We start from the raw sequence: 144,179 nt of genomic DNA, 5'->3' as shown, positions 1-144,179 counted from the left end.
AATCGTTTGTTTTGTTTTTAACTTGATAAGCTTCTAACTTCTCACTTTTTCCTTTAGGAAAAATGAATCTGAAGAGAAAATTTTGCTGTCTTTGTAACAGCAAGAATCTCAAACTCATTTAATGGCAATTTTTTCTCAAATGGGAACTTTTCATTGAACTACGTATCATAAAGCAAAGACACAGGGGTAACAGTAAACAAATGCTCCCATCAATAGAAATAATTGAGCATTTAAGGTCCCAATAAAGAAAAATTTAGATTGATAACTTAACAATTGTAACGTTGCAAATTGGAACAATTAACCACATAGCCTAACACCACACTTACAACGCTTCTTATCGATTCGAGCGTTTCATTTGAAAACTATTCCTTTTTCAAAATCTCAGAAGAGCAATTAGAAGAAAGAAATCAAGTCATGTTACAAATATGAGCACATCATGAATTTTATCTAAGAAATTTTTACGGCCATTCGAACAGCTATTATACGAGTGAAATTTAGGCCAGAAATTAAAGTCATAAAAAATTGACGGCATCTTTTTAATGTCCAATGTATTTTCCAAATAAGAAATTTAAAAATATGTATCAAGGAAAACAGCAAATTTCTCCAATTGTATTGTAACTGAAGAAACAAAAAAGGTAACTGGTCTTCCTTGCCTCTGAAATCAGATCAAAAATCAATTAAATGAAGTCATAATCTATGATGCTTCTCATTCCTCACATTAATGGCCCTCACAGCATTGCCTAGAATAAGACACCAAAACATTACTGGAAAAGTTAAAAGAGTTGTGTGGAACTGTCCTCCAAAAAGCACCCATTTGCTTAGCAAAAAATAGACAAAAAATGTGTTTGAAAAAAGAGATGAGACTGTAATCAATGTGTAGCCTGTGGTACTGGACACATGCTGCATTCCGGTAATTGAATTAAAGTTAAATAGAAGCAATCAAAAAATCTGATAACAGCTATGAATCTAAGTGAAGAAAACAACGAAAATGATCAATATTTTTTTATAAAGTGCTATTAGTTTCCTTTTGCTCGGATTACCTTGGTTATTTTTCTTTTTAAATAACTATCAGTAATAATTTGGTGGGCTCAGATGATGAATAGCGTACTAAATTTTCATCATATAATCCTCAAAACTCGACTACTTCGATTAACTGGTGGCCTCTAAAATGCCGTTGATGGGATGACCACCAAACAGGTGAAAAAGATTCATTTGGTACCACCTAAATCCTAATATATGAGCGAAAGACAAAGATGGACTACTTTACTCATATTTCTTGAAACAGTGAGGCGATCATTCTAATTTAAAAGTTGGTTTTTGTCCAATTAACTTTGACAACTCTAATCTTATTGACGGAGAATTTCTCGTGATTGTAAACGGAAAGATCAAATCAAAATCAAATACCATTTGAGAGAGACAGACTGATCACCACTCTGCAAGCTCAAATTCGGCAAACCTAGAGAAGTTAATTTTGTCAAAAACTTTTGAAATTTGCAGTTTCGACAGAAAAGTCCAAAATTCGATGCCTAATTCAATTGAGATATCAAATGCAGAAAAATTATTGGCTAAAAGAATGTTATGGTAAGGTTTTTCTTTTTCCTAGCTTTTACTGTAACACTTCTAATAGAAATAAAAACAACTCCTATTGAAGTGCCATGGCACAATATAGAAAATTTACAATCTTCGGCATTTATCCCCGTACACAACAAAAAAGAACTTTAGGGCAGTTAAGAAGACAACTTACGCAATGTGCTGGCGTAATTTCGCGAAAAAGCTACATACATAATTAAATTGAGCTAACGATATTGAAGACAACATTTTACATAAGCGCAAATAAACCTCAATTGAGCGGTGAAAGAAACATTTTACCATATTTTCATTGCCATCTAGAGGGTATACAATTCAAATCTTAACTAAATCCGAGAAGCTGAAAATTTTCCAGAGGTTGATGGCAAACTTTTTATAGAGTTTTGTATTAAGTCATGTTCCGATTGTAACAGCTACATAAGTTTACGTTGCACGCACAGCTTGAAATCTTCGAGAACCATACTGCCGTCTATATCGAAAAACTTATCAATTTAACGTTCGATTTTTGAAGCGCCTTCTGTATTCGTGAAACCAGATCTCTTTTTTACGCCTTCAAGTTTGTTATTTGCACTCCGATTACAATTTTTGCGTTGTTATATTGCAGGTTTCTAATGCAAAAAATAGTACTTCCGTCATGGGTGCTAACAGTTATATGCCTACTAAGATGGGTGGGGCAGAATAAATCCGTGTAACGTTACTCAAAGCACGCAACTTGTAAACTTCAGAGAGCCGAAAGCTCATTGTTGTTATCGTCAAGCTATGCTATATACATCTGGTTGGATCTTTTTCGTTTGTGTCCCCCAGATGAGTGGGTGCATATAGTTTACAACCCCAGACTCAGGTGCCAGTTTGTACATATTGAATTGCTATGTAATGGCACGTGCTCTGTATTGTACATAAAGTAATGGGTGCATCCCGTACAATCAGAGCTATTTCAAAAAAATTCATCCTGAAATCTGCTCTGATTAAGAAAGTTTGAGAGAAAGTAGATTCTGATTTTTTACCCGAAACAGAGAAGTTCAGAATTGATTCTGAATTCATTCTGAATCAGTACTGAAAACCAAAATTTCTCTGAATTTTTTCGGATTCTCTGACTGTTTGGTAAGTGTGGGCACAAACGGAAAAGATCCATCTGGTTGATCAACATTTGGCTCTGTAGATTTTGGCATCTTAAAATCAGCGCGTAGGTTTCAACGTATGATATTGTTTTATCGATGATTGTAATTCAGAGTTTCTTCACCTTTTATAAAGTAGCAGTAGCGAGAAAAAACGACGGGAGTTTTAACTCGGATCTGTTCTGTTTTAGCGTCCCCCCAGCTTAGTGGGCTTATATCTTTTACGCCCCTTTTACGCCCCCCTCCCCAGGCGCACGTGCTATTTTTTTACATAGTAACGTGCTATATAACAACATATAATTTATAACGGGGGGGGGGCATAAAAAGCACTGGGGGGGGGGAGGGAGGGGGGCAAACAGAATAGATCCTTTTACTCCCATGGTAGAGCAGATATGTGCCTATTTTTAGTTTTTTAGTGCTCGTCTGAGACTAACAATTGGTTTCTTCGGTAAATTAGATTGAACGCAATGATTGCAAATTTAGGTGAGATTAGTGGTTGCAAAATTTCTTTTTTTTCTTATATAATTTTGCTTTTATTCTCGTGCTTCGTTTGCAGATGTTTTTACTAGAATTTAAACTGTCACGCAAGACTGTGCAAAAATCTGAAGTTGTAGAGCAGATTAAGAATCGGGTTTCAATTTTAGAAAAAAAAACCTAATCTTTTGTGTCCTTGCGAGCTTATCAAATTTGCGCAAAGAAATATAAATTCTTGCTAAAAAAGTTAAATATAAAAGTTCATATAAATTCTTGATAATCTTGTCAAGATCTTGCCAAGGCTTTGCAAGAAGTTTTTGCCCATCAGCATCTTGGCAGGATATTTCAAGTTTTACCAAGGTTATCAAGATCATGCTTGACATGACTAAGCGTTTTATATCACTGGGTATGATTACGTGGTCGAGGTCTTCCGAAGTGTCTTAATTATATGAGCATTCTTTGGGGAATTTTATTATTATTATTATTAAATTGACTTGGTACCCGCGATGCGATAATTAATTACAAAAACAGGACAAATTAACAGGATACTGATAGTATTTAAAGTTCAAAGCCTTTAATTTCAACAGAGAGCTCAGCTGTTTCCAAAATAACAATGTTGGACATGTCCAGTCAAAAGTTGAGATGTCATTTCGCTGGGTGAGAACATTTGCATATTTCACAACTCTCAAGACAAAATACTCTTCCAATTTGATTGATTTCGTCCAATTAAAATTGGTCCTCAAAAATTGCTTTGCTGCAGAACGGTTACTGCGTGGTCCCTTGAAAACTTTCCAATAATCTTCAAACTTAAGGGCAGTATCACACTTGTAAATTTTGTTCAGCATAAGAAGATCATTTCGAACCAAAAGAAAACTGATTGGCAACAAATTGTTGTAAATGAGGCTCTGATTGTAGTCAATATCTGTAAAAAATTTCTTAATCAAAGCCCACTTGAGCGCTCTTTTTTGCATTTTTTCTAGTTTTCTGCAATTTGACCAATTCGAGAACCATACATTTGACGCGTACAGGAGAATTGATAAAATGTAACTTTTGTATAAACTTACTTTTACTCTCGTATTTGTAGAAAAGGGAACGTTTCTCTTCAAGAAAAAAGCTTTTGTTGTGCCTTTGACAGCCGATGATCGATATGACTGTCCCATTTCACATTATTAGTAATAACTATACCAAGATCATTCACCGAAGATTTGCATGTAATTTCTGTATACAAGGGGACACTAAACTGATCTAACTTTTTTACATCAAAACATATAGCTTCAAACTTTGCATTGTTGAATTCCATTCTGTTTTCTTTTGACCATTTGATAGCTTTGTTTAAATCATTTTGTAGTGAAAATAAATTCATTTGACTTCCAATAATTTTTGTGTCATCGGCAAAAAGATATGTGCTGTTCTCCATTAGAGATGGAAGGTCATTAATGTACACAGCAAACATAAAAACCGCAAACACTGAACCCTGTGGACCACCACTCGTAACAGTTAACTCTGACGAATTGTGCAGGTCTTCCGAAGTGTCTTAATTATATGAGCATTCTTTGGGGAATTGGATCTTTTCCGTTTGTGCCCCCCCCCAGTACGTTATGCTCCCCCCAGTTACAGAGCACGTGCCATTACATAGTAAATCATTATGTGAAAATATGGCACGTGCGTCTGGGGGGTGCAAATAATATGCGCCCACTAAGCTGGGGGGGGCACAAACGGAAAAGATCCGGGGAATTTTATTATTATTATTATTAAATTGACTTGGTACCCGCGATGCGATAATTAATTACAAAAACAGGACAAATTAACAGGATACTGATAGTATTTAAAGTTCAAAGCCTTTAATTTCAACAGAGAGCTCAGCTGTTTCCAAAATAACAATGTCGGACATGTCCAGTCAAAAGTTGAGATGTCATTTCGCTGGGTGAGAACATTTGCATATTTCACAACTCTCAAGACAAAATACTCTTCCAATTTGATTGATTTCGTCCAATTAAAATTGGTCCTCAAAAATTGCTTTGCTGCAGAACGGTTACTGCGTGGTCCCTTGAAAACTTTCCAATAATCTTCAAACTTAAGGGCAGTATCACACTTGTAAAATTTGTTCAGCATAAGAAGATCATTTCGAACCAAAAGAAAACTGATTGGCAACAAATTGTTGTAAATGAGGCTCTGATTGTAGTCAATATCTGTAAAAAATTTCTTAATCAAAGCCCACTTGAGCGCTCTTTTTTGCATTTTTTCTAGTTTTCTGCAATTTGGCCAATTCGAGAACCATACATTTGACGCGTACAGGAGAATTGATAAAATGTAACTTTTGTATAAACTTACTTTTACTCTCGTATTTGTAGAAAAGGGAACGTTTCTCTTCAAGAAAAAAAGCTTTTGTTGTGACTTTGACAGCCGATGATCGATATGACTGTCCCATTTCAAATTATTAGTAATAACTATACCAAGATCATTCACCGAAGATTTGCATATAATTTCTTTATACAAGGGGACACTACACTGATCTAACTTTTTTACATCAAAACATATAGCTTCAAACTTTGCATTGTTGAATTCCATTCTGTTTTCTTTTGACCATTTGATAGCTTTGTTTAAATCAATTTGTAGTGAAAATAAATTCGTTTGACTTCCAATAATTTTTGTGTCATCGGCAAAAAGATATGTGCTGTTCTCCATTAGAGATGGAAGGTCATTAATGTACACAGCAAACATAAAAACCGCAAACACTGAACCCTGTGGACCACCACTCGTAACAGTTAACTCTGACGAATAATTATCTTTAACAAACACGCACTGCGTTCTATTTGATAAATAATCTGCAAAAAACTTGAGAAATTGGTTATAAAATCCAAAATGCATAAGCTTCAACAAAATTGCATTGTGATTAATTGTATCGAACGCTTTTGCAATATCGAGATAAATGCTTAAAGCAGACTCTTTAGCATTCAAACAACGAAAAATTTTTTCACAATACTGGAGCTTTTGCGTGATTGTAGAATGCTTGGTCCTGAAACCGTGCCGGCGATTGTCTAAATTTTTCAATAAACGATCCCTAAATTGTCTATACAATAATTTCTCGGAAATTAGGGAAAGCGCGCACAACATTGACACTGGTCTGTAATTTTCTATGTCAATTCTCGACTCTTTTTTATGCAGGGGTTTAATTATTGCTTTCTTCCAGCTCTTTGGAACTTCTTGCTGAATTATAATTTTGTTAAATATCTCAGTAACAACTGGGACAATGGCAGTGAAAAAGTTTTCAATAAAATTGGCTGCAATTTATCGTAGGACTCAGAACCCGAATGACGACTAAAGATCATTGATTTTACTTCACTGTTAGTGAAATACATATCTTCTGGACAAATTGTGGGGTCTGCTGAAGGGAGTGGCACTGAAAGAGGGCTCGTATCCTCTTTGAAAACAGATGCGAAATGTTGATTGAAAGCATTGGCAATTTTCAACGGTCCAGAAATACTGTTTCCAGCAAACTTCATCTTAGTGGGCAGATCAGGAATACGACGAAAGCTCTTAATATTTTGAAAAACTTCTGTCAGAGTTAAACCTGCGAAGGAATTCAGATATACTGTTTTATCTAGTTCAAGTGAATCAGCTAAATTCTCTTCAAGCCTTTAAAATATGTTGTTATCTTTTCGACGTCGTCGAGCTGTATTTAGAACATTTTCTGTGTGAATGGAATGAGACGAAATGTAGTAAGGAGCTTCCCTTCGCCGTCTCGTTTTGCGAGGAATAAAGGCCATACAGCAAAAGTTGATTTCATCATAAAAATGTTGAAGTGTGTGGTTTATATCTCCAGCTGAGGCATCAAAGTAACTGAATCTTTCAGCACTTTTCGGAAGATTCGCTTTTTGGAAAGAATAAACTGATTTTGATTTCTCAACCTAGCTGCTAGAAAAATTTACTTCAGTGCTAATCATTGGGTGATCGGAAAATGTTGCATGGATCTGAGCAAAAGAAATAGTGTCAGGGAAAACAGCAAGAAAGCAATCATTTTTAACGTTTTTGTCCTCTATGAGAGAGCAAAATCCGTATTTTCGAAAAACCTGGCAAAATGTTTTTTCATAGGCATTATTACTGCTCAGGAGACTCCAATCAATTCCAGGAAGGTTTAAATCACCTACTATTAGCTCATTGTTGAGATCTAAATTGTTTTTAAGAACTCTTTCATGAGCCGAACTAATAATTTCGTGTAAGTAAGTATCAAACAATTTTACATATAAGCGATAAGGCGATTCATGAGGTGGATTGTAAACATTTATAACAATTATTGCCTGCTCTAAATTGCAAAAGAGAGCCGAAGTTGCAAAGTCAACAGGTGATTTAGCTTGGATTGCTTCACTGTGAACATTAATTTCTTTTTTCATAGCAATTACAACTCCTCCATGGCTACCATTACATCGATCAATTCTACTAACTACGCTATAAAAGTTTGACATAAAGACCCATGTGTCATCAACTCTCGAATCAAACCACGTTTCACTCAGACAGATAATATCGGGTTTATGAACTTTGAGATGAATATCAAGGCTAATTCTTCGAATAATATTCAGCAAGGATCTACAGTTTAAGGACGAGATTTTGATGGCTGGTAGTCAGGACGTATGGACGTTTTGATCTGTAGACGATTGTACACTATTAGGGTTAAAATTTTCAGCGATAACTTTTCCCTTATAAAATAACTCTTGACCTTTAAACTTTGTTTTTCGTAGCCAAAATTGTTTATCAGATTTTTCTTCCGCTGATATAGTGTTCTTTCCTTTTTGTAGTCCTCAACGGAGAGAAATTTTTTTACGACAAATCCAGATTCTCTTAACTTTGAAACAGATAGGAAGATCGTTCTGAAAGTCCAAGCATTTTCAATTTTCACTACAACAGGCCTGTTCTTCTCGTTAACGAGTTTCCTTAATCTGAAGCAGTCATGAATTACGACATCTTTCAGCTCCATTATTTGTTCGAAAATAGATACTACTTGTTTTTCGTCTGCGTTCATTGCTTCAATTCTCGAAATCTGGTCTTGATTCTCCTGTGTTCCAAAAGTTATTAATTTGTCGCTCATGTGATTTTCCGATTATTGATTATATTGAGGTTTTGGTTGGCTATTTTGCTTCAGAGAACCCATGCTGCTCTTTAAGTCTTTGATTTCATTTTGAAGCTGCTCAATTTTAGCTTCGCAAGAGTTTTGTTTCAATTGGTAAATATCATTTCTGATTTCAGACAATTCTTGATGAATTTGTGTATTAAGTGAATGAATATTATCCGACTAAGAGTCAATATCGGCTTTTGTTACTGGAAGTTGACCTTTTTGCTCGCAATTTTCACAAGACCAACTTATGCCCTTAATTTTTCCCAAAACTGCCAAAATGCTGTTTGGTAAATTTGAGCAGGAATCATGAAACCACGTTTTGCAGGATGAACATTGTACACAAAAGCTATCACAATTTTTCTGGCAGGATCCGCAGGGAAAATCTAATAAATTGATATGCGCATTAGGTTTCGCTTTTTTGTTTTTTGTCATCTTGAGAATTGCATAAAAATGGGCGTTGGGGAATAGTTTCAATTGTTTTCACAGGCAAACCGCCCCAGAAATCTTCGGGGGGGGGGGAACACCCCGAAAACTTTGACAAAGAATAGGTACGATCTCACCGGAGAACTGATATTTAGCACTTCGGTTAGCCCCGTAGACCCAAATAAACTACACTCCATTTGCACTCCACGAAACAGATGGTAACAAAGGTGTGTAAATTTTATTGAACAAAATTGTTCAATTTTCAGGTTCAAGAATCCATCAATTCAGCAACTCAATTTCATAGCACGTGCAATATCCGGATATCTTGAAATATCTTCGAATCAAGGAAAAACTAAGGAAACAGAATCGGAACCTTTCGCGAAGAGTAATTTGAGCATTGATTCGTTTTCTGTTAGAGATGCCGTCATAACTGGAGTCATCCCTGGGCGACAAGTTGTTCCAGCTAAAACCTTCCGATCCAGCAACACCGGCTTTACGCTGATCAGATATTCAACGCATTCTTTATAATCCATTTCCACCGCAATCAGTAACTCCTCTTTAACTTTGAACTTTTTCTCTTCGATCAGAAACTTCACGACGTCTATGGCATGCCATCGAACGGCCTTGCCTAGCAACGTGAACCCCCCATCATCTCGAAAGAGTAAATCAAACATTTCGCCCAAAATTTTTGCTCTTTTCAGAACTTGTTCAAGCTGGTCTCTCGGGTTACTGGAGTGCAAACAAGCCGTCATTTCACCTTGGAGACATTTGACCATCGCTTCAGGGTCTAGGTCGCTATTATCGGGCATGTAGTTTCTTTTTGTAGCTGGCATATTCTTTCCAAATAAATCAATTTGCCTAACCGAATTTGCAAAATTTGAAAATTTAATATTTTTTTTAATTCTGTTTTTATTAATTTAAGTAAAATGATCTCTTTTCTTGAAGAACGATTCCGTTGCTTGAAATTCAAAATGAGAGTTTTCGTTTCAAGAAAATTTGCGATTTGATACGTCTAAAGAGGTCAAAAATTAATTGAATTTTAAAATCGTTTTCTTTAAAACAATTGGATTTTACCGAAGTTGTTATGCTCTATAATGATGAACTGATTTTGCACTACATAATAATGCCATTCTTTTGAAGCGTTGGATAAAGGTGAACCCTCTGTCAGTTTCGATATAACCGCCAAAACTTTTCTGATCATTTATTATCAATTAAGTTACTTACTTTGATTAGTTTCATAGCTTTCTACTAAAGCAGTACAAAAAAAGTTTTGTTCGAAAAGATAGTTTTGATATTATTTTTCAGTTTGTACAAATAGAAAATTATCTCAAAAAGCCGAGCCATTTCTATTCAAGTTTTAGAAAGTGACTTTTTTTGTTATAAAACATATGTTCTCATTTTGACTTAAGTTTGAATAGCTTTACTCAAAAAGCTCACATACTTGAAATGTCCGCCCGTTCACTTTATAATTGACAGCTTGAGAACTTATTAACTATAAATCTTAAACAATCTTCTCGGCAAAACATGAAAACGTATAGAATCAAAATATATAAATGAGTGCAAAAATGAATAAAATCGCCTCTTGTGCCTACAAGAGGTGATTTCATAAATCTAAGCGCGGGTATGTCATGATTAGGCATTGAACATATCAAACGACTGATTTAACCATTTGTTGCCAACTGATATATAAGAAAAAAAACGGAAAAAATCGATTAAAAAGGAAAATTAGCTTCTCCAAAAAGCTCAATGCTAAAACTTGTAAAACCAAAAACTGCTTTAGAGATAAATTCACACTACTTTTTTTGAAAACAAAAAAAAACAAACAAGCAGTACAAATACAAAAAAGAAGAAAATGAAATAAATGACGTCACATTGTTTTCGAATTTTAATGTCAAGAACGAAAAAAAAACGCGAATAAAATTGTTGAAATTGATGGCTACTTTCTTTCCGTTATCATAAAAAAACAGTAAACTATGTAGTTCAGGGATCGTTTAAGCCTCAGAGAGGGAATACAAACACTAATGTCACTGAATACAAGCAATGTCAAGGCATGGTCTAAAAAATCAACAAAACTGTTTAAAAAAAGGCATTTGGTCAGAAAAAAAAACAATAATTAAAATTTGTAATCATATTTAGTTCAAAGGATGTTTCAGCGGCAGTATGATCGCGTTTTTGTATTTCATAAAAAGAGACAATAGGATGAAAACAAAAAAATGGAAATCAATAAGAATTTGTAGGAACGGCAAAATCGGACTTTCAAAACAAGAATCATATCTAAACTAACGTTGAAATAACCTCGAGAAAAAAGCGAATATAAAGTAAAAATAGTATGAACAAAAAATGTCGTATAAACTGAATCGGATGAGAACCGTGCATTGCTCAAAAATTGATTCTGATAAAAATCAATTTATTGTATGAACGTGAAACATATGGAGCTAAAAAAGTTCATAGGAAACGAAGTCAAAAACCAAATTTAGATCAGAATGCATTGAAATATTAGATGACTTCCGAGAACCTGCCCCTAAAATCAAAGCTCCCCTATGGTAAAACAATTTGTGATTAAACGCGGACTTAATCATCTTAACCAAACATAAATTGGCAGTATGAGAAGTACGGCCTAATTTGATCCTTGTGAGAAATTGTGGAGAATATCTTGTGTTATTCTTGTATAGAATAAAGACGAATAAAACAAGTGACCTCGGTTAAAATCGATGGTTGATAAAATTCATATTGAATATTTTGTATCCAGGCAACTCGATAAAAACATTTTGTTGCTTGGTTTCTGAGGAAATTCAAAGTTAAAGAAAAACTAGAAACTAGAAACTTAGTATTGACTAAAACTAGGGGCCCATTTTCTAATTATTGGTTGCTATATGAGGGAACAAAGTACGGTTTTATAGAATTCAGTAACTTCACTTCACATTTTGGTAGTACCTAGTTCTTTAAGTACGGCTTCATCTGTTTACGTATAGCTTAGTTGAGAATAAAACAAACCGAACAAACAATCATAAGAAATGTTAGGTTCTGAAAAAGAACCTGGAGGCTAATTTCCCAGAGTTTTAACCGGGAATGCTCCTTCCAGGAGACAATTTAGAGAACATAACTCTGAAGATAAGGTTGCCTATTTGTAGACAACTTGCATATTAAGACTAACCCGTTTGGCTTACAAGGGTGAACCAGCAGAAACATGTTGGGCAGTATATCTTATGTTCTGACTCCAGGGGGTTCGTAATCGACTGATTGGGCTGCGGAGTGAATACCGACGCGCTCCTCACGCCACCTACCATGTTTTAGGTTTATTGGTTGACCAAGTAACCAATTGTTAGAATTGAGAACATTGTATAGTTATTAATCGTAGAGTAACCAGCTTCTTTTATTTAGTAACCAAGTTTTTACGATTAGAGAAAAAGTATTCAGACAAGGAGACAGACATAGATTTGTTTATTTTTTTATCAGTTAAAAAATTAAGTATTATAGCGCCTCGACAACTTCCAAAACGGATTCCACGAATTTCCCTTGGTGTCACCCTTCATTCCGTTTAAGAGCAAAAAAGTTTTTGGGCAGCTGACTGTTCCTGCAGTATAGTCTCAAGAATGCATTCTATGTAATCTTGTGCACTTGTTATATGAGACAAGACCTCCTTATTAAAGATTCAATGTTATAGAAATATCTATGCTATTTTAGCAGAATTGAAAGTCAAACAATTAAAAAATGCATTTATAATTATGTAGAAAGTACAAGCTATCTCGTGTTTATGACAATAATTTTTAATTGGACAACGATTGCAATAGTGAAAGGCAACAATTTTTCAGAAAACATGTTTATATTTTGGAAGCAATATTTAATAACTGTTCACCATCAATCTGGCACTACCCGAAAATTCAAATGAGTTTCCAAAAAATCCAAGCAAACCTCTCATCAAGTAGCATAAACCACAAAATAGGTCCCGTGATTAAAAAAAACGAAGCTTAGCCAATAAAAAGTGAAAAGTTAAAATAGTTAAAACTCAAAAAGTCTTCAAACAATGTGGCAATAACTAAATTCTTTCACTTTCAAATCTATGATTAGCTCTCAGTTTCAACCAAAAAAATTATTTATTATGCCATTAGTGACCTAAAGAGACGATTTTTTTTACTGAAAACAGAGAAAAGCATGTAACAAGTAGAAAGGTGAGAACTAAAATCTCCAATATAGTTTTTTGAAATTAAAAATTGTTAGGTAAAAAAAATATTAGCTATCAAATCAAACGCTTGATAGATTTCATCTATGTCTCAATAGCAATCAATTCAATCTCCTTTTGCTCCGACCGTCATAAATCTAAAGCAGAAAAAACAACTCTGGTTGAAACTTGAAAGCGATCTAAGTCTTACGAAAACGACATAAATCATTGGTTACCGAAAAACCAATTCAGACAATCATCAATGCCCCATTAAAAAATACGAAAATGGTTTTTCGCTCCAACCCATTTCAGTGGGGGAGGAATTATACGCTCAACGGGGGTTTCTGTTCCTAGGGTTTTCGCCGATCGATATGTTCATCTTACAGATTTTTGAGTGGTATCATTAGAAAACTGATCCGGCAAAGGATTTCAAAATACAAAATGTTTTTTTAAATCGCTTTTTCCGAGGAGTTGCAGAGGTTTACCGTTCAGTTGTTTGAACGATAGCCAGTTCAGTTGTTTTGTTCACACCTTTCGTAAACCGTTGCTTCAAATTGATCAGTTTCTGCTAACATTACAAAAAAAATGCAAACGAAGATATTATTTTATTTATGTTTATATATAAACTTTAGTTGGCGAATTGTTGTGAAATTTAACTGTTTCGTTTATGTCAACCAACGTATCATGAATTTTGTTTGCAAAAAATTGTCCAATACAGTTTAGAATAATTTTGTATTTTAACAGTGGTGCAGTGATAGCAAGGCCAATTTTGGTCTCATCGTTGATTCTTGCAATGGAAAAAATTCGGATTGTATTTTGGTCCTCTCCTTTTTGAAATATTGTTGCGATTTTTAATGCAGTTACTATCAGGTCCATCTTTATTTAAAACTTTAAATAAAATAGGTCCATTTATGATCAAATTTGATCCAATCAACATAAAAAGCTGGTGATATTTTGGCTACGACAAATTGTTCTATTAAATTTTTAATGAATTCCTGAGTTTTAACAGCATTTGATGTTCCATTTGTAGTCTTATGATTTAGTCAAATTTCTCATTCAAGGCCGAAGGAGCTTTTAAAAAATCGAATGCCTTCAGTTGATACATAATGGTTTTTCTGTAATATAACTTGATAAATATCCAAAACTTATCGTTTATTTTTTTCTGTTGACTTTTTGGTCCAATTAGCTATTTTGGCAACATTTCGAAGTTTTTTTCTTATTTTAATGGAAGAGCATCAGTTCTGCTCTAGTTGGGTAGATTTATATTTCAAGGTTATTCGGATTAACGGCGCGCTGTCAATTTTTTTAAAAAGGCTTTTGCCTTCTTTGATTTTTTGTGTTAGTTAAAGATCAGAAAGATTTCATTTCGAACCTAAATTTTCGACGAGTCAAATTTATTTGAAAATGAAGGCTAATGAACATAGATACCAACTTCAATTGAAAGCCTAGGATATTCTGTTCAACACGGTTTGCGTAAAAGTTTTCAGTTATACCTGTATTCGTTTTTTATTCATTTCATCAGTCTTTTGACTTATTCTCAGTAATGACTTGACCAATGATCTTCCTAAGCGGCAAAAAGTTAATCTGTTTAACTTTTTTAATTTGAAAGCTCGCGGTTGTTATATCTAACGATTAATGAATCTTTTCAGAAATAATGGTTTTTAAGATTTGAAACTCTTAATCTTATTTCTGCCATTTTTTGCGTAGTGCGAGCAAAAACAGTGATTGCGTTATTTTCCAGTTTAAATTTATGTAATATTGTCTTTTCTTTTTTAATAATTGTGTCTGGGCTTGATACTTCCAGTTTACATAACTTTTTAAAATTTTTTGATAACTTCCAATTTTGAGGTTCCTTTCTGCTGACTTTTCCATTCATCACATTAAAAGCACATTATATACAAACTGCCTATAACATTATAGCCGTTGAGTAAAGATGCAATTGATTATATTTAACAGTTCACCGAAGAGATTGTAATTTTATATGCTTCGTTGTCTTTTCCTCGCAAAACTAAATGACTGTTTGATTTTTGCCTGTAATTGATTTGTAGACATATGACATATAACATTATTGTTGACTCGCCTCAATAAAATTTTAAAAAAGGTAAAAGAAAAGCCACTGAATGATCTCCGTTGTAGTTTCACACTTTTGAATTCAATGGTGTTCAAAAAGTGCAAACGTAAAATTTGCCCTTTTTGTTTTTTATTACTTTTTATTTATTCTCAAAAATACATTTAACATTTTTTCTCTCATATAACGCGAGTCATTTGGTTTAGTTTAGCTTTTTATCTAACGCTATTTTGTGTTTTCTCATTAAGATTTCATCTGAGTATAGACAATGGGTTTTGGTCGTAAGTAGGGCTTTTTGTTTTTATTTGATTTTTTGTTGTTTCTCTTGTCTCTTACTCCTCTTAGTGGGAAGTTTCTTCGGCCGTATAACTTGTTTCATTTGTAGTGTGGTTTCTGGTTAGAAGTGATTTTTAAATTGATGGATTTCAAATGGATTTTTTTCGAACAAATCGTGACTTTTTGGAAGTTTTTAAATCAATTCTCTTTTATTACAAAAAAAATGATGATAATAATAGCCTTGATAAAAAAATTCGAAAATTGAGGGATCTTTTCCGTTTGTGCTCCCAAATAATTTTTGCAGCCCCCAATTATAGAGCACGTGTCCTTACACACTAAATTTTTACGCATAAAATTGTCACGTGCGTCTGGGAGGTGCAAATAGTATGCACCCACTAAGCTGGGGGGGGGGGGGGCAGAAACCGAAAAGGGCTTGATACTTCGAGTTTACATAAATTTTTAAAATTTTTTTGACAATTTCCAGTTTTGAGGTTCCTTTCTGCTGTTTTTTCCATTCATCACATTAAAAGCACATTATATACAAACTGCCTATAACATTATAGAGCCTATAACATTATAGAGCACGTGTCCTTACACACTAAATTTTTACGCATAAAATTGTCACGTGCGTCTGGGAGGTGCAAATAGTATGCACCCACTAAGCTGGGGGGGCAGAAACCGAAAAGGGCTTGATACTTCGAGTTTACATAAATTTTTAAAATTTTTTGGACAATTTCCAGTTTTGAGGTTCCTTTCTGCTGTTTTTTCCATTCATCACATTAAAAGCACATTATATACAAACTGCCTATAACATTATAGCCGTTGAGTAAAGATGCAATTGATTATATTTAACAGTTCACCGAAGAGATTGTATTTTTATATGCTTCGTTGTCTTTTCCTCACGAAGCTAAATGACTGTTTGATTTTTGCCTGTAATTGATTTGTAGACATATGACATATAACATTATTGTTGACTCGCCTCAATAAAATTTTCAAAAAGGTAAAAGAAAAGCCACTGAATGATCTCCGTTGTAGTTTCACACTTGAATTCAATGGTTTTCAAAAAGTGCAAACGTAAAATTTGCCCTTTTTTTTTACTTTTTATTTATTCTCAAAAATACATTTAACATTTTTTTCTCTCATATAATGCGAGTCATTTGGTTTAGTTTAGCTTTTATCTAAGGCTATTTTGTGTTTTCTCATTAAGATTTCATCTGAGTATAGACAATGGGTTTTGGTCGTAAGTAAGGCTGTTTGTTTTTATCTGATTTTTTGTTGTTTCTCTTGTCTCATACTCTTCTTAGTGGGAAGTTTCTTCGGCCGTATAACGTGTTTGAATTGTAGTGTGGTTTCTGGTTAGAAGTGATTTTTAAATGGATAGATTTTAAATGGATTTTTTTTCGAACAAATCGTGACTTTTTGGACGTTTTCAAATCTCTTCCATATTGGGTGGGGAATTAAGTTAAAAAAGTGGTTGAGCTGGGTCGGAAAATTATTTCCAACAGCACATAACCTGATAAACTTGTGTAGTTCTTGCAATCATTCCAGGAGGAAAAAAAGGACTGCCGGAAGCATAATTACCGCATGTTAGAAAATATGCTCTAAAAACAGAAAAAAATAAATCCGAGTCCATTTCTCTTTTTGTTACAAAAAAAATGATGATGATAATAATAGCCTTGATAATAAAAAAAAATAGAAAATCGAAGGATCTTTTCCGTTTGTGCCCCCGAATACTTTATGCAGCCTCCAATTATAGAGCACGTGTCATTACACAGGAAATTATTACGCATAAAATTGTCACGTGCGTCTGGGAGGAGCAAATAATATGCACCCACTAAGCTGGGGGGGGGGGGGGGCAGAAACCGAAAAGATCCAATTTTAACCTTGATAAATCTAAAAGTACTAAACGCTTGATTTTTACTCTACGCTAGCTGCGTTTCTAGTGACACCACTCTCAGCTCTTTCCAATCTGCATATCGGACGGCCAAATATGAACAACAAAAACCTTTTGACCATAAAGCCTCTCCAACACAAACACTAAAGTGGAATCTGATGGCAGACAGGGGTATGTGGCAATGGGAATTATGTAATAGTTTTCCTTCTCGAGATTTGATGACCTTCATGAGTTGTCTGGGATTGATTTCATCTAACGGAAGCCATTGTACGCAGACATTTTTTTCTCCGACATTATGCGAGCAAAAAGCACCGCATTCAAACTGCTTAGTTCTGAGGGCTTCCAGTATTTGAAAAAGATCAAGGATCTTTTCCGTCCGTACCCCCCCCCCCCCCAGTACGTTATGCGCCCCCCGTTACAGAGCAAGTGCCGTTACATAGTTAATCATTCTGTAAAAATTTGGCTCTTGCGTCTGGGGGCGCAAATAATATGCACCCGCTAAGCTGGAGGGATGCACAAACGGAAAATAATAGTCTTTTTCATAGCGCTTAAGTCTGCTTTTTTGCCAATTGGGATTTTTTTTTAAATTGGGAGCTGCACATATTGAAGCATTGAATTGACGGAGCAAGACTAAACAACATTGCACCACAGCAGTCCAACTTAAGAGACATTTGGATAACTACCAAAGGTCTTACGAAAAGTTGCATATCTTATGATAAGGAAATTATCGCAGCTGGATGGAGTTTAATTGAAATGATCTTCTTCCCATTAGCCATGATGAAATTGTGACCTTATTATGTTGTTTTCCTTCCAAAGTTATGAAGATCTGTTCCGTTTATGCACCCCCCCCCGCTTAGCGGGCGCATATTATTGGCACCCCCCGACACACGTGTCATACATTTACATAATGATATACTATGTAATGGCACGTGCCCTCTATCTAGAGGGGGGGGGCGCAAAACGTTTTGGGGGGCACAAATGGAAACGATCTAGTTTTGAATTGATCCATTTTTTTAAAAATCAAATTTTTTGACAGCGTGATGGTTCTTCAGGACCGCAAAAGGTGAAGGAGCATACATGCTGGCTATATTATAAGCAATAGTGAGCAATAAAAATGCACGTAAAAAATTTGAGGCAAAAAAATGACTCATGAAAAGACTTTTGCTCGACCCATGACTTAACAGCATATTTGACCTGATCAAAAATGACTCATGAGAAGTTTTTTTCCTGATTTATTATTTGACTTCTGCTTGACGCAGTTTTTCTTCCTCAAAAATTTTAGTCGAGGAAAATCCAGAGCCCAGGTTCTGTCGAGCAAAACTCCAGCTCAAGTTTTTAGGTCAAGCAAAAGTCCAGAGTGCTAAAACTTGGGTCAGGAAAAAGTCCTGGTGACTGCTAAAATTTTAAAATGTTTTCATAGGTCTTCTCCACCATGCTCTAGTCAGACCCATTTTTGGTCGAGCATAGTCTTTCCATAGCTCGATGTATAGACTAGGGTATCACCACTACCAACAAACTGAAACCTAAATAACTACTCGAATAAATCTTACCCAATTGAACGTCAATTTTTGGCCCTGCCGTGCGACCCTAGAATCAAGTAGACTTTTGAGTTATTCAGTCGGAGACGGAGACAAAAAACTATTCGGAAAAAAATTCCGCGAATTTATAATTTCTCGGGGTTCTCGGAAAATTTTTCCCAATACAGTTTTATTTATCTCGGGCTCCGACTCAATAATTCAAAAGTACACTTGGTCCTAGGGTCTCACGGTATAGACAGAAATTGACGTTCGATTGGATCCTATTTTTTGTTCCTATACTAATAGCTATGAAAAAAGAGTCGAAAGTTTGCGAATCCTCTGCTGACAGATTTGCTTGGAAGAGGAAGGGAAAATTTTGTGAAGGTAAACTCAGGGCATATTAAAATTCAAGTTCAAAATGTCAAAAAAGTCTAAGAAGACCTTACCTCTTGTAAAACAGCTCATCGCCATAATAATATTTAAAAAGGGATTTAAAACGTAATATCCCGGATCATAGTAGCATAGTAAATCAGCACTGAAATATAGTGTTTTTCAATCTGTGTATATACTAAGAATATGTTCAAATCTTAGGTCGAGAATTGAAGTAACAAGTGGATATGATATCCTTATTCAATCACTTATCAAAAAAGATTACAGATTTTTGTCTACCATACACGATCTTGTTTTTTGTAACAACTTTCTAGATACATCGAAAAATTATACTAATAAAGTCCTGCCCAAAGGTTTAAACCACTCATTAGACCAGGATCCAAATTAAAAAAAAAAGAACACAAAATAGATATTCAGTCTGTTGAATGTGAACCATGTAAATATTTGAAGACAAAACTCTGATAAAAAAAATTTTTTTTTTTCGTTTTTATTCCAATTTTGTTTAGTGGGCGAAAAACATGCTCAATATTGTTTATTTGCTGAGTGAATATAAGCCAATAGATTCAGTTATCCTAGAATATTGCAATTGGTCAAAAGAATAACTGATCATGCATTTTTTGGTGAAAGTTGTGAACTTCAATTTGCTAGTGCAGTTATTGATGTTTGAAGTTGATCAAACATTTGACGTCAAATTCGCGTATTTTTACAAAAGAATAATGAGGCTAACAAATTTAGTTTTGTTTTTAGTTAGCTTCGCCAGGTCCCAGCTTTTTTGTAAATCCAGTTAAAATGTTTTTTTTTTGCTTAAAGGTCTCAAAAAAGCTTAAAGGTCTCAAATTCCATATGCAATTGATACTATTGTGATATCTAATAGGGTAAAAAGTTGTTGCATGGTCTCGCAAAGTTTAATACGTTTCTATAATTTTTAATTTTGCACTTCGATCAGTAAGATAAGTAATATGTTCTTGGTTCATTGTTGACAAATAAAAACGAAACCGCAAGCTGCCCAACTTGTCAAAAAAATATTGGTTTGTGTTGCAAATCCTTTATAAAATATAAACTTCCAGCTTAGGCAAATAAGGCAGCTTCCTTGATTAAAAGAGAAAAAAATGGATATTACCTCGCCATAGGTCTGATTGTTATGGCTATAGGTCATCGAAGTCATCGAAAAAGATTGATGAAATTTAAGGAATTATTATGGCTACTATAAAATTACAATTCTGTTGATTTTGTATACAAATTCTACGAAAATAAATGAGAAAATTCATGTAAAATTTGTGAGCTATCCGAATAACCGTTTAGAAAATGCTTCTAAATATGGCCGTCTTGTGTTCGCCATTTTGTTTGCTCATTTTTAAGTCTAATTAAAAATGTTTATCAGTAGACATTAAAAGCAGAGACAAAAATTTAATCAACTCTAACACAGCAATTCATACAAAAATTTTGCAATTTTCGCTATTTTAGAGCTGCAAACTAAATATTTTCTTGCTTTTTAGGGACTACGCCTGTCTCAATACTAAACAATTGTTAGATACAGCTGTTAGATTTGACAAATAAAAAATGAAATTTGGTTGGATGAAAAAGGAACGTGGAATTGTTTACTGCATAAAAACCGGAAAACAGAAAAACGAAAAAAAGTTCCCTGTTTTCTTCCCTAATAACTGAACATCAACATCAGAACGAAAGCGATAGTTTTTGTGCAGTCATTTGGGTTTTTCAGGACATTATTGCAAACGCAACTACCGAAAAAGCAACCCTGGTGATTTCCAATGGCTAAGAAAAATCAAAGTCCTCTTTCATATAGATTTGAAAAAAGAAAAAACAATATATTAAGGAATTGAAAAATACAGATTTTGTGGTATTTTTATTTGTTTTAAAACGAATATGTCTCAAAAGATAATTTTGTGAAATATTCGTTTTAAAACGAATATTTCACAAAAGATAATTTTTACACAAACATTTCCAACTTCACTAAAACTTAACAAGTATGATGAAACACTCTAGTAGAAAATTACAGTTTTAAATAAATTATTTTCTTCCCGCATATTTTTTAAACCAAAACTTCAAACACCTACAGAATCAACTCTTAGTTCAAGTTATATTTGTTTGAATGCCTTCCAGTTCCATAATTGTGATAAGACGTAGAAAACTTCTGCAAATAGAATTGTATTAGATTGCAATTTTTTCACAACAAAAAACATCTGGCAAACTTTTGCAGAACGTTCAGAAAAAATTTTTGGTCAACATTTTTCAATTTGCTTTTTATTAAGCACAGTCTGATAATACAGAGTTTATGAGAAAAATGCAAATCTAAAATGAAGGGAAAAAAAGCTGGGCTGATTTTTCAAGTTTTATATTCTCGAAAAGTTCCCTTACCAGACATGTCCTTGTCCTCGGGAACACTGTCGAATCATCCAACCACAAAAATTTGTTTTTTGTTCGAAATCAAGCAATTGGCTCTGTCATACACCATAAATTAATTCAGTGCAGTAAATTTATTATACGATGTACTTAATTTATTTTAGTGTACTTATTCCTGAAGGGCATGTGTACAAGTCAATGTTATTTCACATGCTAGTCTGTTGTTCCCATCTCCCATAGCGGGAAATTATTGTTCATGTTTGTTATGACTTCTGTAATACCAGTTGCCTTAATTCTCACACTTTTAGTTTTGCACTTCGCGTACAGTTGCTCAATTTAACTTATTCTTCATTAACTGTTTTTACTAATCAAGTAAAGTAGACAAATAATTACCAAGCGATTCGCTAAGCGGATTCATTTAGAAATTGTGTAAAGCCCACTCGCCGCGCAAGTTAGGACATAAAACATAATCGCCACTCGCGACTCAAGATCAAGTACGCAATCTCACTTGCGTACGACATGGCGCAGCCAGCAACTCAGAAGCGGACCCCACTTGGCATTGAGCCATTTTGGGATAAACCTAGTGCAGACCCGCCGTTGAAATGGGAAAAGTGGCAGATGCAGGCCAAATTAGCTCTTCTTGCGAAGGAAAATATTACACTAGACACTTTATTGGAACCAAAACCCGAAACAGTACAACTACCACTTGAACCTATCTATGAGGATACGATAACAGGATCATCGGCACAATCGGAGAGGGAAAGATTGGCGAGGAACGCTCAATCAAAAATGAACTGGGAAAATCGGTGTCAGAGACAACTGGAGATAGGAATAATGTGTGGAGATAAACCATGGGCACAGGCCTATCGAAAGACTGTGTCAATGCTATATCTCAGTTTGGGCACCGAAGGACGTCGAATTGTTTGTAGCCAAAACCCACACCTCAAGATGGACAGTCTAACAACAGCAGAACTTTGGACAATCATGGAAGCAGCATTTATTCGTCAGCGCAATATCACATTTGATAGGTACGTAATTCTTACCACAAAACAGACAAGAGGAGAGTCTATCGAACATTTCTTTGGAAAATTGAAAGAACAATCTGAAAATTGTGAGCTCGGGAGTCAAGAAGATACTCTTATCAGAGATTTATTCATTGCAAATATGATAGATCCGGAAGTTCAACGGGAATTGTTGCGAGAAACTCTAGAACCAGCTCAAGCATTACGATTGGCCATAAATATGGAATTAGGTCAAAGAAATCAACTACAAATTACAAACTCGCAATCTGCTCCGCAGGTTAATGCAGTAATTCCTCAACGATCTTTTCGACCACCGAGTCAACGGCCGACTACATCTAGTTTTACTCGACCACCAAATCAACTCTGCAGAAACTGTGGTTTAACTTGGTCAGCTAATCATAAAGTCAAGTGTATTGCGAGAGACAAGACTTGCAATAACTGTGTTCTACAAAATCATTATTCGCGAGTGTGCAGGAAACCGAAGTCATCATCAAATAAACCCATCCGATCTAATGTTAACTCTGTTGAAGAAACTTCAACTGACCAAACGGTAAACGCCATACAAAATATGAATTATAACCCGCAATGCGAATCAGACTACGATAGCTCAGATGAAAATATGGTCGCCAGCATCGCAAGTAACGCAATACAGGTTGAACCAAAGAACACCATCTTGCAAATTGGTAATACCCAAGTTGGACTTCTCATTGATTCAGGCAGTGTATGCAGTATTTTACCCGAGTCTCTTGCTTCGGAGATAGTGGAAAATTCTCCTCTTGCTCGTTGGCTGACGATAGCGCCTCCCCAGGAACTCAAAACATTTTCAAACGAACCCATAAACGTGACGGGTATGATACAGGCACCAATTGCGAGCAATGGATGGCGACTTGACGAAGCTGAATTTGCGGTTGTCCGTGACGGTTTAAAACCACTAGTGGGTAGAGACCTATTTGATGCTCTCGGAATCTCAGTAACTCAAATCCCAAAAAATGAAGGTAGTATGGTCAACACTATCACATCCCAATGTCCATTTAAAACACGTATTGCAAAACAATTTCGTCAACTTATTACACGTATTGGTCGCTCAAAAATACACATTGTTAAATCTAAATTCCATCGAAATTTTCAGCCAAAACGCCAAAAGGGTAGAAGAGTACCCATTAATTTACAGGAACGAGTAAATAATGAAATTAAAAAACTTCTTGAAGAAGGACATATAGAAAAATTGAATAACTGTTCTGATCAATACTTTATTTCACCTATTGTAATCACAGTTAAACAAGTCAAACAATAAAGTTAGCATTGGATTCCAAAACTCTTAATAAAGCAATACACAAGAACAAATATCAGAAGCCAAATATTGAAACACTTATGGATTCTATATAACAAATAATAACAAACTACAAAACAGAACCAGCCGATAAAATATTTTTCTCTACTATAGATCTTAAATATGCATACAGCCAACTAAATCTGCACCGTGAAACTGCTAAACACTAATTTTAATATTGTAAGTGGTGACATGACAGGCACATATCGATTCAAAACGGGATTTTACGGTCTTACAGACATGCCTGCCGAGTTTCAGAAGGCAATGGATTACACTTTGATTGGCCTTAAAAATACATTTTGTTTTCTAGACGACATCTTAATTGTAAGTAAAGGTTCTGAAGACTATCACTTCCAACTTATATTAGATTGTCTTAAAAAACTGGACGCAGATAATCTTCGAATTAACCTTCCTAAATGCCACTTTGCGAAGCAAAAAATTTCCTGGTTAGGATATAATATAACTCAATCTGGGATATCGCCACTCGAATCTAAAACATCCTCTATTATGTCATTGCAACCACCTAATACACTAAAAAAATTACGCTCATTTCTCGGTTCAGTCCACTATATTAGTAAATTTATTCCCAATCTAGCTCAACTCTGCCATCCTTTAAGACCTCTACTTCGTAAGTCAACTAAATACACTTGGACTGACGCTCACGCGCTACATTTTAATGCCAGAAAAACTCGCATAGCAAATCATACAGAAAACATTCACTATAACCCCCAACTCGAAACACGAATCAAATGTGATGCTTCTCGCTCCGGATTGGGAGCAGCACTAGAACAACTAACAGGTGATGGTTGGAAGGCGATCTCTTTTGCATCAAGATTTTTAAATAGTAGTGAAGAACGTTATAGTATTAACGAATTAGAACTTCTTGGGGTAGTATGGTCCATCGAATATTTTAAAAATTATTTGTATGGTAAAGAATTCACTGTTATCACTGATCACCGCGCATTACTTTCCATTTTAAAAGAACATCGATCAAATAAAAGTTACAATAGTAGGGTATCACGATGGGTTGAACGTCTTTTGCCTTTTCAATTCTCAATAGAGCATTTACCCGGCGCGAAGATGGGACTAGTTGATTACATCTCTAGAAATCCATATCAACCAGTAAAAAGTGTTTCCAAATAAGATGAGGAATTTTTAGTCGCAACGTTATCAAGCATACATTCTGATGCTCAATTACTTCAACAAAAACACAACCTCTTAGCTCATTCACTTAATAAGTTATATATTGATATTGATGGTGAAAATAAAAATTCCACCACTAATACAGAACAAGTTTTAACTATAGATTACGTCAAACCAAATCCTCAAACAAAAGTTAATGAATTATTCGCCCCGCGAAACAATAGTTCAAAATTATGCTCAAAACAAACTTCTAATTTTGACATAAAGTCCACCCAGCGTGTACGCTTAAAAAATTTTAGTTCAAATCTCGAGGCGCGAAAATACAACTCTAATGTAACCTACCTTAAATTCAATCATCAGTATAGTAAACATGCCTCGCGCGAACACTTAACTCATAATATTAAATCTTTCGCGGATCAAAAGTATAACTCAATTTTTAATCCCACTAATAGTACTAATTGTACTAGTGCACATGATCAGCGAGTACATTCAACTCAAAATGATTCATTATTCGCACATACATATCCTACTTCCAAAGTAAACACTTCTAAAATAATTAATACCACTTCTGATCTCGCATCGCGAGTACGCTTTTCATTTAACAGATTAACACCCGCAAGGCATAATACTTTATTAAATACTCAAAAGACTCGAATACATTCCTCAGATGCCTCATTTGCAAAGCAGGTTACTAAATACCAAATTCATTCTAAATTTGCGTCACATAGTCTACCATTTACACTTAATCCTGTACAAATTGAATCTCAAATGCTTGTAGAAACAAGAAAAGCGTCACTCGCTTACCAAAATACTCCTAAATTTGCTCCAATAAGTCTCTCTCACTTGTCAATCAAAAATCAGTCTCAAATTCTGATCTTTTTTAGTAAGCCACACTCAAATACTTTCAATAACTCACGTGCTCAATTAACAAACAACAAACAAGTGCTTTTTGCCCAAACTCAACCTGAAATTCAGTTCTCTTCCTATTTGTCAATTAATTTAATTGAAAAAACTCAACTCTCATCAACAATGAGTCAACAAGCTTCATCTCTAAAGGGAAAATCAATCTCATCCCGAACAACAAGAGCTTCGCCCCCCGTATCGTTTACAGATAATGCAATAACAAGCACGCCACGCAGATCATCCTCTCATTCAAATCTAAGCACCCCACTCACGGATAGCCCCCAAGTAGTGTCTTTTGAGAAAGTGGTGGGAAAGGTGTTCAACAAAGGGTTAATCGCATCCCTCACAAGCAAGGATGCAGTTCTGAAGGAGGTTCGGGATTGTATAATCAGGGGAGATGAAGAACGACTAGAGGCCCTCAACCCGTATCTCCATAGCTATTGGCGGTACCTTCATGTGACTGGCGGATGTGTTTATATGGACGAGAAGGTAGCCATACCGAATGCGCTCAAAGATGCCCTCATTGAAGATTTGCATGCGAGTCACCCAGGTAGCTGGGGGATGGTATGTATGGCTCAGCACTGCTGGTGGCCATACATGAATCGTGATTTGCTCGTCAAAGCAATAGAGTGCAAATCTTGCACTGCTATCGGTAAAAATTTAAAATCTGTTAATCCCGCAAAACAATTTAAAGCACATACACCATGTATAGTTCCGAACCAAGAAATACAAATAGATTTTGCAGGACCCATTAATAACAAAAAAGAACATGAAATATACATTTTAACATGTATTGATAGATTTTCAAAATATCCTTCTGCAGAATTAGTTGATAATGCAAATACCTCAAATGTAATAAAATTTTTAGATAATTATATACAAATTCATGGAGTTCCTCGTTCTTTAAGAATAGACCAAGCTCGTTGTCTTGTAGGTAACCAAGTAAAAAATTTTTGTATGAAAAATAATATCACATTAATACCAGCTCCTGCAAATGACCATCGTGCAATAGGACTAGTTGAAACACTTATTGGTACTATTAAACGACGCTTAGCATGTATAAAAGAAGCAAATAAAGAATTAAATTCGTTCACCATTAAAGCAGCATTAAAATCAATTATACACCAGCTTCGCATATGTAAACATAAAACAACTAAGCTTTCGCCATTCGAATCTCACTTTGGGCGCAAAGCCAATACACCGCTTAGTAATATAAGTACTCAACCAAAGTCATCTGATCTAAGTTATGAAAAAATTTTGAATCATTATTTAGATGAAGAAACTGTAACTCCTAATGAATTGTTGCCGGAGGAACACTGGGGAAACAGCCCTAGCGACGACGAAATCGAGCGCAACATGTGTAAAGCAACAAAGGACGCCACCACCCGCGAACGTCTAGCAACCGACAATGAATGCCGTTTTCTTCGCACCACAAAAGCGCATCGTCCACTACCTCTAAAAGAACACGCCGTACAGTTAAACATTGCTGGAAAGAATTATCTTCATAAAAGCTCCAAGAAAAATCTGGATGGTTTCTTTGAGGTGTTGGCCCCAGGATAGGAGGTACAAAAGACCGATCAATACACTTCTGTCATTCGCGAACCGGGGAAAATGGAAGTAACAGTGCGCAATAGTGATATTGCCAAATTTGGTACTCGGGAAGAACGAAAAACAAAATTAACTGAATATATTAACCGTCGAGGACCCCGCACGCACGAGAAGTGACGAGAACTGAGGCTAAGATACTTAGCCACATCAAAGAGTCCACACGCATACAAAAGGGAGACCGAAAAATGAAGCATCGCAAGCGAGAAACTGGTAGCGGTGTCTCATCAAACAAATCAAACATTGCTTGTGCAACGCCTTACGTATGCCTAAAATACCGGAAAATTTCGCTCCCCATGTATTACCCGAAATTCCAGAGGCTGCTCCCGAACAGCAAATTATAACTGGAGAAGTATTGCACCCCCTCCTACAAATAATCAATCAGAAGTACTCTTGTCATCTCCATCGGCTCCAGCAATAACATTACCACATATACCGAAAAGAGCAACAAAAGGACTAGAAAAAGTCCTAAATATTATGGATACGATAAAGAAGACTCGTCTGGTGAATCCACTAATTCGTGTACCCCGAACTTTGCTCCACCCCACAGGAAACGACGCGTAGGAGATATTGAATCGATACAACCTTCGGTTGTACAAAAAATTGCTGACACAGCTACGCGGGTTGAACCTATAGCAAACGACTTTCCATCGCCTATCATAGGACAGGTATCACCAACAGACCCCCGTATACGACCAGCGGATCACAGTACCTCAAATGAGCTCATAATTAATGAAGAAGATATGTGAAAACTCTGAATAACTAAAACTTGATACATTATTATTTATGACTAGCTATGATAACCAGTAAATATATTGTTGATACTATTTAACCGGTGGATAAGTATTAATATTATTCAAATTGTTATTAAAATTTTATTTTAAGCAATTTTAATTTTCATAGAAGCGGGAGAAATATCATACATCATAAATTAATTCAGTGCAGTAAATTTATTATACGATGTACTTAATTTATTTTAGTGTACTTATTCCTGAAGGGCATGTGTACAAGTCAATGTTATTTCACATGCTAGTCTGTTGTTCCCATCTCTCATAGCGGGAAATTATTGTTCATGTTTGTTATGACTTCTGTAATACCAGTTGCCTTAATTCTCACTCTTTTAGTTTTGCACTTCGCGTACAGTTGCTCAATTTATTTTATTCTTCATTAAAAGTCTTTACTAATCAAGTAAAGTAGACAAATAATTACCAAGCGATTCGCTAAGCGGATTCATTTAGAAACTGTGTAAAGCGCACTCGCCGCGCAAGTTAGGACATAAAACATAATCGCCACTCGCGACTCAAGATCAAGTACGCAATCTCACTTGCGTACGACAGACTCCAAAATAGAATGACCCTTGAAAAATTTTTGGATAATTTACTGATCATTCTTACTCACAGTTTGCTCTCATTGTCTTCAGTGTACGGATGTGATAACAATTACAAAAACTCAGAGTTTTAAATTTAAACTTGTTTGGCATGATGCTCACAATTTTAAAAGAACTTTCTGCTGAACGTTCTTTTTGTATTGATGTTTTTCACTTATTTTAACACTATAGCTTTTTTCGTGTTCTTTCTAAACTAACTGAAGAACTAGAACTTTTGCTGCACATTTTCTTTACAGTCAGCTTTTGTCTGAATTTTATAAAGAGACAAAAAATTACTCTCCTGATCTTATGTGTCAGTAATTCCGCAACTAATATTCGCTTAGTTTTTCAGAACAATGAGTAATTGGAAATTAACTAGTGTTAACGGTGTCCCCTCGTTAGGAGTGCATTATTTTGATCAACTTTAAGTGAAATGTTTTTGAGTGAATTTTTGTCACATTTTAGACCAGACCGACAAAGAAGCTGCTTCCATCGTAGAAATGTGGATAACTTGCTAGTCTTTAAACTCGAGCTTATTCAGGGCAACGTCAAGATCAAAATTGAAGTAAGGAAACATTTAAATGGACATAAAGTTGAAATTTTAAAGAAAAGTTGCGTTTTCAGGCATTGTCAAGGTTCTCATATTTTTTCGGTAAAACTTCCACTTTTTGGTCCTCTATGTTTTCTTAGTGAGCTATAACCAGGAAATTTGCAGAACTTTCAGAAAAAAATTTTGGTCAAATTTTTTCAATTTGCTTTTTATTAAGCACAGTCTGATAATACAAAGTTTATGAGAAAAATGCAAATCTCAAAATGAAGGGAAAAAAGCTGGGCTGAGTTTTCAAGCTTTATATTCTCGAAAAGTTCCCTTACCAGACATGTCCTTGTCCTCTGGAACACTGTCGAATCAACCAACCACAAAAATTTGTTTTTTTTCGAAATCAAGCAATTGGCTCCAAAATAGAATGACCCTTGAAAAATTTTTGGATAATTTACTGATCATTCTTACTCACAGTTTGCTCTCATTGTCTTCAGTGAACGGATGTGATAACAATTACAATAACTCAGAGTTTTAAATTTAAACCTGTTTGGCATGATGCTCACAATTTTAAAAGAACTTTCTGCTGAACGTTCTTTTTGTATTGATGTTTTTCACTTATTTTAACACTATAGCTTTTTCGTGTTCTTTCTAAACTAACTGAAGAACTAGAACTTTTGCTGCACATTTTCTTTACAGTCAGCTTTTGTCTGAGTTTTATAAAGAGACAAAAAATTACTCTCCTGATCTTATGTGTCAGTAATTCCGCAACTAATTTTCGCTTAGTTTTTCAGAACAATGAGTAATTGGAAATTAACTAGTGTTAACGGTGTCCCCTCGTTAGGAGTGCATTATTTTGATCAACTTTAACTGAAATGTTTTTGAGCGAATTTTTGTCACATTTTAGACCAGACCGACAAAGAGGCTGCTTCCATCGTAGAAATGTGGATAACTTGCTAGTCTTTAAACTCGAGCTTATTCAGGGCAACGTCAATATCAAAATTGAAGTAAGGAATCATTTAAATGGACATAAAGTTGAAATTTTAAAGAAAAGTTACGTTTTCAGGCATTGTCAAGGTTCTCATGTTTTTTCGGTAAAACTTCCACTTTTTGGTCCTCTATGTTTTCTTAGTGAGCTATAACCAGGAAATTTGCAGAACTTTCAGAAAAAAATTTTGGTCAAATTTTTTCAATTTGCTTTTTATTAAGCACAGTCTGATAATACAGAGTTTATGAGAAAAATGCAAATCTCAAAATGAAGGGAAAAAAGCTGGGCTGAGTTTTCAAGCTTTATATTCTCGAAAAGTTCCCTTACCAGACATGTCCTTGTCCTCTGGAACACTGTCGAATCAACCAACCACAAAAATTTGTTTTTTTTCGAAATCAAGCAATTGGCTCCAAAATAGAATGACCCTTGAAAAATGTTTGGATAATTTACTGATCGTTCTTACTCACAGTTTGCTCTCATTGTCTTCACTGTACGGATGTGATAACAATTACAATAACTAAGAGTTTTAAATTTAAACTTGTTTGGCATTATGCTCACAATTTAAAAAGAACTTTCTGCTGAACGTTCTTTTTGTATTGATGTTGTTCACTTATTTTAACAATATAGCTTTTTTCGTGTTCTTTCTAAACTAACTGAAGAACTAGAACTTTTGCTGCACATTTTCTTTACAGTCAGCTTTTGTCTGAATTTTATAAAGAGACAAAAAAATTTACTCTCCTGATCTTATGTGTCAGTAATTCCGCAACTACTATTCGCTTAGTTTTTCAGAACAATGAGTAATTGGAAATTAACAAGTGTTAACGGTGTCCCCTCATTAGGAGTGCATTATTTTGATCAACTTTAACTGAAATGTTTTTGAGTGAATTTTTGTCACATTTTAGACCAGACCGACAAAGAAGCTGCTTCCATCGTAGAAATGTGGATAACTTGCTAGTCTTTAAACACGAGCTTATTCAGGGCAACGTCAATATCAAAATTGAAGTAAGGAATCATTTAAATGCACATAAAGTTGAAATTTTAAAGAAAAGTTACGTTTTCAGGCATTGTCAAGGTTCTCATGTTTTTTCGGTAGAACTTCCATTTTTTGGTCCTCTATGTTTTCTTAGTGAGCTATAACCAGGAAATTTGCAGAACGTTCAGAAAGAAATTTTGGTCAACTTTTTTCAATTTACTTTTTATTAAGCACAGTCTGATAATACAGAGTTTATGAGAAAAATGCAAATCTCAAAATGAAGGAAAAAAAGCTGGGCTGATTTTTCAAGTTTTATATTCTAGAAAAGTTCCCTTACCAGACATGTCCTTGTCCTCGGGAACACTGTCGAATCAACCAACCACAAAAATTTGTTTTTTGTTCGAAATCAAGCAATTGGCTCCAAAATAGTATGACCCTTAAAAAATTTTTGGATAATTTACTGATCTTTCTTACTCACGGTTTGCTCTCATTGTCTTCAGTGTACGGATGTGATAACAATTACAATAACTCAGAGTTTTAAATTTAAACTTGTTTGGCATTATGCTCACAATTTTAAAAGAAGTCTCTGCTGAATGTTCTTTTTGTATTGATGTTGTTCACTTATTTTAACATTATAGCTTTTTTCGTGTTCTTTCTAAACTAACTGAAGAACTAGAACTTTTGCTGCACATTTTCTTTACAGTCAGCTTTTGTCTGAATTTTACAAAGAGACAAAGAAATTTACTCTCCTGATCTTATGTGTCAGTAATTCCGCAAATACTATTCGCTTAGTTTATCAGAACAATGAGTAATTGGAAATTAACAAGTGTTAACGGTGTCCCCTAGTTAGGAGTGCCTTATTTTGATCAACTTTAACTGAAATGTTTTTGAGTGAATTTTTGTCACATTTTAGACCAGACCGACAAAGAAGCTGCTTCCATCGTAGAAATGTGGATAACTTGCTAGTCTTTAAACTCGTGCTTATTCAGTGCAACGTCAATATCAAAATTGAAGTAAGGAATAATTTAAATGGACATAAAGTTGAAATTTTAAAGAAAAGTTACGTTTTCAGGCATTGTCAAGGTTCTCATGTTTTTTCGGTAAAACTTCCGCTTTTTTGGTCCTCTATGTTTTCTTAGTGAGCTATAACCAGGAAATTTGCAGAACGTTCAGAAAGAAATTTTGGTCAACTTTTTTTAATTTACTTTTTATTAAGCACAGTCTGATAACACAGAGTTTATGAGAAAAATGCAAATCTCAAAATGAAGGAAAAAAAGCTGGGCTGATTTTTCAAGTTTTATATTCTCGAAAAGTTTCCTTATCGGACCGTTCCTTGTCCTCGGGAACACTGTCGAATCAATCAACCACAAAAATTTGTTTTTTGTTCGAAATCAAGCAATTGGCTCCAAAATAGAATGACCCTTGAAAAATTTTTGGATAATTTACTCATCTTTCTTACTCACAGTTTGCTCTCATTGTCTTCAGTGTACGGATGTGATAACAATTACAATAACTCAGAGTTTTAAAGTTAAACTTGTTTGGCATTATGCTCACAATTTTAAAAGAACTTTCTGCTGAACGTTCTTTTTGTATTGATGTTTTTCACTTATTTTAACATTATAGCTTTTTTCGTGTTCTTTCTAAACTAACTGAAGAACTAGAACTTTTGCTGCACATTTTCTTTACAGTCAGCTTTTGTCTGAATTTTATAAAGAGACAAAAAAATTTACTCTCCTGATCTTATGTGTCAGTAATTCCGCAACTACTATTCGCTTAGTTTTTCAGAACAATGAGTAATTGGAAATTAACTAGGGTTAACGGTGTCCCCTCTTTAGGAGTGCATTATTTTGATCAACTTCAACTGTGCTCATTCACGCAATTTGCTGAAATTTGGGGAATTTTTTTAGAAGGGTCTTCCAGTACAACAACGTTTCTTCATACCATAACAATATTTATGAGCTTATTTTAATCTGATTCGTCTTAATACCAAGTTGGAGAAAAAAACGAGCTCTTTTCAGTTGATCTTTTTAAAATTGGTTTGCAGAAAAAATGCACGTTTTTAGTGTATATTCATCTATATGTGCCATTCTGAAATATGATTGCTTTCAAAATAAATTTTCGCCGAAAAATTTTATCTAATTGCCTAAAGTTCATTTTCAGGTAACCACTTTTGTTAAATTTAATGTTTGTCTTCTATTAAAAGAGTTTTAGTCATCGCACTCTTCGATGCCTAATTTAATTGCTAACGTTTTTTTCTTCTAAAATTATCGAAAGTCTTTCATAATTGTGCTTTATGAGACTTAAAAAGGCATTGAAGCCTTGAATGGTCTGAGTTTTCAGCCAAACACTTCAAATTGTCATTGTTTATTAGCTTTAACAACAAAATTCGTTGAGCAATACTGTTGAGTAATCTCAAAACGGATCCGAAATATAAAAAGAAAAATATAATTCACTGAATGAAAAATAATAGTATACAGCTGATTATTCATTTCTATATTAATGAAAAGCCGCTCTGAACAATAAAATGCATTGCTTTGATTAGCAATAAGCAACAAAAATAGTCTTTCTGAGACGGTACATCAGACAAAGTGCGTGATAAAATTAGAGATAAAAAGGCATGAGTCACAAAGTGTGTCATCTTTGTTACTCATGCCTTTTTATCTCTAATTTTATCACGCACTTTGTTTGATGTCCCGTCTCAGAAAGACTATTTTTGTTGCTTATTGCTAATCATTTTTTTGTGCTACCAGCACCAGCAATGAATTGAAAATCAAAGAAATTTAATAGATAAAACCAAAGGACTATACCGTATTTTGCCCGGAATTGTCTTTGAAGACAACATGCAAAAACCCAGATTTTCATCAATGCTGCTTTCTCACTTTCAATTTTCTAAATATAAAAAAACAATTGGAAAAAAAATTGGGTTCTTTGCTACCCAAGTCGAGGTGTCAGCTATTTTATTGATCAGACAAATAGAAACGCACAGGGGGGGGGGGGTGGAGTGCGTTTTTGGTTACATGGACGAGCGCCATATCAAAATCTGCATACATGAACGAGCTTCCTAGTCAAAGTGCGCTTAAAGTCAAAGTCCGCTAAATTCTGATCATTAACGATATATATTCTGATCATTAACAAGCAAAATTATGATGACCAACTATCTGAATTCCGATCATTCGCGATGAAAAATCATAAATAGTATGCTGTTTTCGTACACGTTCTTAAAATGAATTGCAAGATACTTTTAGAAAACCAGGAACACAAACGGTTTTTTCTGATAATTGTTTTATGTGGGTTGGAGCAAGATTCCCACTTGGAAATAATGAAGTTCCAATTTGCAAATTAAGTATCCCATTAGCAAACGAGAGAATTTTTTTCAAAGAGAAGTTTCTCATCACGAAATTCATGAAAGTAAATTAATTGTAAAATCTTCTAGTAGACTATTTTTCTTTCTTATAAACGCAAACAATGCAAAGTCTAGATTTTAACCTTTTTCGGTATCCGGAAGTTCTTTCATAGCGTGAACGAGCTAAAAAAAATCACGTATGAAAAACGAGCTAACGCCTGAGCATGGCTCATTATCACCCGGATGGGTCTGATTATGGCTGATTATAGTCGGATTGGGCCTGATCGTTCGCACCTCGATTTGGGTAATACAAAGAGTCAATATTCAAGTTTCAAGATTCACAGCCTGAAAGCCCGTGAATAACAGTTAGTAGGCAGCAGATTTCTGAAACCTATGCAAAACAAAATTTTATCGAATTTGGAGAATCATATTTTGATTTTGCGAAACAACTAATCACCTAAAAAGTCACTTGTAATTAAAAATTCGTTTTCTGGAAAAAAACAGCTGCTCAAACAGAGCAGATTTCATTCACATTCTCCAGCAAAAGAGGCAAAACAGCTTTCAAGATTGTGATCAATTTATCATAGATTTAATTTGACGGCAATCAGTTTTCCGATGAAAAAAATTAAATCCTTCCTATTTTTTGGTTTTCCAGCCGGATGAGTACGATTGGATTATTTCTGCATGGAAACGTCTTGAAAAATCACATCGTCTCCATGGTTATCTTGTAAGGAGAACGTTGCATGAAAAAAACTACCCTTGAAAATTTCGAACGCGTATCCTATATGATTTGATTTACAGGGACATAAATTGTTGTAAATGTGAATTACGCTTTCAAAAAATAAAATAAGAGTAATATTATATTCTCGAAAAGTTGCCTTATCGGACCGTTCCTTGTCCTCGGGAACACTGTCGAATCAATCAACCACAAAAATTTGTTTTTTGTTCGAAATCAAGCAATTGGCTCCAAAATAGTATGACCCTTAAAAAATTTTTGGATAATTTACTGATCTTTCTTACTCACGGTTTGCTCTCATTGTCTTCAGTGTACGGATGTGATAACAATTACAATAACTCAGAGTTTTAAATTTAAACTTGTTTGGCATTATGCTCACAATTTTAAAAGAAGTTTCTGCTGAATGTTCTTTTTGTATTGATGTTGTTCACTTATTTTAACATTATAGCTTTTTTCGTGTTCTTTCTAAACTAACTGAAGAACTAGAACTTTTGCTGCACATTTTCTTTACAGTCAGCTTTTGTCTGAATTTTATAAAGAGACAAAAAAATTTACTCTCCTGATCTTATGTGTCAGTAATTCCGCAACTACTATTCGCTTAGTTTTTCAGAACAATGAGTAATTGGAAATTAACTAGGGTTAACGGTGTCCCCTCGTTAGGAGTGCATTATTTTGATCAACTTCAACTGTGCTCATTCACGCAATTTGGTGAAATTTGGGGAATTTTTTTAGAAGGGTCTTCCAGTACAACAACGTTTCTTCATACCATAACAATATTTATGAGCTTATTTTAATCTGATTCGTCTTAATACCAAGTTGGAGAAAAAAACGAGCTCTTTTCAGTTGATCTTTTTAAAATTGGTTTGCAGAAAAAATGCACGTTTTTAGTGTATATTCATTTATATGTGCCATTCTGAAATATGATTGCTTTCAAAATAAATTTTCGCCGAAAAATTTTCTCTAATTGCCTAAAGTTCATTTTCAGGTAACCACTTTTGTTGAATTTAATGTTTGTCTTCTATTAAAAGAGTATTAGTCATCGCACTCTTCGCTGCCTAATTTGATTACTAACGCATTTTTCTTCTAGAATTATCGAAAGTCTTTCATAATTGTGCTTTATGAGACTTAAAAAGGCATTGAAGCCTTGAATGGTCTGAGTTTTCAGCCAAATACTTCAAATTGTCATTGTTTATTAGCTTTAACAACAAAATTCGTTGAGCAATACTGTTGAGTAATCTCAAAACGGATCCGAAATATAAAAAGAAAAATATAATTCACTGAATGAAAAATAATAGTATACGGCTGATTATTCATTTTTATATTAATGAAAAGCAGCTCTGAACAATAAAATGCATTGCTTTGATTAGCACGCACTTTGTTTGATGTCCGGTCTCAGAAAGACTATTTTTGTTGCTTATTGCTAATCATTTTTTGTGCTACCAGCACCAGCAATGAATTGAAAATCAAAGAAATTTAATAGATAAAACCAAAAGACTATACCTTAATTTGCCCGGGAGTTGTCTTTGAATACAACTTGCAAAAACCCAGATTTTCATCAATGCTGCTTTCTCACTTTCAATTTTCTGAAAATAAAAAAAACAATTGAAAAAAAATTGGGTTCTTTGCTACCCAAGTCGAGGTGTCAGTTATTGATCAGACAAATAGAAACGCACAGTTGGGGGGGGGGGGGGGTGGAGTGCGTTTTTGATTACATGGACGAGCGCCATATCAAAATCTGCATACATGAACGAGCTTCCTAGTCAAAGTGCGCTTAAAGTCAAAGTCCGCTAAATTCTGATCATTAACGATATATATTCTGATCATTAACAAGCAAAATTATGATAACCAACTATCTGAATTCCGATCATTCGCGATGAAAAATCATAAATAGTATGCTGTTTTCGTACACGTTCTTAAAATGAATTGCATAAGATACTTTTAGAAAACCAGGAACACAAACGGTTTTTTCTGATAATTGTTTTATGTGGGTCGGAGCAAGATTCCCAATTGGAAATAATGGGGTCCTAATTTGCAAAGTAAGTATCCCATTAGGAAATGAGGTGAATATTTTCAAATGGAAGTTTCTTATCAGGAAACTCAGGAACGACAAGTATTGTAAAATCTGCTAGCAGCCTAGATTTCCTATTTCATAAACGCAAACAACGCAAAATCTAGATCTCGAATTGTTTGGCATGCGGGAGTCTTTTCTTAGCTTGAACGAGCTAAAAACGAGCACGCATGAAAAAAGATCTAAACTGTGGTCATGGCTGATAATCGTCTGGGTGCGTCCGATCGAGGCAGCAACAAAACCAGGTAAAAACGAGCATGTATGAAAGACGAGCTAACGCCTGATAATGTCTGATTATCGTCTAGATTGTTCTGATCATGGCTGATTATAGTCTGAATGGGCCTGATCATTAACGCGCACCTCGATCTTGGTAAAACAAAGACTCAATATTCAAGACTCATGATTCACTCCCTAAAAGTCCATGAATAACAGTTAGTTAGCAGCCAATTTTTGACGACTATGAAAATGAAATTTCATCGAAGTTTGAGAATCATTCGTTGATTTTCCGAAGCACGTACTTGCCTAAATACTCACCTGACATTAAATATAGCTTTTCTTGAAAAAAAAACAGCTGCTCAAAAGAAGCAGATTTCATACACTTTGATTAGAAAAAAACACAGTTTAATCCCGATTGTTTTAATATAATTTTAAAAAAAACTAGTTTATGCTAACTAAAAATTGCTTCGGGTATCTACGCGGACATGAGTCTCAGAGTATTTCAGCGCTGAGCCACCACATTTCAATTTTAAAAACTTGATTTAGTTCATAAATAACGCATCCTAAGAGTATTCCTTTACGCGCAGTTTATCTGCATTGTGATTTCATCGAGTTCGCGGTTTTTGACCCGGCTGAATTTATCCTGTGACGTTTGAGAAATTCAGCGGATTTGACGTTTAAGCAGCAGAAGGCCATAATTTTGTAGAATATAATTGGCAATTGTATTATATAGGCGTAGAGAAGCTCTTTATGCTTAAGCTATTTGGCCTTTAATTGCTACAGAGGCTACTCTGTTTTGTATCAGAGGCTTGCTAGGCAAAATAATGTAACATAAGTTGTCACAGAGAAGTTCGAATATCATTTAAGCAGAGCGTTTATATTGACGCTAAGTTCTGTATCGTTTTACGCAGTAAAATTCTTCCATGAATCAAAACTATCCAGTGTAAATTGGAACATGAAGAAGGTTCCTGCCAGGCAACACACGAATGCGTTTGGACTAATTAAAGCGCATATTTGCTCTCCCACCAAACTCCAAACAAAAACGCGAAAAAAGAGCAAAGAGTATCAAATTTAGAAAACGCAGAACATTGAAAAAGCGATAAAAGAGAGACCAACGCATAAAAATTTTCAACATCGGATAGAAGGAAAGACGATCTAATTTTGCTAATTTTTGATCAAAAAACACATTAAAAAATTTTAACTTAACCACTTCAATTTGCACAAATTAAATTTTACATATAAAAATAGTCAGTCAAAAACCTTTCTGACCAAAGAGACGTTGCCAAACATTAAAAACGGTTTGAAGAAAACAAATCAAAACCGCAAAACAGCCATCCCACCCTAAACTTTATATGGTAATTTGAATATAACTTATCAGAGTTTATCAAAATTTTCTAAAGCGGAAAACTTGACAGTATCTACGAAAAATGATTTGGATTAAATTGCTCGAATGAAACATGAAAAACTGGTGTGACAAAAGTGCATATGCAAAAAGAATTAGCTGACCGTGCCAAAAATTATTTACATGTATTTTTCTATGCCCATCTATCAATATCAAAAAAAAATTGAACAAAATGAGTTCTATTTCTTGCCGCTGTAAAATTTCCCCACACCAATAAAAGATCATAGTTCTTTCACATTTGGCATCTGTTTTATCGTTCCAAGAGAGGGCAGCCAAAACATTCGAATTAATCGATTGGAAAAGAGCTTTTGATTGTAAGGTGTTTTCGAATTGCAAACTCTAGGGGTCTAGAAATAGGAGAAAAAATGATTTTATCTTAGATACTTACCCTAGTCCAGAATCTCGAACAAATACGACGTGAGAAATGTTCGGTTTGTTCGGTTTCTAGCGTAAGAAGTCGTCGAATATTTTGTTTGTTGGACATTTTCGGTTTCAAACCTAAAAAATCGTCGGTTTGTTTGGTATGCGAGGCAACAGAACTTCCTTATGTTCGATCTATTAGATTTGGTATGCTCAGTATTTAAACATAGGAGGTGTTCTGTTCGGCTTCAAGCGTAAGAGAATGTCGCTGTTTTCCATAAGAAATTTTGATTTTTTTTGTTTGAAATTCAGTCAAAGGGTTATGATAGCGTTCTATTACCAGGATATCAAAAAGTACTTCCTGGAGAAAGATTACGCCCTAATACTAGCATTCCTTAGCTTCAGCCGGATACTGCAAAGTCGAATTCCGGCCAGTTGTGTGAGAGAATATCGACTAACGTTCGTCGGTTATGCTTTGTCATTGTTTTTCAGTTGTCAGAGTAATTTTATAATGAATGGATCAGCTTAAAGACTCATAGATACTCTAAAGTTTTTTCAAGTATACTTTAATTTAAAAAGTACAGTACTTGGAATCCTAAACATTAAACCTCAAATGGAGTATTTGATTTTACAAGTTCAAATTAATGGTTGTTGTCATGTCAGCTAGTACAACAGAACCTTTTAATTAAAATTGAAAACTTTATGATCTGAAAATTCAGTGTGAAGCCCTGAGTTAAAATTATTCGCGATTTCAGTTTCATTCAAGGGTTTGATTATCTCTGTTCTTTCAATGTAGAGTCACACGGGAACTATTTACTGCATAGAATTTTGCAAAAAATTTAAAAAAAATGATAAAAAATTCGGAAATGCTTTAATGAGAGGCATTGTAGACATGTGGGAAGACAAAGGAGGGTTAAGAAAAGGATTTTTTCATCAAGCGTTTCAATAGAAATGTTTCAATTAATCATTTATTAACCACATTCCCTTATATGGATACACCTCTGTTTACGTGTGTGAGTGTGTGTATGTGTCTGTATGTTTTTGTGTGTGTTTGTTTGTTTGTGATTGTTTGTGTGTGTCTGTGTATGTGAGTTTGTGTGTGTGTGTGTGTGTCTGTTTGTTTGTGTGTGTCTGTGTGTGCGAGTTTGTGTGTGTGTGTGTGCGTCTGTGTGTATGTGTGCGTGCGTGAGTGTGGTGTGTATGATTGCTATAGTTTCAATTATATGAATACTTTACTTGTTATAATTTGTAGGCGGAACGGAAGCTACAGTCTGCCCTGACCCATTTCTTTCGCAACTTCGCAACTGGACTTCAGCAGAGACCTCTGATATACAAGTACCTCCTCTCTGAGACTGTTGCTAAGGCACTCACACACAACGAGAACATGGTCTACATTCACACATGAAAACATCTTCCACGGCCATTCTTGGGTGCTAGGCATTTTGACCGACAGGGCGTTTAACCGGAAAGGAGAACACTTTTTTCTAATTTTTCAAAAAATCTCATTGGTGGGTAAATCACTATTTCTCTGGACCATTAACTTTGGTGTGCGATCGGGTAGCGCTCCAGTCGGCTTCACCTTGGCCACCCACCCCCCTCCACCCCTCCACCCCTGGTGGGGGATGTGGGAGGGGGGAGGTTGTAACCAAGGATTGACTTTCTTTACGCCAATTGATGAAAACTGTTCAATATATTTCTCTGCTGACAATATACCGTTTGCAATTGGCCAATCAGAGCTTCAGAATTAATCTATTTGCTCATTTTACGTATATTGTCGGCTAAACTTCTCATTTTTTTGTTATGAGCTAAACGCTGTCGGCCAATACGGTATCCATCCCCCTTCTCGTTATTACTTTACTCACGCATTCTTCCTTTGTGGGTCATCTTATTTTGTCTGGATATATTTTTAACGAAGATTTTCAACGATTAAAATTCAATGATTAATTTATTTCAATTTGGTAAAAGTATTGGAAATGCGCTTAGTGCGATTACCAAAAATTGTACCTCTTCTAACACAACGAATTTATTCTAGAGAATTTAATTTTCTTGAAATTTATTGGTTTCTGAAAAATAATCATTTTTGTTTCAAAATTTTTAACTTCAATCAAAGACAAGTTTCGTTCTTTGATTTTTCAATAATTACTTAAGTGATTTACGTCTTGTCAATTTAAATTTCAGAGTGGTACAAAGTATTTTATACCAACAATTTTAGATTGAATGGAGCCAGGTTCTGATTAATTAGACTGACTTTCTCATTTTATTCTCAATTTTTGTTTTCTCTGCGATGTAGAGGCCATTTGTTTAAGACTTTCTGTCCGGAATACAAACTGTAAACGGTCTCCATGAATTAGATTGATAAAAGTGATAGATCAATTTCATTAGTATAGTTGGCAAGCTCAGCTTCAGGGGAAAAATAAAAAGATAAAAGAGAAAAACAATTAACGAGCAAAAGTGTTGAGCGTCATTCGGTTTTTCCGTTCTGAGGACAGAAAAAAGCAATTACTTAAACAAATCTCAAACAATCGCTAACAGTTTTTTCGTCGTGTAACTAAAGTTCCCAACTAACCAAATTGCCCAAATTTAATACTAAAATCAAGTCGCTTTAAATCAGGGAAATAAGTTGTTTTGAGCAGTAATGACAGAAAAATTTCGAAATCTGGTTTATCTTTGTTCGCCTGCACCCTTGAGGCGAATTATGAAGTCACCTAAAACAAAGAGACGGGTAAGTTATTTTGACCGATATTTCTGCTCGGTCTCTTCCCATAGTGAAACGAAACTTTGATATCCCGGACCCTAGTCCCGTACTATATAAGTACTGAAACATTGTATTCCAATTGTATATCGTCGGTCCAGTACTGTGTCAGTGTATCCTAAGGGTGTCACTGTATTCCTACTCATGATATGCAGTATAAATCGTTTTTTATAGATAAGTTTTTTTTTCTGAAAATAGACTGAGCATCCTTAATTTTGATTCCCATGATGATGATATGAAAATTTCAAAAAAAAAAATGAAATTTTGGCCGATCCACTTTTTGAGCATAGTGATAACTTGCAATCTTAAAACATTGCAAGAAACGTATTAAGATTAGAAAAAATATCTGCCAAAACCAGTAGATACACGCCGAGTGCCTGGAACCTGCCCCGGTTTTTTAAGTTTTTCGTACTCTACAATTGGGCTGTCCAGAGCATTCAATGAATGTTTTTTTACTGTGTATGATGAACGAAGAATTGTATTTTGAACTGTTCTGAGTATTTTCAGAGAGCTTTTCTTTACTATGATTTATTTTCAGAACAACGTAAAAAAATGACATGATTTATAATCTGTTCATAGTAAAAACACAGACTGAGAAATACTATGATTCATCGCTGATTTACTATGTCACTGTGATCCGGGATCTTTGGGTGAGCTTGACGCGGTTCTTTGTAAGAAAGCCTCGACATATGTACAAGACATTCGATCTTTTTCTTAGAATTTGCTTGAAATAAGATATTTGAGCGTGCTCTTTGAAAGAAATTAGGTTTTGATTAGGATCTTACCACGACATGTGACGATTTATTGTAAAGACTTAAATTTACAGGATTGTGAAAAAGCCAGTCTTATTTTTAGTCAGGAAAGTCAAGATCTTGCATGTTAAGGCAAAGTGTATCAGTTTCTGTTGAGTGTACTCGGTCTACAGATCATTTATCGCATATAATTTTGAGTTTCTTATTGAGGTTTCTTTGTTCAGGGGTTTTATTTACAAAATTGTCAACAATAACAACAGCTTTAGAAAAACACAAAAAGTAACGAAGCGAAATGAATTCGTTGAACCGAATTCAGTTTTTCTAGAAAACAAATCCAAATATTAAGTTGTTGCATCTACCAGAAGAAAACTGCCTACTAGTACTATAAAATTAGAAATTTCTATTCTATACTAACCAATTCTATTCTATACTAACACATATTCCTATCAAGTTCTGCATCAAATCAGTTGTCGAAAATACCTGGACGGTAGTTTAAGGACGCTAGTCCTAACAGAAAGTGGTTAGGAATATGTGGCAGAGGATCGCTAATATCGTTAGCGGCCTTGAGTTTATCTTCGACTCAATCTCTCAGATGAGTTAAATTTAGCTTTTCAGATAAATCTCTGTTGACTTCGCTGCATTGTTAGTTTTCAATTTTTATTCGTAGGTGTTTTCTGCAGATTATGAGTCTACAGCAATTGCTAACCTACTTTTCATGCCTTAGTGGTTATTATCAAAATTGGTTTCCACTAGGCTTCACCTCGTGTCAACTCTTCCCGGTGCCCTAATCGATTCTTGCATGCAAAATTAGATATCCAACTAATTCATTGAACCCGAAGATCTGTTTGCTTTCCCGTGAATATAATTTTGTTTCAATATCATAGAAGTCTAATAGCAGAATAATGCGCACTTTCTGGTGGATATAAGAATTTGTATAGTCTATTAAATGACTGTATTAGCCATAACATTGAACGTGTTACATTACAAACGTATGAGAAATCATTTATTCATGATCTTGTACCATCCATGCTGGAATGGTGTCAGTCCGAAGCACACTGCATTGTCATATATGTTTCAGGACATTTTGTACCCATATCCGGACGTCCAGATATCATCCAAGGACCAGGAATTGGAGTTTGAGAAACGAGAGAACCCATATGAGAAAGAATTGACCCCGCAAGAGGCGGTGGCCCAGAAGGGAAGCAAAGAAGGCAGCTCCATCTCGGGAAACTTCCTTGGCAAATTGGGTTTCTTCAAAATGCAACATACTTGGGAAAAGCTACCACCAGATGACACGGAAGAGAGGTAAACTTGTGAGGATTAATCTTTTTGTACATTACATGATGTTTTTTGCCTGTTCTTTCAACCCCTCGCCCAAAAAAGAGTAATAATAATAATTGTTCCGCCCCCACTTATTCGCATAGAGTAACTATACTCTCAGCTGTTTTTTTGTTCAGTCAATTTCGACCGATTTATATAGTTACCGTAGAAAGTGGTTCTCTAAGAAAGTCCGCCAAGCTGAGTATGGTAAAATAAAGAGATTTGTAATTCTTAGAAAAGTTTAAAGTATTATAGTGAACATTGGCTGATTTTCATTATTTTTGTTCACATTTTTAAATTTTCTCAATCTTTAGCGAAAGTAAAATAAATGCTCAATGACAATCTTTACACAAAATGGCCGTGCTGTTGATTATAACAGTTTGATATTTTTTTTAAAAATCGGCAGATGTTTTTTTGATAAATTATAATTTTTCATACAAACCAGCACCAAATCAAATACTTTATCTAATACCGCTGATAATTCTCAGTAGCACTAGCCTAAACCAGCCCAGCCAATCTTCATAGAAGAAAAGAAAGCCTGCTGCCAGTGTGTTGACAATTTGAGTTGATTTACGTAGATTTAACGCAATTTCGTTTAATTTCGGCGTCATTTCTAAACTATTATAGATTTTTGGTAAAATTTTGGAACATTTATTTATTTATAACTGCTACGAGAGCAAAGTTGAAGTGTTTTTGATTTGATCGTGGATGCCTACAATGCAAAGTGTTCAGAATTTTTTAGTGCAATTTTCTTGAGTTTTCAGTCACGCAGGAAGTGGAGCGGCAAAATGGATACTCCTCGATTTTTCAAATTCTTTTTGAAGTGAAGCTAAGAATTCGTGTATGGTCTGGTTTTGCTATTTTTCCATTGATTTCCATGCGAAAGCCGCTCGCTTGAAATGATATATGTGTTTAAACGATCCTAAGATAGTAATCGATATTGCTGCTATTGATCTTAATGACCCTGCCACTGTATTTTCATTAAAAAATTTTAGAATATTTGGAGTTGTTGCCAAGTAATTCCTGTGATAAAATTTTTTGGTTCGCAGGTCCCACCAAGGAGGGTACCTTAGGCTAACAAATTAACCTAGAGTTTTTAGTGCGTGGCGCATCCTTTCATGGCCACGATACTGTATGGTGCGCAAAAGACTTTTTATGCACTATTTGTTCCCGTTTTTTTCAATTTTCTTTTCAAAACTTATGTTCGAGTCAGAACAATGACAGGTTTCATTTGTTCATTAAACAAGCATGTCATCATATACAATGATCGCAGTTGATTTTCTAAGAAGTATAGGACTTTCCTGTTATTTGTTTTCATAAAATACTTTTCTGATGTTTTCCCGAATTTGATGTTCCTTTTGTCGACTTGTAACTTAAGGATATTAACTACTGGTGCCAAATGCTTTATAGTGAATTAAAAAATAAAACTTTATTGGTTTTAGTTTTAATATTGAGGTGTTTTAACTTCAATGTTTATATTTTTGAAAAATTGTGAATTTTAGTGTTTTGTCTTAATTGCTTGTTTTTGTTTATCTCAAAAAGCCCAGTTTCAATCTCAATGATAAGAGTTCTCATTGGTTCATTGATGTGACCTTGTGACATCAATTATAGATTTAGCTTATACTTAATACTTTGTTGATATATTTCAGAATGTTTTTTAACAAATCTGCTGTTTTTTCTTCGCAGCGCGCACTGTGAACTTCCTCACTATGAGGTGATGGTGTTGATAGAAAAAAAATACTGGCTTGTGAATAAAGTGTTTTAAATTTTTGTTCTTTTTTGCGTGTGTGATGCAGTATGTTGAATTTGCGAGGTTTCTGTTAGCGCAAAAATGCTCTCAAGGAAACCAGTAGTTTAAGAGGATTTCTGGGTTGTGAGTCAAGACGGTCAAGCGGTTTTATTTTATTTGGCTTTTACTAAATTCTGGCATATAGTTCACTAAAATGATTTTTCAAAAACTTTGTTGGGAAATAGTTATTCAGCAAAAATTTTGAGTAGATTCAATTCACATCTTTTAAAGAAGACACTCATAGACACTCGAAACTTTACAAAACGTACAAAACTTGAAGTGGTAAACTTCAAACCTCAAATTGAACATTCTAATTTCCAACATGAATTAATTTTTGGTAAAATGTCATCTTCTACAGCGGCACCTTGGTAATTGTGTTCAATAATTATGTGCCCAATAGTTTTTTGTTTCGTCAATTGCGGCCAATGATTTTGTTATCCTACATCATACAGAGATGTGAGTGGTTTTGTTGGAAATCCCGCCAAGAGTAGAAAAATTTATTAAATATTATTTTAAGTTTTTTTTCCGAGGAGTTATTGCGGTTAAAGGTCTTTGTAAACAATGACTGGGTTCAACGCCCCGCCAAAAAAAAAATAGTGATAATCATAATAATTGTTCCGCCCCCCAATTAGTAGGTGAGTAACTATATTCTCAACTGTTTTTTTTTGTTTAGTCAACCTCGGCCGATTGATATAGTTACCGTAGGGAGTGGTTCTCTTAGAAAGTTCGCCAAGCCCAGTTTGATAAATTAAAGAGATGTGTTCTTAAAGTTTTAAAGTATTAGTGAACATTGGCTGATTTTCATTATATTTGCTCACTTTTTAAAAAAAAAATTCTCAATTCTTAGCGAAAGTAAAGTAATTGCTCTATGACAATGTTTCCTAAGAATTGGCCGTGCTGTTGAATGTAACAGTTTGATATTTTTTTTAACTAAAATTGGCTGATTTTTTTTTTGATAAATTATAATTTTTCATGCAAAACCAGCAACAAATAAGTTACTTTATCTAATTCTGCTGATAACTCTCAGTAGCACTATCCTAAACCCGCCCAGACAATCTTCTTAGAATAAAAGAAAGGCTAGTGCCTTTGTGATGACAATTTGTGGTAATTTACGTCGATTTAACGCAATTTCGTTTATTTCCAGCGTCATTTCTAAACTATTACAGATTTTTGGTTAAATTTTGGAACATTTACTTATTTATAACTGCTACAAGAGCAAAGTTAAAGTGTTTTTGAAATAAAATAGTACTTTTCATAAAATAACCTATTGAAGGTTATAAGTTCCTTCCTTGTTTATGGTTCTTATGGTATTATAATTGTGTGTACTGGTAAGAGTTTTGACTTTTGACTCTTCAAGTTGTGCGTTTTATATTTTCTTTTTCAGTCTAATTGCTGACAAACTATTTGCTGCATAATTCAGTGTCGCTGCTCCCGCTGTTTTTTAAAACATGTTTTTTTGTAGAATTTTATATTGATTTCAGTTGTGTGTTGAATAGCTATATGACTGTATTTTTTTAGTTTTCGACAATAGATTTTTTTGAGTCCTGTACCTTTTTTCAGTTCCGTTGTATTTGTCGACCTGCAACCTTGTGTCAATACAGAGACGCCATCTAAATTTTTAGCGCAAAAAAAAATGAGTCTCCTTATCGTTTTTACTATTCATCTAACAGATGTTGACTTTGTTACTTTTTGTTGATAAAAAAACTTTCAGTTTTGCCGTATTGGAATGTTTTTCTGACGTCTCAAAAACCATTAATCACTTTTACTTCTTTTCAACAGATCTAATTTTTACAATTTTTACATCCAATCAACATTTTGACCATCAACCTATGATTTTTTTTACTGAGAGACATTTTTTGATTTGTTGTTTGCCTGCATTTGTTGTTATCCTTATGCCATGAAGTATTTTAGTGTAATTAGAACATTTTTTTCTGTTTTATCAAGTTTTGATGGAATAAAATGGTTGGCTCTTTTGATACATGTGTTGTTTTTTTAATTTTATTCGACGACAATAGTTTTCAAAATTATTTTAAGATTTTCTAAATATCCGTCCTTTGTTTCTTTCGTCCCATTGTCAGAATGTTTATTAACCAAATTGGCGATGTGTTTGTTTTCTGAGGACTGGCATTTTGAACTCCGTTGAAATTGCTGAATTTGGTTTAAACATTTTTACTAACAGTTGTTTTTATAGTAATTAGTTTTTTCTGTTCTCTTTTGTAAGGCCATGGGTTCTGTTGACAGCGAGAAGCTGTTGTTACTTTCAAAATAATTAAGTTAAAATTAATAGTTCAATTAAAAAACATGATTTATCAGGACTTGTCAAGCTATGTACTCTGTTTTGTTTATAGGTCCTATTTTTCAATGTATGTTACAATCATCTTATCATGCGGCAAGTAGTCAAAAGAGACCGTTCTTGGTGAATTCTACCAATCAACATTTGAATTGTTGAGTGAGAGAATAATTATTACCGTATTTCGTTGAATTATTGGGTTTCGAAGTTTAAAACTTTTAAATTTTATCAATTTTTTAAGGTAATTACTCAAATTTTTGTGTTTTGCTAAACAATCTATAAAAATATGTTGAATGACAATATTTTATTCCTTTTTCAACAGTAAGACGGTGCTATTTAAAATCTTAGCGTAATATTCTTGCAATATTTTGGCTAATTTTTCTGGTATGATATACTTTTTTTAAATGAAAACCATTGATAAATCAATTTAATTTGCTAATAATACTTATATACATGAAGAGCACTGCACTGGAAACTGACCACTCAATCATCAAAACTAAAGATAGTTTTCATCCCATCATTGCTGTGTAGACTGCAAAGAGAAGAGATTGATTATTTTAAGGACAGATTTTTTAAAGAAATCTTTGCATTTTTTCATTTTTTCGACATTTTAATGTCAATGAGCTGTCGAGTTTGGGGTTTTATTCAAGGAGGAAAAAATGGAGCAACAAAGTAAGTAGTTCTAGAGCAAAAATTCCCTAAATTCCCTTTGACGCTAAGCGAAATTTTGGTTTATGAACAATTTTTCTGTTTGCAAATTTTAAATGATTTGCTGTTTTTGAAATGATTTGCACTTTAAAGCCGACAATTGGGCCCCATGAATGCCCTGCTAATGTTTTCTTATGACTTTGTCAACATCTGTTCACGGAAAACAATTTCAAGATTTGAGTTTTGCACATATAATTTGCTGTCTTATCGAACAGTCTTGTTATTTGCAGGTCCCATTGAAACCTTAAGGAAAGTAATTTTGCTTACGAAAATCTACTTAAGAAATTCAATTGATTGCTTATGCTTTTATGCTGCCATTATATGTGTACCCGCAATAGGTTTGTGTTTTTGTTCGTTCATGTTGTTCATGTTATTTTATTTTGACTTATGCTTTAGTCGATACTGACAGGTGTTATTGCTTCCTTGAAGGAGCATACGTTATCTATCCAATGATTTCAATTGATTCCTAAAACTTTATATGGCTTCATTGTTATTTGTTTTTAAAACCTTATGATTTTTCTCCTAATGATTTTTGCCTTTATCTGCCGTTATTTTTTGGACATGTAAAAGAGTGTCATTGGGTAGAGTAACCATTTGTTTTATCGCGCATCAAAAAAGTGAAAATTTTTTAGCGGTTTTCCCTTTCATGTAACGTTTTATGCTTAACTTCAATGATTTGTTTAGAATTCCCATGAATTTGTATTTATAGTATTTGTTTGTTCTTGATTGTCTCAATAAAACAGGTTTTGATCTCAATAAAAGGAATAATAAAAGGTATAATAAAGGGAATAAATTGGCCTCAAGACAACGGATTCAACATTCAATTAGTGTCTTTTTATTTCATACTAATGGTTGTTTTTTCTACTACGTCATTTTTCGAAAATCCTCAATGATTGTCTTCATTTGTTGGTTGTTAATCAAATGCCTACATGCCTTTTGTCACTTGGACACATTGCGGTTTAACTTGATTAGAACATATTGTTTACCGTTTTCTAATTTTAATTGAAACAAAATGGGTAAACTTTTTGATGTATGGGTTATTTGTTCTATTTATTGTGTCGCCGCTTTTTACAAAATTTTTTGCCAATTGTCCATCATTTCTCGTTTAACTTTCTTTGTCTCAGTTGTTTCAAAGAAGTTGGCGATGTCTTTTGTTTTATGGCGCTTGGTATTGTGATTTCTGTCAACATGATGTGACTAGGTTAAACAATTTTACGAACACCGATCTTCAAAAAAAATTTGTAAAAGTTGTTACAGAAGAATTTAAAAAACTGTTATTCTTCTGTTTTGCCCTATTGGTTGGTTTTTTATTGTCTTGATACAAACCAGTTCCAATTTTAAAAATGACAGACCTCATCGGACCCCTGGTATGCCATTTTTCAATTAATTTATCCATTTAGTCTTTTGAGTTAATAGCTATTGTATTATACTATGAGATAATTTGTTTTCAATCAATTTTAGTGATTTTTGAGACTTGCTTTTTGTTTTTTTTCATATGCCTTGATGTTTTATATTTTTATCGCTCATTGGAATTCAAAATTAGCAAAAGCTGCTGCTTTGTAACAAAGAATGCTATGAAGTGGTTAAGGACTTTCATACATGGTTACTTTTTTTACTTTCTGCGCCCTTATATTTGTGAAAACTTTTTGAATTTCTGTTTTAATCATTCAAAGTTTACGCCAACTTGGTTTGAGGTTTCTGAGGAAAACTTTGTGCCATCCATCATTAGGTTGTAAATGGTTTTTGATTATTCTAAAACCCTTGCTTTTGCATTTTGTACTAGAGTGACTTGTTTTCTTCATTTTTCTGCTTTCTTTGTATATTTTTGGTACATGCGACCATTTGCTTTGCCGACAATCAAAAGCTGCCTTTTCATATAAGGCATTGTTTTCATCAGTCAGTTCTTTTTATCAATTCATTTAATTCAATATAATTCATCAGTCAGTTCATTTTTTGGGTTGAGTTGGATAGAATTTGGATTCATGATATTCAATGTTTTGTTGAATTTGCACATTTAAATTTTCAAATTTAAATGTGCAAATTTAAATTTGCTTTGCAATTTTAAGTTAGGAATGGAGATGGTATACTACTGGTCCTTACATTAGATACTTAAACGACGGGGTTAATCGCGGGACCACATGTATAACTTGAGAGTTCAACCCCTAGCTCTACTCTTGGTATTTAGTTAAGTATTGAAGAAAGTTAAATGCAAATATGAATTAATATGTTATGTTAAACAGCATCAAACCGAGCATGAAGGGCTGGAACAGTTAAAGTTATTAAGACTGAGATAGCACTAGTTAGCACAGTTTGAAATATTTTAAGTTAACTTGTAACTTAGATAGAATTTAGGAGATATTAAAAAATTGTGCTAAATTAATGTTTTCTGACTTAGAGAGTTCATAGTTAAGACCTTGTCGCAAAATATTCTATGTAAAAATCTATCTCAAGTAAGCTGAGATTTGAGCAAGGGAGCAATACGGGAGTATGATTTAAATCAAAAGTTATCAGGGACCAAATTGTGCTGGTGGTTGAGCGTGCAAGCTCCTTTTATGCTTGCGGACACTTGGTTCTCTAGTATCCTATTGGATAGAGATAACAGTGTCGACCGAGTTAACAAGGTCAAGTTGGTGTTCTCAAAGTGGCGTGACAATATCACGTCATGGTATTCTCAGTTTGAGTTAGTGATCTTAAAATAGTAGTTTGTTCAAAACTACTTAGCAATTTGTTAAAACGTTAAAATGGACTTTTTCCAATTCAAGTTTGTGCTTCGTGCACTATAACGTAAATTCTCAAAATAGCACTAAGATTATCGAATAGTGTTACTTTGATCTTTTCCGTTTGTGCCCCCCCCCCCCCGTACGTTATGCGCCCCCCAGTTACAGAGCACGTGCCATTACATAGTAAATCATTATGTAAAAATATTGCACGTGCGTCCGGGGGGTGCCAATAATATGCGCCCACTAAGCTGGGGGGGGGGGCACAAACGGAAAAGATCCTGTTACTGAATGTAGCACACTTCAGTACATGCCATCCCGGTCCATAGGTTTTAAATCAAAAAATCAACTTTTACATAAATGAATAAATTATTTAGCTAAACTTTAAAATAATTAAGCATTAAATGTTTATGAGGTTGATTACTTGGTTAAAGTTCTAAAGATTATCGTAGCTTCTTGTTTTCTGAGTTTCTCTCTTGAAGAAGGGTTGACGATGTCCTGAGATACTAAGCTGTACAAAATAATATGTCCAATCTTTTTGGGTGGCCGTTGTAGTAGAGCGTTTATTGTTTTTCTATAAAAGTTGTGCTGTTAATACATCTGAAGATGAATAATAAGATAATATAAGTTGAAGAATATACTGGTTAATTCAATGGTCTATAATGACAAGCAAGGTAAATGGATAAGGAGATTAAAATAAATGCGCACAACATTTAGAATTTGGTTTCGTAATTCATCTTTATTTGAGTATTGTTAAATAATAAATTAATCGAAGTAAGCTTTGAGGCTATTGTTTAAAGAATTATTGTTTAAACTTGGTTGATCATTCTGAATTATTTTCATGAAGTAATTAATTTTGCTTTTTGTCATTAATTCAAAATAAATAACAATTTCTTTTCGTTCTAAGTCTTAAAGGAATAGAATAACTTCGGCTTGGAATTCGGAATAAAATAGGCTAGATATTTTGTTAACTATATCGTTAAAAAAGATCTGTTTAGATAGGTTTATCCATGCAGACTCAACATGTTCAGAGAGTCGGCAATAATCTCTAAACCATTCGATACTAACACCTCCTTCAAAGTATGTGTTCATTTTGGAGAATAAGGTAAATTAATGTTTGTGTCAATAACAATGGGGAAAATCAAGAGAAATTAATCTTTGAAAGGAATTGACGTGAAAGTTTAAATAGTACTAGAACTATAAATGGCGGATGGAGATCAGAATAATCTGTTAACGAAATGTTAACAGATTATTCTGAAACGTAATCTGTAAACGTAACATTGTATGTAAAGAGTTCTAGATCCAAAGTTTGGTTATCACCAAATGTTGAAGAACTAAAATATTAACTGAAATTAGTGAGCGATCGAAAGTTTAAATTATTGTTGTTAAGAATATCTTTTATATGAATAAGCTTGAGTATTTCGAATAAATCGTTCTCAGGAATTTGATGAAAATATACTTCAATTTCATTGGAATTGTTATCTTGCCAGAAAAAGATAATCTCCTGTAACTCAAATGTCCAATAAACTGACACTGGAGCATAGAGTTTATTTCCAACTAAGAATGTTTTCGATAAACTTGCGATTGAATAAATTCGGCGAGATCAAAATATGTTTTGAAATACTTAACGTCTACTGAAAGATTGTAAAAACATCAAAAAAATTATGGAATTCGATGGAAAAATTAAATGATGAAACAAACTTCTTATTGACTGTAAGTTATAACCAAGGTAAACCGGAGGAGACAAATTAATGTCCTTATTGAGAACAAAATCAGAAATTTGATGGTCAGAACGGAATCATTTTTCACTATAGATTGCGACAAACGTAATCGGTGAAAAAAGTTTCAATGGAAATAGGAGAAATGCGGATTACTTTACTTGATCTAAGTAATGGAACCAAAGAATTAATCAAAATGACTCCAATAATTAGGCGTGAAAACGAATATGTTAAACGAATAATTTTCCTCACCACCGGAGAAGGAAGAAGAATTGAAGGAAGAAGTACTGAACATCAACAACCACAAAAATATCTTCCATTCCGTGAACGCTCAACGTGAAGAGCGGATGATGTGGAGTTGATGCTTCAGATTTGCGATCTCCAGTTGGAGCTCAGTAATCCGTTGATCTAGCTGTTGAGAGGGTTGCCTTTCTGTCAGAAAGTTTTGTTGTACCTGATAAGTAAAGGTATCAACCTGAGGAGTGAGATTTGCTGTAATATTATCAAACGGCACTTGTATTGTTTGTCCTTGTAGAGTGTGATTAGTTAGTAGATAAGATTTCTTCTGCGACAAGTAACCAATGAGATTGAATCCATTAATGTTGGGTTGCAACTGGTATATTAAATTCGAATCGTAGTTAGGGTGTCCACTGAAACCGGGGGTTTTGGCTTGTATCTCAGTTTGATGTTGTTTTTGTGGGCGGTGTTACAGTGGGGTAGTTGTGTAATGTTGAAGATTAAGAAAGTTTGTTCGTGACGATTGAGTGGTTGTAGTGTTTGCTAAGACGTTGGGTACTGTACTGTTTGTCTTGGGTATATCTACTTCTAGCAGTGTCGCAGGGCTGGAAGTCTCTCTAGTGAATTGTTTACGTGGTTTTTTCTTTGCAATTTTATCTGCGGTTTTAGTTTTCCCTTCGGATGATGTAACTGTTGTTGATGAATTTGCACAAGTTGTTTGAGTTTTTACTGCTGAAATCTTGATAGCTAAGAGGAATGTTGTAGATGGGGCAATCTGAGTTGTGGGTTGTATTAGTCGGTCAAGTTATTTAACTCCAGATTGAGTTTTAGAAGTGGATAGTGTGCTGTAATCGGGCCAACCACTTGAAGGCTCCTTCTGAAAGACTGGTATCAGTTCGTTAGGGATTGAAGAAAGTTCCTGAAATATCATGTATTCTCTACTCTTATTCTATTCTAGGAGTATATTTTTGAAATTATTTTGCAAGTATTCTCTTTTCTTATTTTTTATAATCTCGTTCAAATTAAAATTGTAATTGTGAAGTCAGTATGTATTATTTGATCATTATATGGTTTGATGATATCAAGAATGATAGATGAATTAATTCTGTACTGGAGATGTAGGAACGTTATGATCGTTTCTGTTTTCGTCTCTATAATTTTCATCAGTCAGTTAGATTTGGATAAACAATTTTATTCTCAAATCTTGTAGCCTGTAAGCTAATATTCTCTGAATATGGTGGAATTTGAATAAAGCGTTCTCTAATAGTAGGATTCTCAGACTTCGGAACTTGCATTGTTCCTTCTCTAATTTCATCAGTGTTATTATTCTTTGAATTAGTTGCTTGATATATAGAAGTCAGAATTGGAACTGATATTAGATCAAACGTAGCAGCAAAGAGTGCTTTACCAAAATGAATAGATGCGTCTGTAATTTTATTAATTTGCATTGCTCGAATTAGGCATAGAACTATGTCGATTAGTAGCTTAATAAATAAGAAAGCTGCAAAGAATATTCCGCATCGCTCGATTATATATTTTATTCTACCAAAGGTTTCAACAAATTGATTATTAAAAAAATCAGGTGAAATGATTGACTTTAGATAATTTGTTCTAGAATTGTAATATTTTGTTCCTGAAATATTCGAAAATAATTCTCTGCTACCCAATAATGACTTGGTAAAGTGTTTGAGAACTCCTTTCATATTGGAGTTGAAGTTGATTGAATCTCAAAAAGCCATAATTTCTTTATATGTGTAAATAGAAGCAAATATGCTTGCAGTAATTACATTCGCAATTTGCTGAATAACTATGTGTGGTTTAAAGAGTGCAGGTCCTCTAAGTTTGGTTATTTGTGGGGTTAGTTCTACCCTTGAATTATCATCATCAACATCTAGTTGAAATAAGTTTGAATGTTTCTCAGAGCACAATTGTTCGTCGGCTTCAATGAAGGTTTGTTTAATAGCCGCCCTCATCTTCTCAGCCCGCTATTATAGCGCTCCTATTTTTTTTTACTTCGTTTTTTTCGCTTTACCTTTTTGCCGCTTTTTCGACATTTTGCGTGAAATCTTTTTGACTTTTCTAGGCTAGTTTTACTTCTGTCATTCTGCTCAAAGTCCTTTTAAACAGCACCTGCTCAGCAAAGCAATTCAAAATGACGAGAGTCAGTATAAAAAAATCAAAGTCAGAAATAGAAACGGGATAAACCCATAAAGCCCATTTTTAGATGCCCGGTATTTGAAATTTGTTCTCATAAATATTAGTCACTATCTATAATGCTTATTGGTATTCATGCTAGACCCTGTAGCCTCTCACTGAGAGACAGGAGTATGTTCAACTACAAAATGACATCAAAATTAATCGCACTTAAAAATGTTTTTGTACGAAAATCAATTTTTGTTGATATTTTCTTTTCTTTCAATCCCAATAGAGTTATGGGAATCAACGGCGGCTATTTTCCGGCAATCTGCCTGGTATGTTTAGAAATAGTATCAACAAAGTGTATTTCATCTTCATAGAGAATTGGTATTCGATTATAACACTTATTTAGAATCTGTAAGGGTGAATGAAATTCAGGACAATTATATAGCCAGGCAACACTGCCGTTTGTTTTGACAAACATAGATCTGTTTCTAGGTAAAGTATATCCAGCTAAACGCGGATTTTCACGAAATCATTAAGGCATTGAGAATAGTTGAGCGTTCTAATTCACAGTCATTTCTTAATAGCTCTAAAGTAGAAGTTTGTAGGCGCCGAAGATTATTAAAGTGCAAATAGTCAATCTTGGTTCCAAGATGGGCTTCGAAATCAATATTTTCATAAGTTTGATAATGGTTTGTATCACCTGTTTTGTTGTCACTGGAATAAAATTTATTTTTTTAAAATGAGAGCGCCGGTATCAGATTTATATTAGTGAATGGGTTCTCCAGTGTTCATGCCGAAGCCCTCACGAAAACTGATATATAGAGAATCATATGGCGTAGGGTATACTATTCGAGGATGAGTGCATAAAGACTGTGGTTTATTATGAACTTGGAACATAAAGCTTTGTAAATCAAAATCTGACTGAGCTGAGCTAAATTTAGGATCCTTTACTATATAGTATTTGTCATTAGCTTTAATCATGTGAGCGTCCAAAATACGAATTATAGTGAAAAAACAATTATTGGGTTCATCCCAAGTGTATGCGAATGGATCAGTAGATGTAGAATCGTAGCCTCAGGCTGAAAAAGGACAAGGTAGAGGTATATTTTGCCAGTTATTAACTGTGCCATCTCTATGGTTTACATTCAGGCTAACATTTTGCATATAAGTTTCATAAGGGTAGTGTGTAATCCAGCCCCGGGAGTTACATTTATTGTTGCCAGTTCCAACACCGCCTGAGTTAAAGTTTGAAAACAAGGATTTGTCAAAATCAAATTTTACTGAACTGGAAGAAGTGGAAAGCTTTATCTTTTTTCCTTCCCTTGCAAGTTTGCATTTCTGAGCATCAAGCTTAACTGAAGTAGTAATAGTATTTTGTCGGGCATCTATGCGGAGTCAAAAGAATCGCAATACCAACGTAACTGTTGTTGGGTTGCTTTACACATAGTTGCTTCTAACTTAACTTTATAGTTTCTTTGGTAGAGAGTGACTTGAGCTTGATTAGTGCCAATTTTATTGGGGAAAATTTTGCAGGGTGCAACTTTGTTCAGAGAATAGATCTGATTTGAGATCCTTTTTGAGCAATCAAAATGGTTAACATGAAAGCTAGGAGCTGTATTTTCATAAATACTAATCTTTTCTCTTGGTCTGGCATCAGTGAGAGACGTTAAGAGTATTAATTCAAGAAAAATAATAAAGATCAGATATTTTGCATAGCAATTAGCTATGACACAGAGAAGAGCAAGAGGTATAAGTCTATTTTCAGTGACAGCGGTGAATGCTCGTTGATTTTTGACCATATCTCCGAAACTGATACCTTTTCAGGAGGCTCTAATAATTTAAGGTAAACAATTTTTTCAGGTAAATAATTATTTCTTTTTTTGACACATTCTATGAAGTGTAGGTGAGAATCGTTATTTTCAAAGAATATTTCTAATATTGCAATACGTTGAGCAATTTCATATTCAATATCAGTTGTAACAGGTGGGAACAGAGTTAAACAAAGTAATATGAAAAGAAACATTTTGTAACTTACTTTTATTACTTCGTCTATTGCCGGTGACTTTTTGAGTTCTCCGTCTTCCATTTAATAAATGAAGACAGTATAAGGAGCGTCTAAGAAATTCAAGTTAATATTATCAGTGAAGGTAATCTGATATTGTAGCTCGTGAACGTGAGCGGGATTATAGGGTACCCAAAATATGACAAATTTTGCGTAATTTTCTGATGTTACAAAGAATGCAACTATTTTCTGTTGATTAGAAACAAAACACTTGTCAAGTGTCACAGTTTTATTTGCGAATTCCAAAACTTTCTCTAGGAGGAATTTTCTAATATAAGATAGCGCGTCATACACAAGAGGAGTAAGAACTTGTGTTTCAAGAGAAAGTGGTAACATAGATTAAGGGTCTAGAGTAACGGGAGCTCAAATGATATCGAGGTTTATTTCGTTTCTGTTGTTCAATTGGAAATGAAAGCGTTCAATATGTTCATGTTTATTAGGGGTTCAACAGAAAATTATTTCTAATTTTACAAACTGGTCTTTAACGAAGAAAATAACAATGTTTTCTTTATAGGAAATATACGATCGATAAATTGTGGCTGACTTGTTGTTAGGGTTTTATGCGGGATTTTATAAGGACAGTACGAAGTTCAGAAAGTTGTTCTTGAAGCTATAATCCAATAATCATTTAGCGCAATATTCATTGATCAGTTGGTGGTTCTAAAAGCAAACAAGGGCCAATCAAAATTTCTAATTCAACTAAGCTTGAGGAATGAATTTGAATTAAAAATCTGTTAAGTTGTTGAGGGTTGTACTTCCCCCAGAAGACGGCAATAGGGTCTTCGTAAGAATTACTAGCGAAGGATACTACAGTTCTTGCTTCTTTAGAAATTTGACAACTGGTTAATGTGTTAGTTCACTATTGAATTTCAGCTTTTGATTTGCCTTAATAGAAACGTTCACAAGTGTATCAGGGTTGATAGAAAGAGAAATAAGAAAACCGTTTTGGTCGAAGGAGACTTTGGTCATGAATTAGGACTCATCAGCTCTAAGGGGTTCTAATTGTGTATTGGCGATGAAGTTGTTTAGTGTGAGTAGTTTTGCGTGGATTTAATAAACTAGAAACTTTCTTAGCTGTCAGTTTTGTGCTATGCTCAACTCAGAGGTATATACTCTTTCGGAGAAGTGAAGGTTTAGAATTAGTACTAAGATACCTGGTATATGTTGTGAAGAGCTGTTGTGTTTGTGACAAGTATTTGCTAAAACCTTTGAAAACTTTTCTAAGTTTTCTAAGTTGTTAGTTGAAAGGGGCAAAATGTGAAAGTTGTTAAATGTGAATGTGAATGTGAAAGGAGAGACAGAGAGAGAGAGAGAGAGGGAGAGATAGAGAGAGATGGTTATGTTTGAGCTCAGTTCGAGAGCGAACGAAGTGATTGATTTCAGAAGTTAACTGATAAAAGTGATTGTGATATTGGGTAAGGCTCTTAAATAGTGGTTCTCAGGGTTAAGTTACCAGATTTGTGTACTCAAACCTGGTTGGTTGATCACTAGCCTTGACTAGTGCCATGTGGCATATTGGTATACTGGTCATATGACAAGAACATTACGATGATATATCAAAAATCAATGTTCAGGAGTTTAGTGTTTCATACATTCTCTATGATCGAATTTATGTCTTCAAATGTGTACTTCAAAAGCAAAATTGAGAAACGCCACCATTAGGGCTATGATGTGAACACTAATGGTTAGTTCAATATGAAAATAAATATGTTGCGTGTTGAGAAGTTCTCTCTGCAGATTGTTATTTTGACTTACACTTTTTCGCCTGTTCTTTGCCTTTTAGCTTTCGCTTTTTTCTTAACTTTTATAGTGAATGTAGGAATTTTGTTACCGCCACGTTAAAGTTGAGTATTTTAACAGTCCATTTACAAAATTTCAGGGTATTTGAACAATTATTCCAGAAACAGTCAGAGAAATACTTTGAAAAGACAAAATCTGAAAATGGATAACGTCATTCTAAATTTTGCTCGCATTTTATGGACTTATAATGAGAATTCAAAATTTCGTTACCGCCAATTCAGAGTTATAGCTCTTAATAGCTATTCGGCAAATTTTCATGTCATTTGGACAATCATCCCAGAAACAGTCAGAAAAACATTTTGAAAAGTCAAAATTTTAAAATTGATATTTGATAAATTACTCTATGCTCGAGTTTTGTGGGCTTGTCTTACGAATTTGAAAATTTCGTTACCACCAATTTGGCGTTATATGAATTAACAATCATTTGGCAAATTTTCAGGGCATTCGGACATTTTTTCCAGAAAGGGTCAGGAAAATACTTTGAAAAGTCAAAGGTTTTAATAGGAGTTTTTGTTAAATTAGCTATGACCTTACTATGAACCTGAGACGGCTTTTATTTAGTCAGTGCATGTGCTAGAGCAAAGTGGAGTGGGGGATTTGGCAAATCTATCATGCTAGTTCTCTCTGTGATTGGTGAGTGTAATTGTACTTAGCTGACATAATTCTTGCGTTGGGAATTTAAATTTGCGTTTAGTTATTTGTTCATAAGTGCTCTAATGTTTATTTTAAACATTCCTTGGGTCTTTAAACTAGTAAAGTCAGCTCTATTTGTTGACAATGTAGGTTGCTTTGAATTTGCGTTTCCCGACAAAATGTGATTTAGCGTGGTTAATTAGTTTGCAATGGAGAAATTTCTGTACTTTAGTTATATAATTTAGATAAAGTATTTGCTCGGGTGGGACTCGTTTTACTTAGCTTTGCTTTGGGTAACTGTGTTTTCAGCGTTAGTTTGCGATAAAAGGTATGCGAAAATATTGAATTTGCATAAGCGTTGAACATGTAGAGAAGTTATGTGTGTGTAACAGCTTGCAATGGTGATTAATTGCGTGCCTTGTGTAAGATTTGCGTTGAGTGGGCTATTTGCTTTTTGCCTAAACGTTCTTACAATACAGTTGATCTTTATTGCTTAGTGAATTTTAAACTTTATTTCTTTCGCTTAATTTTAATCTTTAGTTCTTCTTCAACTTTTAATTTTAATCCATTTCTAATTTTATCATCTTAACTTCCTTTCTTCATCTTTCTGATTTTGCATTCTTCAACTTTCCTTTCTGTTTACAATTTTCATTTCTATATTTCCTTTTTTATATTCTTATCCATGCCTGGCATGCCTGATAATTTCCTTGAGCCAGGCCAGGACCTACAGGATCAACTAAACTACGCTGAGACGAAATTCAGTCAAGGGTTTATTAATTTAGTTCCGGTTTCGGTTTTAAAAAGAGGGCGCGGGAATTCTATTATAAAAGATATATCAATCAGGAAGTTTGGAGACACGCAGATGAAGAGTGTTTGATTTATATGTCGGAGGCATATCAACATTTGCAAATTGTCTTGCGGGATGAGGAGGTTTGGGCACTCGACCGAGTGAGTGTTAAGAGCAAACCGTGGAGGCGACGGGAATTAAAATGTGTGTCCGTAGAGACACTGGAGTTAGTGGACGTCTTCTTGGGCTTGGATGTAAGTATTTGTTAATTTATCACTCAGAATAACTTTTTGTTGTGATGAGGCCTTCAGGGGCGCTCTAAGGAATTAGTTGTGAAAGGTTTTAATGTAGTAGAAAAAAATTAAGGGAGTAGGAGAAATATTTGTTAGCCAGAGCGATGAGAGAGAAATTTTGCTATTTTAGTTCTTCCAAAGTTCATTGTGGTGCACCAAGTAGAGTGGGTGTGGGAAGAGCAGGAAGCATATTCTAAGCAATTGTGGGCTCTCCATTTTGCATGGAGGGATCCGGAAGTTGGTCCCGTGCTCCAAAGGGCATACAAACTGTTGAGGGAGCTCAAGATTCCGGAGTGGTCCTATTTTCAAAGGTGACACACTTAGGAGTACAGTGTTAAAGAATCCACTGAAGAACTTCCTTTATGAGGAGTACATATGGTTATGGTTTAAACTTTTTTTTGTATTTTATGCGCTTGTACTATGGGTTTGCGCGTTAAATATCAACTTTGTGTTTATATATTTTTATGGTTTTTGTGCGCGGTTACGCTTTTATATATAAAAGCTATTATTTAAAAGAGATTTTGTGTCTCTATTTCTTTTTGAGTTTATGTAGCACGTCAGAAGGAATAGGTTCACCAAAGAATGTAGGTGCTTTTCTATTACGCTGAGGTCTGCTTAATACTTCATTTGCGTCGGGTAAATTAGATATATTAGGTGATGCTGTAGGTGTAGAATTATAAGGTGATGATGTAGGACTATTATGTGGTGCTTGGGGGAATAATTTACGTGTAGCCTTAAATTTACTATAATTATCAGGTGGGGTAGAAAAATTTTCTTGCTGTGGGCTATTAGGTGAATACATATTTTGTATGGGGTAGGGGGTTGAAATGCGTGGGGGTAGAAAACTAGAACAGCTTGTGCCTTTTATATGCGTATTAGTATCTACTCGAGTTTGTAGCGATTCTAAGCCTGAATCTTTTGTTGGGGTAGCCTCAACGTTATGTGTTGGTTGTAGTGTAGTATTAGGATTAGAAGTATGTTGTGTTTCTACTAAGGGCCACTGTGAAATAACAATATGTTTTGCGCCGCTATGAGCGTTAGATTTGGCAGTATTATGCTTAGTATAATGAATATAATAATCATCAGTGTCGTCTGGAACTACATAGTTCTCAACTAACTATTGTATTTTCTCTACTTTCGGATAATAAGGTACTATATGATTTCTATGCACGTTTTTCTTTTCATTTGTTTTATCATGCTGTATTTCATATGTAGTATTAGTTATCATTCGTTGCACTGTATAAGGTCCTGAGCGTAGCTCTTGTAGCTTTTTGGATTTTAGTAGTCCTTTAGAGTGATTTTCTAATAGTACTTTTCTACCTTCAGGTATAGGCTTTCCGAGTTTAAATCTATTTGTATGATTGTGCGCTTTATTCGTAGTCTGTCTACATTTAGTGTAGGTATTCGAGTATATAGTCTTAAATGTACTCTCTCGCTTTAACATTCCGTTAGATAATCTGTTTTGTAATAATTTCTCTATCTTTTTGTTATTACACGTTTCTTCGCTATGTGAATGTGGTGGTAGATTTCTACAATATTCTGATGTGCATTTCTTTTGATTATCTGGTAGTAGTCCTAACTTTAGTGATAAGGGTATTTGCGGTTTTGTTCCGAAGAGTATTTCATAAGGGGTATATCCTGTACAGTAGTTTACTGCAGTATTTTGTGAAAACGCAAATTTACTAGTGTACTCGGACCAATTAGATCCACTTTGGACCAATTTCTCGGACCAATTTAATAAAATGTCTTAGGTAATTAGTCAAATGTTTATTTTGTACTTCTACTTTGCCGTTAGTCCACGGTGAATATGCAGTTCGGGGGCATAGTGTAATTCCCATTTCGTTTGTTTAGTGAACGAAATCATTACTAATAAAAGCATTGCCGTTATCATGTACTATTTGTTGCGGTATACCAAAGGTAGTTGGAAATTTCTCTAGTTGATTTACTGTTTCGGGAGCTTCGGCATTCTTGCTAGGACATACCTGTATAGATCTAGAGAAAATATCTACTATTACAAGACAAAATCTATTTCCTTAACTAATTGGTCGTGGTGGACCTTTACGATCAGTACGAAGTGTATGTAGGGGTATAGCTTCTAATTGTCCCCATGGTTCTCAGGGTGCTTCGTTTCAGTCTTTGCGTGCTGAATTATTAGTTTGGCAACTTAAGCAATCTAACATTAACATTTCAATCCATTTAAACATACCGGGCCAATAGAAATATGGCTTAAACCTATTATAAGTTGTGCTTTCTGCTCTGTGACCACTAGGTTCATGCGTATGTGCAACCCCGAATATTTTAATAAACAGCGAAAGTGGGGCACATATCCTAACTTCAAATGAGCCGTCTTCACAAGGTCCAGAATAAAACAGTAAATCATATTGACTCTCTAGAAATAATACGTTGAAATTATTTCTATAAGCTGGTAAGGCTTTAGATTGTTTAATTGTATAGTCCTTTTCTGGAGTTTTGCTTACTTTTAGCCAATCTCTACCTTTATCTATTACGCAGTCATTTACTTGTTCTTCAAGAATAGTATCGGTGTCAAGATTAGCGTTTTTTGCAAAATCTGTAACTTTAGCTATTAAATCTAACGTATCTGTGTGTACATCCTTTTCTGAGATGTTCTGAAAAGCTTCTGGTTCGATAATTTTCTTAAATTTTGTAAGTCTAACATAATCAGCTTCAGCAGATTCTAACTGTTCAATAAGTGAGTTTTCAATATTACCTTCTACTAAGTCTAAACAATCTTGGTCATCATAGCCTTCTGGATCATCACTTATTTCAGCTATTTCTTCAATCTCGGAGTAGTAGTGATTGTCATAGTCACTGGTTAGTTCTGATTTTAATTTCTCTATTTGATTTATTTGTATTCCAAAGCGAAAACAATCAGAAAAACTGTGTATAGCTTTACAGTGTTCATCTGTGTATTCTGGTGAATCGTCTACGCTAAAGTCACCTTCATGGTTTATATTAATTAGTTTCTTTCTTTCGCCTTTGACTTGAGCAATAACTAGATAACAGTCGTTAGCTGTTGCGTCCTTATCGTCGCGATGTAATAAAGAGTAGTTAACTTCCTTTCCGTTAATTTGAAACTTTATATCTTTGGGTATTACTTTGTTTTCTAGCTGATAAATTTTAGCATCTGCTAAGGAAACGTTTCGGCTAAGAACATCAGGAAACGCTAAGTTTTTGCCTTCAGTGTAAATAATTTGAAAGTTTTGGAACTTAGTTATAACAACTTGATACTTAAAGAAACGAGGTGACATTTGTCCTCGTCGTGACCAAAGAAATAGAATTGGTCTGTGATCACAATAGAGATAGATTGGAAATGGGGATCCAATAACATAAAATTCATATGTTTGTAATGCGGATTTTATTCCGCATAATTCTCTATGCTGGGGGGAGATCTTTTGTTCAGCTTTATCAAATACTCTCGAATTTGCTGAAATCATACGTTTTCTATCAGGGAAATCTTGTATAAGAACACAACCTGTTCCTAAGATAGACGAATCAGCATGTAGATGAAAGGGACAGTCATTAGAAGGAAATGGGTTAGAAATGTCGTAACAGAATCTTTGTTTAACGTCTGTGAATACCTTTTCGTGTTCTCGTAACCACTTGAATAGTGTTGTATCTTTAGTTAAATTGTACAGAGGTTTTGCATCTATGTGAAAGTTCAAAATGTAGGTGTGATGGAAACCCATCATTCCTAAAAATCTTAAACTTCTGTTTTCGATTCTGGCATTTTTAGGTTTCTAATATCATCTATGCGTGAAGCAATAGGAGGTAGTCCGTCTTTAGATATAACATGTCCTAGAAATCTCACTTTTCGCAAGAAAAACAATGTTTTTGTCAGGGGCTGCTTTAAGGTTTGCCTTTCGAAGCAAAGAGTGATACTATCCTAATATTGTGAAAATTTCTCGTTTATCTTAACTTGTAATATAGTGTCTTCAATGTATGTTATGGATTGTTTACGTTTTATAAGAGGTCCGAATGCATAACGCATTAGTTTGCTAAAGAAACTGGGTAATAGCCTAAGACCATAGAATCCTACTTGATAAGTGTATTGCCTGCCTCCTACAATGAAACTTATAACCTTCTGTGTATTCTTGTCACTAAAACGTTTAGTGGTTCAAGTGGCCAACTAGAATTACTTGTATCAGTTATAGAGTTTAGGTATCTAGCATCAATGACTAGTTTTAATCTTTCTTAGGTAGTATGATAACAGGGTTGACGAACCAACTATTCATATTGTCGTTTTCATTGAGTTCTCTGATTATTCCTGCTTGAATTAATAGTTCCATTAGCGTTTCTAATTTATCTCTGAGATGAATGGGTATTTTGCTAGGTCGTTGCTTTTTAAAGTAGCGTCCTTCTTTAATGGTAGGTGAAACGTATGTTTAGTTCTGCCAATATCATACTTATGATGTGAATAAACATCATTATCCTCAAATATTATTGCTATTAACTCGAATAATTTGTCAGCAGTCAAAAAGCTTTGTGTGAAATCAAAATTATCCAAGAAATTTTCTAGATACTCTATGTCTTGAACTGTATTTGTGTTTTGCTTAATTACAAAATAACTGACTGCTTTATTTATGATTCGGTTGCGTTGTAGATTATCTCTAAACCTAGGAAACTGGTCGTTGACTTTGGGTCTACATAACTCTTTGGCTTCGGTAGTGAAGTCTGTTGCTAATTCTCTTTCGTATTCTTTGCATGTTTTCTATTAACTCACTTTCAATAATTTCGAGCACCTCCTCTTGTTCTAGTGTATTGGTTTCTAATTTTTGTAGTTTGTCAATATCATCTTTGCTTGTATACGCATAGATAGTTATTCATGAATTCTTAAATGTTTGTTCAATTAGAGAAGATATCCCTCTCCAGTCCATTCCGTCTAAACCACAGGCTATTTTTGGCATTGCTATACAGCGTAGATTTAGTCCTTGTGCTTAATCTCTCATAGCAAGTAGCGTTGTTTTGATTACATCATTTGTTGGCTTCTCATAACAATTGGCTTTAGTAATAAGATTATATATTAAGTTATTATCTGCTCTGAAAGTTATTATGTCACCTGTATCACAGTTTCTACTTCTACAGTAATCCTTTAATAGGGGTATTCTTTGGGAAATTGTATTGGCAAAGCCTTTTCTCATTTCTGCATCTGATGATATTGTATGCGCTATAGGCATATTGGAATCAAAGATAGGTTGGGCACAAAAATCTACATATCTAATACAAGAAATACTTTGAATTTGTTGTCCTTCTTGTAAATTGTTTACGATTGTGTTCAGTATAAAGCGACTGTTATAGTCCTGACTTTCATTTACTATTGTACTTGTGAATTCAGAACATTTTTTGATATTGTACTTTTGTATAGGTTTGGCTGTTATGTCACAGATAGCATAACCTATAATTCGTCTATTTATCTGAATTGGGTGATTTTTTTATTCTCCATGAAAATAGGTAGGAACTCTTCAGGTTGTGGACAAAGTGTGTTCACAAAGACTAGGTCCGTTATTGCAACATTGATATGAGTAATGATATATGTTCCTGGTGGAAATAAGGCTTGATTTGGGTGCTTTTGCTTGTGCAATTGCGTACTTTTCTGTTGTAGAAAGATCGGTTGAACTATGTTTAAAGCAGTCATTTTAGTTATGTATGGATAATTTTTCTCATTGTTGAGTGAGCCGTAGCAAATTAAGTTCCTTTGAGTTTTTAATTCTACTGCGGGTGTATCGAAGTGAAGAGCTTTTAGAAATAGATGACAAAAATCAATACATATTATATTCTGTCTCTGTGCTTTAGAGACACGTTAGAAACAGTTTATTAGGGACTGTATATTTGCCGTCAGTTTCAAAACTAGATTGAATAGTTGTGTAACCAAGCATTCTGACTGATGAACCAGTATATGTTTTTGAATCACAATTTGTACTTTTTAGATGCAAATTTTGTCCATGGTTTACTAGTGCAAGGTATGTAGGATGATTGGTAATAGTACAGGTTGATCGTGGGTCAATCATGAATTCTACTTCTAAACCACCATTGTTTTTATTGTCTCCGGTGGCGAAGTGATATAAGTTGAGGTATATTCTTGACATAGTACTACTTTCTTTGGTAGCCTTCGGAGACTTTAACAGTTTAAAGGAAAGAAGACTGTTATAGCATTTACGTAGTCATCGTCCCTTCAACGAAATTTATTTGATTTGGCTGTTGCTGAATATTGTTAGGCTTTGATTGTCTTTGTTGTTGAGAGTTATTTCTGTTTGTTGCATAGAAGCTAGCGCCTTGTTGTGGCTGTTATGTTGTGGTGGTGATTGTGATTGTTTTTCAAGATTTTGTTCATTGTTTCTATATGTGTTTTGCTGAGGGAAGGTTTGTTCGTAGGGTTGAGTGAATCTATTGCCATAGATATTGAAAGATGTATTTTGTTTTTGATAGTTAGGCTTGTTGTACCTAGGGTTATAGTTTGAGTAACCACGTTTTGGTTGATAGCCTTGGTTTCTAGGACCATTGAATCTTGTGTTGCCTCTCTTATTCTTTCTGTAATCATTTGAGAATGTTATATTTGACCTTCTTGGTTCGACTAGTTCCTCTCTTAGTTTGTTAACACTATCATCTAACTGTTTCTTTGTACATCTAGAGATGGAATGTCCATTACTTCTGCAGTAATCACAGAATCTAGTACTGTTAGCTCTGCCTTTCATGTCAGGATCTCTAGGCCAAGAAGTATCTATAGCATTTATTTCGTTGCTTTTGAAAAGGGTGGTTAAATCGTTAATTTTACTCTCTATTGTTTTGAGTTTATCTAGTCCTGTAGCTCCCTTAGATTCCGTTGTTAAAGAAAATGTTAAGTCTTTTACGTTTAAGTGATCAACAAACTGTGTCCAAGTTATTGAGGGATTCTCAATAAGTTTCTCGTGGGTTTTGCGTTTTAAGCCTTGTGGTGTTAGTCCTCTTATAGCAGAATCTACGTATTTCTGATTTCGTTGTCTTTGTTGAATTTCCTTCTCTTTTCTTATATTGTCATCACCTGTAATGCTTGTTGGTATCTTTTCTGGCCAACCTTTGTCAAATCCACTCTTTATTCTATTTAGATAGTTCTTTATTAATTCTCCTTCCTGCCTGAATGTGTTCTCAACCTCAAGTCTAAATCTGAATTGGTCTCTGCCGTCTGTGAATCTTTTAACAAACTCATCTTTTAAAGTATTCCAATTGGTTGCATTTGTAATTTCACTTTCAAACCATTCAAGTGCTGTATCAGTTAAAAGTGAGCCGAATAATGATTGCTGCCTTTTATCATAGCTTGGTTGTGCAGCGGGTGATGTAGGCCTAGTTCCTAATGAAAAGAGTATTTTGTTTTCAACAGATTTCCATAAAGAAGTGGCATCCTGATTAGGATCATTGCCTGAGAAGGATATAAGTGAAAGATTTGGGTGTGTGATCGGAGTTTCAGGTGGAGGGATAGCGGGTGGTGGGGTAGCGGGTGGTGGGGTAGCGGGTGGTGGGGTAGCGGGTGGTGGGGTAGCGGGTGGTGGGGTACTAGTACCACCAATAGACATTACTTAAAAGACTGTTAAGTTCAGAAGAACACCCTCAATTAAATTCCAATAAGAAGTTTAAAGACGATTAAAGGCGAAGATTTTCGAATAGTTAAATTAGACAAGGAGAACAAATTAATCTTAAAGCCCCTTTGATAATGTAAATGAACAAGTTAAATTGAATTAAGCCTCTCTAATAATTTAAATGAATAAGTTAAATTGAAGTAAGCCTCTCTGGGACCTCCATTTCTACTGCTGCTTCGCACATTAGATACTTAAACGACGGGGTTAATCGCGCGACCACATTTATAACTTGAGAGTTCAACCCCTAGTTCTATTCTTGGTATATAGTTAAGTATTGAAGAAAGTTAAACGCAAACTTGAATTAATAAGTTATGTTAACCAGCATCAAATATGAAGGGATAGAATAATTAAAGTTATTAAGAGTGCGATAGCACTAGTTAGCACAGTCTGAAATATTTTAAGTTAACTTGTAACTTAGATAGAATTTAAGAGATATTAACTTATAACTTAGATAAGTTAAGTTGAACCTACCTGATTTCCAAAATTGTGCTAAATTAATATTTCTGATTTAGAGAGTTCTTAGTTAAGAACTTGTCGCAAAATATTCTATGTAAAAATCTATCTCAAGTAGGCTGAGATTTGAGCAAGGGAGCAATACGGGAGTACGATTTAAATCAAAAGTTATCAGGGAGCAAATTGTGCTGGTGGTTGAGCGTGCAAGCTCCTTTTATGCTTGCGGACACTTGGTTCTCTAGTATCCTATTGGATAGAGATAACAGTGTCGACAGAGTTACCAAGGTTAAGTTGGTGTTCTCAAAGTGGCGTGACAATATCACGTCATGGTATTCTCAGTTTGAGTTAGTGATCTTAAAATAGTAGTTTGTTCAAAACTACTAAGCAATTTGTTCACACGTTAAAATGGACTTTGTCCAATTCAAGTTTGTGTTTCACGCACTATAACGCAAATTCTCAAAATAGCACTAAGATTATCGAATAGTGTTACTGAGTGAAGCACACTTCAGTACAATGGGCGAGTTTGTAATTTTTGTGCGAACGCAAATTATTACCGAGCTTCCTCGTTTTTCTTCATATCGAGAAAGTGGCATTTAATCTGAGATTAGCTAAAACAAGAGGAGTTCTATACTCCCCATTTTTGAGCTCTCTTTGTTTTCATGGTCCAATATCATAACATAATATGAAATTGTTAATATCATAACATAACATAACAACATCCATAACTTATTTATCGTGTATGATCAATTGCTGCCAAAGTATTCTGATCAGCACTTATCGGACAATGCCCTTCCTGACTAATAATTTGCACGTAAGGCAATTCGTCAGGTCTTCAAAGATTTAAAAAATGTCGGGACTTACACGATAAGAATTTCTGCTTTATAAATAAATTTTTACAGTGCTCGATCTGCTACGACCTATTTTAGAGAACTTTTATCTAAAAATATGAGATGTATCGCACACCGCGCAGAAACTTATTTCGAAAAATCCAATCACAAAATAATGATGAGAAACATAACTGCTGAGATCTTAAATTTAGAATCATATATGTTTGTTCTTTGAGATAAATTGCGCATGCGTTAAGCATCAATTTATTTCAAGAAAATTGATGACCATATTAATAATTTTAAACATACCTCATGCTAGAAAGGCCTCCGTTCGTAACTGTAAAAGACAGAATGTTTATGAGATAAAATATTGTGATTAAAGAAAAACAAATTGTTGATGATTACAGCCGTGCGAACAAGTGTGGGGAATGCAAGGAGTACGTATATGAAGGCTGCTTCTGTTCACGATGTCAAATGGTGATACATTTGGAGCACAAAGATTTCCTGAGGAACACCCTGTGCGACCCAAGCACTTTCAGAACGTCGCCTGATACCATCAAACTGAAGTATTTCAGGTAAACTGTTACCATTTGAGTTTTATCTTACGTTTTTACTAAATCGCGCAGCGTTTGGTTGAAACTAAGCTGGGTGCTTAACCCACTCAGGGTGCTGAACCTACTATCCTACTGTTATATATTTGGGTTCAAATGAATTCCGACTTTTTCCAATCAATTTCAACTGTCCATTTTAACAATTTGAACTGAACCACCGTCGGAATAATAGGAGACACAAGTTTTATACATAGCTTGCCAAAATCATACTGGAACTTTTTCATGGCCTACCTAACCTTCTCTTCTTCGGTCTCAACTATAAGTTCTATTTGTCGTTTTCCGATTAATTGCATTATATTAAAAAAGGATTTAAGGCTTATTAAACATGAGTTGGTCAGTCTATATCCTCTTGAAGATCTGATTGTGATTTTTCAAAATTTCAACCCAATAAACTTGATCAGTCCTATGAGATGTTTTTGCAACTGTTTATCTCTTAATGATTAAATAAGAATGTTGAAACCATTCAACAAGGCCCCCGTTTAATTTAATTTAATTTAATTTAATTTAATTTAATTTAATTTAATTTAATTTAATTTAATTTAATTTAATTAAATTTAATTTAATTTAATTTAATTTAATTTAATTTAATTTAATTTAATTTAATTTAATTTAATTTAATTTAATTTAATTTAATTTAATTTAATTTAATTTAATTTAATTTAATTTAATTTAATTTAATTTAATTTAATTTAATTTAATTTAATTTAATTTAATTTAATTTAATTTAATTTAAAATGGGATCTATTGTTTCGCAAAAGGACTGGAGTGGGGGGGGGGGGTGGGCAGAATAGATCTAAAAATGATGGTAATTGGTTAATTCAGGAGAGCTGTGGCAGACCAGCCGAAGGGCAACTTCGGGGAACCCAAATTTCTTCAGCATATGGTGGGTATAATGGAGGAGAGATTCATAAGGGACATCGGAATCTACAGACAGGAGGGGGTGAGGAAGAAGGCTGCTCTGCTGTGTGAGAAAATAGAGAATGATATTGACAGTGTAAGTAACACTTAAAGAGAAGAGATCTAAAGCGCTGTTCTCAAGCACACCGGTGGATTGGGCTCGAAACTACAGGGTCAGAATATTCTGTTAAACGTAAGAAAAGCTGGTGGCCCTAGTGATGAGCGGATTCAAATCTTACTCCTATAGTTTATTTCTGTAACTCCGCCACTGCCGGTCCCCAGCCCGGAATGAAAAAGGAGGAGGGATGAACCACAAAAATCATACTGGAAAATCTCAAAAAAGTCATGTTTTAACTTTCAGCTTTAAGATTTTCAGCTCAACCAACAGCAAAAAAGCAGCAAGGTAACCAGGACAAAAAGGTAAATGTAAATTCAAAATCTTGCAAGATTCTTGCAAGATGGATTCAAAATCTTGCAAGAATCTTGCAAGATGGATGCAAAACTTGCAAGAATCTTGCAAGATGGATGCAAAACTTGCAAGAATCTTGCAAGATGGATACAAATATTGCAAGAATCATGCAAGAAAAATGGAAGAACTATGCATTCCCTTGCAAGATTTCTTGCAAGATTCTTGCAAGATTTTAAATTTTTTTATCACTAGGGGGAGTACACAAAGCACATTTTGAGCGCTGAAACATTGGACAATTGTTTTTGCTGAGTTGTTTTGCTGTTGTTGAGTCTGACCAGTGACAGTCTGCAATGCACAAAGGTCTGACAATTGTTGATTTTGAGGACACAAAATGATGGACAATGTCTGGGTTAAATAGTCTGGACAAGTGTCTTGATTGAGCCTGATCAGAGTTCGCTTTGGTCTGGGAGTCTAATCAGAAATAAACTTAGAAGCATTTCTTGCTCACAATAGTTTTTGGTCACATGAAAATACAATCCGAGGTCACTTTGGTCTTTTACATCTGACCAGAGGTCACTAGGGTTTGGGACGGTTTGTGACGATCTGGTTAGAAGTCTTTTTTGGGGCCTCAACCTGGATTATTTTGAGTATCTGATCGAGGGTTCAACTGTTTGGTTTCTGAGCATTTCTATTGAACCGCGATTACATCAAACTATGATTTTCTGAATTCAAACATTAAAAAAAATTTATTATAAGAAAAACCCGCCTACAAATATTTAATGTCCAAGTTAAAAGCCCAGCGTGAAAAAATACTGCGTTAGTTACCATTTTTCGTCAATATCAAATTGAATAGGTTAAAACTATAGGTTAAAACTATATTTTGATCTCCTTTTCATTGCGCATTATATTTGAACCACAGCAAGTGCGCCTGCAAACTCGTAAATAATGAAATTCCTAGTATTGTAATTACTATTTAGCTCAAAGTTTGGCCCAATGTCTGAGGTCATTGACATAAAGAATCTCCCGAAATTTTAAACTGATATTGTCTCTCACAGTATACAGTAAACAAAAACGATTGCAGAAGAGGAAAGCATTTTTAGGACAAAATCTCTAAAAATCTATCATTCTATAATAAATCTGACATCAGGTATTAACTGGGCCTAAACTGTGCCATCATTTGTGCTTTTTGATAACTTGTCTATTTAGATTAGTTAAATAGGATTTTTCATTTAATGTATGGCATGTTTATGATTTTTAGTATTTTGTCTAAAATTATGGATTCTTACTCAACATAAGAATCTTAAATAATATAGCTTTGGAAATGCCCTGATGAGCCACATCCAAGAGACCTTTTTATGTTGAGTCTGAACACCTATCAAATGGAAAGTTGACTGTCTCAGGCATTGGTTGACAGGAAAAAAAATGCTTGATGAAGAGAAAATGCCTGATCAGAGTCTGGCAATTAAACTGTGGTTACTGAACTTACTAATTCAACAACGAAATTGAATAGCACTTCAAGGCCATTTCAAGCAGTAAAGTAGGAATAGCATGACAAGCGAAATTTAATGCTACATTCTATCGAAGCCATACGGATTTGTTCATTTTGTTCAACATTTATATTTAGTAACTATTAGTAGTACACAATCGTCATACATGAAGTTAAATTGAAACTCAAACTCAATCTACGCTAATATTGACACATATTCACGTATTCACAGTCGCACAAATTGAGCTCAAATGGAGCATGAGATACCCAACTTGGTATGCCAGATTGGATGAATTTTGCGATTTTCTTACCAATTCAGCGATTGCGGGGCACCGTATAAGGTATCCTGAACCCCACACTCAGTGTATTCAGAGACTCATCTGACATATTGATCTACAACCAATCAGAGACACAGATTTGACATGTACGGCAGTATAAATAGAGCCTGAAAAAATAGCAAAAATCAGTTGAAATTCGCAATTCTGGTTATATAAAACTGACATACAGTGCGTATTGAAGCACACTTTCTTTGGCGGTAAATTATTTATTATCCAGTCTTGTTCTGTAGATCACCTTAGTGATTATACAGTTTTAACTTAATTTGACTTATTGAAAAGGGAATTAACTAAGATATTCTCAAAACTTTCTTTCTGAGGAACAAAGTTCCTAAGTAAGAGAAAATTTGTGCAAAGCATAAAGTAAGTTTCTCTTGCTGACTTTAACGAAGCCTAGCATATTTCAGTAGTTGCGTTATTGAGCAACTGATCGTATTGAAAAAACACCATGTGCAAAAATTGCTACATTTGTTAACATTGATTATCGCACAGAGGTAACGAAAATATTGAAACATTGATTAAAGAAACAAATTTTCTCTTTAAGTTGCTAAGACATTTATCTAGATTTCTGCATCTGGGATTTTGCGTTTTGGATTTATAAGTTGGGTTGTTAACAAAAACTCAAGCAAAATTTGATTTTTTCAGTTTGAATTATTTTGTTGTTCTGAGAGAAACAAGTCAGTTAAACAGCAAAGCTGAGCAATTAGTTATCAGGACTAATTGAGCGACCAGTAATGCTACAGTAATCTACAGTATAGCGGATAATACAGTTCACAAAGTTAACTGCAAAAACACAATATCCGGACAGATTTGAAACCGCTGAAACGAACGGGGCGGTGTAATGTTTTCCTTGTCTTTGATAGGAGAGCAGCCGTTCCATTTGGTCCATAATGGAAGCCAAACTGATTTTCAATCTGATGAAGAGACTGCCGAAGGCACCCCCCCCCCAAAGAGAACCATGCAAATCAACAGCAACAGGCCAGTGAGGCGCATACTAGAGTGCAATTCAATAAAGAAATTGAAGTGCGAACCCTGCTCAAAGGAAATAAGCAAAGCAAAAGCAAACAGCAACCAGGCAATCCAAGCAAAACCCGCAGAGAGGAGCTTCAATCAACAGCTCAAATGTACGACAGGAGGTTCCAAGTTTTAGTGGAAGAAGTTGACACTAAACGGAGACTTGGCTACAAATTAATTGAAGATTCAGATCTACCCAACAAACTAAAGGTCCTCTACAAACAGACTGTTCACCTTCTAGAGGAATAAATACCCAAGCAACTGCAGCGTCGAAACAAGCTTGTGCTCTACCAAGCAAATTTCGTTGAGGAACATCTGAAAGAGGCAAGGAATTGCAAAGTAAGTTTGGACTATCATTGGCTTGCATATATAAGCAAAGTCACGCAACCAACAATGAGTGCAGAGCAAAGCAACGCAAATCAAGCATTGAACGACAGTGAAAGTAAGAACAACTACCCAATGGACAATCCAGTTGCTCAAACATTGTAAAATAGAGCAACAGCAAGCGGCCAAGATACGGAGAATGTTTGGGAAACATCTTCAGCAAAGCAAAGGCGCGAGGAAAGGATCAAGAAATTCGATATCGAAATCGAAACCAATATGAGACTAGAAGAGGAACAGTTCGAGTGGAGAAGCTAGAGCTGGAAATGCAAATGAAGGAACTGGAAACCAAGCATCATCTAATGGAGGAGGAGCGTGAGCTAGAGCGCAAAGTGAAGAGAACATTATTAGAGAATGATGATGTTCGTTCCCAACCAACTAGTGCTCGAGACAAGTCACCCTTCAACTGGACCCATAAGAGAGATGTACCAGACTGGGCTAGTAGAATCGACAACCTTCTAAACCCAGATCGGTCAACAGCTCGCTTTGAAGTAACCCCTGAAGTGAACAGGCATAGTCAATTCTCTCGATATCGCAGTTCACGAGACCGTTCCTGGAGACCAAGAGGTTTCCCACAGCGCTCGTCTACGATACAAAAATGGCTATTCGGGTAGCAGTAACCTACCAAAGCTGAAGTTGAACAACTTTGATGGAAATCCTCTCGAATGGCCGAAGTGGATTAGTATGTTCATTGTTACAGTGGATCAACGCCCAATACCAGACTCAGAGAAGATGAGCCATCTGAAGATTCTACTGAGAAGCAAGGTTAGGAAGCTCTGGAATGGGCTATTCTGGGCAGTTCTATGGTGCTGCATGGAGCATTCTGGAGAGGTAGTTTGGAAGGCCTCATCTGATCACTGATGTACAACTGGAGAGTCTCCGCAAAGCAAGTCAGGTGAAACCTAACGACTCAACAGGTCGGATCAGTTTCTCAGTTATTGTTTCGAACTTTGTGTATGTGCTCAAAGAGTACAAGAAGATTTGTGATCTGCAGTCAAGCTCGACACTGTATGGAAGTAGATAAACTACCTCAAGTTCTCAAAGAGAAGTGGTGGTTCTATGTTGATGATAAAGATGAAGATTGGCCTGATCTTATTTTGTTTGAAAAATGGCTATCTAGGATGGCATTCGTACACGAAGGGTTTTCAGCTTTCAAGGGAGAGTGAAGAGAAGAAGACCGAAGAAGCACAAACAGAGACAAACGGTTCCCGAAAATATCGAACTTCAGTGCAAGTTCGAACTTGAAGGAAAGGAAGCAGATGCAAAGTGATCACTGTCCAATAGCTGATGGCACTCATAAAATATGGAACTGTCCACTATTCAGGAACATGAGTGTGAATGAGTGGTACGCAGCAGTGAGGAAGCAACACTTATGTTACCGATGTCTAGGCAAAGGACATGCAAGCATAGATTGTAAAGTCAATGTGTGCGGTATCAATGGATGCATCAAGAAGCACAACTGATTGCTACATTCAGAAAACCAAATGGACAGGGGCAATCACGCAGTCAATATAAGCGCAGCAACCATCCATCAGAGTAACGAAGTTACCAGCTTCCTTCCGATAGTTCCTGTCTCAATACAAAGCGGTGGCAACAGGCTGATTATATGCTTTACTCGATAGTGGATCAACAGTTTCATTCATCGATCAAAGTGTGCAAGAGAAGTTACGAGACCAAGGCACCGATGTGACGCTCAACATGGCTGGCATACACGGAACAAAGGATCTGAAAACAGAAAAGGCTCCTCTCAAAATAAAGGGACTACATACAAAGGTGCATTCAATCGAAGCGTTTGCACAACCGTCAATCTCCGTGGGGAAACACAAAATACAACTACAACAAGCTGAAGCGGAGCATCAATCACTTGAGTGTTCTACCCAACCAAAGCTTCAACTTCATGGAAGTTGGCATCATCCTTTTTCAAGATGCTACGAGCTACAACGCCCATTGGACTACAAGATAGGAACGCGAAGTGAACCTTTCTCCGTTCTAACAGAGTTAGGATGGGTAGTCAGTGGACCCATGACGGGCAACAGAAGACAAATATTTGTCATTTTGCCTTCACAGTAGATGTGAAAGTTGCTGAGAATATCCAAACCTGGTGGGACATAGAAACCTATGCTTCCAAAATCAACGTCGCCAGTCAGTCAAAAAAGGAACTGCAGGCACAAAAGATGCTAGAGAATACGACGAAGTTCACAGGCGAGCGGTACGAAGTGGGAATGCTGTGGAGTAAACCAGAGCCAAACCTGCCGAACAACCAAAGCTCAGCCTTGGGTCAGCTTTACTCACTGGAGCGAAGATTCCAAAGAGACCCAAACATGAAGAGTTTAAATCAACAGTCAATAGATAAAGATGTAGAAAAGGAATTCGTAAAGATATTGGAGTCCGAAATGAAAGGCAGCTTCGGGAAAGAATATTATTTGCCACACCATCCAGTACTGAACCCGAACAAGCCTGGCAAAGTAAGACGTCTTGCAATTCTGCACCAGTGTACAAAGAAGTATGCCTAAATGACAAGCTACTAGCAGGACCTGATCTACGCGGGTTGATTGGAACGAGATTCAGATTTCGCGAAGGACCAAGGGCCCCACTAGCCGACATCGAATCGATTTTTTACAAGTGCAAGTTACGGAACAGGATAGAAGTTTCTTGAGGTTTCTATGGCGTCAAAGGACTAACGAACCTGTTCAGATATACGAATATCAGCGTCACATATTTGGCGCTAAGAGTTCTCCAACTTGTGCAAACTATGCTTTGAAGCGAGCGGGACTGGACAACGAAGAGGAGTATCCAATTGCAGCAAAGGCAATACAAAACAACTTCTACATGGACGATTTCATAAAATCGGTAGAAACCCCCGAAGAAGCAATTGAAGTCTTCTGTCAACTACAACCTCTTCTCTCACAACATGGATTTGAACTGAAGAAGTGGATAAGCAACAACGATGCAGTTACCAAAGCGATCCCGGAAGACTTGAAATCAATCAGCAACACGAAGAAAGTCGAAGTGGAACCCAATACGGAGGGATTTTCAGTGCTAGGACTATAATGGACCGTTACCGATGATAGTCTTCAAGTGCACAGAGGAACGAAAAAGGAAGAGGAGACACCTATAACCCAGAGGAAAATTCTTTCACTGGTATCTTCAGTCTTCGACCCGATCGGCCTGTTTGCTCCGTACAGTGTTCACATGAGACGAATATTGAAATGCATATGGACCAAGAGTGGACAACATTTTCCATTCTTGTACGTAAGTTCACTAGTGAACGTAAGTTCACTAGAGTTATACGGTAGGGAACTTACGTTCACTAGCGTATAACTTAATGGTTAGAGAACTGATCTTCTTAGACGTTGAAAGCAAATTGGAGAATAAATTTGATTACAAAATGAAGAGCTCTATCCTATCGCTCCGAAAAGTTTTTCTCCTCAGTAATTAGTTGTAATCAATGAACTTTGCATGCAATGCAAAAAAACAGTTTACAGAGCATTTTACATTTTAATTGCACCAGATAGATCCAGATACTGAATAATATGAATATTCAAACTTTTTGTAGATCTTTTGTTATCTGCTTTTGTTTTTTTAGAAAAAAAAAACAAAAACAAACAAGTTCTCCGATTTCATCAGAGAAAAGATGTGGTTTTTTATCCTAAAAATTTCTCTTTCACTCTATGAGGAGACATTTTTGTTTTGTGGTCATGTCATGTGGTTGATGTAAAACAACGTAAGAGCTGTCGAAGAATCGTCAGATTGCTTATTTTTTGCAAATACTTCAAAACCCTACGTGTGGGACTAAATACTATCCTCTCAATGGAACTTTGTTTAGGAAACACTTTTTAAAAAAAACAATGGTCACTGCATCGTCTCGGAGAAAAAAAAAGGAGAAGCTAGCCATTTTGAAGATTCATAATATTCAGAGATTGGTTTGATTCATATTTCTGAAATAGAAAGTTTAGAACACCTTGATAACAGTTATGCAAAGCCATCATGACTATTCCCCTTGATCCATTGACAAAAAAAATAGAGTAGAATCAAATTGACCTGATCACATGTTCCTCGACAATTTCCGGAATATAAAATTTTTTAAAGTTTTTTTCCCTATTGACGTATTTTTTCGATAATACCTTCTGTCAGAGAAAAAATTTGGACCCATTGTTTTGGTTTAGAAGATAAACAAAGAACAATAGACCACCAACAAGAACAAGTTTTGAAAATAGACCACCCAGTTAGTAATAACGTCCTCGCGAAATAATACATTAAATTACTGCACATTTTGCACTGACAAAAATTTCAAAGGAGCAATCTTCTAATTGCGTCTGCATAAGAAAAATATTTGATGTAATTACTGTTCTCATTTAAGTTGTCTCCATATTCAATAAAGTAGAAAAATTACAAACTGTAAACTTTGTATCGATGCGTTGTTTGTTTCCTGACATCAAGTAGAAAGCGTTTTATTTGTCGTACCTATCTGTCACTCCGTATTGTTCACCTCGGTAATTAAAAATTCGGGCACAAAGGTAAAAAAAAATAATTCATTTTTCTAACCGTTTGATAAAAATCTTATCTTTTAAATTTAATGTAATAATTAACAAACCATCGTAAACATATTAGGTGAAGAAGCTGTTGCTTGGTTAGCAGTTCTTAAGCAAGTTATTGCTCGGTTTTTATTACACATCAAAGGCAGACCTTTAATGAATTTGGCTAATTTTGCCCTCCTGGAATTCCTCAAAAATGCATTTTGCCTAATTAGGCGAAATTGCGTTGGCTTAAATAATGAACTCCGGTAATCAAATCCGTTATCTAAAATCAAAAATTTGGCAACAAATTGCCAAAATAATAAAATTCACAATATTTGTTAATAAATTCCACGGTTTTGTAACTAATTATACACTTAGTTGCACCCGATTGCTATTCAGATTGCTAATTGTAATCGAATTAAATCGTTGCTAACACTGATTTCTACATTCAAGTTAAAATTTTTAGAATTGACTAATTTAAAAAAAAATAAGCTGATGATTTTCCGGCAAACATTTTTTATTTTAAACTGAGTTCATTGAGTTAATTCAGAGTTGCGTAACATTCAAAAATGAAATTCAGGCTACGTCCTTTGTAGCTTGGATTCAGCAATAGTTAATTTTTCCAACTTGTGGCACTCAATTATTAATTCTCATTCAAATTTGTCATACGGGATGGATATTACACTCAGAATATCCATCACCGTATTCTAGTTCACGTTTGTCATTTGAAGGACAGGTGCTTCAATTTAGTTCTTATTTCGGTTCATCACACTTATTCTAATGTTGTTCATATCTTAGACAGGAAACTGTCTGATCACACTTGTAAACATTTCTTGAGCATTTCCTGTTATGTGATTAACTTGTGAAATATTGTTACTTCCTTTTTGATTTCACTTTGACTAATCTTAATTCTCAGACCAATAAATCTACTCCCACGAAGGCCCGAGTCACCTTCTCGGACAATTCTCCTACAACACCGGCTACAAATACTTCTTCAGACACTGAAACAACTCCGTCTGGCAGTGTTGTTGATGCAGCGGAAGACTTGCGCTGCACGGATACGCTAAATAAAGTTTTCAGTAAGAAGCTGCTAGTAATCCTCACTGGAAAAGACGCGATTTTGAAAGAAGTTTGCGAGTGTGTCCTCCGAGACGACCCACACAGGCTAAAAGAGATCAGTCGATACATCTTCTCCTACTGGCGGGATCTTAGTGTCAAACATGGATGCATTTGTCTCGATGAACGGATTGCTATCCCAAAGGCAATCAAGGATGCAGTGTTAGAAGACATCCACTCCACACACCCAGGGAGTTTTGCTATGCTGTCTCTAGCACAGAATGTTTGGTGGCCATATATCCACCGCGATATACTGGCAAAAGCAAGCGAGTGCAAAACCTGCACGGAAATTGGTAAGAATCTAAAATCAGTGATTCTGCATTGCAAATGGTCACCTTTGACAAAATGTATTGAACCGAATGACGAAATCCAAATATATTTTGTTGGGCCAATAATTAATGAAAAAAGCACAGAACAATATTTCATTACAAGCATAGATAGATACTCAAAATACGCTACAGCAGAAATAGTAAATAACGCTTCTGGTACAAATGTAATTAAATTTCTAAATAACTATATATATATATATAATCACGGAGTACCTAGAACTATTAGATTAGACCAAGCTCAACGTTTCACAGGTAAAAAGTTTGAAACATTCTATACAGAAAATAATATTACACCTATATATGCACCTGCAAGTTACCATAGAGCTATAGGCCTAGTAGAAGGTCTTATCCAAACAATTAAACGTCAATTGGCATGTGTGAAAACTCATTTAAATAAAAAATTTAATTTAGAATCAATATATGCAATCATATAACGATTAAGAATTTCAAAACAAAAAACAATCGACATTACGCCATTCGAAGCACATTTTGGTAAAAAATGCAACACAACAATTTCAAACATCACCACGAAATCAAATAATAAAAGTTTAAACTATAATAAAATAATTAAACATTATTTAGATGAAGATACAATTTTGGGCAGATCATACTTGACAGAAGAACAATGGGCAAAAACGGCCTTGTGTTCTGACACAGAAATAGAGAAAGTGATTTGTGCAGCGAACTGTCGAGCCCACAAGGAACAGGAAAAATGAAGGATCGTGAATCGCGGCTCATGTGGTCGGAAGGAATAGCGAGACCAGTTCCGCGTAGCGAACGCAGTGTTCAAGTCAAAATGGCACGAAAAATCCACGCAAGTCAAAGACAGAAAAAGAACTTGGACGGGTTGTACGAAGTTCTTGCCCCAAGCAGCACAGTTGGTTAAATAAGTCCAATAACAAGTATAATTAAAGAGCCGAATAGACCGGAAGTTCGAGTCAGAAATTCCGATATTGTAAAATTAGGAACTAGGATTGAACGAGACACGGAGTTGGGTCAGTACATGGAACGAAGACCTAAGAAAATTTACGAGAAAACGCTCGAGCAGAAAATTACAAATCATCGAAAGGATTTAGTCCGCAAAAACCTTGGTAGCAAAAAGATCAAGCGAAACAAACGACAATCGGATGAGGTCAGTGTCATTTTGTCCGGAAGATCTTGTATATCGACTTCAATCAAAGTTGCACGCGCACTCAGAATGCGATTTCCCAAACGTAATCCGGAGCACGATGATGATTTTATTAATAGACAGGACTTAACTCAAATCCTCCATTTCAGTCCTCCTGTACCACTTGCCGCACCGTCTCCCCAACCTATTACAGCTGGACCATCTGCATCGCAAGTGGCTTCACCAAAACAACTAACACCTAATCTGCGCAAAGAGAAGCGAAAAATTACGGTGAGCGATACATCAGATTCGGACACATCATCGCTCAAAAGAAGGAAACGATTACTAAGGAAACAGAAAAAGTGAACAACATCGCTATCAATAGTAGAGGATATACAGAGCATGCAAGGCTATTCAGCAGAGATGCCTATCTCAGACACAACATTTATTGGGGAGGTGTCGCCACGGAATCCCAATGAGAGATGGTCCACCGACCCCAACCCAAATCTACCCAGAGAAATTACAGTTTTAGAAGCGGAGGCACAATCTGAGTCGGATTAAACTCAAAACTCTTTGAAATTTATGTCTATTTATTATTTAATATTTTACTATGTATTTGGCCGGTGAATAAGTACTAAATTTCTGATTTTATCTGCTAATTTTCTTCTCCAACAGGGAGAAATGTCATACGGGATGGATATTACCCTCGGAAAATCCATCACCGTATTCTAGTTCACGTTTGTCATTTGAAGGACAGGTGCTTCAATTTAGTTCTTATTTCGGTTTATCCCACTTATTCTAATGTTTGTTCATATCTTAGACAGGAAACTGTCTGATCACACTTGTAAACAATTCTTGAGCATTTCCTGTTATGTGATTAACTGGTGAAATAATGTTACTTGCTTTTTGATTTCAATTTGCCTGATCTTAGTTCTCATTCTCCAATTTGCACTGCTGCAAGTCGGTTCTAATTTAAAATTTGTCAATCGGTTTTCAAATAAGCCTGCTCAGTTTGGTATTGAGCCATTCGCACCGCGAATACTCGTTTCGCAAATTGATAAACTAAATAACTGAAAGTTATTAAGCAAACGCGACGCAATTGCCATTGGTTTTTGTTTGGAAACCATTTGCTACTCAATTGACTTGTACAAAGTGTAATTGAGTATAACAAAATTAGCCTAGTTGTTGAACCTAACCGAATTCCGCAAAGTTTATGTGTTAATCCAGTACATTAATTTAACAAAACTTAACATTATCAAAGGAATTAATTTACATTCTCGGCTAATTGACAAAGTCAATTCAGGTCTGCCATTGCGGTGTAATGTTTTCAGGACTAAATTATCTCAAATACAAACGCTTTGGTACTGCTGGCAAGCCGCTCAGTGGCCCGCTCTAGATTTATTAATATTGTTTTTTCTTTGAGCAGATTTAAGCTTCGAGGGTTGTAAAAAAAGAATTGTTTAGAAATTTTTCAACAAATTTTTTCTATGGTTGTTCTTAATTTGTTTCCTTCACTGCTACCAAGAATGCGGTAATAACATTATTTGGACTTGAACAAAAATTTTTCACAATTGATTTCCATTTAAAATCAAAATGATTTTCATCTGAAAAATTTGTTTCTGGAAGCAAAACAAATGTAGGAAAAGTAGATGACGGATAGCTCGATTAAGGGTCTAATAGAAGGTTCGGATTACTTTTTTGTAATAATTGCCCACAATGCCGGGAAAATAAAATCACTGTTAAAAAGATAATAACATACACAAATAAATACCAGTGAACCCAAAAATCACGACCATCAGTTATATAGTGCATCTCCCTTGGACAGGTGAAATCGGAAGACATTTCGGATCACAAGGTGCTGGGCATGGTCATCAAGCACTACTTCTGCACCATTCCCAAGAGTCTCCTGGGGGAGAAGTTGTTTGACAGTTGGATCACCCTGGGGGCTGACATCGTCAAGAGCACCCACGAGGGCAAACCCATACCTCCTCACGTATTACCAGGCATACACTACAAACTACAGGTTAATGGTCTCTATTCAATAAATTTTTTATAAAAGCGGATAAGGCGACCTAACCTACGCAGTTTAGATTATAAAAAGGCTTTTGTCAATTGCAATAGTTTGTCAAAAGTAAACGTTTTTTGTCAGCGGATAAATATTGAAGATAATTACACGCACAACGTTAAACTCCATCCACGCCAAATTCTTTGATAAAAATACCACTTAATGTTTTATCACCACATTCTTCACATTTACTAATTTTATTTTCATGATGTATTGAATAATGAAAATCTAAATTAAAAGGGAGTCCACATTAATGTTCACACTCTAAACATTTTATAACCATTTATAATTCGTCAAATTTCAATCACACCCAACATATTTACCCAAGATTTCAATTACATCTTTAGTATTATCTTTAGACACAACACACTCTGCTAAATATTTCTTTCCAATCATATTGAGTGTATTAGTTTTATATCTTCTATCTAAAATCGCTTCAAGGTCTAATTGCATTTTATTTTTAACAAAATTTATAATTTCATCTCTAAATTCTTCATTATTTTCATATAACCTGTTTAAACTGTTTCGTTCTTCTTTATTTAAAATTCCAGTCTCTTCGTCTATATATTCTTCCTGTACATGTCCCTGTCCTTGATCTTGATCCCGATCTGCAGGTTCCCTGATCCCGATCCTCACCAATGGACTGAGCCATAAGCATAGTTCAATAATGTACTTGTTCTATTTAACATATGGCTTGCATGTGATGCTACATGTGCTGCAGTTTTTACTTTTGTATCAGGACTCATATAATTATATATCATAAAACATATACCTATAATGCCTAAAATAGTTGATGATAACCTAAAACCATCTGCTTTAATCATTTCTTTTGTTAAAACATCATTCTGTTTTTTAATACCTTTTAATGTAAGAAGTTTATTAAAGTAGAACTGATAATTATCATGATTAATAGTATTTCTATATGTAGCATTTATCATGAGTGGTTTCATATATGCTATAAGTTTATTTTTATCTTCACTTTCTAATTTATCTTTTAAACTAAGAGCTTTTAAATCAAGGAAACCAACTCTCGAGTCATATATCATAGTTCTATTCTTATCAATAATAATAAAAGTATTCTCTTTCCTGTTATATTTAATTATACCGTAACGAAGTTCATCTGAAATTCCGTCTGTAAAATTATAATAGTTACTATTTAACTCACTAATTATTTTATTGAAGTTATGTTCACATTTATATATTTCATTAAATTTTTTAAATAGATCAGCTCCATTATAAGTTGTTAAATAAATAGTATCACAGCTCATTTTTGCTGTATTAATTAATTGAGCTGGTTAATGACACATTACATTCATTTGAATATTATAATGTCTTCCTTCTGTGAAATAATAAGCTATATCCTTATTTAACTTATCACCCATATCATCAAGAACAATTACACTATCTTTGAATTTAGACTTATTTTTTGATGTGATCATATTTATATAGCATGCATTAAACCCAAAATAAAACTCACCAGTCTCAGGATCTATCGAATCTGCATCATCTTTAAATACTATGATTATATTTTTAGCTTGGTCGTTGTAACCGCTTTGCGGATCGGTGTAAGGACCTTCGGTCTTGGTTCCCCAACCCCTTCTCGAGCTAAGTATAACTTTTAGTATTGTCTAATAAAATATGTTTTGCCAGTACCAGTTCCACCATAAACAATAGTATGTAATGGTGACTTTTCATATTCAAATCTAACTAAATTTTTATTCATAAATCCACCAAAGTTTTCTTCTAGTTTTGTATATTTACTTGGTATTGAATCATATATTGTATAACAAATTGAAATAAAGAAAATAAAAATTATATCTGGGCTACCTGTCTCCATTTTTATATATGAAAATATAGATAAATATAGACTTATGATTAGACTTATAATTAGACCTATAATTAGACCTATAATTAGACCTATAATTAGACCTATAATTAGACTTATAATTAGACATATAATTAAACATTAATAATTTTTATATAAAAATGCTTATCCTAACATTTGAGGAATTCAATAATAAATTTAATATTGATAATAATGCTATGGATATAATATTGATAATATCAATATAATAATATTGATAATAATAAAAGATATAGGAAAAAAAATATAAGTCTAACACCAATTGAAATTGTAATGAGAGATCACACTCCAGATAACACAAGTGAACCCAACGTCAACATTATTGTCAATCTACATCCAACTGATGGTACATATTGGGTTTTAGTTATAAGAAGAGAAGGTGGTCCTGTGTATTACTTTGATAGTTTTGGTGTTGAGACCCCACCATTATTTTTTAGAAGAATATGTTGATCTAGGCTCTAATGAAAGAATACAACAATATGACGAATCTTATTGTGGGGCTTATTGTTCATTGAATGAGGATCTAGATCTTATTGATGAACGATTTGGAATTAACAATGCTTTGAATATTCTACTTAATCAATGTAAATATCCAGGAATATATCATGAGTGTTTTTGCTTAGATTGTAATCAGGGAACCTGCTTTGCAGATGATCTACGAAATAGCTTTGCTATTAATGATAATGTTAATGATAAAGATAATGATAATGATAATGATAATGATAAAGATAATGATAATGATAATGATAAGGATAATGATAATTATAATGATCTACGAAGTAGCTTTGCTAATAACGATAATGATAACGATAATGATAATGATAATGATAACGATAATGATAATGATGATGATAATGATCTACCAAGTAGTTTTGCTAATAATGATATTGATAATGATAATGATGAGATTGTCTGTCGGAGAAGTAGTCCTAATCTACGAATTAGTTATAATCTGCAAAGCAGGTTCCCTGATCTACGAAGTAGTTATAATCAGGGGGATATATCACCCCCAAGAGATAATATAATCCAATCAAAACCTATTGCCATTAATGTAAGTGAAGATCTACAATCATGACTAAATTATGATAATATAATTACAGAAGCTACACTCCCAAGAGAACTGTAGATGTATAATATCTGGTCCTAGTGAATGCGGTAAGACATTCTTATTAAATAAACTATTTCTGGCTAGAATATACTTTGATAAGCTATACATTGTTGGTCCTACTGGTGATCAATATGAAGGTGTAGAGAGAATTGATCATAAAGCAGATATCGGTGAAGCCGGTTCCCGGATCGAGTTCATTAAAGATATAAAGGTTTGCCCTCTCCCGATCAACTACCTAAAGACTTAAAGAAACTAATGATATTCGATGATGTTAGAGCCAAAGAAACAGTTATAAATGAATACTTTTGTAGGGTAGACATAATAACTGCACTATGATTTATCTCAACCAAATTCTATTCACAATAGATAGACAGAGTGTTAGAGAGAATTGTAATCTATTTATTTTATTTGAACAAAGAGGTAAAGTCCTCACATCTATATATCAAGATTTCTTTAATAATTTTGAACTTAGTTATAATGATTTTGCTAATATACGTAATAAGGTATGGAAAGAGCCTTATAATTACGTTGTCATTGATATAACTAAAAATAAAAATATTAATGGTAAACTAAGAATTATTTGGGATCGGAGAGTTTTATAATTAAGTATAAGTAAAAGTATGAGTATCGGGGAGCCTGCTTGGCTTGGCACGAGCAGAGCTCGTTCGCAGATAATTCTAAGTAAACTGTAAGCGTAAGTCTAAGTCTATGGTTATCAGGAACTGCTTCTGACCATGAGTAAGTCTATATCTATCAGGAACTGCTTCGCAGATGACTATGTATAAATCTAAATCAAATGGGTCTTCGACCAGCTGGTTACACCAGATGTAAAGTAAAACTTAATACATCACCATTAAAGTCTATAGGTCTTCGATGCTCAACTTTAATATGAAACTCTATATATTCTATTCTATCTTTAGTTACATTTTGATGTAAGATATTAGTCGGTATAATATTTATCAAGTAACCTGGTGGTTCTGTTAGAGTGAAAGTATATAGTATGTCTGTGTTATTCCCATTATCTTTAACACCAGATATCACATTACAATGAATGTTAATAGTACTAAAACCCATAATATCAACAATTTTCTGAGATGTATATTTACCTTTTTCATAAACTATTTTTCTAAAGCCTAGTAATGGGGCTATTGAATTTTCTATGTCAAAGTTAATTGCACCTTGTTCTATTTCCATTAAACATTTCATTGTATTCTTATCAGGTTCTATTATAACATTACCATTAGTTTCTTCTTTTATTAATTCTGCTATTTCGATTAATTCATATGCACCTGGTATAATACCTAAAAGATGGGTATTTGACCATGATTCACCTAGGGTATCATATAAAATTGGTTATTTCTTCTATTCACATTAAACACCGATTTATAAACAGATAATCTGATTAAACCTAATTTTGATGAGTTAAGTATAGGTTCACTAAAGTTGAACTTTTCTGTTGACTTTATCATTCTGAAGTTAAGTGTGCGTTCTTCTTCAGTTTTAGTTAAAGCTTCATGTTTATTTTGTAGTTCCCTTAAGAATAAATTGTCAGTCATTTTTTATCTAATAAAAATGAACTTTAATTTGGATAAAACTTATGGTTATAATAATGATATACACAAAGTAAGGTTATAGAATATAAACCTAATAATCTAGCAACAATGAATACGGTTAATACTAATATTAATATCATTCTCAATAGAGAAGAGAATCAATTAAATTTGCATGAGTCGTATCTAGAGATAGAGTTTGTTGTATCGGATGATGCTGGGGGTGTATTTGGTAATAATGCTAATATTAGATTAGTTAATTATGGTATGATGGCATTGTTTAGTTCAGTTAAACTTGAAACTAGTGGTGGTAGGACTATTGAATATATACATCATTGCCATCCTAATCTATTGATATATAAGTTATTAACTAGTACTGATGATGTATATGAGAGTGGTTTTGTTAGAAATCATGATAATAGAGATAGTCAACCCAAAGGTGACCATATTGCTGCAGAAGAAGGTCATATGTATATGATGGTTAAGATGAGTGATCTATTTGGTTTTGTAAATGATTTAGAAAAGATTATATATGGTTTAGGATTTAAACTAATATTAAAAAGAAATAATAATTTTAGAGCTCTATATAGAATTAATGCTGGTGCGGATGCAGTTGGTAATGATGGTAATATAGAATTTAGAGATATATCATGGTGTGTGCCCAGTATTGATCCTAGTAATGACAATAGAATTATTGTGCAAAAGGGTTTAAGTAAAAAGAATAATGTAGACTTTAGCTACTATGAAAGAAAGACGATTTATAAGAATGTACCCAATGCTATTAACTTCTTGTTTGATCGAGGTATGGAAAGTGGAATGGAAAGACCGCAATATTTAATAGTTGGTTTTGAAAATAATAATGTTAATGAACAAACTCATGATGCAAGTACATTTGATATAATGAATGTTACTGAATGTTATTGTAAGATTGGTAGTGAATTTTCTCCTGAGGATAGAATGAATATTTATTATGGCACTAATATTTATAATGAGGCTTTTAAAGAGATTGTTAGCTTTAATGAAGATTATAATGGGCTACCACATAATATAAAACCATACTAATAATACTAATATTATTATTACTAAAAACATTGTTATTACTAAGCACTAATAGCTTTAATCTAAAAAAAACACTTAATTTATTTTTCTTGTTCTTCTTATATTCATCATATACCTTGACTAATTCATTATATTCATCATTATCTATTTTATTATCATTCATTGATTTGGTATATAGTTTATTAAACTTGTCGCTAAACTGTTTACTTAAAATATACATTTGTGAATACTTTATAATTTTGTTTCTTATTTTAGTATTAATTGTTGATAATGAACCACAAACAGTTGCTGTAGCAAAAGCTGTTGGTATAGAATAAGCTAATCCTATACCTGTTAATGCAACAGATGTTGTTGTTGCCGTTGTCGCAATTGATGATAATAGTATTTCTGTTATCTCAGCTACGTTAATATAATTTTTATATCTACTTAACTCTTACTATAGTTATTAGTTTCAATTTCATAATATTTTCTAATATCCTTTATAATGTTAATGTTGTTGTTAAATTTATTATTAGCTTAAATTTTTTCATTTATTAATCGTTCTGATACTGATGATAAATCTGGATATAGTAATCTCTCACTCGTTGCTGTTGGATTGGTCATAGCTTTGCTTATTTTCATTAGTAAAAATTCTTTCTATTTCTTTCGTTATATCTCCTTGTTTAAAACCATAATGCATGTCAAGTCTTTCTTTCTCTTTATTATCAACTAACGCACTTCGTAAAAGTATAGAAATTATATATTGTACTATAACACCTCTAAGAGATTTATTGTATTCTTTCATTTTTCTTAGACCTTTAGTAAACATATCATCTAAATGTATGTTAGTAATATTTTGATTAAAATTATTATTATCAAAGTCTTGTTTTAATAGATTATATTTAGAGATAGTATCAGCAGCAACTTTATTACAAAATTTAACAGTATTTGTGACTTTATTTGCTGATTCAATAAACTCATTAATTAGTTCATCATTAACTCTTGTTTCATTTAGTTGTAAGGTTTTAGTTGTGACTTTATCAAATTCACCTTTTCTTATCTCAATTATGTTTTTACTTAAAATGTCTATTTTATTATTAGAAGATTACAAGTTATTGTCACAAAACTCTTTATTAACAACATCTTTTTCATCTATTGGAGGATGAACATTTGTAATTTTATAGGTATCTTTCATATCAATATTAACATTATCTTCTAGGAATAACCCACGAGCCTTACTTAGTGTTAGGCTGTTTGTTGTCCGTGAAGCGTGTTCCCCGATGCCCCTTGGTGTTTAGCCTGATTGAATCTGTTTCTTGTCATTATTTATATTAAGAAATAAATCCGGCTTGCTGGCTTAGGACCGTAGGTCTATATTTAATGATTCTAAAACATTATAATTAGATTCAAAGTCAAACTCGGATTTCAATAATTCCTGTTCGTAATATTTACCTTCTATTATCTCTCCACTCATTTCTTCTATATTATACGTTAGTGGTTGTGTGTCCAAAACTTCATTAACTTTAAATAGTTCTCTATTCCAATCAGATGTGTAACCTTTAGAAAAGATATTACGTTTATCTGCATTTCTAACATGATCACCAACTTTAAATGTTGGTGTTGTTTTGGTAGATTTAACACAATATTTAACTTTATCAGGATTATTAGAAGCATCAACTGGTGTCATATTAATTGTTGAATGAATGTTGTTGTTATATGTTATGACTGCATTATTTAATATTTTTACCCAATTACCATCACCATTGATGAACCTTGGTTTATTGATTACATGTAATAATGTTCTATTGAATCTCTCTGTAAACATAGCCTTTAAATCACTATAAGTAGAATATATTTTTGTTTCATATTCTTTAAGTAAAGATTTAAATGTTTTATTGTAGAACTCACTACCTCTATCTACCCATAAATTTTCTGGTTTTCTACTTTTACCTAATACTATTTTAAAGCCATTAGTTATAGATAAACCAGATTTATTCTTCAGTGGAATAGCCCACGCGTATTTTGTGAATATATCTATAACTGTTAATATAAACTTATAATTATTATTGTATTTACATAGAGATGACTTATCAATTAAATCAGCTGACCATGTTTCATCTTTATACAATGGCATTATTCTTTCCCTTCTAAAATTTGTTATTTGAGGGCTGAATACTTCTTTAGCTAGGAGTTGTTGTTGTTGTTGTTGTTGTTGTTGCTGTTGTTGTTGTTGTTGTTGTTGTTGTTGTTGTTTTTCCATCATTATGGACGTAGCCAGGTTTACCCTTTATTTACCATAGTTAAAAACAAAATTATCTAGTTGCTCTTGATTAATAATATTCGTAGATAATAGTTGCTTAGATATATCTAGCATTTCATCATATAATCCATCATGACCAGCCTTTGTTTCCAGTATTAATAATTCTAATCTTTCTACTAAACCATTTAAATGGCAACTTCCCTGATTGTTTGGGTTAGGTTTTCTAAGACCACTAGCTTCTATTTGTTTATCAGTCTCATAATCAGTTTCTTCCTCTTTTTCCTCTTCTTCTTCTTCTACCGCTCCTTGTTCATAATCACTAGTAACACGACGATATATTTCATCTTCACTGGAGGTTGGTATTGATATAACCTAAGAATTGGGTTCACCAATACTAGCAAAAATTCTTCTAATAAGTTTTGATCTATTACTTTTAGTATCTCCTCTCTGTTTATAACCAATATGCTTTAGAAATTGTTTTATTTTGATTTCATCTCCTTTTATATCTCTTTCGGTTACATCTTTATTAGTAATAAATAAAGCAAAACCCTTAGAAAAATCATAGACTTTACCTTTCATTTTTATAACATCTGGTACTAGAGATACATCTATATCATTTATTTTAAATTCGTTTGAATTCGCATCAACTGATATTAATTGGAATTGTATATTTGTTTGTTTACCCATTTCTAACAAAATATCAATCATATCATTGTCTACAGCAAATGCTTCGCCTCTATCATCTTTTAATGTTACGGGTGGATCGGGTGTGGGTGTTAAGAGAGCAGCTCTATCATCGGTGAAGCCGTTTCGCACTTTGTTTGCACACAAGAAAGCTACTTTGTCTGTGTCTTTGGTGCTCCACACTCTTCAAAGCATTAGTATTGTCCCCGAGTGCTGCTAATGTTTGGTTTTGAAGAGCTTGCATTGTTTCATTGTTTACATTTAAAGTTTTAGTTAGAGGATCAAATAACTCTTCTATTTCACCATAATATTCTTGTTGTTTTAATTTATCTTCTAATTCTTCTGTTTCGTTTTTCTAGATTGTTTAATTCTATAAGTTTATCTTGCTTAGCCATTTTTTATATTAAAAAAATAATTGTTTTTAAATATAAAAATAATATGTACTATGGAGGTGGTATAATGATATACAATATACTAACTACTAACTACTAATTATTTTTATATTCATATTCGTATTCATATTTATATTCATAGATCATTATATAGTGTAATAGCAGCTTCGATTAACTTTCTATCATCATTAATAGTTAGTTCTAGATTATTGTTAACTAGTTGGTCTTTGTTTAAATCTAATGATGTTCTCCTAATCTTATTTACTGGATCTTTTTTAAACAGATATAGATTCTCATCATGAGGATAGCTTTTAATATTATTTACTTAGAATCTTTTATCATCAAAGTTATTCAAACTTCTTTTATTAGTTTTAATTGTTGACATCTTATCCCCAACTTTTTGTATTCTACATTCTTCTACAATTCTTTATTTATTATCCATTAATAAATTATAGTAGTCTTCATGTTTGCCATTATTTTGTATCTTTATTCCTTTCTCTTTTTCTGTTCCATTCTTAAAGCTATAGTCTTTGGTTTCAATACTATGAATTCTTCTATGGCTTTACTTCCAAGTTCATGTTTTAATTTACCCGGAACTTTATTAATAGTTTTAATTGGGGTGTCGAGATTGGATAGAATCATGTATTTATCATCAACATTGCCTTCACTAAAACTTAATACAAAACTGTCAGTATCCATATAGTGTAGCATTAGATCTTTGAGTGATGGTTGTAATAAATCATAAAAGAATTCTTACACTTGGAATTTACTAAGTTCTAATACAGCTGAGCCTAAGTATATTGGTTTATCATAATGTATTTCTTTTTTATAAAATTCTATTAGAGAGTAACTATCATATCTAATTACATCTTTACATGTGGGTTTACTAACGGCTTTAAGTATTTCATAATCATCTGTTAGAATCTTAGATTCTAAATATTTTAATGGGTTTTCACAACTTTTACCAAATAGGGAATTGTTCATTAACTTGAATATATCCTTCACAGCCTCAGTCTTAGCTTCTGCTCTCATTTTGGTATTGAGTTCGATATAATCTCTAATAATATAATCTTGTTTGAATTTAATTATTCTATGGACTTTAGTAACCTTTATACCCATATAAACAACAAACTTTAACATTCGATAGTGTATTGGATATTCATATTTATTATTCTGATCTAATATTAGTTTCTCACTTTTTGAAGATGCTGAGGGTCTTTGATTGTATCCCAGTTCATTATTCTCTACTTCTCTTTTATAAGGTAGTAGTTGAAAGTTAGTAGTTCTCTCTTTACATTCATTAGTATATTCTAAATCACAGATAAGCCAATAGCCATAATCACTATCATCTGAAGTATTTAATACCTTATCTAGAGTAGCGTCACTAAAGCTGAAGTCTTTACATGGTAGCTTTTGCATTAATGCATAACCATATAAGTTAATAGCATCGATGTACCAGATAGACCTTTGACTTTTGCTTTGAATATGACTTTGACTCTGACGGTTAATATATCGATTTCCCATAACACAACATATACCTCCTCTCATTGCACTAATGAAATCTTTAAGCAATTGTTCATCTTGTATTGTTTCTAATTCAACTTCACATAGTTTTAGCAAACAATCAAAGCTGTAGCCAGGTAGACTAATATAATGCAATGGATTGAGTTTATATATGTCTATGTTTAACTTAACAAATAGATTGAAGCAATGTTCTAAGATTCTGACATCATTTTCCATATACTCTAGTGTTAATTCTTTACCAGTTTTCATATATTAGACTTATTAAATTTATCAACTTCAACCTGGGTTGGTAGTTTATTTGTTATTGAGGATCTAAAGTCTTCCATTGATAGATTACCCAATTTATTATTATAGCTGTGGTACCAGGGTACCTATCTCCGAATGGAGATAACAAACTATCAACCAAGTTAAGTAAAAGTATTACCTTTAAACACTGTTAAACTATATGATATTACATATATTCTTTACAAGCGTAGTACTTGATTATAGTGAAACCATATTACTTTCGTTCATCTGTATTGGTAGTGAATAGCATCACAATATGTTATGAAGTGTTAACATTGTTCTGAAAGGTGTCTGTCTAGCACATTATATAGTGCAAATGCACAACAATGCAAAAGCGCAGTTTTGCCTTGTCGTATGTTAACTCAAGTAATACATTGTTCCAAGTGGAATTAACGATTTGATCGTAATTGTGTTTTCTCACTCACCACATGGCGCATTCAGCAATAAAATCTCCAATAGGAGTACCGTTATTTTGGGAAGCAGGAGGAAACCCAAATCATGAGTGGGCTCAATGGTTCTCGACATTTAAATTAGCCGTAATGGCGAAGGAAAATTTGAAAGCGGACAAATTGCTGAGGACGAAACCAACCCCAGCTGACTTATTTTATCCGGCCATGCCGAATTTGGTGGACCCAAGACCAAACGAATCAGAGGAAGAGGCAAGAAAAGAGATATAAGAAATCAGAGAAGAAAAATTGATTGGGAAAATGAGTGTAAGACCATAGAATTCAGAGGACCATACGTGGACAGATATCCATGGGATGAAGCGGACACGAAAATCAAGAGTTTACTATACTTATCCATCGGACAAGAAGGCACACGACAATATCATCAAAACAACCCACACACAAAAATAGACACATGCAGCACTTACGAATTTGCACATGAATTACCAATCACATTCACGAAACCCGGAAACACGACATATGACAGATTTCAAATGATAAACGCACGACAAGAACCACATGAGTCACTAGAAACATTTTACAGCAGACTGAGAGAGTTAGGAGCAAAAGCAGCATTTGGGGCAGTAGAACAAGATCTCGTAAAATCTTTTTCATCGGCAAAATGAACAACACTGCCATACAAATGGAACTCCTTTCGGAGATGAGAACAGCCGCACAAGCACTTAACTACGCACTAGCAAGAGAACGGGGACAACAGAGCCAAAAACAAATACTGAGAGGAAACAATTCCAACTGGAACACTACAGTAGCACACTTATCAGCACGTAAAACAAAATCACCAATACTACCAACACCACAAAATACAAAGCAATACCCCCAATGTTGGAGACGTGGAGGATCATTCACACCTAATCACAACAACAATTGTCCAGCAAGAATGTCACAAAGTAACATATGTAAAAAACAAGGATACTTCGCAAAAATGTGTCGCTCACAAATACCACCACTTCCTAAGAACAGAGGACAATACCAACAACGTCAAATCCAACAAACAGGGAACGTCAAAAACATCAACGAAGAGGAGGAAGAAACTATTGCACCACCACTAGAAGAAAAAGAAGAAAAAGAATCAATCAATCCAGAGCCAACCATGTGCATAACAGAACTCATGGAAGATTGGAACAAGATCAATTTGATAGAAAGAGAATTCAAAGAAACAAAAAATTGCGACATAAACAATAGGACTCCACATGGAGAAATCCTAATCCAAACAATCATAAACAATGTTAACAAACTAAATTGGCTTGCAGATACAGGATCCCCCGGTGTTTCATTGACATCAAGACAGCTAATGAACTATTACAAAACAACAACAACATGAATCTAGAATCATGCAACGGACAAATGAAATTTAAATGCTTCAACAACCAAGACATCCCCATCATAGGACAAATCCAAATGGAAGTACAATCCGGATCCTGGACAGCAAAAAACTGCAACATACTAGTGCTAAAACATGGCTCACAAAACCTCATGGGAAGGGACATTCTTGCAAAGCTTGGACTAAAACTAACTTAACAACAAAATGAAGGTAAGAAAATTCTTAATATTAACGAAAAAACAGTTGAACAAAACATAACAAAATGGATTTTTAAAAAAATATCCACACCTTTGTACAAGACTAGGTAGAAGCAAAAATAATATCGCGAAATCCATCATGAAAAAAGAAAAAACGCCAACACAACACAAAGGACGAAGAGTACCCTTACATCTAGTCGAAAAGGTAGAACACGAACTACAAAAATTAATAGAAGATAAACCAATTATCCGCCTGGAGAAATGCCCAGACGACCTATTCATAAGTCCAGTAGTAATAACGGTCAAAAAGGACAAATCGATAAAAATAGCATTAGATTCAAAAGAACTAAACAAAGCGATACATAAAAACAAATACCAAATGCAAAGCATTGATCATATTACTGACTCACTAGCAATGCAAATTGCATCAAACAAAAACAAGGAAGTACCATGGTGGATCAGTAAAATCGACCTAAAGTACGCTTACAGTCAAATACCACTCGATAGCAGCATCGCAGAACACTGCAACTTCAATATACCCGGAGGCAAAGCAACTGGAACTTACAGATTCATAAACGGTTTCTACGGGTTAACAGATATGCCAGCAACATTCCAAAAAACCATAGATAAAACGTTAGAAGGTTGCAAAAATTACTTCGCATTCTTAGATGACATCCTAATTGCAACTAAAGGAAAATTAAAAGAACACGAAGAAACACTAGATATAATATTAGACAGATTAAATAAAGAAGGTCGAGCAATCAGTTTACAAAAATGTGATTTTGCTAAACAACAAATCGATTGGCTCGGATTCAAAATAACTCCTCACGGAGTAACACCACTGATCACTGAAACCGAAGCACTGCAAAAACTCGACACACCGAAAACACTTAAACGACTGAGATCGTTTATGGGTAGCATTTACCATCTAATTAAGTTTATCCCACATCTAGCCGGAATCTCAGAGCCATTACGCCCTTTATTAAAAAAGGAAAACGTAACAGCATCAAATAAATTAAAATGGGAAGAAAAACATACAAAAACATTCGAAAACATCAAAACTCAAATAGCAAAAATATTGGAAAACAAACACTTCGATGTAGATAAAGAAACACGAGTTAAATGCGATGCAAGCAAATTAGGCGCAACATTAGAACAAAAAACAGAAAACGTTTGGCACACTATTGCATTTGCAAGTCGATTTTTAAACACGGTCGAACAAAGATACAGTGCAAATGAATTAGAATTGTTAGCAGTGATATGGTCATTGGAACATTTCAAACACTATCTGCAAGGATCGGAGTTCACACTCCAAAGGGATCACCAAGCACTATTGAGAGCACTAAAAGAAAACAGAGGAGACAAAACCTATCAAAGTAGGTTAACACGTTGCGTTGATAGATTACTACCATTCAATTTAAACATAGAACATATCCCAGGCAAACAAATGTGATTTGCAGAGTACTTTAGCCGCAATCCAAATAGAATTGCAACCCCTCCATCCGAAGAAGACACACATTTTGTAATAAACCAAATAAACGACTTTAAATTTACACTAATTAAGAACACATTACGTAACAAAACCAGTAACATATATAACAACAATAACACAAGCATCGTTAAACACACGCTTTTTGCCATTCTCGCCTTAGAAAACGGTCACCAAATTTAACACGCAATTCAAATACACAAATTCTCCAAACGGAACACATTAATCCAATTAAATTACATCATAATCAAATTAATTCTTTACATATTCCTTTAAAAATTTTTACAAAAACATCTACAAATTATCAATCTACGAATCAATTTATTAACGTTATTACTAGAAATAGACCGCAAATAGAAACATCTAATAGACCAATAATCAGAAGATATAGAGCCCCGAACAAGAAAAGAACAATCACACAGAAAATGGACAATCAAACAACAAGACCACCCCTAGTTTCAATTAGTACCCAAACGGAGGATAGTGATAACATCGGTAAAGGACGGGACCCAATCCAAACCGAACTCCATCCACAAATCTTTCCCCTCAGTAACAACAGTGAAACAATGCCAGACTATCGCAAACATTTATCACAAGTTTTCGGAGAAGAATTCCTTGCGGAGGCAACCCGCCAAGATAGAACACTTACACCAATTATTAAGATGATAGAGGAGAAAGATTGCGAAGCCTTAAGAAAACCCAACAAGTATTTTTATTCACTGCAAAAAGATCTTGCCGTAACAAACTCCGGCTGCATGCTGTATGATAATAGATTGGTAATACCGAGAAGCCTAAAACAATTTGTTATTGATGCCATTCACCAAACACATCCGGGACAAGCAGGAATGCTCAGCTTAGGAAATTTAATTTGGTTCCCTGTATTCATCGTAGTTTAACATCCAAAGCCCAAGCATGTGAAGAGTGCACAAAACAAGGTAAAAATTTAAAACCTATTATGCCTAAACAAAGTTTAGGAAAACTTCCCTAGTTGGAAGAACCGAACGAAGAACTCCAAATGGATTTCGCAGGTCTCATCCCGTTTAGAAACCATGTAGACAACTATTACATCCTAGTAACAGTTGATAGATACTCCAGATTTTCTACCGCACAAGTATACAAAAACTGTGACGCATCAACCGCAATAGAATATTTAGAAGAATACTGTAAATTTCATGGTATACCACGATCATTAAGGTGTGATCAGGCACAAGCATTTAAATCTAGAGACTTTAACGTACACTGTAAAAACAACAACATAAAACTAATTCTAGCTCCAGCTGGAGATTACAGAGCAACGGGTATAGTCGAACGGCTCATTCGAACAATAAAACGAAAATTAGGTGTAATGGCTATAGACCCGTTATGGTCATCAGAAGAAATCACAACAATTGTATCAAACATAATTCAAAACATCAGACTCATTCCAAACAGAATAACATAAATAACACCGTTCGAAGCACATTTTGGCAGAAAACCAAACACCGCATTATCAAACATAGTAACAAAACCAAGCAAACATAACTTATCATATAAAAAGATAAGAATTTTCGCTTCAGATCGCAAGCTACTCAAACAACCAGTCTTGTCACCTGCGGCCATCTGGGACCTGGAGCAGGATTCGGAACCCGAATTAAACATCCAATACAGAGAAGGTGCAAAGAAAGGAACAAGACCGGAAATAAACATTGCTTCAGAAAGCGACGACTCCGAGAATGCGCCGCTGCTTAGCCCCACGCAAACCCCGGGTAAAATTATACCTTCTAAACTTGAGGTTACTTTGGGAGATAAAATTACAACACTAATATATGGCAGGAAACAAGTAGCACGAAAAACTATAGCACGCAAAGCACCAGAACCACGTGGAACATTAAAGCCACAATGGAACATAATCGAAAATGGCACAATCACAAATTACTCACCACACACAATCACACTTGACAGAATCACACTTGACCGATAACAGAAAAAACACAGTTATTAGAAAAAACGACTTAGCAATAGTGACAAAACCACTGACATCTCAACAAAGACAATCATCACCACCAAAAAGATTAATACATATGGTAGCATGCAAATCACTAAGAGAATACAATAATAACAAAGAAAAGATTAAACAATTCTGTTTAGAAGAAAAGAGACAAATGAAACAAAGACAGGAGCAACTTACCCAAGGAACAAGCACCTCATCAGCCAAGGCTCCAGACGGAGAAAATCTGTACAGCCATGAACAAATCATGTCTACCGCCAAGAAAAACCAAAGGGCACAACAACAGAGAAGAAGAAATAACAAAGCACGAGAAACAACTACAAAGAAACAACAACCACGAAAACAACAAGAAAAAGAATACTTAGCACCACGCAGAAACAAAAAACACATCATGCCACAAAAGGAAACGCACCAGAAAAACGTTGAAAAACAGAAGGGAAAGTAAAAACCAAACGCCACATTCCGGACTAAATCGCGTGCAGCAGCACTCCAACAATCGAAAATCCATATGGAGAAACAACAAAATAGATCCTTTATCAAGATAGACAAACAGGAATTGTTAAAATCACCAACAATCGAATGCATCACACTTTCGGACTCCACACAAAATAGCTCCATCAAATTGTTCACGTCAAGTAACAAATATGACTTCATGGTAAGGTAACGTCACCGAACATCCCCGAATTCTTGCTAAATAATCATAAGTGTCTTCATTATCTTCCCAGTCATCAACTAGGTTATTGATATATTTACTTTCTCTGGTTGCATGATCGGTTACGGGGAATAATGCCGCTGTAATACATAATCGCAAGCAGTTAAATTTATTGTTTCTAATATTTAATATTGCTTTTGTTTTACTTCTTAATCCGGGTGGTAGTTGAGTATAAGATCATAATGATGGCTTAGTTCTTTCTATGTTTAATCGCACGTCTGATATTCCTATGAATTCATAATCGTAGTCATAGCCTTCATATGTTTCTTTAACATGATCAAGCCATGGGTTTAGATTCAGTCGATGATCTTTTGTCATATATTCATCAGTTCTAAAGTTTATTTTAATAGTCTTTAGTTGTCCATCATTAAGAGTTCTCTTTCTATATGCACAATTGGCAGTGACCTTATATTTATAGGATTTAAAAGGTTTAAACCTGTCTAATATGTAATCTATTGGCTCATTAATATCTTTAATAAAACTGTCATCAGATTTAGTATGATATAACTGTTTTCGATTGAAGCTTGATTTAATATTGAAATTATTGTCCTGGACTACATTTTCCCTCCAGTGTTTTTTCATGTGGGTTTGCAGACCTATATCATTTTTAAAAGTTTGCCCACAGACCCAACGTCGGTGAAGCCGCTCTGTGGATGGAGATATGGGTTGGGGAACGGGCGAAGCCTCTTTAGGCTTACTCTCAGTTTGGGGCTTAGGTTTGAGGAAGTAATATTCTTCTTCTGAGTCATACACTCTCTCCATGTTTTCAGGTACGGGTTGGGATGATGGGGGTATAACCCTTTCAGCTTTGGGTTTAACATCGATTGGGGCTTCATCATCAGAGCCAAACATTTTCTCTAACAATTCTTTGTGTTTAGAATTGTATGATTGATGCCTTTATAAACCCTTCTTTGTTTCAAAGGATAAATTACAGACATCGCAGAAGTTTACATTACTGTTAGTTGGGTGAGACATGGCGTATTTTATTAGGGAAAATTTTGGAAAAAATAATTTTTCGAAAGTGAAAAATGAAGTGTGATAAGTGTAAAAATAAGCCTTGGAGGGAGTGTTGTGATAATTGTAAAGAAATAGAGTATCATTGTTATGTATGTGAGAATGTAGTCAAAGTAATAGATCATATTGAACATTTAGGAAATCATTATAATGATAAGAGTTTATATTTAACATGTTGTGTGTGCAGGGTTAAAAAACATATTTCTTACTATAGATTTAGAAATGCTAAGTGTAGATTGTGTATTTATCTTCATAGATATAGACACACACATACCAAAGACAGATTTGAGGAATATGTCAAAAGATTTAATATAAAAGTTTAGAGTTAAGCTTGTTTTTTTTGCAGATTATCCACTCAGTGGCTACACCAATTTTCGCAAGTTACACTGAAAGAAAAAACACTTATCACTGTGTTTCCACCGATCTCAGTGTTTTTGAATAAGACAAAAGGTTATATGTAGTAGTGGGGAAAAGGTGCATTTATCCAGTCAAAAGCGAATATCCGTTAGGATGTGTTTTTGGTCTGGATAGCACCTTTTCCTCACTACTATGTTGTTCGTCATTTGTCCTACCAAGCAGCTATATGCCATACCGTTCTTCCCTACACAGTAGAAGAGATGTCTAGAACCCAGTCAGAAAAAAAACATTCTAGCAAACCCAACCGTTAATATTGACAAAAAGCTTTTCCTAATCTAAACTACATAGGTCGCTTTCTGCAGTAATAAAGTTATCTGGAAACCTTCAAATCTAAGTTAGGTAACTCTGACGAAGTCCATGAGAAAATTTGGCATTGATAGAGGACCGTTTAATCGTTCGATATACGAGACAGAGTTTTGAAGTGAATTTAGCAGAGTCACGTAATCTTGCTGGAAACAGACAATTTGCAAGTTTTGAAATATCATCAGTTTTTAACTCTGGAACCGTATCAATGAAAAACTTGCGTTCTTCAATCTGGCACTAAAGACATTTGGCATTTCAAACATGCAAACGTGTGTTTCAATTTGATAATCAAATGCAACGATTTCGTTCAGCAATTTCTTCGTTCTCGTAGAAAAAAAACCGTGTCGATTTTGTAAGATAAGCGGTGAATGCGGTGAAATTACATAAATCAGGCGGTGAATGCGGTGAAGAAAAACTTTATCGCCTGGTAGCGCTGAAATTACATAGTTCCACCGCTGAATTTAGCGGTGAAATTACATAAATTCACCGCTTCGAAAAAAAGTTTCCAAATTATGTAAGATAAGCGGTGAATGCGGTGAAATTACATAAATTTACCGCTCAACTTAGTGGTGAACTTACATAAATTCACCGCTTAGAAAAAAATGTTAAAGATGTTTGAGATCAGCAAAGAATGCGGTGAAACTAATGGTGAGTGTGGGAGGAATTGTTAGATTTGCCTTCCCACTAAAACTACCGCATAAACTTACATCTTTTTGGCACTTTCTTCTAAGTGAATTTATGTAATTTCACCACTAGAGTAAGCGATGAACTTACAAAAATTCACCACATTTCACCGCTAAAATATGTAATTTCACCGCTAAAAATTGAAATCTTACAAAAATTCACCGCGCATGTTTTGCAGAAAGTAGAGTGAATTCGATTTATTTTCAAACAAAAAAATAATAGAATTTAGTGAGAGATGGCGCAGTGGAAGAAGAAGTGGATGACATGCTGGAGGTGAGAGGTTCGGTCCCTGGTAAGGGCGGTGAAATTACATATTTTAGCGGTGAATTGTGGTGAATTTTTGTAAGATCACCGCTTAGTCTAGCGGTGAACTTACATAATTTCACCGCATTCACCGCATTTCACCGCAAAATTATGTACGAAATTTGCGGTGAAAAAACTAACTTTTCACCTCTTATCTTACATATTTTTGCATTTTTTTCTCGACCCGGGAAAACGAATATATTTACGATATCAGCAAACCTAAGTTAAATCCAGCTGATTAGCCATGACAAATTTGGTTTCCAAAATATATGATTATAAGGTTTTCACACCGAATTTTATCCACTAGCGACATGTACGCAAAATCTCAATAATAAATCAGGCTTTTTACTATTAAAAATGATGTAAGTTGGAGCGCTCCAGACATTTGGATCGATCTAACCATTTCCTTCACTGAAAAGGTTCGTCTAGGTGCGATAATATAAGAAAATAGTCAAATTTAACGTAATAATTTTTTTACTCTTAACTTTTGCCACTGGCTTGAATTTACGTGATAAAACAAACACATTTTACCTCTTTGCCACGGTGAAACATACCGGAAATAATACTTACAAAAAGTCCAATCACTATAATCATATTTCAAATCAATCATTACTCGTGTTGCTCTGGTAATTTAAAAACAAGGAGGCTTGGTAATGTGCGATCGGACATAAGGTACCGACCCCGCTCATCCATATTTTTGGCATAATTGTCTACCAAATGAGGAACAGATTGAAAACACAAAAATTCAAACGTTTTTTGAAAAAAATAGTGTATGAACGAAAAGATAGCCTCCAAAGCAAATAACTCACTGGAGTAAAAAGTGATGCACTAGACTGATGAGATATGCCAATATTAAGAAAACGAGTTAAGACGAACAGCAAAATCAAACAACACCAACAAACATTAATTATTACATCAAAAACTTTATGTCCGTTTTAAAAACAAAACTTAATAACAAAGTCAACATAGCGTCAGAAAAAACTGAAACTAAACAAAATAACTGTTAATTCGCCAAAAACGGTATGGGAACACTTCATTATACGGCTTGGTAACAATTAGACAAATAAGAACAAAAACAGTAAAGCTGAAAAATTTGCTGATTTTTTTTAAAACGATTAATTTCAAAGTAATGAAAGCCATTAGAAATCATCTAAAACATCCCATCGGTTTATGATTACCAATGCTTCTATAGAAGGGCATTAAGACCTGACATAAAAAAAAACAACAAAAAGAAAACAAACAAAAATTCGATTAAAACTTGAAAGAAAACGCTGTCGAAGCCGTAAAGCCAAATTTTGGCCCCCAAAATATGTTCGCTTGCGAACACAGATAATGTTGTATAAGAGTATTGTAGTATCAGTTTCAATGAGACTAGGTAAAGGGTATACAAAGAAGAAAAAATGCAAACTTAAGAAATACTTTTGTTTTTTTTTTTTCGAAACAAAGTTACCTACAAAGTCATGAAAGCCATTAATTACAAAACGAAATAATTGAATCGGTTCATTTATTTGTCCAGAGCAAGCCCCTGAGACCTGCAATTATCCAGAATATGACTAACGTCTACAAAAGAACGTCAAATAAGGCAAAAAACAAAAATTAATTTGTTTTTGTTAAAAATCCGTGTGGAAGCCAGAAACCATAACGAATTCTTTAAAAACATTGTGACACCAATATCCTCTTACACCTTTTCTTGACTACAATAATGGCATATTTGACCTGTAATTAACGAGATTAGGTAATTAATAGATAATAAAGGGAACAAAATTGCGAAGTTAAAAGTTTTTTATATTTTGGAAAACAATTGTTTTCAAAGTCATGAAAGCCATCAGGATACACTTATATCAGAATATCGGCTCATCTATTCTTCCATAAAAAGCCAATGAAACCTGTCATTTTACAGGGAATTTGATACGACGAAAACTGAGTTTTGATATGAAATGTCCTGTTCTTTAATCAATTTAAAAAAGATCTATTTTTTTAATAAAAAAGACCGACTGCTACAGAACGAATACTTTTTGGATTGTAACGGTCCACGATTGGACCAAAACTAGCCCTGCTATTGCTGTTCGTCCATTAGGAACACTTAATTTTTCGCATGTTATAGATAAAGATAATTTGTTAGTTTAAAAATCGAAAATAAATTCTACGTTTTTTGATAATCAACGAGTAAAGTTAGCGAAAAACGGCAAAGTTTTATTTACAGAGAACTCTAATCGGAAGTTGAGGTACGAATAGTACCCTTTTGAGTCTACAAAGATTGTATAAGTGGTGTCTGGGGGTATACTTCTGGCAAATTTATTCAAAGTGGACTAAAGGAGCTTATTTCGTGCTGGTTTTGATGCAAAAGGATGAATTTTGAAATTTTTAGTCAGAAGTTTTTGACAAAAAACTTAAATTAAAACAGCCGACAACATTGTTTTGTCTTTAGAAATTTTTTATGCGGTTAAAAAAACAACAAAAAGAAAACTAACAAAAAATTCAATTAAAACTTGACAGAAAACGATGTCGAAGCCGTAAAGCCAAATTTTGGCCCCATAATATGTTCGCTTGCGAACACAGATAATTTAGTATAAGAGTATTGCAGTATCAGTTTCAATGAGACTAGGTAAAGGGTATACAAAGAAGAAAAAGGCAAATTTAAGAAATACTTTTGTTTTTTTTTCGAAACAAAGTTACTTACAAAGTCATAAAATCCATTAATTACAAAACGAAATAATTAAATCGGTTCATTTATTTGTCCAGAGCAAGCCCCGGAGACCTGCAATTATCCAGAATATGACAAAGGTCTACAAAAGAACGTCAAATAAGGCAAAATCAAAAATTAATTCGTTTTTGTTAAAAATCCGTGTGGAAGCCAGAAACCATAACGAATTCTTTAAAAACATTGTGACACCAATATCCTCTTACACCTTTCCTTGACTACAATAATGGCATATTTGACCTGTATTTAACGAGATTAGGTAATTAATAGATAATAAAGGGAACAAATTTGCGAAGCTACAAGTTTTTTATATTTTGGAAAACAATTGTTTTCAAAGTCATGAAAGCCATCAGGATACACTTATATCAGAATATCGGCTCATCTATTCTTCCATAAAAAGCCAATGAAACCTGTCATTATACAGGAAATTTTATACGACTAAAACTGAGTTTTGATATGAAATGTCCTGTTCTTTAATCAATTTAAAAAAGATCAATTTTTTTAATAAAAAAGACCGACTGCTACAGAACGAATACTTTTTGGATTGTAACGGTCCACGATTGGACCAAAACTAGCCCTGCTATTGCTGTTCGTCCATTAGGAACACTTAATTTTCGCATGTTATAGATATAGATAATTTGTTAGTTTAAAAATCGAAAATAAATGCTGCGTCTTTTGATAATCAACGAGTAAAGTTAGCGAAAAACGGCAAAGTTTTAATTACAGAGCACTCTCATCGGAAGTTGAAGTAAGAATAGTACCCTTTTGAGTCTACAAAGATTGTATAAGTGGTGTCTGGGGGTATACTTCTGGCAAATTTATTCAAAGTGGACTAAAGGAGCTTATTTCCTGCTGGTTTTGGTGCAAAAGGATGAATTTTGATATTTTTAGACAGAAGTTTTTGACAAAAAAACTTAAATAAAAACAGAAGACAACATTGTTTTGTCTTTAAAAATAAAATCAACAACACTATTCTTCAAAATTTTAACAAATTTTACAGAAATTGACGAAATTTTAGGCAAAAATTCCGGAAAATGTGAATAAAAACAACGAAATTCACTCTACTTTTCTCAGAAATTTAAACCTCGATAACTCCCTGTAAAAAGTAAAAATAAAAAATCTCTTTAATTCCATATTCTACGCTGGACAAGCTTTCTAATGACACGAGTCTCAACTCTCTCGAATATATCGATCATCGGAAATTGTCTGAACAAAAAGAAATCCATTTGAGTATATAGTTCCTCCCCCTCAAGAGGGGTCGGAACAATAAACCTATCCTGCCTGTCCTATCGCCCATTATAATATTGAAATACTGGTGACATGCTATATATGAACACAAATTACATCGATGGTATATGTAAGGTAAACATATTGCAAAGAAATATGCCTTGTTTTTCTGGGTTTTGTGTTTGAAGTAATATATAGCTGGCTAATTTATCGTTTGATGATTCGTGTTTTGGTGTCTGATTTTATTTGTTGAAATTATTTCTTCAAGATATCAGACTATGATGCTAAATTTTTCTTTTATAACATCAATTATTTGTAATTATGGTTGAGGAAATTTTGTTCAGACAAGCCATCTAATTTTTCAATGTGACTATTATTCAAATAATTTTGTTCTCTAAGTTTACTTTTTTGTTAGATTGATTAGATTTCTCTTTTTGAAGAGGTAATTGATTTTTTTGTCATTTTGAGTTTTCAGTATGAGTTTTGATCTTGCTTTTTTATATTGAAATGCAAAGCAGTTCGGAAAAATCTTTTTCAACTTTTGATCGCCTTCGGTTTTCAATTGCTAAAGTGTCTACTTTCGAACTGCTTTTGAATTGTGCAATTGTATCACAGAATCGGGGCCAATTTTTGTTCCAAGTGTGTGCACTGAATCCTTCTAAGGTATTCCGTGCGCCAGAGAGTTTTTTGCAGTCCTTTTTTGCTGTGAAATGCGCATTTTTGAATCATATAAGCCACTTCAAAAACTAGTTTTACATTATTACTCGTATTGCCAGAAATTAAGGCGTGAACTTACGGTTCATTTGAGATTGTGACTCTTGCTTTGTAGGATTTTGCTACACCAGTATGATCATAAAACTAATCATTTGAATTGTACGCTTCATTATATTTTTCAAATAAACTTATGGAATTGATGTCTTTATAATCTTGAAATTATCACGTTGTTAAATTTGGGCGACGAAATATTTGAATCGTATCTTGATTCGTATTTTGTTGCCCTATCTGATTTCTTCTATCTCAGCTGTTGGATTACGGGTTTTCGCAAACGGAATAAAAAGCGTTTTTAACTAAGTAGAAAAATTAATTTCTCAAAATGAGAGAGTAACAAGAATGACATTTTACAGTAGAACTTTGAGATTTACAGGAGACATGTGATTATTAGATCAAGACGGTGATTTGATTTTGGAGATGAAAAAAGGCTGAAGAATCAACTGTATATATACCCATTATCAGCGAGAAAGTCAAGATACAAAACTGATCTTAGCGCCATGATTTACAGTGGGGGTCGCAAAGGTTACCCAATATGGTTTGCCCATCAAAACAGTTCTGAATGTTTCCACCTTCGATACGGATAAAGATTTCGTGAAGATGTCGGCTGCCATTTTGTCAGTAGGAACGTAATGAATTGAAACAGTCCCATCTTCCGTCTTGTCCCGAATGAAGTGAAATTTTGTCTCAATGTGTTTGCCCCTCTTGTGCGTGACTGGGTTTTGGCACAATTTAATACAACTCTGGTTGTCCTCTCCAACTGCTATTGGATGTTTCTGTTGGATGCTGAAATCCTCCAGAAGTTGTTTCAGATACAATGCTTCTTGAACTGCTGCTGCCACGCCTTGATATTCTGCTTCTGATCAAGTAGGAACAACTGTGGTCTGCTTCTTGACACCCCAGCTGAGTGCTGCGCCACGTCCGTTGAGCTTGAAGTAGTAGCCCGTCGTTGATTTTCTGTCCTTCACTTCACCAGACCAGTCTGCATCACTTTCTGCCACTAAATCATAACTAGCTTCTTTTGTGTAAGTAATTTTTAAACCTTTTGAACCTTGAAGATATCGCAGAAGTCTTTTTCCGCACATCCAGTTTTGATTGGTAGGTGCATTCATGTGTCTGGACAGAATGTTGACTGTGAACATGGTGTCTGGCCTCGTCTGTTTGGCCAGATACAGAAGTGATCAAACCAAGCTTCTTTAGATCCTCTGGTCCACTTCTTCGTCTCCGTTCCGTGCTGTCTGAAGTCTCAAATTCAAATCAGCTGGAGTTCTTGAGGGTTTGCATTGATCCATTTGAAACCGCTCAAGCATTGTTTCTATGTAGCGTTCTTGGTCGACTGTGACTTCCATGTGAGAGGTTGCTTCGAGTGCCTTTTTGACATCGGAGATCACTGCCATGCTTCCTGATGTCACTTGGATGTCGTCAACCCAGACCAAGATAAAGGTGTGACCCTCTTTCTCTGCTCTTGCGAAAAAACAATGGTCATTATTGCTTCTGGTGAACCCCTGTCTGAGTAGGAAGTTCGCCAGTTCCTCATACAATTTGTTAGCTGCCTGTTTCAAACCGTAAATTGATTTATTCAGTCGGCATACTAAATTCTCTCCATCTGATCATTGTTATACAAACTCCTGTGGCTGTTCAAGATACACTTCTTCCTCTATTGGTGAGCACAAGAAATCCGTCTTGACATCAAACTGTTGCATCACATGGCCCTGCTTCGCTGATAGTTGAAGTAGAATCCTGAATGTTTCTGGCTTACAGGTAGTCGCAAAAGTCTCAAAGTAGTCCAGTCCTTCCACCTGTTTGAAGCGTTTTGCCACATAGCCCACTTTGTATTTGTCAACTTGACCACTGGGTCCTAATTTCAATTTGTAGACCCGTCTGCCCGGTATGACGTCCCTGTCTGTTGGTGGTCCCACTAGGTTCCAATTCTCATTGTCTTGGAGTGCCTTGACCTCGTCCTTCATTGCCCGGTGCCACTGGTCCCAATTGTCACCTTGCTCGGCTTCATAGACTGTTTTGGGTTCCACGTAGTCACCCTCAGTCACAGCAAGATGGGTCCTGACTTCTCCCAAAAATTGCGGAACTTTCCTTGCTCGTGTCCCTTGTCTGTGCTCTGCCCTGTCCGCTTGATCCAGTGCCTCTTCAAATAGCCAACTGTCTCTGACTGTGAGAAGTCCTCCGTTTCACTGTCTTCCAGTGACTCTGAGTCTCTGAGACTCCCTCTTGTCGCAGTAGATTCTTCATCCAGTGCTGCTTCTTCAACATCTGAAGCATCTCGTCTCAGTGTCCTTTCTTGAGTGTTCACGCTCTATGCGTCATGCCACTCCTCTTTTATTGCAGTAGATGTGCCCTGCTCCTCTTTGTTGCCATCGTCTTGATGACCATCATCTGGGTGCCAGATCCCCAGTAGCTGTGACCCCTCATCTAGTAGGTCGGGCATCTCTTTGTTGTCAGGGATTGAGCCCACATCGGACTCCTTGATGACCACATCTCGAACTGCCACAACGTTGCGTGTGTTGGGTACGTCCACCAGGTATCCGTTGTCTCCTTCAGTGTAACCCACAAACTTTCCTGCCAGTGCCTTGCGTTCAAGTTTGCTGACATCCCTGTCCCGCTTCCTCATGAAGAGTGTGCAACCAAAAATAGATAATTTACTAATTGAAAGCTTAGGTTTTATACCTCGCATCAGCTCTGCTGGGCATTTTTCTGAGGCATTCCTCGTCTCCCAACCAAATTCCTGATCCTTGTTGCGTGGAGGATTAATGCTCCCCACATCATCTTGGGAAGAACCGAGTCAATGAGCAAGCATCTTGCCATCTCCAGCAGTGTCCTGTTCCACCTCTCAGCTAATCCATTCTGTTGTGGCGTCTCTGGTATGGTCTTCTCCTGTAGAATGCCAGCATCTAAACAGTACATCTTGAACTGCTCCGAGAGAAACTCCTTGGCATTGTCTTGTCTCAGCTTCTTGGGCAACCCACACTGAGAACAAACTTCTTCAGGCTGGCCAGTGCTTCACTCTTTGCCTTAATCAGGTCCACAAACACAAACTTCGTGTGCTGATCTGCAAACACAATGCAGAACTGGAACCCTGACAGTGACGCTACTCTGAAAGGTCCCATCACGTCTGTGAACACCCTCTCCAGCTTCCCTTCTGCTTGAGTCTCTGCCATTATTGGTACTGGAGTCTTTGTGATCTTGGCCAATAAGCACACGTTGCATACATCATCGAGTTCCCCAACTTTCTCTGAAGAATTCCTGACCACATCCGCCTAATTCAAATGACCCAATCGTCTGTGCCACTTCCTTGCACTGTCAAGTTTCACGCTGTTGGAACTCATCTTGAATTCTAGAACGCTGCAGGGTAAGTAAAACAAATTATTTTCTTGTGTTAGTTTTATCCGAATTCCCTTCTGGAGTTTCATGCAACTATTTTCTTTCTCGAAAGTGAAGATATGTCCCCACTCCGTGCATCTTGAGACTGATAAGAGGTTTGAATAGTCCGGCACAAACAAAAATTTTTTTGAGTTCGCATTGGAATTCCCCTTTGTATGAGGGCAGCCTCCGCCCACCACTCTGGAAGCCTCTCCGTTGGGATTTCTGCCACTGATTGAATAGGCACAAATTCCAGGAACGCATCGATGTTTGTCACTATTTGATCTGTACAACCACTTCCCACTAGCATGCCTGCTGTATTCCACTGGGTAAGAGCTGCCCAGTATTCCTCGTCTGGTGAAGCCAATGTTGGACCCATTGCCACTGACTCATGCTTGCCTCCATCTCTTTGTCTCTTGCATGCCCTGTCTAGGTGACCTTTCTCACCACACTTGCTGCATTGTGCTGTCTCCTCCCTCCTGCAGTCCTTGGCAAAGTGTCCAGGGATCCCACACACAAAGCAGTTTCCTTTCTTGGGTCCCTTCTTGAAGTCAAGCTTCACTGCCACTGCCATTGAACCACTTTGACCCTTGTGCCTCTGTGCTGTGTTCTCAGTGAAGTTCTGCAGCCTTTTCCTCAACTCTGTGAAGTTCGTTGCCGGGTTAAAACTTTCCTGTATAACAAAACTTTCATACCTCATTGGCAGACCATTGAGGACCAAGGCGTTGAAGATGGTCTCTGAGACTGCTTCCCCTGCTTTTTGTAGCCTTGTGAGCAACTCCTGTCCTCTGATGAAGAAGATATCCAAATCCTCAGCATCCTCGAGCTGCAGTCGAGCAAGCTGTGCCACCAAAGTCACCACTGTCGGCGTCTCCTCACTCTGAAATCTCTCTTAAAAAAGCTTCCAAGCCTTTGCTCCATCTCCGATGCCATCATCTCCCACACAGTCGTGTCTCATCAGCATGAGGGTTGTTGCATCTGGAGTCAGTGCCAGATGGCACCACATAATGACACGTTTGTCCCTGATGTCTGCAACTTCCTTCTCATATGCTTCCTTCAGCACCTTGTGGTTCTTCTTCTCGTCATTGCTCGCTCCATTGGCTAGTGGTGCAGGCTCATTGGGTTGCTCATCTCTCCCAAGCAGTGATTTGTAGAGTCCCTTCGTCTGCATCATTGCCACAAATGTTGTGCTCCAGATTGCAAAGTCCTGTGCCTTTCCTGTGTTAGTCAGCAGCTTCACTGTCTGTTGATCCATCGTAGTTTGAGCAGGCAAAACAGTTGTGAAAAGAAAAAGTACTAAGCAGAAAAGGATTATGACTGTCAACAACAATTTATTTTTGTTTTAGAAATTAGTTTTATGACTTAGAAAAGTCTGCAAATTTCCCAGAAATCAGTCGCAGGGGATACCATAGATGGTATGCATTTACACTTTTCTAAGAATTCGTTCACATTTCCGGTGGTATCATAATCATTCAGTACATGCTGGAAAGATTTTACATCAAATAATCTCACTCTAATATTCATTATCTAGATTCACCAATTTGAACGGAATATTGATTCTAAGCACCGTTTCTTGACGATTCATTTAAATAAATTCTTTGATCAAAATCAATTTGCTTGTCTTCTAATCTGGTAAGTTAAACTTTCTTTCTAATTCTCACTAAGTTTAAGACTATAGTTTGATCGATATTCTAACATCAGCCAAAATCGTTGTCGCAATTTTTACAAGCCTTTTTGTTTGCTCGGTAAGTTGGTTTGTCACGTGCTGTCCTGTTTTGACGACAAATAAGTCAATTTTTTTAGCTCCGTTATTGCTTCCAATTACTTCAATTTTTTCAAATGAATTGAAGTGGGATTTTAGAGTGGAAGCGAAGTGGAACTCATTCTACTTAGAGTCCTCTGAAGACTATTGATTAACTTGTTCATGATTTTTGCCTATCTCCAAATCAGTTGTCAAATACAATTAACGCTAGGGTTTTTTGTTTCACTTAGCATTTTTTTTTTTTTTTTTGCTCCGCTTTTTGCTTCCTCCTTGTCTTCAAATGACTTTTTGGTCAAGTTTTTTTTGAGGCCCTATAGAATGACTCATCGACAAAAAACCCTGCCTGACAAATGTTTCAGGGACGATTATATGCATTTTTTAAACTTCTACATCTATTGTGTTGATTGGTCGGCAAAATTATGGTGATTTTTTTGCTCGCTACACTTTTTCCTTCTGACTCAACACCCAACTACAATAAAGTGACACACTTCTGCCCACAAAGTGTCCAAAATTTTTATCAAATAGAGTACGTATTTCAGTATCTTCTATCATTTGTTCTCCATTTTTAAGTTGAATTGAGCGTTTTGAGACTCGCGGTACCTCTTATTGTTTCCATTTGACTCCCTATCTGCTGACTGCGTCTTTTATACATTATACAGTTTTATGCATTATTTTATTATGAGGTTTTTGTTTCGCGAAATCTATATAAATTTTTTGCTTTATTGATTAATTTAAGCAGATTCGAACCTGACTAAATTTGCAGCAAGTTACCTGTCTAAATTTGCGCCAAAACTTGCGGAACAGAAATACTAATTTCAGAGTAAACGAACTCTAGACGATTCGTGAAGCAAATGAGCCTGAATTAAAACTCAATAATATTTCATTATGAACAGTTGCAACTTAAATCGTGAATTCTTTTATGCGTTACGAATCAAATAAGCAACTTGAATCAACGAACAGATATGCGGAATTGAACTAATATAGGATATGCGTATCACAAATTTAATAAGATACAAAAAGTGGAAACGAGCTTGACAATTGAACGACCAAATTTATCTAGAAATTCATACCGATTAGACGATTTTAATAATGATTCTGCGAGGAGGATGATGGGTTTGACGCATTATTGATTAATTTGAGATCTAGCAACTAAATCGGAAGACGTTTAGCGAAAATTGATTAAGGTACGATTATGAAAGAAAGTCTGATGCACCTGGATACATAAATGAAACTAGGTTCATTTAGTGGCTTTCCTTAGGATAACACATATTGACAACCCTATCCAATACAAGCATTTGTGGTCACATTTAGGCCTTAAACTGTTTCTCAAGATCTCACCATTTCTGCCGAGAAAACCCGGTTTCGGTAAAAAAAAAAACCAGGGAAAAAACCCACACATTTAATTTTAGCGTCAATAAACAAAATAAACCCCCGCTTGACTTTTAACGAGCTGCGCATTTAGCGCGTTTGGCCATGCCTCGCGATCCATGGCCAAGCCTTAGCGGCCCGTGGGACTTCATGTGAAACTATCACAACTGAACAAATTATCACGACCAAAATTCAAATTTAAAATGGGGGTTTATTTCCAACCATACGTTAATTTTGAATATCTGAACCAATACTCCATACATGACAATGATTGCGTGGATAGGTTTGCCAAGAAAAGTCCTTGACAATCAAAAGAGGGTGTTTTAGTCCATAGGAGAAGCGAACAGACGGGCGACTAAAATCCTGATGCTGCACTTGACAAAAGTAGTGTCATTTTCTGCAAACAATAACATGAACTCACACAATTTGGGTGTAGTGTTTGGACCCAATCTCATCCGGAAGACCAAATCGGAGACAATAGTTTCTTCCAGCAGTTTCCAGATTACTGCCGAGGCCAGCAAGGAGCACACTGACCTGCTTAAAACTGTCATAGCCTACATGATTGACAACTATGAACAGGTATCTGCCTACTGTTATTTGTATTAATGGTTCTTTTTCACGTGATAGAATTGTAAATTTCTACGTTTTACGTCTCAATGCGTCTAGCTCGCGCTTTCTCATTGGATCAGTTTTAAATGCGTGGTTTAACATACAAAGTTTAAGCATTTTTGAAAATACAATACCGTAACGAAGATGTTATTATATAGGTGTTCGAGAACGAAGCTTTCACGAGCTCTTTCTCCAAAAGCACAGCCAGTTCTTCAATTGGAAGCAACACTTTACCGGAATCGAACAGGGCCAGTCACGTGAGTTCAGACGGAGGTAATGGACAGAACGTGGAGCTGGATCCGTTGCAAGTGACAACTTCAGCGGCACTGAAACGAGCATCGGATCTGTCCCGCGAGATGCACTCGGCTTCATCCACTGAGCATTTTCCACCCATCGGCGATTCCGCCTCAACGAGTCGAAGTCGAGGAACTCCAGCACCAGCACCGGACGACCAATCGGCCCCAAGTTCCTCAAGACAACACCAACAGTACACATTACTGCAAGGTGCGCAAAAGTCAGGACAAATGAGCAAGGCTTCATCGAATTACGAACTAAGCTAAATTTCTCCCAAAATCTATGAGAACGTCATAATTAAACGGCTAACGAATAGTCAGTCATTCATTGATCAAGTAGTAAGTTTGGTTAGATATAAGATGTCTAGCTATAATGTTCAATATTTTTTGTCTGTGGACTCTCCGAAACTCATCAAATCATGTGAAAAATCACTATGTTTATTCCCTACTCATTGTATTTTCCCAATTTAGTTGTTATTTTCATCAAAAAGTTTTTGTTCTTTTCTTGAGTGACAACAAACCAGATTAAACAAGACATACATTCATATCAAATTAATTTACTCAGAAGTTATCAGCGTTTTTCTCGACCCATGTTTTACTACTAAAATTGTAAGTGCTTGTGGAAAATAGTTACAGTAAGGTAAAAAAAATCTAATTAATCGTCAGTTTTATCTTTAATTATCTTTGAAGCGTTAATCCCATTTGGTCACATTTATCCACGCTTACCGATATTTTACCGACTTTACTGCAGATCAAGGCCACATTTGATCAAATGCCTGTTTCTAGGCCAATTGCAGTATTGTCTGAAAATTTATATCATGATAATCGGTTACGCTATCGGTGAAAATGAATGAAGAATTCATGCTTTTAATTGTTACTGTTCACTTTTAACGTTTAAATTTTCAATGTGAGATATATCGACATAAAGTGAGAAAAACTGATTAGTTAATATCACTCTTGTCCACAAAATCCAGGATCAGTCCCAAAAATAAAGACGTGTAAGTCATGTGGCCTTTTGTAAAAACACATTTTTTAAATTGTACCCCATAAAATATTTACAAATTTGCCAAGGAGGGCGCCCAAAGAAGAAATGTGTATCTCAATACCCTCACTTTCTAAGTTTTTTGAATAATCAGCATAATAATAAGCAAATTTCTTCTATAGCAAGCATTTGGCAGCTTGTGGTAACTGGATAAATTAGTGCGGAGTAAAAAAAATTTGCAAATTCTAGCTCAATAATCGCAAATATGGTAATTACTGAAGGGCTTTGTGAGCCCGCAAATTTCTCTACATCTTTATTTCGTTTTTCAACGCAAAAGAATGATCTAATGAAAACGAAGGGGCTCGGTAACATGCGTACAACATAACATTCTGACCCCGCTCGTCCATATTCTTGAATTAATTGGTTAACAAATGATGAAGAGATAGAAAAATTTCAAAAACATACATATAGTTCAATAAACCACTAAAAGAATACAATAATGCCACGCTCGAGGGCCGATGAAACTTGTTGTTAATAGGACTACTAGAAAAGATGGATCTATTCTGTTTTGGCCACCCAGTGTTTTTTACGCCCCCTTACAAATTATATGGTGTTATATAGCACGTTACCATATAAGAAAATCGGACGTGCTCCTGGGGGGGGGGGCGTATAAATTATAAGCTCACTAAGGTGGGGGGCCAAAACAGAATAGATCCGAAAAGATAACAATGAAAAAAAAAACAAACAATAATCACGACCGAAACACGATGTCCATATTTCAAAAATCACAACAACATCAAACTCGAATAAGATAAAACCTAAAAAAAGAAATTAACCCATCCTTCTTTTAAAAAAACGGGGCCTGCCGGCAATGTGACTGTATAACATGTCGACAAAAAAGAACAAACATGTCATACAGTCGCATTGCCGGCAGGTCCCGTTTTTTTTAATTGAAGTATGGGTTAATTTCTTTGTTTAGGTTTCATCTTATTCGAGTATGATGTTGTTGTGATTTTTGAAATATGGACATCGGTTTTCGGTCGTAATTACTGTTTGTTTTTTTTTACTTTCATTATTATCTTTTCGGATCTACTCTGTTTTGGCCCCCCACCTTAGTGAGCTTATATTTTATACGCCCCCCCCCCCCAGGAGCACGTCCTGTTTTCTTGTATAGTAACGTGCTATATAACAACATATAATTTGTGCGTTTCGAGCAAACATGTGCGAAGTTGAAAACTACGTTTCCATTTTTGAAAACAATTAATTTCAAAGTCTTTATTATCATTAGATATTAAGTGAAATCACTATATGTTCACTTATATTTGCATAAGAACCAATTAACACCTGTCATTATACAGTGTACGTCATACGACTACAAGAAGGACAAATACCGGCAAAATTAAAAGGTTCAGTTAAAGTTTGCGCGGTGAAGCAATTAAAGCAATAAACTTGTCATGTCATTAAGAGCATTGAAAATGTTCAATTGCTCAATATTTCAAAGCCAATTGGACCTACAATTATTTTAATAAAATAAAGAGAAAACAAAAACCATTTAAAATGTACAAATGTGAAATCTCGGAGTAACCGTAGTAAAAAATTCAAGAAACTAGCATCGGTGTAAAGATTAAATAAAAGCTCAATGGAAACGGGTTGTGACCTGTGTTTACAGAAACTATGCTAAAAACTGACTGAAAAAGGATTTTAAAAAAGGCGAAGCTCAATAATCCAAATATGTTTTCGAAAACGAATACTTTCAAAAGTCATAAATGACATAAGGTTTCAACAAAAGGGATGGATTAGGTTGCCATAGCTCAGGAAGCCAATTGGGCCTGTTATTAATGAGACTAATTAACGAGACTCCAAAATATCAATAAATACAGGCGGAAGCCAAAACTTCACAAACAATTTTACGACACCACACTTTTCAAGGCACTAAAGTTATAAAATGTCATCTGCAAGAGCTGTAAACCATCACTTGCTTCTTATATGAACATCAACCTAATATATAACCTAAAATTGATCAGCAAAGAAACCTCGAAATCATTTTTGCAAATAATTAATGCTCGAAGCCATCAGTCAAACATGTAACCAAAAGAGAAGATAAAGTTTGAATCAGCAAAAGTTGTCAAGACTTCTTATTAGTTAAATTGAGTTGCATGGGGACAAAAATGAGACCAAAAATGAGACAGCTGGAAAAACATTTTTCAAAAGTATAAATTTGAAAGTCATTAAAACAAATAGCTGTAAACTGAAGTCTTTAAATAGGTTCAGTTATACATCCTCGGGAAGCAATTGAGACCAATCATTATCACGCATATGTCGTACAACAACAAAAAGACAAACATAGGCAAATTTTTCTTTAAAAAATGTCATAAACTTTGCGAGAGTACAGTTTCTCAGCCCAAAAGCATAAACTTTTCAACAAAGCTATTAATAAATTCAGGTGTGACTGTTTGCAACGCTGTGCGCTTTCCCAAATATGCTCTCCTCCAATTGAAGCTGTCATTCTTATGGTAATTCGACAAGGAAACAAAATGAACCTAGAAAATGAGCAATTATGCTCAAAAATAATAACAAATTGAAAACTTTTAGTATCAAAACCAAGGAACCATTAGTTAAACATAAAACCGTTATAGACGTTATTCGATTACTCAGAGGAAATGGTTTTCCATCTGTTGTTACTGGGACTACGCCAGAAGTTGAGAAAAATCAGATAAAATAGCGGCAAATTCAAAAATTCAACGATATTTTCTTAAAACAATTATAATCAATGTTTTAAGAGATATTAGATAACAACTGAAAGCGTTGTCTAGGTTCATTTATACCCCATAAAAGGCCAATTGGATCTATAATTGGGAAGAGTAAGTCATTGACTACAAAAGTATAAAAAATGAAAGGAAAGCATAAGAATTCTACAAATTTTACGTAAAATTTTACAAAAAACAATTGGTCAGTGCCATAAGAAAACTGTCGTACACAATCAGTATTGTGTACTTGATCTTGGACTGCGAATCAAGTCGGTATTTCTGTTTTGCTTACTTGTGCGGCGAGTGCACTTAACACAGTTTTAAAATTGAATTCGCTTTGCGAACCACTTGTCAATTACTTGTCTAATTTACTCAGCTAGTGAATACGACTGACAAGAAATAAATTAAATTGGGCAACTGTGCTCGAGGTGAAAATTTAAGAGAATGGAACTGAGTACAAAGTGGGTCCTCAGAAGTCACAACAAGCATGAACAATAATTTCCCGATGCGGGAATTAGGGTAACAGACAAACACATGAAATAATAAATGAACTAAACTTGACAACACATGCCCTTCATGATTAAGTACAATCAATAAATAAGTACATCATATAATAATTTTACTGCACCAAATAAATGATTATGTACAACATTTCTCCCTTTTGGGTGAAAATTAAAATTGCTTAACATGAAATTTTAATAACAATATTGATAATAAGTTAATACTTATTCACCGTTTAAATAGTTATCAACAATATATTTACTGGTTATCATAGCTAGTCATAAGTAATAAGATATCGAGGAGTTTTAAAACCTTCCGAGTTTTGATTACATATCTTCCTCGTTAAGTATTCGCTCATCAGAAGAACTCTGATCTGCCAAATGCGGGGATCATTTGGGGATACCGCTCCAATGACTGGTGAGGGGAATGGATTGGGAATGGGTTCCACTCAAGTCGCAGTATCTACAATTGTCTGAACGACTGACGGTTGTACAGATGCTACATCACCTGCACGTCGCTTTCTTCGGGGTTGTTGAAAATTTGGTGGGCAGGAATTAGTCGACTCGCCAGAGGAATCTTCGTTGTCATACCCGTAATATTTCGGGCTCTTGCGTGTCCTTTTGGTTGCCCGTGACGAAATTTGCTGCAAAGCTTCAACTGTTGCTGCAGAAGAAGGTATGGTTAACTCCGATCGTTGACCTGTTGGGGGAGGTGCAATTATTACCTCGGAAGTAATAATTTGTGGCTCGGGATTAACATCTGGTTGAGAGGGCGTCTCTGGCGGTACAAGATTTTCCGGAACTTTGGTCATACGAACACGCATTGCACGAGCAATATTTGATCTATTTGAAGAGACTCCACTTCCTGTCTCACGTTTGCGATGTTGCTTTTTTCGATCGCCTTTCTGAATGCGCGTTGACTCTTTTATATGGCTCAAAATTTTAGCCTCTGTTGTTTTCTCGTGCACACGTGGCCCTCTATGATTTACATAGTCCATTGATTTGGTTTTTCGGTCGTCGCGTGCGCCAAATTTTGCGAGGTCACTGTTCCTGACTGTTGCTTCCAACTTTCCAGGCCCACCGATGACAGATGTATATTGGTCAGTTTTCTGCACTACTGACCCTGGGGCTAACACCTCCTAAAGCCCGTCGAGATTCTTTTTCTATCGTCGATGAGGGTGTTTCTTCCAAGCAAAATTGATTTGCACTGCGTGTTCCTTGAGGGGTATCGGACGATGTGCTTTTGTTGTGCGCAAGAAACGTGATTCATTGTCATCTGCAATTCGCTCGCGAGTGGAAGCGTCCCTTACAGCCCTGCACATATTCTTTTCGACCTCATCGTCGCTACGATAGTTCCCCCGATGTTCACAAACACTCATTGGGTGTGACCGTCTCTTCCTCTAAATAATGATTTAAAATTTTCTCATAACTTAAATCAGAAGGATGTGGTTTAGTTGCTAAGCGGGTTATTTGCTTGTCGCCCAAAGTGTGATTCGAATGGCGAAAGCTTAGCAGTTTTATGTTTACATATGCGGAGCTGGTATATGATTGATTTTAATGCTGCTTTAATGGTGAACGAATTTAATTCTTTATTTGATTCTTTTATACAAGCCAAGCGTTGTTTAATTGTACTAATTAATCTTTCCACTAAACCTATTGCTCGATGATCGTTTGCCGGAGCTGGAATTAGATTGATGTTTATTTTTTGTACAAAATTTTTTTACTTGATTACCTATAACGCAACGAGCTTGATCTATTTGTAATGAACGAGGAACTCCGTGGATATGTATATAATTATCTAAAAATTTTATAACATTAGAAGCATTTGCATTATCAAAAATTTCAGCAGAAGGATATTTAGAAAATCTCTCAATACATGTTAAAATGTAAATTTCATGTTCTTTCTCATTATTTATAGTTCCTACAAAATCTTTTTGTATTTCTTGATTTGGAACTATACATGGTTTATGAGCTTGGAATTGCTTTGCACGGATGATAGATTTTAAGTTTTTACCGATGGCGGTGCAAGATTTGCACTCTATGGCCCGGACCAAGAGGTCGCGGTTCATGTATGGCCACCAGCAATGCTGGGCCATACATACCATCCCACAGCTACCCGGGTGACTGGCATTGAGGTCCTCGACAAGCGGATCCTTTAGAGCGTTGGGGATGGCCACCTTCTCGTCCATGCACACACAACTACTGCTTACATGGAGATCCCACCAGTAGCTGTGTAGGTAGGGGTTTAGAGCTTTCAAGCGTTCTTCATCGGACCGGATTACGCAGTCCCTGACTTCTTTAAGCACTGCATCTTTGCTCGTTAAGGATGCGATGAGTCCTTTATTAAAGAATTTGCCAACAACTTTGTCAAAGGGGAGAACTTGAGGGCTATCCGTGAGTGGAGTGCTGATTTTAGAGTGCGATGAGGATTGGCGCGGCGTGTTCGGGTTGTCCGTGAAGGAAACGCGAGGCGAAATTCGGCTGGATCGATTCAAAGTTGATTTGCCTTTCATTGACGACACTTGTTGACTCATTTTTGATGAGGTTTTTGAGTTTCAATTAAATTAATTGAGAAAGGAGAAGACAACTGAATTTTAGATTGAGTTTGGGCAAAAAGCGACTTTTTATTATTTACCAATTGGGCACGTGAATTATTTAAGGTATGTGACTTTTGAGTGCTAATTAAGGCAGAAATTTGAGGCTTATTTGTGATTGACGAGTTAAAGTGGCTTAATTCAGTGAATTGATGCTGATTTTGGTAAGGGAGTGACGCCTTTCCGGTGTTTGGCGTCTAAAATAGTGCTATTTGAGGCTCAATTTGTCGTGTTGTATTTATAGCATTTGTACTATGCGACGCGAGTTTAGATTTAATTTGGTGATTTTTAGTGTGAGTTGCAATTAAGGCATTTGAGTTATGCGAAACATACGGCTGGTTGAATAAAAGGGGATTATGCCCAGCGAGTGTTAATTTATTATGAGTAAAGCGTACTCGCGAAGCGAAACCATAATCAGAAAGAGTACAATTGGGAGTATTTAATTTCAGAGTATGAAATGGTTGCGCAGGTGCTAATTGATTTTGAGTTAAATGTACTTGCGGAGCATATGTGCTATTAAATTTTGTACAATTAGTGTGGTTGGAATTTTGATTAAGCCTTTGTTTGGCGAGTGTTGCAATATTTTGAGTTAAGCATACGCGCAGTGCATGTTCACTATCCGAATTATTAGTTTTAAAAGAAGGCAGTAGAACGATTATGTGCTGGATTATTAGTTGTTAAGCGTACGCGCTTTGCAGGATCACTAACAAAATTGGAATTTTGTTTTAAGGCTGATTTTGAACTATGACTTTGTAGAGCGGGTGAAATATTATCTTTTGTTAGTAATTTAGGCTTAGAGAAATCTATATTCAAAACTTGTTCAGTATGTTGCTTGCTGGAATTTTGTATTTCAAATTTATTTTCGTGATAAAGTTTATTAAGTGTAGTAGCAGAAATATTGTGTTTCTGTTGAAGTAATTTTGCATCAGTGTGTATACGCGATAATGTTGCAACTAAATATTCCTCATCATATTTAGAAATACGTTTTGCCGGTTGATAAGGGTTGCGGGATATATAATCGACAAGTCCCATTTTTGCGCCTGGCAAATGTTCTATTTTAAATTGATAAGGTAAAAGTTGATCAACCCGTCGTGATAAACCACTGTTATAACTTTTTTTCTGATCTGTGTTCTTTTAATATTGAAAGAAGCGCTCGATGATCAGTTATGATAGAGAATTCTTTGCCCTAAAGGTAATTTTTAAAATATTATATAGACCAAACCACTCCAAGAATTTCAAGTTCATTAATACTATAACGCTCTTCATTACTGTTTAAAAATCTAGATGCAAATCAAATCGGTTTCCATCCGTTGACTGTCAATTGTTCTAATGCTGCTCCAAGAACGGAGCGAGAGGCATCACATTTTATACGTGTTTCGAGTTGCGGATTATAGTGAATATTTTCTGTGTGATTCGCGATTCGCGTTTTTATAGCATTAAAATGTTTAGTGTTTTAGTCAGTCCAGATATAGTTTGTAGATTTACGAAGAAGGGGTCTGAGAGGATGGCAAAGTTGAGCTAGGTTGGGGATAAATTTACTAATATAATTAACCGAACCTAAGAATGAGCGTAATTTTTTAAGTGTATTAGGTGGTTGTAGTGAAAGAATTGTCGAGCGTTTAATTTCTAGTGGTGATGTCCCCAATTGGGTAATATTATATCCCAACCAGGAAATTTTTTGCTTCTCAAATTGACATTTGGGGAGATTGATCCGAAGGTTATCCGCGTCCAGTTTCTTAAGACAATCTAGTACGAGTTTAAAATGATCTTCTTCTGAACCTTTACTTACAATCAATATGTCGTCCAAGAAACAAAATGTGTTTTTAAGGCCGATTAAGGTATAGTCCATCACCTTCTGAAACTCGGCAGGCATGTCAGTAAGTCCATAAAACCCTGTTTTAAAACGGTATGTGCCTGTCATATCGCCACTCACAATATAAAATTACAATGTTTAGCTGTCTCAGGTTGAAGATTCAGTTGACTATACGCGTACTTGAGATCTATAGTAGAGAAATAGATTTTATCCGCTGGTTCTGTTTTATAGGATGTTATTATTTGTAATATAGAGTCCATAAGTGTTTCAATATTTGGCATTTGATACTTATTTTTATGTCTAGGTTTATTAAGAATTTTAGAATCCAATGCTAATTTTATTGTCTGGTCTCTTTTCTCTTTTAACTGTAATAACTATAGGGGAAATAAAATATTGATCAGAGCAATTATTAAATTTTTCTATGTGTCCTTCTTCAAGAAGTTTTTTAATTTCACTATTAACTCGGTCTTGTAAATTAATGGGTACTCTTCTACCATTTTGATGTTTGGGTTGAAAATTTTTGTGAAACTTAGATTTGACAATGTGGATTTTTGATCTGCCAATACGTGAAATAAGTTGAGGAAATTGATTTGCTATGCGACTTTAGAATGGGCATTGAGTTGTGATTATGTTGACCATACTACCTTCATTTGAACAGAGAGTTTGGGTGATTGAAATTAATTAAGTCTCTGCCAATCAGTGGTTTCATTCCGTCTTTAATCACCACAAATTCGGCCTCTTCGATCCGCCACCCATTATTTTCTATCGGCGCTTGCATCATTCCAATAACAGGTATTGGTTCATTAGCAAAGGTCTTAAGTTCTTGGGCGGGTGCTGTCGTCAGCCATCGTGCAAGAGTAGAGGTGTTGACTACTTCCTTAGCGAGAGATTCATTCAAAATACTACACACACTACCAGAGTCAATGAGAAGTCGAACTTGAGTATTTCCACTGTAAACTTGTATTCTTGGGTTCGATTTGGATGGTGTTACTAGCAATGCTACCTACCATATTATCATCTGAACTATCATAGTCAGATTCGCATTGAGGGTTGTAATCAGCGTTTTGAATCACATTCACGGACTGGTCAGTTGTAGTTTCCTCAATTGAGTTAACATTAAAACGAGTGGGCTTTTTGGAGGAAGACTTCGGCTTGCGGCGTACTCGTGAAATATGATTCTGTAAAACACAATTATTGCACGTCTTGCCTTTCGCAATACATTTATCCTTGTGATTTGCTGACCAAGTCAGGCCACAATTACGGCATAATTGGTTCGACTGTCGATTAGGGGTTGAAGTAGTTGGCCGTTGATTTGGTTGGCGAAAAGGTCGTTGTGGAATTATAGCATTGACATGCGATGCGCGTTGTGTATTAGAAATCTGTAGTTGATTCGGTTGTCCGAGTTCCATGTTTATGGCCAAGCGTAAGGCTTGGGGAGGTTCAAGAGTTTCTCTAAATAACTCCCTCTGAATTTCCGGATCTTGCATATTCGCAATGAAAAGATCTCTGATCAGTGTAACCTCTTGATTTCCAAGGTCACAATTCTCGGGCAATTCCTTCAATTTGCCAAAGAAGTGTTCAATACATTTTCCCTTCGACTGTTTGGTAGTGAGAAGCATGTACCTATCAAAGGTAATGTTTCGCTGACCAATGAATGTAGATTCCATGATATTCCAAAGCCCTACTGTTGTCAATATGTCCATCTTGAGATGCGGATTTCTGCTACATATGATCCGTCTTCCTTCGGTGACCAAACTGAGGTATAGCATTGATAATGTTTTTCGGTCTGCATGTGTCCATGGCTTGTCTCCACATATGATCCCTATCTCCATTTGTTTCTGGCATCGATTTTCCCCAGTTCATTTTCAGTTGCGCGTTTCTTGCTAACCTCTCTCGTTCCGATTGAGCTGAGGAACCTGTTATTGTGTTCTCGTAAATTGGTTTTAATGGTAGTTGAAAATTTTCGGGCTTTGGTTCAAGCGAAATGTCTAATGCAATGTTTTCCTTCGCAAGAAGAGCCAATTTTGACTGCATCTGTCATTTCTCCCACTTCAATGGAGGATCTGCACTCGGTTTTTCGCAAAAAGGCTCAATGACAAGTGGGGTTCACTTGTGCGCCGCTGGCTGCGGCATGTCGTACGCAATCAGTATTGTGTACTTGATCTTGGACTGCGAATCACGTCGGTATTTCTGTTTTGCTTACTTGTGCTACGAGTGCACTTAACACAGTTTTATAATTGAATTCGCTTAGCGAATCGATTTTCAATTACTTGTCAAATTTACTCAGCTAGTGAATATGACTGACAAGAAATAAATTAAATTGGGCGACTGTACTCGAGGTGCAAAACTAAGAGATTGAAACTGAGTACAAAGTGGGTCCCCAGAAGTCACAACAAGCATGAACAATAATTTATCGGTGCGGGAATTAGGGTAACAGACAAACACATGAAATAATAAATGAAATAAACTTGACTTTAACACATGCCCTTCACGATTAAGTATAATCAATAAATAAGTATATCCCATAATAATTTGACTGCACCAAATAAAGGATTATGTACAACAAAAACCATGAAATTTGATCAAAATTAATGAAAATGTGATTAAAAACAGCGGAATATCGTCTACTATTCACAAAACAATAAACCACGATTTTAACTCTCTGTAAAAAGCGACAATCAAAAAAATCTTTTTAATTCCATATTCTACGCTAGACTGGCTTTCTTGTGATACCACTCACAAATCTCGACAATGATTATATCGATTGACCAAAATTGACTGAACAAAAGAACCGTTTTAGTATATAGTTCCTCCCCCCACTAGAATGGATCAGAACAATTATTTAGGCGTATTTTTTTTACTAAAAATGTTCTTTCATTTGGTCTAATTACAGGAATTCTGAGAAACAAGATAAACTTTAAAATGAAATTATATATAACAGCCAAAATTATGAGCCAATAATTCGCTAGCTTTTTCGATTACCAAATTTTGACCTGAAATCTTGACCTGGACATAAATTGGGAGAAATCAAGAGTTTTGGAAATGTTTCGGTTATTTGCTTTCATTCTTGAAAAAACGGCAGCATTGCTCTCTCAGTTCTCGGGACATTCAAAAAGTTATCAAAACTTTTTAAATAACATGAAAACCTTAATTTGGTACAACCATCATATTTAAAAAAATTTTAAAAATTGCACACAACTATTTGGCTGCTAGTGTATTTCACAAAAACTTTCTAAAAAAGCTGTCTATTGATACCACTCACAAATCTTGAGAATGATTATATCGATTAGACAAAATTGACTGAACAAAAAAACCGTTTGATTATATAGTTCATCCCCCCACTAGAATGGGTCAGAACAATTATTTAGGAGTATTTTTTACTAAAAAGGTTCTTTCATTTGGTCTAATTACAGTAATTCTGAAAAACATGAAAAACTTTTAAATGAAATTATATCAAACAGCCACAATTATGAGTCAATAATTCGCTAGCTTTTTCGATTACCAAATTTTGACCTGAAATCTTGACCTGGACATAAATTGGGAGAAATCAATAGTTTTGGAAATGTTTCGGTAATTTGCTTTCATTCTTGAAAAAACGGCAGGACTGCTATCTCAGTTCATGAGATGTTCAAAAAATTATAAATACATTTTAAATAAACATGAAAACCTTAATTTGGTACAATCCTCATATTTAAAAAAAAATTCAAAATTGCACACAACTATTAGGCTGCTTCTGTATTTCAAAAAAACTTTTACAATACTGATATCCAATGCCTTTTGTATTAAACGAAAAATTAATTTAAAAAGCGCTGTTTCGACCATTTGAGTTGATCACTTTCGCCAATTTGCTTGCCATTGAGTTTGATTCAACGTTCTTTTATTTAACATTATTGAAGCCCTAGAACCTAAAGTTATAATGAAACCGATTTTTTAAACTGGTTTATGACTGAATTTCTTCCACAAACTTACAATGTTTTATAATTATAAGCAAACCGATTTTTGAAACCGATTTTTTGGAACTGTTTAATGACTGAACTTTTTTCACAAACTTACAATGTTTACTTAGAAAACAAAGTTTTGCATCTTCAACTCTACAGCCAATTTCCGATATTTAAGATTAAAAAATGAAACCATTTTGAAGCCAACTATGTCAAATTACTCTCAAATCGATATTTTAGTGCAAAGAGTGACTTCTTCCTAATTTAAAAGCCTTTGAAAGCTTCTGTTTTCGTTCGATGAGATTTTTGTTTATCTGAAATGTATGAGATTTCATGTCTTTTCTTCAAGTAAGGCAGTGGTTTATTTGAGCTCCCATTCAGTTTCTGAGGCTTTGATTTACCGTTTTTATGTCATTGCATAGGTTCAAAGTTTATAACAATTTTTTTTTGATTTTTTTCTTGGATTTTTGTCAGCCTTCGATTTTTCTCTAGGATTACCGAAATTATTTTTCTGTAATTCTATTTGAAGATGTGGTCAACCATCAGAGCCGGAATTTCTCACGGCAACATTACAACAAAAGCAGTGCACAAATATTGCTGTAATTGCAAGAATGTATTCTTTCATGTTCGCAAAATACTGACGATACGAAATTTCTCAACGAGACCTATTTCTCAATGAGTTCTTTTTATACGCACATGAAACAATAATCATCAGCAGTGTGGACAAAAAATTCAACTAGAAAAATATTTTGAAAAGGCTACTGTTTGGAGCAAGGGAAATTGGTTAAATTTCAATTTACGAAAAAATCAAACCAAACAGAATTTGCTTCGGCCCACCTCTCACAGCAAGGATACTTCAGAGACCTGGGCATATGTTTTTCTGAAATTCCATCGTGGGATTATCACTTCACTTGAGTATTGTTTTACAAAAAAAAGTAATGAGAAGCACATTTAAAGAGATCAATTTCAAGTGAAAAAAATTTCAGTGAAATGCAACCTATTCAAAACTTACATAATATCAGTCTTTGTTCATTGATGAAATGTTTGGTATGCAAGTAAAACTATACTCAGACAAATACAAAAACTTCGGAGAAAGAGTCTAAATGGATAGGTACAAGCAGTCGTTTCACTGATAAAGAATACGATGATTGTCTTCGATCAGTGAATATACGAAGCATCTCATATCAACTTATCTTAATAGATCTTGTGATTGTAAACAAAACTATGACACGTAAGCTTCCAATTTGGGAAGATCATTTTTGGGAAATGAGAAGAAATGGACAGACCAGAACACAATGTAACGGGAAAAAAATTATACTCAACAGAATGTTCTCGCCAGCGCTGCGAGGTAATTTTTTATACTGAGATTCAGGCTACAACAAATGGACTGTGTTTGAGCGAAATCAAATTCAAGCCCTGTTAGGGACCTAATAAGCTTGGTGAAAACAATTTAGTGAAATTCAGTATTATTACCTTATTATTCTTTGGTTTTATTTTGTAGATTGGGGTTAGTTGCGAAGAGGAAGGTTAATTGGAAAAAACTTTGGATATTTGGTGGTTAGGAGAGGGTTGGTAGTGTTGAATAAGTGATGAAGAGTGAGTTTAAGAAGAGTTGTAATCCACAAATTCGTCAAATTCACTTTTTACCTTGAAATTTACTCTTGTTCCCAGTATTCAATAATGAGCCAACGTTGAATGACTTGGGTAAAACGGGGTTTCAAGCCACAAGCCCAATTTGGCCCATTCCCCCTCACGAAATCAGGGGAAATGAGCCAAATCGTTCTGTCGACTGGAACCCCCGTTTTATCCACTACTACAGGCAGCCATATACACATTATTTTATTTCCCTTTGTTTTATCCACTACATTTCCCTCTATATTCCCTCAAAATCTATCATTTCCTGTCTCACTTAGTGCAATCCACTAGTACAGAGTTCAGCTGGTAACTATCCATTATCAGACGGATAGTTCGGGTTCTATCCCCACCGACTCCGGTGGGCGTATCCCAGATACTAGTGTAACTAGAGAGACCGTGTAAACCAAACTGCGAAAATAAACTTGAACGAAAATTGAAAAAATATTAAATAATAAAAATATTCATATGTTCTCTAATCAATATTTAATCAATCTAAAACTAAAACTTTCTGTCTCACTTAGCAAAGTGGGTAAATCGTCGAGTCTAGTTAAGTTACTTTAGCAAACGGAAGGTTTGGGTTCCTTCCTCACTGTCTTCAGTGAACGTCACACAATTTGATGAATTACTATAAAACTAAGAGAGATAAAAGAAAACCAAATTCACAGTTCTTAAAAAGAATGATCCCTGCTGTGATGGGTATACAGTCAAAAACGCTGAGATCGGTTGAAACACAGTGATTAGTGTTTTTCAGTGTAACAAGCACGTAAAACCAACTTGCGAAATTTGGTGAAGCCACTTCGTGGATAATCTGCAAAAAAACAGCTTAACTCTAATCTTCTATGTCAAATTTTTCGACATATTCCTCGAATCTATATTTGGTATGTTTATATCTATATCTATGCAGATAAATACAATCTACACTTAACATTTTTAAATCTAAATCCGTTGATATGTTGATGTACATTACACATAATACACGTTATATATAGATTAGGATCATTATAATGTATATTCATATGATTACTATAATGTCTATTCTTATAGTAACCTTTACAGATATAACACTCAAAAAAACTATCTAAACATTTATCATAACACCTTCTCCAAGATTTATCTTTACAACTATCACATTTTACTGATTTAGACACTTTTAATTTGTATAACTTCAAAAATGAGTTTTTGTCCTTAACAAATAAAAATGTCTAAAGTAGAAAGCGTAAACTTCTGTTATATTTGTGATTTGGCTTTGAGACAAGGAAACAATTTATCAAACACAATTTAAGTGATGAACACCTAAACAGTGCGAGAAAGGAAATGGAAGATGAAACTATGGAGAGGGTGTATGACTCAGAAGAAGAATATTACTTCCTCGGACCTAAAACTAAAACTAAAGGGGCTCTGCCCTTGGTTCCCCAACCTAAAACTGAAGGGGCTTGAGCCCTGGTCCCCCAACCTAAAGATAATAATAAAGATATTATTAAAACTAAATCCATCACTAAACCTAAAACTAAAACTGAAGATAGTATCTACTCTGGAATTAAGTTTGAATTTAGAGAATGTCATGCAGAATTTAGAGATAAAATAGCCCTAACCACTCACTCATATAGTCACAATCGAAAGTATCTAGAAAACACAGAATGCTATGATATTAAATCTAGCCAGAACATAAAAGCATTTTATATTACTGATAAAGCCGGAAATTACAACGAAGATTTAGATTAAGCTATTAATAACTCTTTAGAAGAAATTAAAAACTCCTACCAGTTTCGGAACGTTTTCTCAGTAAGATCACAACTGAGTAAGAGTACAAGAAGAGAACCAAAGAAGAAGTTAAAACTACTAAAATGTTCTTCAACACTGACTATATTATTAATAACGCAATATATGAAAATGGAGACTTCACACAATGGCTAAATTTTGAAAAGGAAATATATGAGGGTTATGGCTATGACTTTGAGTTTCTCGGATTAAGAAGTATTCAGATAAATATTGAACCAACTAAAGCATCTATTGGTAGTTTTATAGATTTTCCTCTCGATCTCAAAAGCTCTAAATCAATATTAAATTTACGCAATTCCAAATACAACTGCATACAACTAACTATTACTGCTTGGCTACATCCCGCTATGGACCATGCAACACGTGAGAGTAAATATGTAAATAATCTAATTGAACCAAGACAACAACATGAAGATGACTTTGCTTATATATTAAGAATACAGAAATTGTACAATATTAAAATTTGTACTTGTGGTGAAGGTAAAGTAGAATTTTTTAAATCGGTGGATGTTTTTGATAAGTTAGAAAAGATGTCAGAATATTAGTTTGGGGGAACCGACTAACAGAACACTGTGCACTAATTAAAACAATAGAAACCTTGATAGAAAGACCGAATAAGAGCCAACACAAAATTCTATTATTGCAATAGATGTACATATTGGTTGAACTCTCAAATTAAATACGACAATCATGTATGTGGCCACTCTTTCAAACCAGAGATTGTTTGTCCTAAGAAAAACATATTACTTTTATAGATTAACATAAACGACAGAATATAGAAAATATTATAACCGCTGATATAGAATGTTGTGTTGTTAACGTCTCAGCTAATGACTGCAAATATGTAATAGCTGAAGACAAACCAATAAGTGTTGGTTACACCTGGCAAAGGAATTTCAAATACTACTTCGGTCTTGATTGTATCAAAAGATTTGCTAGCGATCTATTAGAAATAGAAACAGAGAATAAAATCAAGCGCAATGAAAAGATGGTATTTAATAAAGAAGATAAATTATATCATGATGCCAATAACACCTGTCATATATGTGGTACAACATGTATTAATAAAGTAAGAGATCACTGTCATGAAACTGGTAAATATAGAGGACCAGCATGTGAAATGTATAATCTGAGGTACAAAAAACTAAACTTCATTCCTGTAATATTCCACAATGGCTCTGGTTATGGTTTCAATCTACTATATAGTGAGCTCTTTAAACAGAATAATGATAAAAGAAAAGTAAATAACATACCACTAGCTGCTGGTAAGTCCAAGATGTTTAGTATTGGTTGTCTTAAATTCTTAGATAGTTATAATTTCTTAGCTATGCCTCTAGATCAAATGGCAAAGATATACGTGTGTAAAACTAAAACATTATATCCATATGAATACTTAGGTTTAGACTCGTATGACAGCGAAGCTGCCAATGGTAGCAAAGCTTCCTATGACAAACTTATAAGGTAATCTAAATATAGAAGACTTCAAATCCTCACTATCTAATAAATTACCAACACAAGAGGAAGTGGATAATTTTAATAAAGACGACAGTCATAAAACTGGTAAAGATTTAACTATAGAGTATTTAAAGAATGATGTGGAAATATTAGACTACTGCATGAATGAATATGTTAAATTAGGTATGAAAGAATTCAGTCTCAACCCTCTACACTATGTAAGTCTCCCGGGTTATAGTTTTGATTGTTGGTTAATGTCAAGTGGTGTTACATTAGATACATTACAAGATAAACAGATGCTAGATGATTTCGTTGAAGCAAAGAGAGGCGGTATATGTCGTATAATGGGTGATAGATATATTAATGGCAATAGCAATAACATTAGCAATAACAATAGCAAAAACAATAGCGATAATAACAGCAATAACAATGGTGAAACATGGACGAAGTCCCATAGCAACGAAAATAGCAATAACAATCGGCGAAGCCGCTTCACGGATAGCAACAGCAATAGGCTAATATGGTACATATATGCAAACAACCTATATGGCTATGCAATGATGCAAAAGCTACCTTATAGCACATCTCTAGATACTATATTAAATACTCCAGATGATAGTGATCATGGTTACTATATAGTTTGTGATATTAATTATACTAATAGTTGTAAAGATAGAACAGATCAACTAGCATTAATGCCTAATAAAAGAAACATAAACGATGGTGAATTAGGTTATCTGCGAAGCAGTTACACTGATATAGAAAGAGAGAGAGAGAGAGAGAGAGAGCTAGGGTGTTAAATTTCTATGTTAAGATGGATGTGAAAGTAAGTAAAATTCACAGAGTAATTAAATTTAAACAAGATTACATATGTAGAGACTATATTCAAAACAATACTAAGAAAAGAGCAACAGCTAAAACTGAAGCGGAAAAGGATGTGAGGAAATTAATGAACAACTCACTATATGGAAAAATGTGCATGAATCCTCTACACTTCCTTCAAAGTAAGTTCTTACACGATGAAGAAAAGATAGTGAAAAGTATAGGTAACCCAGCATTTAAGAATATAACTAGATATAAGGATTATAGCCAAATCGAATATATTAAGAAAAAATAGAATATGATTCTCCAGTATATGTAGGTGTTACTATATTGGAATTAAGTAAATTACACATGTATGATGTATTCTATAATATTCTTCAACCATCTCACAAAGATCTACAACTCCATTATATGGATATTGATAGTTTCGTATTAAACTTTAGCGAGGGTAATGTCGACAATGAACACATGGACCTATCCAATCTTGATCCGCGAAGCGGGTTCCTCGATCCACCAATCAAAACTAATAATAAAGTTCCAGTTAAATTCAAATATGAAATGTGAAGTAGTATAATAGAAGAGTTTATGGCCCTGTAACCAAAGACATACAGCTTTAGAGATTACCCAAACAAAACTAAAGAGATAGGAATAAAGAATTGTAACAATGCTAAATATGAAGAGTATTATAATGCATTAATGTATAACACACGGAGAACTGTAGATGAATGTAGAATACAAAAAGTTGGTGATAACACGACGACAACAAAAACAAGTAAGATTAGTCTAAACACTTTTGATGATAAAAGATTCTATGTAAATAACATTAAAAGCTATCCTCATGATGAAAATCTATATCTATTCAAAAGAGATCTAGTAAAAAAAATCTACCGAGCGTCATTAGATTTAGATAAAAACCAACTGATTAATAATATTCTAGAACTAACCATTAATGATGATAGAAAGTTAATTGAAGCTGCTATTAGATTATATAATGAACTGTCAATATAAAAATAATTAGAAGTTAGTATAATATATATCTAATTCATTCATAGTACAATATTGTTTTTTATATTATAGATCTAATTTGTACATTGTATAATATTATTTTTCAATATATAAAAAATGACTATGCTAGATAAACAGTTATTTGATCCTGTGCAGTAAAAGAGTTATTTAGATCCTCTAACTAAAACTTTAAATGCCCATAATGAACAGAATCTAGCATTGGGTGGAAAAATATTAAGAGCAATATATTGGCAAAATCAGGAGTTAGATAAACAAACTGAAGCTATCGAGGAAGCTGGTTCCCAGATCGGTGAAACTGCTTCGCAGATCCGGAAAGCTCGTTCCCAAACCAGTGAAATCGGCTCCAAGATTAATGAAACGTTAAAGGAAACCACATAGGAAACTCAAGATATAGCACCAGTTTTTGTTGATACAAACAAAGCCAATATTCTTCATTCAATTGGGGCTCAAACTAATCTTCAGTTGAAATTAAATATCGTAGCTTTACCTACTAGGAGATATAAAAAAACGGTGTTAATATAACTCTAGAGCAGGGTGCCTTTTTAGTTAAGGATAATATATATAAATTTTCAGATGGATTTATTAACTTTCCTAACAATCAACATGTATCATACAATAATATCGAGGAAGATGAAAACAAAATTAAAAGGTTTTTACTTTATTTTAGATATGATTTAGGAAAATGTGATAAGAAAAGCAGTAGATATAGAACAATGAACGAATACTGGGGTAAAAGATTATGTATTTGGTAAGGGTTTAAACAGCTTTGACATCCGCGAAGCGGGTTCCCCGATTAACCAAAATAACTTAATAAACAGATTTGAACTAATTATACTAGAAATAAAAGCCGGTCATGATGGATTATATTATGAAATGTTAAATATATCTAAACAACTACTTTCTTTGAATATTATTAATAAAAAACAACTAGAAAATTTTATTTTTAATTATGGTAAATGAACGAAGTTCATGCAAAGCAGATAGGTGAAACCATGACTACGCCCATAAATAAACTACAACAACTACTAGCTAAAGAAGTATTTAGCCCTCAAATAACAACGTTTGGAAGAGAAGAATAATACCATTATATAAAGATGAAACATGGTCATCCGATTTAATTGATAAGTCATCTCTAAGTAAATACGAAAATAATTATATATTTATATTAACAGTTATTGGTATATTCACAAAATATGCATGAGCTATTCCATTGAAGAATAAATCTGGTTTATCGACAACTAATGGTTTTAAAATACTATTAGTTGATTGTCGAAAACCAGAAAAGTTATGGGTAGACAGAGGTAGCGAGTTTTACAATAAAACATTTAAATCTCTACTTAAAGAATATGAGACAGAACTATATTCTACATACAGTGATCCTGAAGCTGTGTTTATAGAAGTTTATAAACCAATGTTCATCAATGGTGATGGTAATTGGGTAGATATTTTAAATGATGCAGTAATAACCTATAACAATAACATTCGCTCAACAAATAATATGACACCCGTTGAAGCTTCTAATAATCCCGATAAGGTTAAATCTTATGTTAAATCTACTAATATTAAATAAAAACTTAAAGTCGGTGATTATGTCAGGAATGCTGACAAACATAGCATTTTCTCTAAATGTTACACTTCTAATTGGAATAGAGAATTGTTTAAAGTTAATGAAGTTTTGAAAACCCAACCACCAACCTTTAAGATAGAAGATATGAATGCAGAGATAATAGAAGGTAAATACTGTGAACAGGAACTATTAAAATCTGAATTTGATTTTGAATCTAATAATAAGGTTTTGGAATCTTTAAATATAGACCTCCGGTCAGCTACAAAGTAGATAAACATAGTTACGGGTTCTCGGTAGACCTGCTGTCAGCTACGAAGTAGATAGTTTCTTTCTGTAAACAAATACAAAGATGACAAGAAATAGATACAATCAGGCTAAACAGCAATCGGGGAACCTCAACAAACAACTTAACACTAAGTAAGGCTCGCGGGTTATTCCTAGAAGATAATGATAATATTGACATGACGGATACTCATAAAGTGAGAAATGCACACCCTCCCATAGATGAAAAAGATGTTGTTAATAAAGAGTATTGTGACAATAACTTATTATCCTCTTCTAATAAAATTGATATTTTAAGAAAAAATTTAACTGAACTAAGAAAGGGTGACTTTGATAAAGTCACAACTAAAAGCTTACAATTAAACAAAATACAAGTTAATGAAGAACTAATTAATGAGTTTATTAAATCAGCAAATGAAGTTACAAATACTGTTAACTTTTGTAATAAAGTAGCTAGTGATACTATCTCTAAGTACAATCAATTAAAACAAGAATTTGATAATAATAAGTTTAATCAGAATATTACTAACATACAGCTAGATGATATTTTCACTAATGGTCTAACGGGATATAAAGAAGTTAATAAAAAAACTAATTCTTTTATAGATGAAGCCCTTATAAAGAACAAAAAGATAATAGTACAATATATAACAGCTATATTACTAGAAAGTAAGCTAGTAGACAACGAAGAACAAGCAAGATCTGAGAGGCATTATGATTTTAATCATGAAGATATAATAAAAGAGATTCAGAGTTATTTTACTATATAGTTATTACTATGACTTAGTATAAGTATGAGTATAAGTCTATGACTATGACTAAGTATAAGAAAAGCAAAATATTTTAGATAATTAAAATGGAAGAAACTAAACCCAGTGCACCCTTACTTTATCCAACCATCACCCCCTTCTCAGAACAATACATAAATGATAAAATCCTAGCTAATAATAAATTTAATAACAGTATTAACATTATAAAATATATTAGAAATTATTATGAAACTGAAACTGATAATTATAATAAGAAGTTAAGTAGATACAAAAATTATGTTAACGTAGCTGAGATAACAGAAATACTATTATCATCAATAGCAACAACTGCAACATCAACATCAGTTGCATTAACAGGTATTATCTTACTTTATTCCATACCAACAGCTTTTGCTACAGCAACTGTTTGTGTTTCATTATCAAAAACAATTAATAATAAAATAAGAAACAAAATTATAAAGTATTCACAATGTATATTTCAATTAAACAGTTTAGTGATAAGTTTAATAAACTGTATACTAAATCAATGAATGATAATAAAATAGATAATGATGAATATAATGAATTAGTTAAGAAATATGAGGAATATTAGAAGAACAAGAAAAATAAAGTGAGTGTTTTTTAAACTAAAGTTAATAGTGTTTAGTTATAATAATATATTTAGCAATAATAATATTAGTATTAATATCTACCATTCGATGTACATCTATATCTATGGTGAAACATGGACGAAGTCCTATATCTAGAATTAGATGTAGATCTAGTATTAGATATACATCTATATCTATATCTATATCTATATCTATATCTACATCTATATCTACATCTATATCTACATCTATATCTACATCTATATCTACATCTATATCCATATCTAGTATTAGTTATCTTTTCTTTGTACCTAAATATAACCCTCTACCTTTCTGTACTACTCTTATACCTTCAACAGTAGTTGCAAATTTAATTAAATTAGGTGTGGCTGATAAAGCAGCTCTTGGGTTTCTACTTGAAGCTGCACTTCCTATTTTACTTGCTATTTCTAATGCTCTTATTAGATTATTAGCAACTTTCTTTCCAAAGTTAACTGTGGCTTTACCAACACTCTTAAAGAAACCTTTTAATCCCTCAGCTTCTATTGTTGCATCAGATACTGTCATTGACTTATTTCTTCTGCATTTAGTACAATTAGCCTTTAACATCTTAGTTCCTTTAGCTGTGACAACTCCCCTTATATTATTATTACCACTATAATGTCCACCGCCAACACAATATGAATTAGTTTTAAACTTACTAAAGTTACTCATTTTTATATATAAAAAATAATGGAAGTTAAAAAGTATAATCCCTTTGTAGTATAAAGCCTAAGACTAAACCTAGTCCCAAGCAAAAGCCTAACCCCCCGCCACTACCAAAGAGTAAGACAAAGACAAAGCCTGCGGCTCTGCCCGCGGGCGAACTCGAAGACTAAACTTGAAGCTACAGGTCTATCTCTAGAGAATAAAAAGGAAATAGATATTTTTTACGGTAAGGGTTTTGTTAAGACTAGTAGGAAATAGTTTGACTAAGATAATAACTATAACATTGACTATCAGGGAACCTGCTTCGCAGATAACATTGACTATAACTACAACTACGAGATTATAGACCTTCGGTCATTAGTTTCCTTAGGAAACTATATCAACCATCTTTTTAACATCACTATTAACACTAATAACCTTTCTAGTTAATACTAATGGATGACATATAACATCTGCAACCACAGCACTAAATTTAAAATTAAGTTGTATTGGTTGTGGGCCTTTATGATCATTTTGATATCTAGTATCAAATACATATATTCTATAACTACTTTTGAATGTTCTATGATTTATATATGGTTATTTATATATATGTGTGATTTATATATATGATTTATATATTATTAAAATTAACAATCTCTTTAAAAGCCTCATTATATTTGTCAGTGCCATATTTCATATTCAATCTATTCTCAGGATTATATTCACTACCAATCTTACAATAACATTCAGTAACATTCATTATATCAAATGTACTTGCATCATGAGTTTGTTCATTAACATTATTATTTTCAAAACCAATTATTATATATTGTGGTCTTTCCATACTACTTTCCATACCTAAACCAAATAATAGGCTAGTAGCATTTGTTACATTCTTATAAAATGCCTTTCTTTCATAATAACTAAAATATTATTCTTTTTATTTAATCCTTTCTGTACAATCATTTTATTAGCATCTATAATACTAGGATCAATACTAGGTACACACCATGATATATCTCTAATATCTATATTACATCTTTAGCTACTGCATCAGCACCAGCATTAACTCTAAAAAGAGCTTTATCATTATTATTTCTTTTTAATATTATTTGAAATCCTAACCCATATATAATCTTTTCTAAGTCATTCACAAAACCAAATAGATCACTCATCTTAACCACCATATACATATGAACTCTTTCCGCAGCATCATGAATACCTTTGAGTTGACTATCCCTATTGCCTTGATTTCTAACAAAACCACTCACATATTCATCATCAGTACTTTTTAATAACTTAAACATTACTAGATTAGGATGAAAATGATCTATGTATTCAATAGTCCTACCACCACTATTTTCAATCTTAACTGAACTAAATAAGGCCATCGTACCATAATTAACTAATCTGATATTAGCGTTTTTACCAAATACACCACCAGCATTATCTGATACAACAAACTCTATCTCTAGATATGAATCATGTATATTTAAATGATTCTGTTTTCTATTGAGTATGATATTAATATTAGTATTAAGCGTATTCATTGTTGCTAGATTATTTGTTTTAAATTGTATAATCTTGCTTTTGTGTGTATCATTATTATAACCATAAGTTGCATCCAAATTAAAGTCCATTTTTATGACTTAAAAAATGACTGACAACTTAATCTTATATGAACTACAAAAGATACATGAAGCACTAACTAAAACTAAAGCAGAACACACACTTAACTTTAGAACGATAAAGTCAACAGAAAAGTTTAACTTTAGTGAAACTATACTTAATACAACAAAATTAGGTTTAATTAGATTATCAGTTTATAACTTGGTGTTATAACTCGGTTATAATAATCAGTTTTTATATGCTAGTACGGTTTTAGATGACGATGATTATGCTTTGGCAGAACCTCTCAGCACTAACTCTAACGCTAACTCTAACATTACATCTGTTCTTAATTATAATTATGAAGGAATCCCATTGTTATATTTAATTATTACAACAGGTGCGTATGAGTTAAGAATACAATGAAATGTATATTGGAAATAAAACAGGGTTCACTTAGCATTGATGTAGAGAACTCAATAGACTGATTACAAGGATTTAGAAAAATAGTTTATAAACAGGGTAAATATACAGCTCAAAAGATTATAGATATTATGAGTTTTAGTACTATTAACTTTCACTGTAATGTTATATGAGGTGTTAAAGATAATGGTAAAGATACAGACATGCTATATACTTTTACTCTAACTGAACCACCGGGTTACTTTATAAATATTATACCAACTAATATATTATATCAAAAAAATGTAACAAAGGATATAATAGAATATAATGAATTTCATATTAAAGATGAGCATGGGAGACCAATTGATTTCAATGGCGATGTGTTGAGTTTTACTTTGCATCTAGTGTAACCAGCAGATCGAATGTCCATCTGATTCAGTCATCTGCGAAGCAGGTTTCCTGATAGCGATAGACTTAGACTTAGACTTAGTCATGGACATAGTCATATACAGAGACATAGTTATACTCATAGCCAAAGTCAGAATCACATACATATATACAGACTTAGATATAATTAAACTATAAAACTCTCCTATCCCAATTAATTCTTAGTTTACCATTAATATTTTTATTTTTAGACATATCAATAACAAGATAGTTACATTGATTTCTCCATACTTCATTAAATAATTTAGTAAAATCTTTATAATCAAGTTCAGCATCATTAAAGAAATCTTGATGTATAGATATGAGGGCTTTACCTCTTTGTTCAAATAGAATAAATAGATTACTATTCTCCCTAACACTCGGTCTATCTACTGAGAATATATTTTGATTGAGATATATCATATTTCAATTATTATGTCTACCTCTACAGAAGTGTTGTCTAACAATTGGTTCTCTAGGTTCAACATCATCAAATATTATGACATTCTTTATATCTTCTGGTAGTTTTTCAGGTGGGGGTAAACCTTTTATATCTTTGATATACACGATGTCTTTATACTCTAAATCATCATATTGATTACCAGTAGGACCAATGATATATAGTCTATCAAATTGAATACTAATCAAAAATATATACTTTAATAAGGATGTCTTTCCACATTCACTAGGACCAGATATTATACAACTGAAGTTTTCTGGGAATATGGCATTAAAAACTATATTATCATCTTCTATCCATGACTGCAGACTCTTATTAACATCAATCAGTAAAGAAGATTTACCCTTGATTGGTGAAACATTGCTCCCCTTCCACATCTACATTGTGGGTTAGGTTTATCTCTTCGTTCTTTTTCACTGAATATATTTATATATTTATCAATATGACAATCACTATCATCTGACAAGGGGGTCCCCTGTTTGCCATTGCCATTGCTATTACCATTGCCATTGCCATTGCTATTACCATTGCCATTACCATTGCTATTGCTATTACCATTGCTATTAACATTGCCATTGCCATTGCTATTACCATTGCTATTGTCATTGTTATTGCCATTGCCATTGTCATTGCTATTGCCATTGACATTGCTATTGCCATCAGCCGTAGGCTGTGGATGAAACCGTTGCTATTAACATTGACATTGCCATTGCTATTACCATTGCTATTGCCATTGACATTGTCATTAACATTGTTATCTGCGAAGGGGCTTCGCCCTTGGTTCCCCAAGCAAGTTCCCTGATTGTCATTATCATTGACATTGACATTATCTTCAACTTCAACCTTAACTTCATCTTTAACTTTACAACGCAAACACCGACACTTGTTATACGCGCCCGGACATTTAATTTGATTAACTAGAATAATCAAAGCACTCTTTATTCTTAATCCTCTATCGATAAGATAGATCATATATAAACAATATGCCCCACAAAAAGATTAATCATATTCTTGTATTCTTTCATTAGAGCCTAGACCAACATATTCTTCTAGGAATAATGGAGGAGTTTCAACACCAAAACTATCAAAGTAATATACTGGACCACCTTCTTTTCTTATAACTAAAACCCAATGTGTGCCATCAGTTGGATGTAAATTAACAATAATGTTGAATTCGGGATTATTACTCGTTTCTGGTTTCTCATCTCTCATTAATATTTCTATTTGTATTAGACTTTACCTATATCTTCTATTCTGATATTACTCATAGCTTTATTATCAAAAACAAATTCATTACTGAATTCTTCAAAAGTTAGGGTAAGCTTTTTTATATAATAAAGGTCATTTAAATATTCATTTAAATATTCATCATTTTGTGAGTCTAACTAAAAGTATAACTATCAGGGAACCTGCTTGGCATGCCACGGAAGAAGTCCGTTCGCAGATAAGTATAATTCTAACTATCAGGGAACCTGCTTCGCAGATAAGTACAAGTATTCATACAAATGATCAAAATTTTATATATAAAAATGGAGTTGGGTCTTATAATTTTTATACTTGTGTTCATAGCAGTGTTTTGTTATATAGTATATGATTCAATGCCGAGTAAATATACAAAACTAGAAGAAAGCTTTGGTGGATTTATAAATAGAAGTCTAGTTAGATTTGAATATGAAAAGTTACCATTACATATTATATTATGGTGGTACTGGAACAGGTAAAACTTATTTTGTTAGACAATACTTGAAGTTATACCAAAATCTGGATGGTGAAGCATCGGCGAAGCCGTTTCACGGATGTTTGGTGACCCAACAAGAGCAAAAGGAAATAATCATAGTATGTGAA

General features: G+C 34.5%; 1 protein-coding gene across 1 annotated transcript; it reads left to right on the top strand.

Annotated features, from left to right (window-relative positions):
• The first annotated feature begins 39,689 nt into the window (after positions 1-39,689).
• Positions 39,690-116,512, top strand: LOC142337967 (rho GTPase-activating protein 45-like). The gene is made up of 8 exons (XM_075387601.1): positions 39,690-39,806; positions 40,620-40,760; positions 43,950-44,176; positions 70,683-70,850; positions 71,709-71,880; positions 84,304-84,501; positions 115,671-115,922; positions 116,111-116,512. The coding sequence occupies exons 1-8, from the start codon at positions 39,690-39,692 to the stop codon at positions 116,510-116,512; spliced, it is 1,677 nt and encodes a 558-aa protein (XP_075243716.1).
• Positions 116,513-144,179: the final 27,667 nt, after the last annotated feature.

Source organism: Convolutriloba macropyga, chromosome 4 (genome assembly GCF_964194025.1).
Source record: "Convolutriloba macropyga chromosome 4, txConMacr16.3, whole genome shotgun sequence".
NCBI classification, from domain to species: Eukaryota; Metazoa; Xenacoelomorpha; order Acoela; family Convolutidae; genus Convolutriloba; species Convolutriloba macropyga.
The sequence above is the reverse complement of the archived record's forward strand: the minus strand, read 5'-3'. Positions and strand labels throughout refer to the sequence as shown.

Bases quoted from the DNA above. Each gene is read 5' to 3' on its own strand.
- LOC142337967 (XM_075387601.1), top strand. From the start codon at position 39,690: ATGATAGCGTTCTATTACCAGGATATCAAAAAGTACTTCCTGGAGAAA. The intron at 44,177-70,682 runs GTAAACTTGTGA...TGATGATTACAG, and splicing joins CCAGATGACACGGAAGAGAG to CCGTGCGAACAAGTGTGGGG. The intron at 115,923-116,110 runs GTATCTGCCTAC...GTTATTATATAG, and splicing joins TGATTGACAACTATGAACAG to GTGTTCGAGAACGAAGCTTT.